At 38.1% G+C, this 135,575-nt stretch overlaps 19 protein-coding genes, 2 long non-coding RNA genes, 1 other non-coding gene and 7 pseudogenes across 32 annotated transcripts in view; 19 read left to right on the top strand and 10 right to left on the bottom strand.

Moving 5' to 3' along the window:
• Positions 1-1,721, top strand: part of LOC137739798 (UPF0481 protein At3g47200-like) — a 2,195-nt pseudogene extending 474 nt beyond the window's left edge. The window contains exons 1-2 of the transcript XR_015966894.1: positions 1-717; positions 1,109-1,721. The exon at positions 1-717 is cut by the window's left edge and continues 474 nt beyond it. The product of XR_015966894.1 is annotated as a UPF0481 protein At3g47200-like (transcript). The remainder of the gene's footprint in view (positions 718-1,108) is intronic.
• A 1,622-nt stretch (positions 1,722-3,343) lies between these two features.
• LOC148693982 (uncharacterized) lies at positions 3,344-4,251 on the top strand. The gene is made up of 3 exons (XR_015966510.1): positions 3,344-3,444; positions 3,545-3,614; positions 4,188-4,251. It is a non-coding gene; the product is annotated as an uncharacterized LOC148693982 (long non-coding RNA).
• A 2,331-nt stretch (positions 4,252-6,582) lies between these two features.
• On the bottom strand, positions 6,583-8,293 carry LOC137739800 (putative adenylate kinase 7, mitochondrial; annotated as a pseudogene). The gene is made up of 4 exons (XR_015966199.1): positions 7,816-8,293; positions 7,576-7,717; positions 7,147-7,340; positions 6,583-7,007 (listed from the first exon to the last, which is right to left on the bottom strand). The product of XR_015966199.1 is annotated as a putative adenylate kinase 7, mitochondrial (transcript).
• Positions 8,294-19,755: 11,462 nt separating this feature from the next.
• Positions 19,756-22,029, top strand: LOC137738815 (UPF0481 protein At3g47200-like). Its single transcript, XM_068478287.2, has 2 exons — positions 19,756-20,027; positions 20,307-22,029. Exons 1-2 carry the CDS (start codon positions 20,015-20,017, stop codon positions 21,653-21,655), a joined length of 1,362 nt encoding a protein of 453 aa, XP_068334388.2. The 5' UTR covers positions 19,756-20,014; the 3' UTR covers positions 21,656-22,029.
• A 3,585-nt stretch (positions 22,030-25,614) lies between these two features.
• LOC137738712 (putative calcium-binding protein CML19) lies at positions 25,615-26,221 on the top strand. Its single transcript, XM_068478185.2, has one exon. The coding sequence runs from the start codon at positions 25,666-25,668 to the stop codon at positions 26,086-26,088; it is 423 nt and encodes a 140-aa protein (XP_068334286.2). The 5' UTR covers positions 25,615-25,665; the 3' UTR covers positions 26,089-26,221.
• Positions 26,222-26,671: 450 nt separating this feature from the next.
• LOC137738749 (protein LYK2 pseudogene) lies at positions 26,672-30,848 on the bottom strand (annotated as a pseudogene). Its single transcript, XR_015966805.1, has 2 exons — positions 30,708-30,848; positions 26,672-28,981 (listed from the first exon to the last, which is right to left on the bottom strand). The product of XR_015966805.1 is annotated as a protein LYK2 pseudogene (transcript).
• Positions 30,849-31,901: 1,053 nt separating this feature from the next.
• On the bottom strand, positions 31,902-34,069 carry LOC137740130 (ribulose-phosphate 3-epimerase, cytoplasmic isoform). The gene is made up of 7 exons (XM_068479942.2): positions 33,806-34,069; positions 33,700-33,704; positions 33,124-33,186; positions 32,928-33,034; positions 32,703-32,800; positions 32,355-32,489; positions 31,902-32,256 (listed from the first exon to the last, which is right to left on the bottom strand). The coding sequence occupies exons 1-7, from the start codon at positions 33,920-33,922 to the stop codon at positions 32,101-32,103; spliced, it is 681 nt and encodes a 226-aa protein (XP_068336043.2). The 5' UTR covers positions 33,923-34,069; the 3' UTR covers positions 31,902-32,100.
• Positions 34,070-39,550: 5,481 nt separating this feature from the next.
• On the top strand, positions 39,551-42,957 carry LOC137739362 (uncharacterized protein At3g27210). The gene is made up of 3 exons (XM_068478925.2): positions 39,551-40,038; positions 41,988-42,068; positions 42,272-42,957. Exons 1-3 carry the CDS (start codon positions 39,810-39,812, stop codon positions 42,688-42,690), a joined length of 729 nt encoding a protein of 242 aa, XP_068335026.2. The 5' UTR covers positions 39,551-39,809; the 3' UTR covers positions 42,691-42,957.
• Positions 42,958-46,958: 4,001 nt separating this feature from the next.
• LOC137740967 (triacylglycerol lipase 2) lies at positions 46,959-51,424 on the top strand. The gene is made up of 9 exons (XM_068480769.2): positions 46,959-47,204; positions 47,298-47,426; positions 49,114-49,254; positions 49,393-49,503; positions 50,073-50,216; positions 50,328-50,368; positions 50,543-50,622; positions 50,724-50,819; positions 50,985-51,424. Exons 1-9 carry the CDS (start codon positions 47,022-47,024, stop codon positions 51,314-51,316), a joined length of 1,257 nt encoding a protein of 418 aa, XP_068336870.2. The 5' UTR covers positions 46,959-47,021; the 3' UTR covers positions 51,317-51,424.
• A 690-nt stretch (positions 51,425-52,114) lies between these two features.
• Positions 52,115-53,354, top strand: LOC137738873 (basic blue protein-like). Its single transcript, XM_068478344.2, has 2 exons — positions 52,115-52,391; positions 52,830-53,354. Exons 1-2 carry the CDS (start codon positions 52,226-52,228, stop codon positions 53,171-53,173), a joined length of 510 nt encoding a protein of 169 aa, XP_068334445.2. The 5' UTR covers positions 52,115-52,225; the 3' UTR covers positions 53,174-53,354.
• A 2,030-nt stretch (positions 53,355-55,384) lies between these two features.
• On the top strand, positions 55,385-59,885 carry LOC137740963 (uridine/cytidine kinase UKL1, chloroplastic). The gene is made up of 14 exons (XM_068480767.2): positions 55,385-55,869; positions 56,023-56,114; positions 56,252-56,321; positions 56,521-56,639; positions 56,877-56,973; positions 57,273-57,352; positions 57,530-57,724; positions 58,165-58,248; positions 58,335-58,395; positions 58,665-58,725; positions 58,819-58,912; positions 59,011-59,083; positions 59,403-59,485; positions 59,580-59,885. Exons 1-14 carry the CDS (start codon positions 55,698-55,700, stop codon positions 59,724-59,726), a joined length of 1,428 nt encoding a protein of 475 aa, XP_068336868.2. The 5' UTR covers positions 55,385-55,697; the 3' UTR covers positions 59,727-59,885.
• A 147-nt stretch (positions 59,886-60,032) lies between these two features.
• Positions 60,033-61,597, top strand: LOC137740966 (triacylglycerol lipase 2-like). Its single transcript, XM_088699718.1, has 5 exons — positions 60,033-60,259; positions 60,373-60,413; positions 60,588-60,667; positions 60,769-60,864; positions 61,031-61,597. Exons 1-5 carry the CDS (start codon positions 60,167-60,169, stop codon positions 61,351-61,353), a joined length of 633 nt encoding a protein of 210 aa, XP_088555844.1. The 5' UTR covers positions 60,033-60,166; the 3' UTR covers positions 61,354-61,597.
• Positions 61,598-62,198: 601 nt separating this feature from the next.
• LOC137738717 (basic blue protein) lies at positions 62,199-63,404 on the top strand. Its single transcript, XM_068478188.2, has 2 exons — positions 62,199-62,434; positions 62,873-63,404. The coding sequence occupies exons 1-2, from the start codon at positions 62,269-62,271 to the stop codon at positions 63,220-63,222; spliced, it is 516 nt and encodes a 171-aa protein (XP_068334289.2). The 5' UTR covers positions 62,199-62,268; the 3' UTR covers positions 63,223-63,404.
• Positions 63,405-66,029: 2,625 nt separating this feature from the next.
• LOC137740964 (uridine/cytidine kinase UKL1, chloroplastic-like) lies at positions 66,030-70,327 on the top strand. The gene is made up of 14 exons (XM_088700263.1): positions 66,030-66,336; positions 66,490-66,581; positions 66,719-66,788; positions 66,988-67,106; positions 67,332-67,428; positions 67,741-67,820; positions 67,997-68,191; positions 68,632-68,715; positions 68,802-68,862; positions 69,127-69,178; positions 69,280-69,373; positions 69,473-69,545; positions 69,864-69,946; positions 70,041-70,327. Exons 1-14 carry the CDS (start codon positions 66,165-66,167, stop codon positions 70,185-70,187), a joined length of 1,419 nt encoding a protein of 472 aa, XP_088556389.1. The 5' UTR covers positions 66,030-66,164; the 3' UTR covers positions 70,188-70,327.
• A 5,376-nt stretch (positions 70,328-75,703) lies between these two features.
• LOC137739244 (receptor-like protein EIX1) lies at positions 75,704-78,648 on the top strand (annotated as a pseudogene).
• A 2,179-nt stretch (positions 78,649-80,827) lies between these two features.
• On the top strand, positions 80,828-84,730 carry LOC137739650 (S-adenosyl-L-methionine-dependent methyltransferases superfamily protein). Its single transcript, XM_068479296.2, has 15 exons — positions 80,828-81,142; positions 81,235-81,349; positions 81,482-81,593; positions 81,694-81,738; positions 81,833-81,900; positions 81,998-82,052; positions 82,156-82,235; positions 82,324-82,407; positions 82,483-82,596; positions 82,961-83,079; positions 83,180-83,297; positions 83,503-83,636; positions 83,731-83,884; positions 84,014-84,093; positions 84,404-84,730. Exons 1-15 carry the CDS (start codon positions 80,940-80,942, stop codon positions 84,486-84,488), a joined length of 1,566 nt encoding a protein of 521 aa, XP_068335397.2. The 5' UTR covers positions 80,828-80,939; the 3' UTR covers positions 84,489-84,730.
• LOC137739651 (chloride channel protein CLC-b-like) lies at positions 84,466-87,762 on the bottom strand. The gene is made up of 6 exons (XM_068479297.2): positions 87,560-87,762; positions 87,253-87,453; positions 86,993-87,170; positions 86,373-86,905; positions 85,137-86,286; positions 84,466-84,964 (listed from the first exon to the last, which is right to left on the bottom strand). Exons 1-6 carry the CDS (start codon positions 87,760-87,762, stop codon positions 84,857-84,859), a joined length of 2,373 nt encoding a protein of 790 aa, XP_068335398.2. The 3' UTR covers positions 84,466-84,856.
• Positions 86,606-88,052, top strand: LOC148693981 (uncharacterized). Its single transcript, XR_015966714.1, has 2 exons — positions 86,606-86,726; positions 87,064-88,052. It is a non-coding gene; the product is annotated as an uncharacterized LOC148693981 (long non-coding RNA).
• A 3,176-nt stretch (positions 88,053-91,228) lies between these two features.
• TRNAH-GUG (transfer RNA histidin (anticodon GUG)) lies at positions 91,229-91,300 on the top strand. The gene has a single exon. It is a non-coding gene; the product is annotated as a tRNA-His (tRNA).
• Positions 91,301-92,533: 1,233 nt separating this feature from the next.
• On the bottom strand, positions 92,534-93,521 carry LOC137739242 (uncharacterized). The gene is made up of 3 exons (XM_068478799.2): positions 93,492-93,521; positions 93,304-93,379; positions 92,534-92,931 (listed from the first exon to the last, which is right to left on the bottom strand). The coding sequence occupies exons 1-3, from the start codon at positions 93,519-93,521 to the stop codon at positions 92,534-92,536; spliced, it is 504 nt and encodes a 167-aa protein (XP_068334900.2).
• Positions 93,522-98,277: 4,756 nt separating this feature from the next.
• On the bottom strand, positions 98,278-99,171 carry LOC137738905 (small ribosomal subunit protein bS21c). Its single transcript, XM_068478376.2, has 2 exons — positions 98,689-99,171; positions 98,278-98,587 (listed from the first exon to the last, which is right to left on the bottom strand). Exons 1-2 carry the CDS (start codon positions 99,096-99,098, stop codon positions 98,482-98,484), a joined length of 516 nt encoding a protein of 171 aa, XP_068334477.2. The 5' UTR covers positions 99,099-99,171; the 3' UTR covers positions 98,278-98,481.
• Positions 99,172-100,986: 1,815 nt separating this feature from the next.
• Positions 100,987-104,131, top strand: LOC137739238 (F-box/kelch-repeat protein At3g27150-like). 3 transcript variants are annotated; one of them, XM_088699615.1, is made up of 2 exons: positions 100,987-101,363; positions 102,385-104,131. In XM_088699615.1, the coding sequence occupies exon 2, from the start codon at positions 102,442-102,444 to the stop codon at positions 103,753-103,755; it is 1,314 nt and encodes a 437-aa protein (XP_088555741.1). In that variant the 5' UTR covers positions 100,987-101,363; positions 102,385-102,441; the 3' UTR covers positions 103,756-104,131. The 3 variants fall into 3 exon arrangements, with proteins under 3 accessions (XP_088555741.1, XP_088555742.1, XP_088555740.1); XM_088699616.1 differs by having other exon boundaries at positions 100,987-101,375; XM_088699614.1 differs by having other exon boundaries at positions 100,987-101,487.
• A 4,452-nt stretch (positions 104,132-108,583) lies between these two features.
• LOC137738948 (F-box/kelch-repeat protein At3g27150 pseudogene) lies at positions 108,584-111,405 on the top strand (annotated as a pseudogene). Its single transcript, XR_015966903.1, has 2 exons — positions 108,584-108,894; positions 109,677-111,405. The product of XR_015966903.1 is annotated as an F-box/kelch-repeat protein At3g27150 pseudogene (transcript).
• A 974-nt stretch (positions 111,406-112,379) lies between these two features.
• LOC137739021 (large ribosomal subunit protein uL22y) lies at positions 112,380-114,497 on the bottom strand. Its single transcript, XM_068478494.2, has 7 exons — positions 114,369-114,497; positions 114,243-114,279; positions 114,090-114,130; positions 113,701-113,931; positions 113,502-113,604; positions 113,331-113,398; positions 112,380-112,685 (listed from the first exon to the last, which is right to left on the bottom strand). The coding sequence occupies exons 1-7, from the start codon at positions 114,369-114,371 to the stop codon at positions 112,617-112,619; spliced, it is 552 nt and encodes a 183-aa protein (XP_068334595.1). The 5' UTR covers positions 114,372-114,497; the 3' UTR covers positions 112,380-112,616.
• Positions 114,498-114,903: 406 nt separating this feature from the next.
• LOC137739421 (SWI/SNF complex component SNF12 homolog) lies at positions 114,904-117,781 on the top strand. Of its 2 annotated transcripts, XM_068478986.2 has the most exons (4): positions 114,904-115,101; positions 115,323-115,422; positions 115,616-117,155; positions 117,433-117,781. In XM_068478986.2, the coding sequence occupies exons 2-4, from the start codon at positions 115,410-115,412 to the stop codon at positions 117,506-117,508; spliced, it is 1,629 nt and encodes a 542-aa protein (XP_068335087.2). In that variant the 5' UTR covers positions 114,904-115,101; positions 115,323-115,409; the 3' UTR covers positions 117,509-117,781. The 2 variants fall into 2 exon arrangements, with proteins under 2 accessions (XP_068335087.2, XP_068335088.2); XM_068478987.2 differs by lacking the exon at positions 115,323-115,422 and having other exon boundaries at positions 114,919-115,101.
• A 698-nt stretch (positions 117,782-118,479) lies between these two features.
• LOC137738736 (ATPase family AAA domain-containing protein FIGL1) lies at positions 118,480-123,022 on the top strand. Of its 3 annotated transcripts, XM_088699848.1 has the most exons (14): positions 118,484-118,839; positions 119,237-119,378; positions 119,483-119,860; positions 120,058-120,302; positions 120,377-120,504; positions 120,600-120,718; positions 120,800-120,892; positions 121,184-121,285; positions 121,475-121,577; positions 121,717-121,800; positions 121,895-121,990; positions 122,077-122,204; positions 122,387-122,484; positions 122,896-123,022. In XM_088699848.1, the coding sequence occupies exons 1-14, from the start codon at positions 118,538-118,540 to the stop codon at positions 122,909-122,911; spliced, it is 2,034 nt and encodes a 677-aa protein (XP_088555974.1). In that variant the 5' UTR covers positions 118,484-118,537; the 3' UTR covers positions 122,912-123,022. The 3 variants fall into 3 exon arrangements, with proteins under 3 accessions (XP_088555975.1, XP_088555974.1, XP_088555977.1); XM_088699849.1 differs by lacking the exon at positions 122,896-123,022 and having other exon boundaries at positions 118,480-118,839; positions 122,387-122,693; XM_088699851.1 differs by lacking the exons at positions 121,895-121,990; positions 122,077-122,204; positions 122,387-122,484; positions 122,896-123,022 and having other exon boundaries at positions 121,654-121,800.
• Positions 123,023-123,366: 344 nt separating this feature from the next.
• LOC137741150 (cytochrome P450 94B3 pseudogene) lies at positions 123,367-125,154 on the bottom strand (annotated as a pseudogene). Its single transcript, XR_015966454.1, has one exon. The product of XR_015966454.1 is annotated as a cytochrome P450 94B3 pseudogene (transcript).
• Positions 125,155-127,814: 2,660 nt separating this feature from the next.
• On the bottom strand, positions 127,815-128,739 carry LOC148693980 (cytochrome P450 94B1 pseudogene; annotated as a pseudogene).
• A 1,325-nt stretch (positions 128,740-130,064) lies between these two features.
• Positions 130,065-134,740, bottom strand: SOX (sulfite oxidase). Its single transcript, XM_068479703.2, has 12 exons — positions 134,190-134,740; positions 133,990-134,105; positions 133,630-133,692; positions 133,500-133,536; positions 133,302-133,383; positions 133,014-133,132; positions 132,832-132,927; positions 132,604-132,714; positions 132,402-132,503; positions 132,174-132,221; positions 131,550-131,765; positions 130,065-130,470 (listed from the first exon to the last, which is right to left on the bottom strand). Exons 1-12 carry the CDS (start codon positions 134,262-134,264, stop codon positions 130,354-130,356), a joined length of 1,182 nt encoding a protein of 393 aa, XP_068335804.2. The 5' UTR covers positions 134,265-134,740; the 3' UTR covers positions 130,065-130,353.
• Positions 134,741-135,575: the final 835 nt, after the last annotated feature.

Below are 135,575 nucleotides of genomic sequence, written 5' to 3'. Positions count from 1 at the left end.
ATGGCAATTCTGGCAATAAATTCCGACTCATGGAAAATGTGAAGCACTGGTACTTGCACTGCCTTCTCTCACGCGTTAACATAACTTTGGCAGGCTTGATCATAGGTGTCATGGATTTAGACAAGCGCGCTCGCGACTATTACGCAGAGCCATTGGATCATCTCAAGAAGAAAGACTTCCTCGACATGATGGTACTCGACGGATGCTTCCTAATCGAACTATTTCGAAAAGGAACCCATCACTACGACATTAACGACCCCGTTTACAGTGTGTCCTGCACTATGGATTATCTTTACCATGACCTTATCCTGCTAGAAAATCAGCTGCCATGGTTTGTTCTCGAGCGGTTATACAATTTAACTGCCGTGGAGAATACTACTCGCCAAGGAAATGCCCCCTCCCTCTTACCTTCTTCACAAAAATCATCCCGAACAAGCAAGTTCTAAGGCCGAAACGCCCTCACAAAATCCTGCACATACTCGATCTCATAAGAGCCGTGATCGTTGCCCCGTTTGAAGCCCCGCCCAAAGAGGAGAGGAAGGATAGAGAACTGCCGCAGACGATTCCAAACGTGACAACTCTGTCCAAAGCCGGCATTCAATTCCAAAAGGGCTCCAGTGGCTGCATACTGGACATAAATTTCAAAAACGGGGTGTTCACTATTCCACCACTACCATTCGACGAGATTACAGAGCCGCTCTTCAGGAATCTCATCGCCTTTAATTAAAAAAGAGCTAGGTAGTTCCTGGGATTGATAGGAAGAATATAGCTAAATATTTCATATATATTAAGAGCTAACAACTAACCCATATATATGAGTAGTCAAGAACCGGTTACAATCAACCATCCCTATACAAAACTCTTGGGACAATACAAAGATAAAAAAACTGAGAAGACATATAATATTAACAAGTCCATAACCATCTCCATGCTGCCCGTGCTGCATGTGCTTGAGGACATATAATACTAACAAGTCCATAACCATCTCCATGCTGCCCGTGCTTGTCTTGTCGAAGACCACACATGATGTGGAGATAGAAAACTGACAGTCCATACTTCTTGGTTCCAGCAACAATATTATACATTAATTACAATGTATTCTTAATACCTTTGAGCAATGCCACCACAAACGCCGCCACAAAATAACATCTTACGCCGTCCTGATGGAGAGTTGCATCGATTCGAGCAAGGACATCGACCTTCTTTGCGACAGGCAAATACTGGGGAACTGGCTGAGCGCGCAAGACGCTGCACAGTTCTTCAACTTGCTGTACAATGACACGACGGTCGACGGATTCTACTACCAGGGACTCTGCGCTAAAGTGAATGAGTATTACAACTCTAAATGGAACAAGTGGATGGGAATGCTGTGGCGCGACTATCTTGATACGCCGTGGACGATTATTTCTTTGATTGCGGCGTTTATTCTGCTGGTTCTTACAACGTTGCAGACAGTATACACAATGCATCAGTATTATCATCCTCCTAACTAGTTATGTTAACTTGGATGTGAGTTAAACAGAAATGTTCGGTGTGTTATTGTCTTGATTTTCTTTCGTTGCCAACGCTTAAGGCTTGGACATGTAATGGGTTTTTGTCTGAGTGTTAGAAACTTGTGAGAGCCACAAGTTTCGTCATTTGAAGTTTTTTTGGACAACCTTGTGACGGCTTGATCAAGTATCTTGTCCGACCACCAAATAATATGTTGTCATGTTGTTATATCTTGTATTGCTTATTGGAGATTTTGTTTGTTATGGTTGTTATCTGATTAAGGTTATACTTTACGCCCTCCTTGACAGATTGTATTGTCCTCCTCTTTTAATAAAACTACCTCATTGTCACTTTCTATGATGATAATGTTGGAGTGAGATGAACTTTGTGATCCAGAAGTATGTAATCGAAGTAGGGGAAGCTATATGACCTTCCTAATCGGACCTTCTCGTTTTGGCTCTCTTTATCTTCCTTCAATAACATGTGAGTGGTTAATAACATATCAATAATACGTTTGTTAGTATTAAATAATTAATAATGCATTGATATCAATATGTTCGTAGATATTGAATAGTCAGACTGACCACGAGCTTAGATACTTGTATGAAATATTTAGAGCACTACTGGATATAGAGAACAATTTTAGTAATCTGAACAGATCACCACCAAACCAAAGATCTTGAACATAAATTCAAGGAAGAAGCTGCTTGCTCCTTTCGTTTATTTTTTCTGGTGGTTGAGACGGTTTTGCCGGTTGGCGCCAGACAGTTGGCCCATCCAAAAAAAACTGTTGCTTCAAGAAAGCTTTAAATTAAAGGAAAACTACTGAAAATGACTTGAAAACTTTGTGTTTTAGCGATAATGACAAAATAAATGGTAAAATGAATAGTACGAAGATTAACTTTTTAGTGTAAAAATGTGATTTTTTGTAAAATGAACAGTATAAAAAACATTTTGTTAAAATTTCCTTAAATTAAAGTATGTCGGTCACTAAATTCCAATTTGTGTAGAAAAAGCCAACGACTCTCCTGTCTCCTCTGTTTTCGGAGTTTTGTTTTAATTTGGCCGGTATTCTGAGATTCCTTTTATAAAGAGAAAATTGTTAGAATAATAGGATTAATTTTAGTTAAATGAGGAAACTCTTGTCCTTAATTTATTACGTGATAAATATTTTATTAGATGAGAAATGATAGAAATAATAATGAGGATATTTGAGATAACATAGAAGTGATCGCAATTAAAAATAAGACGAGAGAAAATCGGTTAAGATGTTTTAGACACGTGACCGATCTACATATGCTCTAATTAGAAAATGCAACTAGGAGATGAAGACTTAAGATAAAAAGAGTAGAGGAAGACCTATGATGTAACAACCCGTCCCGGAATTTACGGAAGAAAATGGGTATTTTTGTATTTTCACTAAGTTTGGAGGATTTTTTTTTTTAAATTGTTTTTGAGCCTTAATTGGTGAGCCCAAGGGGCCCACCCCCTGTTTTGTTCCCCCCGGTTCCCTTTCCCTTTTCTTTTATTTTTTCTGAAAAGTCTCTCTCTTCTCCCTCACTCTCTCTTCTCTACCGTACTCTCTCCCTCTGTTACTCCTCGTCTTAGTGCTCTTTTCTCCGACAAGAACACATACACACACACCCGTGCCCCACACCTCATCAACGACAACAACATCACCATCTTCACCATGTCAACTCTCTCCTTCTCTTCGTCTCTGTGGAGCACAAAGGAACTCGGACGAGTTCCTCGTCCTTCCGTTTTGGGTAAGCCTCAAAACACTCCAAATGCTTCTCTTTTCATCCGTATAATTCTGTTCTGACCCTGTGGTTGTGTTTTAGACGTCAAACCATGAAGAAACCACCTCGAAGACATTTCCCCAGTTTTTCGGCGAGCACCGCCCCTTTCGAGGCAATTTCCGGCCAAACCACGGCGATTTGGCCGGCGTGCAAGGTATCAATCTCTTCGTCTCGCTAAGTACTACAACTTTCCTTTTTTTTCACCCAATTTAATTGAGTATTGAATAAGTTATACTCATTTGAATCTTACCCAGTTTCCGGCGGACACCCGTGGCTTCCAGGCTGTTTTCTGGCCAACTCCGGCCACGATGACGGGAACCAAGGGTATATTTCGATTGATTACCTTCGGGGCTTCAATTTGGTATATTGAATGACATGTTTTGGTTGAGTTTTGAGCTCCATCGGAGCTTGGGAATTCTCCGGTCGAAAACCGGCCTTCTCCTTCCTTAGAATCCGGCGAACCACCAAACCCAAAGCCTTTGGGCCTTTCCTGCCAAGCCCAAAACCCTGGGCAGCCCAACCCAACCTTTTTTATTTTTGTTTTGTTAATTTAAAGGCCTTTGGGCCGTTTCATTTAGGGCCTTCGACGCGTTAACCCTAAACCCATTAGACCCAAACCCTTTAGGCCCAAACCCGGATCCAACCCAAGTCCAAACCCTTTAACCCAATCCGGATCCAAGCCCAGATCCGTTTGACCTGCTGACCCGGACCCGGTCAACGGTCAGCGTTGACTTTGACTTTGACCGATCAACGGTCAACGTTGACTTGACTTTTTGGGTTTTCGTGCGGGACCCCTCCTAGACTAATTTTGACGTTCTGAACCCGTTTCCGATGTTCGTTTCCCCAAATTCAATCGTTTGAGTAGAGTTTGACTAAATGTACCGTTTATGTGCTTAGGGGCGTTTATCTGTGGCGTTTCTTTCTTCGCTAGATGGCGTGGCTTTTTGACGGCAAAGTACTGTGAGTGGACCCCTTTTAAAAATGCATGTTTTGATAGTACAAATGCATACATGAAAAGCATGATTTGATGATTATGTTTTATGGAACGTTTTATGAGATAACATGCTTACTGAGGCTAGTTAGAATTATTACTATTTTTCCTATAACCCATGTTCTTATAGAATATCTGATGGATGACGATATGATATTTAGAACATGTTTAGAACACCTCTTTATAGTATAGATGATGCATGACTTTATACTATGAAGTTGATTTTCAATATATGTATGTTCATTGGTTTTGTACTTACCTAGTGGTCCTTTCCGCTACGGGACGTAGGAATAGATCCGGTTCGTCCCGGGCGACAGTTTGGTGTTGGCATAGGGCCTGAAGTGTGTTTTCCTCTGACTGTTTGCTCAAAGACGGGGAGCCGGCATGGGGCCTGAAGTGTATTTTCCTCTGACTGTCTGCTTAGAGACGGGAAGCCGGCATGGGGCCTGAAGAGTTATCGGACATTCACTAGTGTTTATTATTTATGCGAATTATGATTTGAGACATTGCATGACATGTTAGGTTTCGGAAAACCTATGTTTATCATTATATATATGTGTTTTCATAAAACCTGGGGGTTAGTATGTTGATAACTGTTTTATTATATATATATCAACTTGGTCCACTCATGTTTGTTTTGCGCCCCCTTCAGGACTTAGAATCAAGGCATACAATCCCAACGTCCAGGCACTTTTGCATCGGCGTCTTCGAGTCCTCTCGGTGTAGGACCCACTCCTTGATTTCATTCAATTTTATATTATTTTCTTTTAGTGTTCTAGATTAGTGGTGTGCTCTGAACACGGTCTTTATTTGCATATTAATTATTCTTTTATATTTATAAACCTTATTTACCCCTTGTTTTCAGCATTTGCACTCAATAAATGGCTTTCGTCACCCTTGGGTGTTGGCCAGCACGTGTCTATCCTGGTATTCGGGGAATATCGGGATCGGGGCGTGTCATATGAAAAGTTGGAGAGAGACTTTAAGAAAATATATGAACTACTTGAACTTAACCTAAAACCGAACACGGTAGCGTTCTAGTATTCATACAATCGATTTCACTTAGTAATATAAGGTTTGGTTGTTGATTGACATTACTGTGGCTGAGCATTATGATGCAAAATAATTTTCTCTAGTTGTAAGTCGAAAATACTAAATTTAACACACAAGAATATTGAATTTGATACTTAAATATTAGGGAGTCTTACTGAAACACACCTGATACTATTCACTTTTAATGTTAATGACATTTTTAATTTAAAAAATCACTCATGATACTATTCACTTACAACACTATTTTGTCTTTGTGATTAAAACAAAAATTTTTGAGAAATTTTGGTTAGTTTTTTTTTTTTTTAATATTAACGTCGTTATATTGAGTGACTCAGCTGAAATATTTCTTAAATAGAATATTGTTGTACAAAACATAGTCTTGCACACGTATTTACGAAGGTACGGAACACCTACGAACGAAAGCACTATCCCGGCCAGCAAGCTGGTTGGTCAACCACGACACGCGGCATTGTCTCATATGTTTACCACATTAAACCCAAGAACCCCACGCTTACCGTACACAACAAGAACACAACTTCCAGAAAGAAAAAGAAAAGGATTCTAAATAATGGAAAAAGGCAGCACAATACGAGCGCGCTTTCAAGCAATTTGATGGCCATGGAGACGGAAAAATATCAACTATGGAACTGCAACAATGTGTCAGAGCGATAGGCGGTGAGCTCTCGCTGACGGAGGCGGAGGTAGCGGTGGAGTACCTAGACTCAGACGGCGACGGGCTGCTAGGGTTGGATGATTTTGTCAAGTTTGTCGACGGAGGGTGCGACGAAGAGAAGGTGAGTGTTTTGAGGGAGGCTAATGTGATGATCTCTTCCAACAAAGACTCAAAAAACCCTTGTTGACAAAGACTTGAATAGGTTGACTCTACGATTTCAGTGTTGTTTATCCAAACTGAAGATGTAACCATCCAAATTGAATGTGCTGTTTATCCAAACTGAAGATGTAACCATCCAAATTGAATGTGCTTCTCGATCGCCTGAAGAGGTTTGAAAGGGTTCGCGTAAATCAAGAGTTTCTGCAGAGTAGATTTGTATGTTGATTTAGAGAGAGTCCTGAAATGTCGCACGCAACTCTGTATTTATAGTGGCTGTATTTTTTGTTAAGCTACGATGACTATTTTCAAATGTAAACTCCTTGAATGACGGTCCTTTTTTCCCGAGTTGTAAGCGCAGGTGCATCCATGCAATTTATAAAGAATTCCAATTCAATTACAACAAAACCAGCTACGAGTAGAGAAATGATTTAATTTATACGACATCACGGTCTTAACAGGCCAGTTTTTCATCTCTCATTCGCTACATTACGAACTCGTAGCTCTCATGCTGCCAGCCACGCGTGACAAAAATAACAATTAGACGACCAAAATTTCAAAACTAAGTCGGAACATTCAACACTCATGAACTCCAACCAAACTCTCTTAGTTCCCACAGCTTAAATATACACTTACACTCCCGGAATGCATACGAAGAAAACAAGACGAAAATGACACAGATGAAGCGTAATCACGCAGTGAGCTTCTGGGAAGAATTGACAGCATTTATATGCTGAAGATGTAACGCAGCCAACAGCCCCTGCCCGGTTTCTCCGGGTGCGGCTTGGACCTGAAAATCGATGAGTTTGTTCTGTTTTCTGTAGTAATCTTCCAGCGCCATGGTCTGAGGTAAGAGAGAAACGGATTACTACCCGTTTTTCAATGATTTTCTACTAACATTTTTCAATGGAAATAAACTGTCATATAAAACGGAACAAAGTCGAAATCATCAAACAGATATAAACAGAGGACAATGGCCATACCTGCTCTGCATCGGCAGGGGAAGACTTCAGTTCTTCCCTTGACTGCAGATTTAGATTTCGAACGGAGTTGCCCATGCTAAGATATTTCGGCAAGCAGAGAAGTTTCCGGTTCCTAGATTCTTCGTCACCAAGTTCTCATTTGTGCATTTCAAATTCACCACTAAATCAGTATCAGCAATTTGGCCAACAATCTCCTGTAACAGGCAAAACGTATAAAAACACTTGGCATTCAAATCTCTATCAAAACAAAAAAAAATTCAAACTTCCACAGAAATTACAAAAATTCTCCGAAAATATGCAATGGTTTAGGGGTTCAATTTAATTAAAAGTTTGTAACCAGTTCTATTTGCACACATTGCATATTTCCCAAAATTCTAATCACAAACCATGAAGTAAAGTTTTGATTTTGTCATAGAAGTTAAAACTCACAGCTTGTGTTCTTGTTCGGGCAATCCCATCGAGGATGAACCCGTTTTCGCCGGCGATTGTATCCTTCTTCCAACCTCTTCGACAACAAAGCAAATATCACTTCGTCCGGGACAAGCTTCCTTTCATTCACTGCATTCGCAATCTATTAATTACCAAAAAAAATAGAGAAAGCATTCAATTCAGAAAAATCCTAGTTCTTGCAAAAGAAATTCAATTGGAATTAAAAACCAAGAATTTAACTTGCTTGTAGAGAGAAGAGCGAGGGTTGAGCTCCTGGCGGACGAGGGATCCCATAGAAATGTGCGGAACTTCCAGCAGCTTCGAGAGCCTCTCGGCGTACAAGTGCTTCTTCGCGCCTCTGTCTCCGATCAGCACCCACTGCACACCTCTTCCCGGAACCCACCCGTCCGAGTCCAGCATCCGATTCCTAGTCGTCTTCCTCCGTTCCTCCTCTTCGTCCCGATCGTCGTAGTAACAGTCGTCGTACTGTAGCTGAGCCGCCGCCGATCTGTCTGTAGGCTCGGCGCTCCAGATTCCCGAGACCGCGGCGCGTTATCTGGGACGCAAATACTTGGAGGCGGCTGAGTACGGTCATGGTGGCGGCCGGCGTTGGCTAACTCACTTACTCTAGGGTTTTAGCGAGAGGGGATAGAAAGTGTTGGCGCGGATCACGTGTATCATTACTCAAATCGAATTTGTGTAGAAAAACTCAAAACTTCTTTGTTTTCGGAGTTTGTTTTAGAGTAATGTTAGAAAAATTAAATGTGTAGATTTAATTTTGTAAACTAAATGAAATGAAAGTTAATAATTGAATCATTATTTAAGTGTTGATTATCATGTTTATTTTTTATTGATGACACATTATTTAATCTACAAATTTAGTATAGCTAGCATTACTCGTCGTTTTAATTTGGCCGGTTTTATGAGATTTCTTTTATAAACATAAAAGTGTTAGAATAATAGGATTAATTTTAGTTAAAAGACTGGAAATGCTTCATGTCATCAATTTAATTATATGACAAATATTTATTAAATGATAAATGATATGATTAAAACAATAGGATTAATTTTTTGCACGAAATGACACACCCCGACCGAGATCAGGGCGTGCTGGCCGTCACGTGGAAGTGACGTAGCCATGTGCACAGTGCGGAGGAATAAATAAAATCTAGCAAGATAAGGTGATAAAACAAGTGCTAGCGTAAGTGAGACGCTAAGTTCAGAGCAGCAAGCCTACAGCAGTCCAAAAGAAAAATGATTCGACAACAATACACCCGAAGGTGACCCTACGCTGGTGATTGTCTGTCAGAAATGCCGGGAAAACCCTCTGGGAAACCACCGGACCCGCTAGACAACTAGAACCTGGAGGGGCACAAAACAAAAGCGTGAGTGGGCAAAAACAAAGCTTTTCGAAAACCATTTAGTAAAATACATTCTAACCCCTCGCCGTAAAACCTGTATACTTCCCAGAAAATAAACATATATACGTATATACAGATATGCCAAATATGCTCAAGAATATGCCATGTTGGAACCTCATAATGAAATGCAAGTGCTCAGGTATAAATCATAACAATAACATATAATCTGGCAGCCGAAGTCACCTAACGTGACCTGTACGGCTGCATGTAGAGCTCAAATCTCAAACTCAATAATTGAACCTGCCCACGAGTCGGAACCACCTAAAGTGGTCTGTACGACAGGCCTGAGTGTAATACATATAAACGCTCTAGTGCTACGATCACGTGAAGGCTGTGCGAATAATCGCAGGTCACCTACGAGTCGGAACCACCTAATGTGGTCTGTACGACAGGACTGTGCACCTAACTTGGATCCAAGCTGAGCATGTGGTGCGGGAGGTGAACATCACGTGAAGGACTGTGCCCTACACTGGGCGGGAGCACTAACACCGGGGGTGCAGGTTATGAGCTCTCTAAGCATCTCAAACCACTACTGAAACATAAACGTGAATAACACTCACCTGGCACTTACATGTGCGTCCACAGCACCCAATATGCATATGTACATATATGCAACTAATAATGTACTAACAATGCACAACCAACGATAATATAATGCATGGCATATAGCAAACAATAATTCAAATCCATTTCTGGGAAAAATATAAGTATATAGGTATATACAGAAAGCCAAAATCCCACTCACTGGTATTTGGAAGGGTCGTAGCCCCCCTGCCTCGAGTGACCACGCTCGTCCTCGGGATACGTATCACCTATATGCGAAACAACTATAAAAACGTTAATTTTAAAGCACATAACCAACTTCTCATAATAACTTCTCATACATTGCTCAAATTGGACAAATGAATATACCAATGTGCTCTACACAACTTCAGGATCACACCCAAATTTTTAGAAAAAATTTTCACCGCCGCACGCGCCCCCACGCGCAGGCACGTGCCTGGCACGCTGACGGCGTCAACTGACGCCGTAGGGAATATTCCGTTAGTTCTAATGGATTCCGTTAACGGCGTCAGGAATATTCCGTCAGACTTGACGGAATATTCCGTCTTCTTCCCCGGCGAACCTCCGGCACCGTCGCCGGCGCCGGAAAATCGTGAAAACTTTAAACTTCGATATCTCGCCCGTTTTTCAACCAAATTTCATAATTTTGGCACCAAAATGAAGCCTAGGACTAGGGGAACGCAACCATACAACTTTTAAGGGTTAAAAACTATGGAATCTCACCTGCAAAAATCGATCTAACTCCGGCCAACTTCGAACCCAACGATCCCGACGTCCAATTCCTTCAAACGAACTACTCCGAGTCTCCTTGGGACTCCACCAAGCTACCTACAAGCTTCATTTTCCTTAAAACATGAGAAATCACGTTTGCATGAATAGTACCCAAATCGGACATCGTCGAATCGACGTGAAAACGACGGAGTTCTCACCTGAAAATGATACGACTGGACTCCCACGAGCCTCACGAGCTCGAATGTGTACTCAGTTCCTTCGATCTGTGGAGATTTAGTGTGCTTGTGTGTGTGTCCGTACGTTTTCGAAAAAAAGGGAAGGAATAGGGCTCGGGACAATCACAGGGAAATGGACAGAGGGTTAGGGAGAGTGAGAGTGTGAGTGTGTGGCCCAACACATGCCAACACAACACAAAACAACCAATAGACGTAAAAGAAACGAACTAGGGGCAAAATAGTCTTTTCACACGTGCGTTAAAACGTTTTTGGGACGGGCTGTCACAACCTACCCACCTTATTAGAATTTCGTCCCGAAATTCAAAACAACCAAATAACCCCTAGTGGTCAAAGAACAACCGAGGGTACAAATCCCTCATCTGATCTTCTGTTTCCCACGTAGCTTCCTCGACTGAATGATTCCTCCACAAAACTTTCACTAAGTTCACCGTCTTGTTCTTCAGAACTTTTTCCTTCCAATCTAGTATTGTCACTGGTTCCTCGTCATAAGTCAAATCTGGATTAATTTCTAATGGTTGAGGAGGTATCACGTGAGACAGATCAGCAACATAATGTCGAAGCATAGACACGTGAAAAACGTTATGCACTCTAGCCAACTCCGGAGGCAACTCCAACCTGTAAGCTACCTCGCCAACTCGTTCTGTGACCATGTATGGTCCAATGTACCTGGGACTCAACTTACCCTTCTTTCCAAACCGCACGACTCCTCTCCACTGTGAAAGCTTCAGAAATACCCAATCGCCAACCTCGTATACTCTGTCCGTAGCATGCCGATCTGCTAAACTCTTCTGCCTATCCTGGGCTGCTTTTAGGTTAGACTTAATTACCTGAACATTCTGAGTAGTCTCCTCAACAATCTCCGGACCCACTAAAACTCTTTCTCCAACCTCTGACCAACACAACGGTGTGCGACAAGATCTACCATACAATGCCTCAAATGGCGCCATGCTGATACTTGAATGAAAGCTGTTGTTGTAGGCAAATTCCATCAAATCCAACCGCTGATGCCAAGCATCACCAAACTGTAGCACCGAAGCTCGCAACATATCCTCCAAAGTCTGAATAGTTCTCTCTGACTGTCCGTCCGTCTGAGGATGATACGTTGTACTGTAAAGTAGTCTCGTGCCCAAAGCTTCCTGAAAAGCCACCCAAAACTTAGATGTAAATCGTGGATCATGATCCGAAACAACACTCACAGGGACACCATGATACTTCACAATCTTCGAGATAAACAACTCCGCTAAGCGGCCCAAAGAATACTTCTCTCTCACTGGAATAAAATGTGCCGATTTAGTGAGCCGATCAACGATCACCCAAATGCCGTCAAATCCATTATGTGTACGCGGAAGCTTGTACACAAAATCCATAGTGATATTTTCCCATTTCCACTCTGGAACGGGAAGCGGCTGCAACAACCCAAACGGCTTCTTCCTTTCCGCTTTAACCTGCTGACAAACAGCACACTTGCTCACATACTCAGCTATCTCCCTCTTCATACCCGGCCAATAATAAAATGGTCGAATGGTATGATACATTTTTGTAGCTCCTGGATGCAAGGCGTAAGCCGAGATATGTACTTCATCGAGAATTTCTTTCTTCAAATCCACATTATTAGCCACGAACATTCTACCCTCTTGCATTAACATGCCATCCGATTCACGAACTCTGAGGTCTCTCCTCCTTCCTCGGTCTCGAGCTTGAATTAGTTCTTGAGTCTCCCGATCAGCTACCTGAGCTTCAAGCACCCGATCCACTAAAATTGGCCTAACTTGAAAATTAGCAAGTAACGCCACTTCTCGATCTTCTGCTTCTAACCTCACTCCCGTAGAACGCAAGTCCGCCAAAAGAGGAATACGACTAGCGTACAACGCATTGATACGACCCTAAGACTTCCTGCTAAGTGCATCAGCCACTACGCTCGCACGACCCGGGTGATAATCAATCGTGCAGTCGTAATCGCTGAGCAACTCCATCCACCTCCGTTGACAAAGATTAAGTTCCTTCTGAGTAAAAAGATACTGAAGACTCTTATGATCAGTAAAGATCCTACATTTCTCTCCATAAAGATAATGTCTCCACAACTTCAACGCAAAGATGATAGCGGCCAACTCCAAATCATGTGTAGGGTAATTCAACTCATGAGGTTTCAATTGTCGTGAAGCATAAACAATCACCCTACCATGCTGCATCAACACACATCCCAGACCATTCAATGAAGCATCACTATAAACCTCGAAATCACCACTATCGTCCGGGAGTGCCAAAACAGGTGCATGAGTGAGACAATGCTTCAACTGCTGGAAACTCTGCTCACACTTATCATCCCACTCAAATTTAACATCTTTTCTCGTTAATCTCGTCAGCGGTAAAGCAATCACGGAGAAATCCTTAACAAATCGCCGATAATATCCTGCTAAACCAAGGAAACTCCTCACCTCTGTGACAGTTCGCGGTTGCTCCCAACTCTCCACAGCTGCAACCTTCTGAGGGTCTACCAAAATACCTTGAGTTAAAATGATGTGCCCCAAAAACGCAACTTGGTCTAGCCAAAACTGGCACTTGCTAAACTTAGCATACAATTGGTGTTCCCTCAACCTCTTCAACACCAAAGTAAGATGTCAAACACGCTCCGTCTTCGACTTAGAATACACCAGAATGTCGTCGATGAAAACAATAACAAACCTATCCAAATATGGCTGGAACACCCGGTTCATTAAATCCATAAAAGCAGCTGGTGCATTCGTCAACCCAAACGGCATAACCAGAAACTCGTAATGACCGTAACGAGTCCTGAACGCCGTCTTAGGAACGTCATCCCTACTAATCTTCAACTGATAATATCCAGACCTCAAGTCAATCTTGGAGAACACACAAGCACCTCGAAGCTGATCAAACAAATCATTGATACGAGGCAATGGATAACGGTTTTTAATCGTCACCCGATTCAATTGCCTGTAGTCAATACACAGCCTCAAAGTTCCGTCTTTCTTTCTCACAAACAATACTGGAGCGCCCCAAGGCGAAGTACTAGGCTGAATGAACCCCTTATCCACCAATTCCTGCAACTGAACTTTCAATTCCCTTAACTCAGTAGGAGCCATACGATAAGGAGTCAAAGAAATAGGATTAGTACCTGGACGCAACTCAATAGTAAACTCCATGTCTCGATCTGGGGGTAAACCAGGTAAATCCTCGGGGAAAACATCGGGAAAGTGTCTAACCACTCTCACATCCTCAACTCTGCTAGGAACGGCCTCATCCAACACCACATGAGCTAGGTACCCCTGGCAACCCTTAGACAACAACCTTTTTGCTCGCAAAGCCGAAATAACGCCATGTCTCACCCCACTCTGGTCGCCCACAAAAGTAACCACAGGTAGTCCAGGACGATGAAACGTAACTATTTTCCCATAACAATCAATATTGGCACGATAGAAATGCAACCAATTTGTGCCCAAAATCACATCAAAGTCAACAATATCTAACGGGATAAGATCAGCTGGCATAACCACATCCTCAACTATCACTGGACATCCTGGGTACACACGATCTACAATACATCTCTCCTCTCTAGGCATAGTGAACTCTAAATCATACCCTAGAGGTGTGGGGCGAGGTTGCGTCACTTGAGCAAATGTATGAGAAATCACAGAATGTGTAGCACCACAATCAATTAATACTCTAGCAAAATAACCAAGAATGTTTAACGTACCCATAATCAAATCTGGATTGTTCTGAGCATCTTGCAGAGAAATATTGTGAATACGCATATGGCCCTGCTGTCGTCCGCCGCGACCTCTGCTCGTCTGACCACCACGACTCTGGGTACCACGCCTCTGACTGGGCTGACCAGACTGCCTCGAAGACCCCGCGCTACTCGTAGCAATCTCTCCTGGCTGAAACTGTCCTCCCTGAAACCACTGAGAACCACCTGCTGAAGATGGAGGATACGGCATATAGCCGTTAGGATACAGAAGATAACCACCCTGGGAATACGGGTCCTGGGGATACTGATATTGTCCCGGGGCATAAGGAACAGCATCACCCTGGTAGTGGTAGGCACCACCTCGACCTGCCTGGCCATAACTACTCGGACCCTGAATCTGCTAAATCGGTGCAGGTGGTGGCATGAAAGTCTGCTGCGGCTTTTGCTGCTGACTCTGGGGACAATTCGCAGCCCGATGTCCCATCTGCCCACACGTGAAGCAACCACTGCTGCCACGCCTGCACTCGCCGAAATGCCGATTATTACATCTGCGGCAAACTGGGGCTCTACCCCTACCACCATCACCCTGTCTCTGGCCTCGAGCGCCACCAGCAAACCTACCTCATCGTCCCTGTCCAGTGGCATTGAAACCACCGCTAGAAGAACTCGAACTAGCACCACCCCTCTTGAAGTTCTGCGTCCTACGAGGTCCGAGCGACGCCTGACATTTACCCTTGTCATCTTTCTTCTGATTGCCATCTTTTTCTTCTTCCTCACTCTCGCTCGACATGTTCTCTGAGTCCTCAATCCTCAACAATATCTCATAGAAATCCTGGTAGGTCTCACAGTGGGTAGTGGTCGTCATCGAACGCCACTTCTTCTTAGTACCAAGGCGAAAACGACGAAGCATCTCCGCCGGATTACAAGCAACGTCAGGATGGTAACGGGACAAATCAGTGAACCTGCGATAGTACTCATTAACCGTCATCTTCCGCTGTCTCAGCTCGGTGAACTCCTGCTTCTTACGATCAACATACTCAGGAGGCACGAACCTCCTCTTGAACAACTCCTGGAAAACATCCCAATCAGTCCTCTCAGCTGGAGTCAAACGACGAGATTCCTGCTCCCACCAAGCTGCAGACTCCTTACCCAGAAACCAAGAGGTCGTCTCAACCCACCTCTCAACAGGAAGGTTTCCCTGATTGTGCAACACACGAAAAGTCTTCTCAATGTGCTCTAACCATCGCTCTGCACCCTCGTGACCCTCACTACCTTCGAACTTATCCAATTTCAAATTGTACATAGTCTCCAGAGGAGTCCTCTGGGGAGGGCGCATCACTGACTGAAGGGCTGTAGCAATAACTTCCACCAGCTGAGCAACATCGGGGAAGCTAGACTCAGTAAAGCGACGTGGTTCCCGACGAGGCGGCATAATTCTGACAGAAGACACCAAAACCATTAAAATACTCACAAAAACACAGGACTGCCAAACCTATGCTCTGATACCAAACTTACACACCCCGACCGAGATCAGGGCGTGTTGGCCATCACGTGGAAGTGACGTAGCCACGTGCACAGTGCGGAAGCTAATAAAATAGTAATACAAATAGTATGAATAAATAAAATCTAGCAAGATAAGGTGATAAAACAAGTGCTAGCATAGGTGAGACGCTAAGTTCAGAGCAGCAAGCCTACAGCAGTCCAAAAGAAAAATGATTCGACAACAGTACACCCGAAGGTGACCCTACGCTGGTGATCGTCTGTCAGAAATGCCGGGAAAGCCCTCTGGGAAACCACCGGACCCGCTAGACAACTAGAACCTGGAGGGGCGCAAAACAAAAGCGTGAGTGGGCAAAAACAAAGCTTTTCGAAAACCATTTAGTAAAATACATTATAACCCCTCGCCGTAAAACCTGTATACTTCCCAGAAAATAAACATATATACGTATATACAGATATGAAAAATATGCTCAAGAATATGCCATGTCGGAACCTCAGAATGAAATGCAAGTGCTCAGGTATAAATCATAACAATAACATATAATCTGGCAGCCGGAGTCACCTAACGTGACCTGTACGGCTGCATGTAGAGCTCAAATCTCAAACTCAATAACTGAACCTGCCCACGAGTCGGAACCACCTAAAGTGGTCTGTACGACAGGCCTGGGTGTAATACATATAAACGCTCTAGTGCTACGATCACGTGAAGGCTGTGCGAGTCGGAACCACCTAATGTGGTATGTACGACAGGACTGTGCACCTAACTTGGATCCAAGCTGAGCGTGTGGTGCGGGAGGTGAACATCACGTGAAGGACTGTGCCCTACACTGGGCGGGAGCACTAACACCGGGGGTGCAGGTTATGAGCTCTCTAAGCATCTCAAACCACTACTGAAACATAAACGTGAATAACACTCACCTGGCACTTACCTGTGCGTCCACATCACCCAATATGCATATGTATATATATGCAACTAATAATGTACTAACAATGCACAACCAACTATAATATAATGCATGGCATATGGCAAACAATAATTCAAATCCATTTTTGGGAAAAATATAAGTATATAGGTATATACGGAAAACCAAAAGCCCACTCACTGGTATGTGGAAGGGTCGTAGCCCCCCTACCTCGAGTGACCACGCTCGTCCTCGGGATACGTATCACCTATATGCGAAACAACTATAAAAACGTTAATTTTAAAGCACATAACCAACTTCTCGTAATAACTTCTCATACATTGCTCAAATTGGACAAATGAATATACCAACGTGCTCTACACAACCTCAGGATCACACCCAAATTTTTAGAAAAATTTTTCACCGCCGCACGCGCCGACCAAGGCACGTGCCTGGCACGCTGACGGCGTCAATTGACGCCGTAGGGAATATTCCGTTAGTTCTAACGGATTCCGTTAACGGCGTCAGGAATATTCCGTCAGACTTGACGGAATATTCCGTCTTCTTCCCCGGCGAACCTCCGGCACCGTCGCCGACGCCGAAAAATCGCGAAAACTTTAAACTTCGATATCTCGCCCGTTTTTCAACCAAATTTCATAATTTTGGCACCAAAATGAAGCCTAGGACTAGGGGAACACAACCATACAACTTTTAAGGGTTAAAAACTATGAAATCTCACCTGCAAAAATCGAGCCAACTCCGGCCAACTTCGAACCCAACGATCCCGACGTCCAATTCCTTCAAACGAACTACTCCGAGTCTCCTTGGGACTCCACCAAGCTACCTACAAGCTTCATTTTCCTTAAAACGTGAGAAATCACGTTTGCATGAATAGTACCCAAATCGGACATCGTCGAATCGACGTGAAAACGACGGAGTTCTCACCTGAAAATGGTACGACTGGACTCCCATGAGCCTCACAAGCTTGAATGTGTACTCAGTTCCTTCGATCTGTGGAGATTTAGTGTGCTTGTGTGTGTGTCCGTACGTTTTCAAAGAAAAGGGAAGGAATGGGGCTCGGGACAATCACAGGGAAAAGGACAGAGGGTTAGGGAGAGTGAAAGTGTGAGTGTGTGGCCCAACACATGCCAACACAACACAAAACAACCAATAGACGTAAAAGAAACGAACTAGGGGCAAAATAGTCTTTTCACACGTGCGTTAAAACGTTTTTGGGACGGGCTGTCACACGAAATGTGAAAGATATATTTGATTTCAAAACTCCCTTCTTTTGTACGATGTCAAAAAAAATTGAAACAAACTCCACCCTTTGAGTGTGGTTGGATTTTTTGCTTTAAAACTAAATTTCATTATTAAATAGTGAGAATTGTTCATTGCTCCTACAATGAAAAAATTATGTTCTTTATTAAATTTTTTTTTTTTTTTTTTTGTGTGAAATGTGGAAGATATATTTGATTTCAAAACTCTACCTTTCTTTTGTACGATGTAAAAAAATATTGAAACAAACTCCACCCTTAAAGAGTGAGCATTATTCTTTGCTCCTACAATGAAAAAATTGTGTTCTTTGTTAAAGACATAATGTTTTGCGTGAGATGTGAACGATATAGTTGATTGCAAAAGTCCACCTTCTTCTGTACGATGCCAGAAAAGATTGAAACAAACTCCACCCTTTTAGTGTGGTTGAATTTTTGCTCTAAAGTCAAATTACATTCTTAAAGAGTGAGAATTGTTCTTTGCTTCTGCAATGGAAAATATGTTCTTTGTTAAAGACATAATTTTTTTGGTGAAATATGAAAGATATATTTGATTTCAAAAGTTCACCTATCTTTTAGTATGATGCAAGAAACAATTGAAACAAACTCCATCCTTTTAGTGTGGTTGAATTTCTACTTTGAAATTAAATTACATTCTTAAAGAGTGAGAATAATTCTTTGCTCCTGCAACAAAAAAATTATATTCTTTGTTAAAGACATTTTTCTTTTTTTTTTTTGTGCGAAATGTGAGATATTTCAACTCCACCATTCTTTTGTAGGATGCCATTAAAGATTGAAACAAACTCCACCCTTTTAGTGTGGTTGAGTTTTTGCTCCAAAATTAAATTACATTCTTAAAGAGTGAAAATTGTTCTTTGCTCCTGAGGCGAAAAAAATTATGCTCTTTATTAAAGACATAATTTTTTGGGTGAAATGTGAAATATATATTTGATTTCAAAACTCCACTTTTCTTTTGTATGATGCCAGAAAAGATTGAAACAAACTCCACCTTTTAGTGTGGTTGAACTTTTGCTTTAAAATTAAATTACATTCTAAAAAGTGAGAATTGTTCTTTGCTCCTGCAACAAAAAAAAATATGTTCTTTGTTAAAGATATATTTCTTTGCGCGAAATGTGAAAGATATATTTGTTTCAAAACTTCACCCTTCTTTTGTACAATTTAGAAAAGATTGAAACAAACTCCACAAGTGGTTGAATTTTTGCTTTAAAGTTAAATTACTTTCTTAAAGAGTGAAAATTGGCATTTGCTTATGCAACGAAAAAATTACGTTCTTTAACAAAGGACATAATTTTTGTGGCAAAATGTGAAAGATTTATTTGATTTCAAAAGTCCACCCTTCTCCTGTATGATGCTAGAAAAGATTGAAACAAACTCCACCCTTTTAGTATTGAATTTCTGCTTTAAAATTAAATTACATTCTTAAAGAGAGAGAATTGTTCTTTGCTCCTACAACAAAAAAAAGAATCACGTTCTTTGTTAAAGACAATTTTTTGCGAAATGTAAAAGATATATTTGATTTCAAAATTTCACCCTTCTTCTGTACAATGCTAGAAAAGATTTAAACAAACTCCACCCTTTAGTGTGGTTGAATTTTTTGCTTTAAGGTTAAATTACATTCTTAAAGAGTGATAAGTGATTTTTGCTCGTGCAACGAAAAAATTATGTTCTTTGTTAAAGACATTTTTTTTGGGTGAAATGTGAAAGATATATTTGAATTCAAAACTCCACCATTCTTCTATACGATGCTAGAAAAGATGAAACAAACTCCACTCTTTGTGTGGTTGAATTTTTGCTTTAAAATTAAATTACATTCCTAAAGAGTGAGAATTGTTCTTTGCTTCTGCAACGAAAAAAATCATGTTCTTTGTTAACAATTTTTGAGGTGTTAAAGATGCGTATTAGGGCTTCCCTTATGGGCAAGAAACCTACTACTCTCACTTATATATATAAGGCTTAGGTCTCCATTCTCATACATAATATTCTAGCACAAAACCTACCTCATATAGGAGTGCATAAGGCGTTTAGAGAGAGAAAGATCTTTGCTTATTTAATTGCTGCTCGTGGTTGAATCTTGTTCATATCAATGGCTTCTCAATGTTAGTATTTTTAGTGTGTATTATAGAAGACTTACACTTTGATTTGCTGAATCCTCTTCAAATTAACGTCCTACGTAATTGCATTTGTTTGATTTTCTGGTGCACGGTTCCCAACCCATTTTATTCCGTAGTTTTGCATTCATGTCAAATTGTGGTTATCGGGAATATAAGGTTGCCTACTTCTAAGTGAATGCGCGAAGTATTATCCTTTTTAAAAATTACTTTAGAATTTGTTTCGTTGCAATTAATTTGATTCAGATTTTTTAAAAATATCTGCAGTCATGAAAAATGAGAGAGAAATTAGCGAAGTTGATGACACTACTGCCAAGACATCCGTTCCTATAGATGGTATTGTGGAAGAAATGACAACCAACATCGCACCAAAGCTACTCCATGTTTCGCCATTGCCAGCATCCTGCTGCATCTTCAGAGTTCCCCTCCAGATTCGGCAAAAAAACGCACAAGCATACGAACCTTACGTCATCTCAATCGGACCCTTTCACCGTGGCCGCGGTGGAGATCAATTCCGATTAATGGAAAATGTGAAGCGCTGGTACTTACAGTGCCTTCTTTCACATGCAAAAGAAACTTTGCCAGGCTTGATCAAAGGTGTCTCGGATTTGGACAAGCGCGCTCGTGATTGTTACGTAGAGCCATTGGGTCTCAACAAGGAAGACTTTGTTGAGATGATGGTACTCGACGGATGCTTCCTAATCGAACTATTTCGAAAAGGACCTTCCCACGATCTACAAGACGAGAAGGACCCCGTTTACTGTATGTCCGGCATTCGGCTATATCTTTACCATGACCTTCTCCTGCTAGAAAATCAGCTGCCATGGTTTGTTCTCGAGCGGTTATACAATTTAACTGCCGTGAAGAATACTACTAGCGAAGGAAATGCCTCCTCCCTCGCCGACCTTGTCCTCGAGTTCTTCAGAAAATACGTCGGGGACAATTGCATTTTAAACTCAAGTGTGAATCTCCGTCCTGAAATCCTGCACATACTCGGTCTCATAAGAACCGCGATCATTGCCACTTCTAAAGACGACGGCACGGGGGAAGAGATGCCGAGGGTTCCAAACGTCACAACCCTGTCCGAAGCTGGCATTAAATTCGAAGCTGGCAAATGCAAAGAAGGTCCTTCGGGTGGCATATTGAACATGAAGTTCGAAAAAGGGAAGTTCACTATGCCACAACTAGTAATCGACGAGCGGACAGGGCCGCTCCTCAGGAACCTCATCGCCTTCGAGCAATGCTACCCCAGCTGCAGCCACATGATAACGAGTTACGCCGTCCTGATGGATAATCTCATCAATTCGAGCAAGGACATCGACCTTCTTTGCGAGAGGAAAATACTGGTGAACTGGTTGAGCTCGGAAGACGCTGCAAAGTTCTTCAACGAACTGTACAACGACACAACGGTCGTGGGATCCTACTACGGGCAACTCTGCAACGATGTGAACGAGTATTATGAAAAAAACTGGAACAAGTGGATGGAAAAGCTGAAGCGCGAGCATTTTAATTCGCCGTGGGCGATTATTTCTTTGGTTGCGGCGTTTATTCTGCTGGCTCTCACAGTGTTGCAGACATATTATACAATTCATCCGTATTATTATCCTCCTAAGTAGTTATTAATTTGGACGTAAGTTAACAGAAATATTTGGTTTGTTATTTGTCTTGATTCTGTTTCGTTGCCAACGCCTAGGGCTTGGACATGAAATGGGCTTCTGTGTGCGTGTTAGAAACTCGAGGTACAAGTTTCGTCATTTAAAGTTTTTTTTTTTTTGGACAACCATGTAGATAGAACTTAAGTGTGACGGCTTGGTCACGTGTCTTGTCTGACCACCAAATAAGATGTTGTCACGTTGTTATATCTTGTATTAGTTGTTGAAGATTTTGTTTATTATGGATGTTATCATGATCAATGTTAAGTTTTATGTCTCCTTTGACATATTGTATTTTCCTTCTCTTTTTAATAAAACTACCTCATTGTCACTTTCCATAATAGCAAAGTTGAAGTGAGATTGATTTTGTAGTTTTATCGGGGAAAAAAAAAGATGTTGGCACATTTTCGTTTACCTTCTACCTAGACTTTTATAGACAAATCGAGAACTATGTAATCAAAGTAGGAGAGGCTATATATATGACCTTCGGACCTTCTCATTTTGGCACTCTTTATCTTCTTTTTCTTAGTGTTGCTCGATAATTGAAACGTCTATTTTTCAATTCACTCTTTTAAAATCAACCAAATTAGAAATTGTGCTACATTGCAGTTAAGAAGAAAAGTCGAGAATAATCAAATTAGAAGGTTAACAGCATACCTCATTGGACTATTGATACTATCAATAGTATGAATAATATGTGGATAATTAATAACATATCAACAAGTGTTAGAATTTCTCTGTCCCACATCAGCTAAAAGGCTTGAGAACAAGCTCTTTAAATAGAATTACCGCACTCTAACTAATTTCGAGACCTTTTGTATTAAAACCTCACACCTGACGGATTGAGAAGGTGGCCAAGTGAGGACAATATCAGTGTTGTTGGAGTAGGCCCATGACCCGTCTACCTGAAATTTAAGAACAAGTTTGTTTATTTTTTTATTTTTTCATAAAAATGGTAAACGCCCATGGTTTATCTAAGTTTTTCTGGTTAAGCCTTTAAAGAAGGAAAAAAAAACATGTAGCTACCTGTATAAAATACTTAGGGTAAAGTACAAAAAACTGCCTCAACTATTGGGGTCATGACAGTTTCATACCTTATCTTTTAAAATTGACAATGTCATACCGCATCTTACGAATTTGTGACAATGTCATACCTCCGTCAATTTTTCTGTTAGTTTTTCTGTTAAATGCTGACATGGCAAGAGATGGGGACCACTTTCTATTAAAAAATTAATAAAATATTATTAAAAACTAAAAAAAAGTTTTAATATTTTTTAAATATTAAAATAATACATAAAAGTAAAATTAAAAAAAAAAAAAAGGTAAAGTACAAAAAACTACCTCAACTATTGGGGTCACGACAGTTTCATACCTCATCTTTTAAAATTGACAATGTCATATCGCATCTTACGAATTTGTGACAATGTCATACCTCCATCAATTTTTCTGTTAGTTTTTCTGTTAAGTGCTGACGTGACTTGATTCGGGACCTACTTTCTATTAAAAAATTATTAAAAACTAAAAAAAAATTATTTAATATTTTTTAAATATTAAAATAATAATAAAAAGCAGGAAAAAAAAAAAAAAAAAAAACCCCTCATTTCGTCACTCCCCTCCCCTCCCCCCTCCTCCCTCCTTTCTCCTCTCCCCATCTTCATCTTCTTCCCCCACCTGCAAATCCCAACAAAAAAAAAAAAAATAATAATAAATCCAATTTGTCTTCCCCACACACCCACACTCAATTTCCCCACACCCACACCCACACCCACCCACACTCTTCTCCCTCCTGCAACCCAAAAAAAAAAAAGAAAAAAAAAAAACTCCAGATCCCGTCGGCATGAAGATGGGTGAGCAGAGAAGGTAGAGGATGGGTGCGGAAGAGGATGTGGAGAATGGATGAAAGTGGTGGATTTGGGGTTTGATGGATTTTCAAATTTTTTTTCCCCTTCTTTTTTCCCTCTTCTTCTTCTTCTTCTTCTTCCGCAGGGGAGTTGATCGTTTAAAAAAAAAAAAAAAAAAAAAAATTCCTTCCTTCTTCTTCTTCTTCTTCTTCTTCTTCTTCTTCCGCAGGGGGGTGTTGATGGGTTTTCAAATTTTATTTTTATTTTTATTTTTTCTTCCTCTCCTCCTTTTCTTCTTCTTCTTCTTCTTCCTCCTTCTCCCTTCTTCTTCTTCTGCGCCGACAGGGGGGAATTTTTTTTTTTTTTTTTTTTCCTTCCTCCTTTTTTTCCTCTTCTTCTTCTTCTTCCTCCTCATCCTCCTCCTCCTCCTCCTCCTCCTTCTCCTTCTTGTTCTTCCGCAGGGGGTTGTTGGGTTTTCAAACTTTTTTTTTTTTTTTGGGTTTGCAGGTGTGGGGAAGAAAATGAAGTTGGGGAGAAGAGAGAGGAGGAGGAGGAGGGGGAGGGGGAGGGGAGGGACGAACTGATGGTTTTTTTTTTTCTCTGCTTTTTATTATTATTTTAATATTTAAAAAATATTAAATAATTGTTTTTTAGTTTTTAATAATTTTTTAATAGAAAGTATGTCCCGAATCAAGCCACGTCAGTACTTAACAGAAAAATTGACGGAGGTATGACATTGTCACAAATTCGTAAGATGCGGTATGACATTGTCAATTTCAAAATATGACGTATGAAACTGTCATGACCCTAATAGTTGAGGTAGTTTTTTGTACTTTACCCTTTTTTTTTAAATTTTACTTTTATTTCTTATTTTAATATTTAAAAAATATTAAATCTTTTTTTTAGTTTTTAATAATATTTTATTAATTTTTTAATAGAAAGTGGTCCCCGTCTCTTGCCACGTCAGCATTTAACAGAAAAATTGACGGAGGTATGACATTGTCACAAATTCGTAAGATGCGGTATGACATTATCAATTTTAAAAGATAAAGTATGAAACTGTCGTGACCCCAATAGTTGAGGTAGTTTTTTGTACTTTACCCTTTTTAATTAGGGCACTAGTGGATAAAGAAAACCGTTTTAGAAATCTGAATAGAATCGCCACCAAACCAAAGAATTTGGATATAAATTCAAGAAAGAAGCTGCTCGCTACTTTCGTTTAATTTTTATGGTGGTTGTGGCGGTTTTGGCTGTCGGCGCCGGACGGTTGGTCCATCCAAGAAATCTGTTGCTTCGAGAAGTCTTTAAATTAAAGTTAGTCGGTCACTATAATCCAATTTGTGTACAAAAAGCCAACGACTCTCCTATCACCTCTGTTTTTAGAATCTTGTTTTAATTTGGCCCGTTTTATGAGATTCTTTTATAAACAGAAAATTGTTGGAATACTAGGATTACTTTTAGTTGAAAGAGTGGAAATGTTTTGTTGTTATCAATTTATTTCATGACAAATATTTATTAGATGAGACAGGATATGATTATGAATGATGGTATTCGAGATAAAATAAGAATGACCGTATGAGAAAAAATCAATTAAGGCGGCTTGTACAATGAACCGAAGACCTACAGATGGACGCGGCTAGAAAATGCGATTATGAGCTGGAAGCACATGATGAAAAAAGTAGAAGATGACTTGAAACCATGTGCAGTAGTGTTGTACGATTCATACAATCCACCCCATTAAATGGAATAAGACTTTAAAGTTGTCATTTGACATTACTAAGATTGAGCACTATAGTCCAATAATAATTTACCCTACTTGTAAATCGAAAATATTAAATTCAACTCACATCAATGTTAAAATCGATACCTAAATGTTAAAGTCGTTATATCAAATGACTTGGCTAAAATAATTTTCTTAAATAGAATATTGTTGTACAAAACATAGTCTTGCACTCTTGCACACGTGTTTACGAAAGTACCCAACACCTAGCATCCCGTCCAGCAAGTTGGTTGGTCAACCACGACACGCGGCATTGTCTCATATATGTACCACATTAAACCCAGAACCCTACGCTTACCATACACAACAAGTACACAACTTCCAGAAAGAAAAAGAAAAAAGGCTTCTAAATAATGGAGAAAGTAGCACAATACGAGCGCGTTTTCAAGCAATTTGATGGCAACGGAGACGGAAAGATATCTCCTATGGAGCTGCAACAATGTGCCGGAGCGATAGGCGGTGAGCTCTCGCTGACAGAGGCGGAGGTGGCGGTGGAGTACCTGGACTCAGACGGCGACGAGCTGCTGGGGTTGGATGATTTTGTCAAGTTTGTCGACGGAGGATGCGACGAAGAGAAGGTGTGTGTTTTGAGTGAGGCTTTTAAGATGTACGTGATGGACGGGAGTGGGTGCATTACGCCCAAGAGTCTTAAGAGGTTGTTGAGTCGACTCGGCGAGTCCAAGAGCGTCGACGAGTGCAAGAGCATGATTGCGAGGTTTGATCTCAACGGTGATGGGGTGCTCAATTTTGATGAGTTTAAGGTCATGATGCTTTGAATGATGGTGTATGAAGTGTGATTTTGGTTTGTTTTTGCTACTTTTGTAAATTGTTCATTCATTGTTACTTGGCTTTATGGCTTGAGTGCCGGTTTTCAGCCAGTCTAACTTGAGACTGAGATTGTTACGTTCATTCATTTGCTTCTCTACGGCATATTTGGATTAGACTGGTTGATTAGGACATTATTTTCGAGTACAAATCGCCTACCTGTAAAGAGTAGTTTAGAATATTGCATCCCATAAAATAAAAATGCTTTTCTACTAAGTCTACTCCTTCTCCTATCTTTACAAGGGTTGGTGTTGCTCCATGTTCATGCAGTTTAAGTTAATCATGCATTTTATGTACTTTAACTAGTTTTTGTTTCATTTTGTCATTGGTCTGGGATATGACGATCATGACATCTCATGTTCAAGAGTCTTCCCTCTTGTTCAATGTTCTGAAATATAAAGGCCTCGTTTGTAATAAAAAAATGAATTAGAATAGATAATTCTCTACACCGAACGAGGTCTAAAGATAAAAGTCGTTCTTTGGTTTGAATTGACTGATGCTTGACTGAGATAGTCAATGCAGCACATGCTCCTATAAAACAAAGCAATAAGAAATCATGCTTATATAATAAACAACCGTTCAAGCTAATCACCGTAGTTCAGTGATATTTTAAGCCCATATTATTTGAAGAAACAAAGATATTACATATATATATATATACAAGCAGAAGAACCCTATGACAAGAACCTAAGACAAAATTAAAAACATTTGTAACAGCGCCCAGAAGAACATGTCTTCTGTTTGCATCCTCCAATGCTTTATTCACTTATTGTTTGCCGCTGCTGCTGCCTTCACCAGCGGCTTACAAGAGCTCTCACTGATAAAAATATTCTCTCCCTCCACGCTTTTCGACTCCTCCACCAATCGCGACAACTTCTCGACAACTTCCCCTGCACTAGGCCTCAAACTAGGGTCTTCGTCGACGCAGGCCCTCGCAAGATTTGCCAATGTGACAGCTGCATCAAACGAATAATTATCCCCCAACGCGCTGTCCATCCACTCTCTTAGCTCCTCTGCATTGTCTGACTTCAACACGGATTTGATCTTCTCCGACATGTAAAAGTTTCCTTCTCCCTTAGCGCCCGGCCTGCTTATTGGCGTTTGTCCACACAAGACCTCTAGCAACACCACACCGTATGCAAATATGTCAATGCTCGGAGAAATCACACCCTGTTGAAGATATTCGGGTGCCATGTACCCGAAGCTTTGATCCTCGGCTTCATTTTCAGCGCACTTTGCCATGCCGAAATTCCCAATCTTCGCATTGAATTCTTCATCTAGGAAAATGTTTCGGCTCTTGACATTTCGATGGACATAAGGGGGGTTCATAATGTGGTGCATGTACTGCAATGCCATGGCCACATCAAGACTTATCCTCAGCCTTTGGCTCCACGTTAAGAAACAATAGCATGACGCAATGAACTGGTTTTTGATTGCCAATCCGCCGTGGAGCCAGTCCTTCAAAGATCCATTCTTTGCGTACTCGAAAACCAGAAGCGATTCTTCGCCCTCCGGCCTCAAGCAAGTTCCCAACAGCCTCATTATGTTGGGGTGGTGGTGAATTGCACCATGAAAAAGGCCGAACTCTATCTTCGAAATGCTGTCCGGCTGCGTGCGCTTTACAGCCAAGTTCTTCCCGCTTAGGCGGCCGTGGTACACAGATCCCTCGATATGGTTGCTCGAACTGAAGTCCTCGGTTGCTCTCCTCAGCTCCTCAATTGTATACATCTCCACCAGCGCCTTTCGTGGGGTGGTGGTCTGGACGATCTGACCGTCAGAAGTATCTTGAAATCCTTCAAACGAGACTTTCTTGTCACTTGTCCTCACACTTAGGCTGAGCTGTTGCAGCTCCACATCACATCCTTTAGGTGAAGTCCTTTTCTTTTTCTTCATCTTAAGTAGCAAGAATGCTGCCGCGATCGCAATGCTGGCTCCAACAATGGCTCCGCTAAGTGCGACATATAATCCGATCTGGTCCATTTTCGCCTTCTTCTTGTGTAGACTAATTGCTGGGATGCTAGTTGCCGGAAAGCGCAAATTGGGTTGCCGGGGTTTTGCTAGGGAACCGAGTATAGGTTTTCCTTCAAGCGGAATCAAAAGAGATGTAATAGGTGTCAAACTTTCGGGTCTAAGGCTTTCGAATGATCTGTTATTTGCAGATATGATAGCTTCTTGTGTTGTATTGAGCTTAACAGCCAATTCGAAAATCGTTTTCCCACCACTCACCGGATATGAAATCAAGAGTCTTGGTTGTTTCACAAGTTGAGATGATGATGGACAAGCACATCTCAAGGGGATCACCAACTGAAGCTTATCAGCAAGCCCCCACGGCGAAACTCCCAGATTGTTCTCTCGAATAGCTCTGCAGGTCGTCAAGCCCGCTAGTGACTCAGCAATGCCGTAAAAGCTCTCTCCTTTCACACTACTAGTCTTTGTCAACTCGGCACGAAGAACACCACGACTGCCACAATTACAATCAATCGGTATCAACAAAAGCTCGTCTTTAGGAAGAAACTCCGTGTTAGCTGAAAATCCGTTCGCGTCTGCTATCACCAATGGATTGAGGCCCCAAGCAAGCGCTCAGATTGGAGAGAGAGGAGTAGTACGCGTTAGTGCGAAGAATCGCAAAAGCTGCACACTTGTTCCCGACAGATGATGCATTTGCAACGTTGCAGTAGTAGCCGGAAGCGTCAGGAGACGTGGACTTGCAGCTTAAAATGTTGTGTGGTTTTTGTTCAAATGCAGAGACAGTAAGAAGTGAGAAGAAAAATAGGAAGGAAGAAGAAGAAGCAGCAGCTGCAGCCATGCCGATGAACTAGGCCGACCACTCAGTTCCACATGAGCCTACAAAAAATAAAAACAAATAAAAAACTTACTTTGAGAAGGTGAATATTTTGGATCTATACAAAATATAATTTTGAAAATTGAATGGGAAAATTTTGTCAAAGTTGTTCATGAACAAGATTCTTGGGCATGGCAAAGGAGTTGTTTAATTAGTCCTTACCTTGGGCTAATCCATCCATCCTCCATTACCAAATGCTAGCTAATGGGCAGCTACTTATCCCCAAGTTCCAAATGTCACTTATCATAAACACTTTTTCATCGGTTAGGATGTTTGTTATTTAACAAGTCGGGTTGATAAGTCATCGATAACATTGGTAGATAATATGTCAAAAAAAAAACGTATCGACATGCTATCGATAGATAATCCGTCAGTTACTAGTTTGATATTGATCATAAGCCATTATTCTCTAGACAATATGTTATTTAGTCACTTTAAATGGTGTCGATAAATCATAGATAATACTAATAGGTAACATGTCAATAACAAAAGGTAATAACTTGTAATTCAAACGTTATCCTTGTGAATGAAATGAAAGGATGGAAGAAAGTTTAATTGGCAAGCAGGCAACATCAGTATGGATAAAAATGATGCAGGATTTGGAGAAAATTGAGGATAAAAATGAATGGAAATACAATAGAAGAGACAGTGATGCAGGTTAAAAGCGAGGCATGAAATAAAGGACTACGTTTTATTGATAGATCAAGTTGGTTATGAAGATCGTAGGTTGAGATGCTCCACCACTCACCAATCAACCAAATATTCAAGTCCTCTCCGCTGATCACATAATTTTTTTAATCTTACGAAAAAAGAAAGAATCGAACATAAAACTTGTTTTGAATTTCAAAATGAAAAATAACGATACAATAACCTCCATACTATATGAATTCTCTTGATAATACTCTTTGAAGAAATTTATGTGGCCTGTCATCGGACTGGATAAAAAGTTTGACCGACTCACAAAGCAGTCAGCCTCTCTACATTTAGGTACCACTTTAGATCATAAGTAGGTACAAACCCTAATATTACAGTTCACTTATTTGTGAGTGGGTGGTCGAACATCAAAATTTATCAAATCTTTGACGTCTGTACAATTGTTTTAAGTCTAACTAAGAATCAGATTAGTAAAAACTTGGTTTTGGCAAATCCAACTATAAAGTTGGAAACTCCCATATTTCTCAAAATTTCAAGCACATCCAATAAGAGATTTTTCAGGAATACATGACCGATGATATGTCACATGTTATAATATAAATACAAGAATGTTTTTTTTTTTAATATCCCTCCACTTATATTTGGCAAGTGATGTACACCCATATTTCAAACATATTAAAAAATTTCCACATCGTAAGATCAAAGTCAAAAAAGATGAATGCGCATTTCGTTCAAAGCAAAGACTTAAGTTAAGAAATCCAAGTCCCAATGGACGAACCTAAGAAGCCAACAGTGAAGGGCACGTGATAACACATGCTGCCCACTTCCCTTTCGGTCAACAATAAAAGATTTACCAAATTACCAACTTGGGACTTTGGAGCATGTCTGAAGTTGTAAGAGTAAGATTATCTCCGCTTCTATTTTCATCATCTTTTTTTTCTTTCTTTTACAATTTATTTTTTGTCTTATTATTTTTATAAAAAAAAAGAATCAATATAAGATGTTGACGTGGTTTAACAGAATCATTTAAGTAAGAAGGGAAAGAAAGGAAAAAAGATTAAGAGATAAAATCACCTAATGCTTTTGCCGAGATATAACAAGTTGGGAGTTGCAATTTTCTCCTCTCCCACCACGCATCCACAACAAAGTTACGTTACTGCCCGGCTGCACGTGTACTATACGACAATGCTCAGGTGAGATTAAACTTGTTAATAAAAAAATAGAACTTAATTTCCCCCTTTCTAATAAGCATCAATCCGATCTCTCACTTTTTTGTCTCATTAAATATGTACTTAAGCGTTTCATTATGTTTTTTTATAGGTCTTCCTAATGTAATTTCTTCTCTCCCATGAAATGGATAACATAACATTGAGAAATGCTAATGCAACTCACTCTCTATAAACTCTGTCACGTCATGTTTTTAGCATACTGTTTTATAATATTGGTATGAGAATTAACGTTAAACTGTGAGGTGTTAAAGTAACTTTTACGAAAATCCCTTAGCATTCCTCCACTTTTACGTCTTCCTCGAATAAAAAAAAAGACTAGTTTTATGTGACAATTCAATAGTGGATGCCAAATACAAACATTGTGTTCAGATCGCATATGATGTCTGGTGCATGTGCTCTATACTCCCGAGATCAGGAGAACAACATAATCTCGATATAAAATAAACATGTGCTAACGTGGAATACAGGATTGTCTGGAGAAAATTTGCTGAGAAACGATTTTAACCAAATATTCCCAATGTAAGCAACTGAAGATTTCCCTTGTAGGGGAGAACTTCCATGCACAAAAATGCTACCAAGTCATTAACCCAAACCAATCACGTATTGTCATGTAAAAAAAAAAAAAAAAAAAAAAACATATGATAATGAGTGATTGATACCGACCCAGTAGCATCTTTGTTGCATAATGAGCCTAAATTCACCTTATGACTCATTCGAAAACTGACTACTACGATGAATAATTTCCTGAGTATGTGGGATTCTTGTTCTCTACCCCTACCACTCCAAACCCCGCCCCCACCCCCAACAACACCCCCAGCTGATCTCATCTCAAAAGAAAAAACCATGATGATTTGCAATGATATATTTAGATACTAAAGTCATCCTTCATATTTATGTATAAAGAGGCAAATCCCTGAAGTTAATGAGCACATCGTCAATACGGTTGTATTTCCAGCATCAAGCAATCCGATAACAAAAAAAAAAAAAAAAAAAAAAAAAAAAAAAAAAGGGAAAGATCGACATATATGTATGCAATGTATGAAGGGATTGCCAGCTGAGGGATGTCATGATATTCGAGTACGACATAAGCCGGTGTTACAAACACACAAGAAATACGTAAAAAGCATCCACATACTCATCACAGTTTTAAAACCATGTCAATTCGATCATAGAGGCACACACTGTAAATATATGTTGATAAAAAAATAGCAAATTATGATGTCTTGCCCATACCACTATCAACTTTTTTGTTGAACTTCCTCAACGCTACTTCTCAAAAGGGATATTACTGTTGCAGGCTCAGGGGCTCCAAACACGGAACTGCCTGCAACTATGCAGTTGGCTCCGGCTGAAGCTGCCGCATCAATCGTTGAAGGCCCTAAGCCACCATCTACCTGTGACATGAGATGGAAAGGAACTTTTGTACGTGTCCCCGGAAGAAACAACCCTTAAAATGTGTGTTGAGAGGAAACATGTGAGGTTATTGACTTACCTCTATATCTAGCGAAGGGTACCTTTGTCTTAGTGTGCGCACCTTCTCCATCATTTCCGGCATGAACTTTTGTCCACCGAACCCAGGTTCTACCGTCATAACAAGAACCATTTCCACACAATTTTGACCTTCTATCTGTAAATAACAAAACATCATTTGAATATCTTCTGTATTAAAATATCTCTCCGGAGTAGACAGTTACTGAATACTAAACAATGGATACGATGACAAAAGATCAGATTGTCTTTCCTAGGTCACTAAATGTCATGCAAGTAAGCCTGGTCAATCAATACATATACACCAAACTATATGGGGTAGGGGGTTTAGATACAAAGAAAGAAGTAAGACCAGAGGATAAACTTCTTCAATTGGCGTTCCGGGCTTTAATGCCACACCTGGCGTCATGCCCTTGGACTTAATTCTTTGAACAAGTTCTTGCCAATTGTCTGCACAAACAAGGATAACGAAAGATAATGAAGGAAAAGTAGGGAGTCCCTTTTGTATCAAGAAAATACCACACGAACAGGTAAAGGAAGTAAAATAGGAACATTCCAATTTCCGACCACAACCAACCTTTAGATACTTCAACATGAAATGTAAAACCTGAAGCACCGGCTTTTCCCATAGGTTCGACATAATCAAGTGGATTTGTGACCATAAGGTGACAATCAAGATACGCCCTGTAGCGAAAAAAAAAGAATGATACGATTATACCAACATCCATTTATACTCGATAAAAATGAACGTAAAACAATGTCAAGGTAGTTACTTTGTGTGCTTTCTCAAACTCTGAATGACCGGAGCACCGAGTGTTAAATTCGGGACAAAGTGCCTGTTGGTCAGAAAGATAAATGAATCCAAGACCACCCACTATTTACATTCGTGAGAAAAAGCAAACATTGCGATTAACATAAAACATCAATTAATTACAAAGTCTTCAGTAAGCACATACGAAATTTTTCAAAGAAAGCAACTTCATAGATAGATTATGCAAAGATGTCGACTTCAATACGAAAAAGCACACATTAATCCAATTATTAGCTAACAGAATTATCATAACAGCAACAATAACAACAAAACCTTATCCCACTAGATCATGTCGGTCGGGCTATACGAATCCTATAATGTCACTGCGCTCAGTTTTGCGCCAAGCCTTAACAGAATTTTCAAAATCTATCCAATCATTAACTACTCAATGTATCAAAGTTAACCAAATAAATAAATTTGTTAAAAAAAAAATAAAATAAAAAAGGAATTAGCAAACCCAAATCGTTGGCAGCCACTTGAGAGTCATGAGAAATTGGGAATTACTAAAACAGCAACAAAAAAAAAGAGTCAAACTTACCCATCCTGCAATACAAAGACGAGGTTTTTGTCAAACACTAGACATGGTATTAATGAAAAAGCATTGAAATTCATCGGACAATAGAAGAGATGGATTGAGGGCGTACCATGATGTCCATGTGGAGCCAATCGGCGCCGCATTTGAGCATGCGCTCAGCCTCCGATGCCAAATTGGCGAAGTCCGACGACAGCATCGACGGTGCTATTTTCGCCGCCACACCCATGTTTTCAGAAGCCTCCGAGACGACAAAAGTTCGATGCGGGCGGAGGGTCGGTGGCACGAGTAGTTAACATACAGCGCGGCTCCGCTTAGGCCCAATAAAAATGGATCAAGAAACCTCTGAGGCTCAATATGTAAATGGACAAACATACAATAACAATAAAATGGATGGTTGACTTATTGTCAGAGTTGTGCTCGATAAGTCAATTTGTGTGCCTCTTTTGGGAAAGAGATCCTTTATGGATCTCTCCCATCAGAGTCATCGAATCTATTCATCTAGACTATTGAAATTTAATCCAACGGCTATAAACAATAGCCCTTTAAAAGTTATAATAATTTTAATCATTGAATCAAATTTTAAGGATCTGAATGAGTGAATCTGGTAGCTTTGGTGGAATAGATCTTAAAAGGATGTCTTCCCCCTCTTTTGTGCCTCAAGTTATAAGCTAGAGTTTGGGATGCCCATCTCTTGTTCCTTGTCTTGGTTTTTAGTAAAAATGAGGAGCATCTACCATATTTTTACTCTTCATGCTCAAATCTTTCTTTCTTTTATGTTTTGTTTCAATTATTTATCCGTTTCGATGATTGCAAATTCAACCGTTCATTGTTCTAGTGGGTAATCAGTTTCAAAACATATAGCAATCCTACCCAAGATTCACCCTATATTAGGCGGTTGCAAATGAATTGGGTTTGATAATGTATAGAAGAATCAGTTGCAACATTAGCATGTGTTTTAATAGGAAAATTAATGAAAATTGTTTGAAAATTTTGAATTTTAACTATAATGATAAAATAAAAGGTAAAATAAATAGTACTGGGAGATTTTCGTTAAAATTATTGGTATTAATTCTATGAAAAATATCAGTAAGAGAGAGAGAGAGAGAGAGAGAGAGAGGAGGAGGAAAGCCACGTGGACGGCGCGTCTCATATGAATTTGTTCTTATATTCAATAATTTGACTGATTGATTGATAATTATTCCAAGTGAAGATATGACCAAAGTATGGTGTGGATGCGTTCAAACCACACGATAGAGACAAGGCCAGCCCAAAACAGCAATTATGCTTCAATCGCTAATCAATTTCAATCTCTTCTTTATTCGTGTTTTTAGAATCAAGCATTAACTTTATACATAGTTTTTTGTTGCTCAAAGCTCACACTACACGAGCAATTATTTGGTATACGAAACACAATCATCGAATGTTATTTATCAATCCAAACGTCTTTAAAATGCATAAATAATACATAACTTTTGAGAAATCTCATTCAATTAGATAGAATAATTTAAAAATAAAACAAAAAAATATTACAGTCGGTTCGATAAAGATCAAGTGACATGACCGATTATTATTTAAATGAGATAGTCTGATAGATCCCTGTAAGGCAAGTGTTGTAAGTTCTTATTATTCCTTGTCTACAATTATCCAAAATTTGATTTATACTACCCTATAGATAGTTCGAAATGCATAGGAACAATAATCAATTTTAACTCGAATGGTTTGTAGAGGAACTCTACCTTCTTAGATCCATTCAACACGTACAATTTCTTTTATGTCGATACGTCTTGCAATTTGTACTTGAATCCCTTTTGTACCTGTCTGTTCAATTAATTCAATAGCTTTTGTCATTGCTTTGCCAAAATGAAACTCTATTATTTGATTATCCTGCTATAAATTGAGGAGGAGTTGATAGAAGAGCTTCGGATCGAATCTCATGTTTCCTGAACTTATAATTTTTTCTTCATATCATACAAAGTTTTAGTGAATTCACATCTTCTAAATGTGCTATGTCGACTTAGATTTAGGGCATGGGGGCCATCGACCCCACTCAACTATCATATATGCCCTTATATTATCGTATGTCATGATCATGTACGTGGCGCACTGCATGACCTGTCTGTGTGTTTTCCCTCTTAAGTAAAACTTTTTTTTAGGTCAAATCCCTTAAGTGAAACTTTATCCATCTTTTTGGACAGATTAGTTCTTAATTAGCAAGTATTGGAAAGCGAGGAGGAAAGACAAAACCCCTTTGTTATCCTTTTTTGAAGCTCTTAAAACTATTTTATTTCTTTAATGGGGTTCTCTCTAAACATAATAGTAAACTAATTAAGTATCCACCACCACTCGATGAAAGATTAAAAATAAAAGTAAAAAGTGCGTGGCACTTGAGAGAGACAATTTACTTGTAATATGTAATTTTTTATGATTAAATTATTATTTAAATATTAATTAATGTATTAATTTTTTATTAATAACATATCATATAATTTATAAATATGATTTAAAATTTAATTTACCTAGCATTATTCTAAAACAAACAACGATTGGGAGCAACTTAATTTCATCTACCAGTCACCATTGTACGAGCAATGATCCTTGTTAGATATTTTCATTATCATCATTCATGTCCCGCCCCCTCTCACGCCACACTCATCACTCATTACATTTGGCGGCCTCACACAAGAATCTCTCCTCACTCAAACTTACCCCTTGCATTCTGACTCCACTGCATTTTGGTCGAACAACCATGTGGGACCGGCATCAGTTTTTTTTAACTTTCTAAAGAATACCTAAACTGCACTTTTCACGCTTCTCTCTAATACTATATGGAAACCTAACCCTACCTAATACCTGTGCAAAGGATTCTTGGAACACAACTGTTACCATTTTTATGATTTTTTTTTCTCGTCCATGTTTGCACACATATAAATTAGAATCCAAGCGTTTTTCTTTTCTTTGAGTGATGAGGTGCGATTGATCTTGCTGGACTTGCACTACACATTCCCACGAGGAGGCAAATTCAGGGGCAAAGCATATGAAACTTCAGGTTGAATGGAGTGTTGATTGCTTGCCCACTACAATTACTAACTATTGCCTCTCGTGCATGAAAGGGACGTCGTCGACGTAGAGTAGACATAAAAAAGGTAAATAAACACAAAAGAAGAAGAACAATCGAGATGGAAACAATACCAAACTCTTACACAAGGCAAACTAAAAGGCATTTATCGCTTTAAAAGGAAAGTATATGAAGGTCTTTATTTCTGTTACAAGATGAAAGACTTGTTGATTTATGGCAGACGATACACACACGTCTATATACTTACTTTTCTTAGGTGTAGGACCTTAATCTTTATCTTCATTTATGCTCCTACATTAACAAAAGTTTAGTGTATGGGTGGACGTTTAAATGGTCGTATTTATAATGGTTAAGCCCGTTAGTGACATGTGAATAACTAATTATCTTGGATTGACTCGGGAAAATTATGAACATCTTGTTAAGAAAATACTTTGTAAATTTATTAAAAACGTACATAAAGTTATAAACTTCAATTACATTCATTTCACGTTCTTGTAAATTCAATAAATCTACTTCTTAGCCACGACCCATGCATCAATGAGAAGCTTGAACACGTGTTTAGTAACATCATTCAAAAATGTAAAAAGATTTGCAACGAAAAAAACAACATGATCCTAAATAGTTCCAAACGTAATATATATATTATAAATTTTTTATGATAAAATCTCACACATTCAATACTAATATGTGGTATATACAAGTATGAGACAACATTGTGCGATTAATGCTGGGCCACTCTTTGATCTTGAAAATCTCCTTTACAAGTTAATTAGGTTATGATCAATTTTGTCGCAGCCTTGGCGTAGGGTGAATTCCATCGTTTTCATCTTGGTCCTTTATCCAACTGAAGTTCTTATCCACGTCTCTCAATTTGTCTCTTTTGATGTGATCATGCAAGATTAGAAAAAAAAATTAGATTTAGATTGATTAGTGGAGAGATAATACAAAATTGAAAGGACAAGACGTCGGCTAATAAGAATATGAATTGAATTAATTAAAAAGCAAATTATAGTAATTTTTAAGTCTTCTGTCAATCAAACTCAAACCACATACAGAGAGGAGAGGTGTCATGCTGACCTAACAAAACTACCAGTTTCAAACTAGGGTTAACTGGCTACGTTCCATCTTGTCAAAAGTATGCCACGCTCTGCAATCTGCATGATTTTATTTGGTTGGTGATATTTACAAGTACTTTTTTTAATTCTTATATATCTTTTTTAAATTTATTGTTTAATTATTTTTAATTTATTTGATTTGATAATTAAAAATTAAAAACAGTCTGCAATGTTAAAAAAGGTATGTGATATTGAATGAATACTGTATCATAATCATTTACCAAACATTTATTGCTTAAAAATTAAAATAGAAGGCACCCCAAAAAAATATACTATAAAATCTCAGTATTTTTGTTTTATGATTTTTGTATTCACTCGTTCAAAATTTCATATAATCGGATGATATTCTTCTTTATTTGTAAATGAGAGGTTTTCTTTCAAAACCTTTCTTTTTTCAGTATGCCTGTTCGTATTTCATGGATGAAAATTTCAATAACAAATTATATTACTCATTATGTGATTTAGACCGACATCTCATTCTCTTTGGTATAAAATATATCATTGTATTAAAAAAAATTTCAAATGATATGAGTGCAATAATAAAAAATAGATGTGGAAAAATCACTCGCCCTGCCTGTTCGTTTTGTTCAGGTTTCCAATAGTTGATGGCATGGCAATAAATACCTTCAAAGCCTTGGATCGTCAGCTAATACCGGTCAACTTTGTTAAATAGAAATTCTCTTCAGACTTTCGTGTCTGAAGTTGATGAATTCAGAAATTTAAGTCACTCATTTTAAATTTTATAAACATCATATTAATTCTCATTTCATACAAACTAAAACTCCAAATTTCTTTCTTTTGAACAGCTCAAATCTTTTGACTATCCTGGGCTTGAGATGAGTTTGGTATGCATGTATATTTATATGTATTGCATTGCACATAATAATTCATTTAAACGTGATTATTGTAGTAATTAATGACATCTAATTGTGCATTTTCATGGACGTAGTTGAAGTCAACTTTTGACCAGTGGCCATCATTTTTTAGTATGGCAATTTAAAGTCCTTTTTAATCAACAATTTTATAAGTATATTTGACTGTAATTAAAGGAAAGAAAAATTCAAGCATAATTCAAGCACTAAATAGCGATTTTATTCCCTCAAAATTTTTGTTGACGATGTTGAAACAAAAACAATTTAATCACCTTAAATGTTTCATCTTCGTTTCTCATCAAAAGAATTTATACATAACAAAGATGATTTTTTTTTTTTTGACAAAAACTCGATATTTATTGAATTCAAATACACTACACCAAATTCTAACTAAAGAGGTTTTGATAGAGATTAGAAGAGTCCTCTAACCATATAAATTTATTGTCAATAGAAACGACAAACATAGCTAATGGTATTCTGAAGAAAAAAAAAATAACACTATCACATCTTATAACAAATCACCATTTCATATTAGTAAATTAATCAAATGACGATATGTGATAAACTTTAAATACAATTACGTTGACGTTCGTGTTGCAGATAAGATTTTTCCGGAGTTGAAAAGTTTTTTTAACCCTTGGGCCAAAAATTCAGAGATTCACCGGTCAGCTTTGACTTCGAGAGAAACAGCAGGCCCCACAAATTTCCACCAATACAAAAAAGAGGAAAAGCTCAACAGCCCCCAGTGGGGCACCACAACCCTATAAACCCACGATTCCACACAAACAGTAGAATGCACCTCCTCATATGGCCTTAACTTACCTTTCAAGTCCTATCTCTTTCTCCGCGCGAGAAAGGCATCTGGGCACTCAGAAGTCCATAAGCATAACGCCAAAAAACGCCCTCCTTCCCCTTCCCCCTCCCCCCTTCTGCTTTACTCTCTCTGCCTAAAAGGTGTGGTGTTCGGAGTAGCGCTGAGAAAACTATTGGGTTTCCAGAGTAATATATAGAAACTGATATATATATATATAGAGAGAGAGAGAGAGAGAGATGGGTTCATGTGTTTCGGTTCATAAGGACGCAGATTCCGTCATGAAGCTCCGGCTTTCAATCGGGTCCAAAACTGATAATAAGCTCGTCATCCCACCATTCCCAGCCGAGGATGATAAACTCACCGCCAATATTGACCGTCAGATCGCCGATCTTCCTCTTAAATCTCAATGGTCGTCCTCTCTCTGTGCCGCCGCCGCCGCCACCACCACCACCTTCCGGGACTACGGTAAGAAAAAACCAACCTTGTTACAAAAAGAATTAGTTTTTGGTCTTCTCTGGTCAAACCAATCAAATGTTGCCTTTTGGTTTTTTGGATATTTTCACACAAACTTAGGTAAATTCTTTTGAAAGAATAAAGCATGTGCTTATGCTTGGTTTTTGATCTTTTGGATTATAAGATATATGAAAGGTTTATGCTTTGAGTGCGAAGTGATTTCCGCATACTCTTTTACCGTATATGTACGCGAATCAAATAACAGAAATATGCAAAGATGCGTGCAGAACGAGAAAAAAGATTATTCGAAAATCATTTTCCTTTTTGCTTATCATTTTCTGGTTAATTATTTTTTATTTAATATTTTTTGGGTTTAGTCATAGCTTAATTAGATTTCTCCTCCTTTATTTGTAGAAGCTTTAGAAATTGCTTTCACGTTTATGACACTATCTATCTACTTGCCTTTTTAAGTATGATTCTATTGCTTTCAAGATAGTGAAGACAATAGCCCTTATTTCTTGTAGGTGGTTGTGGATTTAATTGGTGATGTGATATTTTTTTAAATAATTTCTAAAAATGTTCACAAAACTGAGTTGTTCTTCAAGTGTTTTGGGCTAAGGAGAGGGATCCTTCCTTCCGGATCCCTCCCTCTTAATATACTAAATTCGATGATTTGGGTTATTGAAATTTAATCGAATGGTTACAAGGCTCATTTTAAAAGTTATAATAACTTAGCCGTTTGATCAAATTTCAACTGTTGGGATCCCAGACTTGGTGGATTAGGAGGAAGGGATCCCTTTCCTTGGCCTAAAACTGGGTTGATCTTTGTCGGGAGTGAAACCTTTGAATCCGTCGCGTATTTTACAAATTCGACTAGAAATACGCCTAAACATTTCGATCATGCCCCTGTTTTTTGCAGGGAAAAAAAAAAAAAAAAGCTTGAATTTTAATTTTGTGTGTCACTTGAAAAATGTGAACTTTTAGTACACTAAGTTTGCCCAGATTACACAAGGAATCGGTGAAAGTCAATGTTCTCTGACGGAGCTTTCAGTAGGTGTGCGGTTGTTGCTGCAAGTAGGATTAGGTTGTTTTTCATATGACATATAATTTACTGAGATTGTGGTCCCTCTGCTTTCCCTTCATTTGAAAGTGATGAATATCGATGAGATAATTGACTAGAGCCAGTTTTGGCTTAAAGCATAGTCTCTAAGGGATGGATGGGCCACGTTTGGGAATGTGTAGTGTTTAGAGGCCAACTAGCATTTGGTATAGTGGTAGGCGAAATGATTTCCGCACACTTCTCTTTTCTTACTCTAAGTCTCCAGGCTCATGTTTATTTGCGTCCCTTGTCCCAAACGTGTAGTGTTTAGAGACGAACTAGCGTTTGGTATAGTGGTAAGCGAATTGACTTCTGCACACTTCTCTTTTCTTACTCCAAGTCTCCACGCTCATGTTTATTTGCATCCCTTATTCTTTTTTCATTTGTTTAATCTAAAGGGGATACATAAACAATGTTGTGTCGAAATGTAAAGGGGTATGCGGAAATCACTTTCCTAATGGTAGTTTACTCTACTTGGTGGGAGTATATCTCAAGTCTGACTCTCACGGAAGTGAGGAAGATGTATATTCGTGATGAGTTTGATACCTAGATGTCGCTAGTGCATTGAGATGGTGTAACTCTGCATCTTTCGTATCTCATTGTGTCATCCACGGTTCTGAAACGACTCATGTTGTTACTAGAAGTGGTGTACCTAATTGCTTCTGTTCCAACCTAGTTATATCTAATTAACTTGTGTTTGATTTTCTATTTGTTTGCTGGTGTTAGTCAGATGGATGTTTTAGGCAAGCATTTGGAAGCTTTCTATTAAATTGCTACAACATTTACCCTAATTCTGTTCAGCCTAATTTACTTGGGACTGTTTCATGGATAGAATTTTGAAGCTCCTTTTGTTCTTGAGCAGGTAGTAAAGAGGATTCCTTTTTTGATACCCGGCCGTGGTTGGACTCGGACTGTGAAGATGATTTTTACAGTGTGAATGGCGGTAAGAATCTAGTCGAATTCTTCGAGCCATTTTGTCTTGCAACATTGTGATTTTCCTTACGTTTCTTCCCTTCGGTGAGCTAGATGTAAAAGTTCATGAGAAAATGGATTGTTGGTTTAGCTGTGCCACAATAAACATAAAATGCAGGATTGTTGTTCGCTTTCGTGTTGAACTTTTTGTGACTTTGATGGCCTCCGGTGCAGATTTTACTCCATCTCGCGGCAACACTCCCGTCCATCACAACTTACCCGCTGGTTCCTCTCCAATCAACAAAACTCCTTTTGAGAACAGAACTCCTGTTTCCATTCCTGTTCCATCTCCAACACCAACAGAAAAGAAGAAGAAATTACTTGAACTTTTTCAGGAGAGCTTCAAAGATGATGAATACGCGAACAATGAAGTAAAGCCGCCAACTGCACTTAACCTCCCTCCAAAGTCTGTCAATGGAACTAATTCCGTGTGTAGTAGTGAGAGGACAACAAATGGAGACGTTCAAACTGAGATTGAGATGGGGAAACCATTTAGGGCCTTGCCGTGCTGCCTTCCAAGCTTAGTTTCTTGCCGCAGCTCGAGTCACAGGAAGAAGATGAGCCCTACCATTCCTGTAGGTGATAAAGCTTGACCATTTTTCCTGATATCGTAATACAGTGTAAATTTGAGAAGTTAAAAACTCGCTCGAGTTGCAAAACTTCGACCTCAATGTCTTGTAAAGTGCTAGAGATCCTAGCTGCTGCTGCTGTTGATGTTGAAATTAAGAATTTTGGGGATGGAGAGGCAGCAGCACTGAAATCTAATGGGAATCCATCAACGCAACTGAAATCTTAGCAGGGAGCTTGTTACTGCATATTTAATAAAGAGAGAAAAATCCATGTTCATATTTGCCCATTCATTCTATTTTGATTTATTCAATCTACAAGTCAAAAAATAATTATGGTTTTCGGAAATCGCTTTCCAGAAGAAAATAAGCAAGAGAAGCGGACATGAGGACTGTTTTTCCGATAGTTCATTTTCGGGCCTTGGGGCTTAACATGAAAATCAAGGGAGATGATCGAGAACCCATTTTGGACAACATTTTTGGTTGGTGTGTTTTCTCTTTGTCCGTTACAGCCGGGCACGAAATTTTGTGCCTATATTTGTTTTGGTTCCATTTGACTCTCATATGAACAAGAAAAAATTGTATAGAGCGGTTTTGTTACATGCAACCCTTTCGCTCGTAGATGTCTGGTGAGGAAGATCGAGAAAATGATTACATGAATCCGTGATTTTGATAGACAAAGGTTTTTTTAGATGCAATGAACGAAAAAAACTTTCGCAAAACAAAACGATTATATTTTATGTAAGCCTTTTTCTCTTATAAATATCACGGGATGATTGAGATTGAGAGCAAGATTACATGAACCCACAAGTTTTTCTCTTAGTGGAGGAGATGGGAAGGAGTCCTTTTTCAAGCCATTGTGAAAAAGTTATAAACTGATTCTTTGGTAGGAGTCCTCAAGATAATTTTTTTTTTTTGCCACTCTGACAAATAGAAAGTGGAATCAGAAGAAAGTGGCTCGATTTCTGGCTTTGATTCTTATTCATCAATCTTGTCAATGTGAAGGGAAGAACTGTGCGCCATAAAAAGCCAAAACTCCACAACGGAAGGCACGAGGTGGAGCAATAATTCAAATCTTTTTTCAGATGATAAGTTTGTATGGTTGTTGGAGTTTTGTTGAGGCAATGAAGCATGGGCTCATTGGGGGTGGACATGACACATTACACAAGTATGTTGTTATTATGACTTGAATATTACGATGTGTTGCGGTGCTATGTAAATTACTCTCTTTAATTAAAGGGAAGATTCGAGCAAGGCTGACTCATGCGACGACTCACTTATAAAAATGTTAAATCTATGAGGCGGCTACTCATATCCAAATTTGTATTAATTTCTTGATGTGAGATTTTTATTCTTTAGCAACTACTATATCCTCGACAATAGAAGTGAGTTCACATGAGATATAATTGGGAGTTGAACAAGATAATATTTGATCACCATTATTGTGATGCAATATCAGACAATTATCATGGATTTGCAACAAAAAAAAATTCTTTCAAGAGAAGTCCATGCTAATAAGATATAGTGTAGAGAATGTACAGCCAACAATGCTTGATAAACGGGTCGTGTTTGTCATTTTTGTGTTGTCTGATAAACGGGTTGTGTTTGTCATTTTCGTGTCATACTCGATTATTTGAAGGGGTCATGTCGTGTCAAATCCATTATCTTAACGGGTTCTTAACAGGTGATCCGATAACGACTCAATTTGTTAATGGTTTGTTGCGTTTCACGTTTGATTAATGAGTTATGCAATAAATTGGCATGCGTAATGTCTAGATCTGACAAACGATATCTTTTTGGGTTCTTAAAGGTAACTCGATAACGACTTAACTTGTTAACGGGTTGACTCGAAACCTATTATATTCATGTTATTTCGTGTTGAATTAACAAATCGTGCAACAAATTGCCTGACCGAGCCTTATCCTACGGGTGTGCTGAAAACATATAAAATGTTACACAACCTAGACAGCCACAAACAGATTGGTGCTTCTGCGAATCTTCCATTTCTATGACTTATTATATCCTAATTAAGCTAAGTTGTTCATCTCCAATGTGAAATGTACTTGTTCTTGGATACTGCAGTTGATTCTAAAGTTGCCTAAGCCACATGCATCACATGAATTCCACGACGAGAACTTTGTTTTCAGTTGCAGAACGCCAACTCAAACGTACAAATATAGCCAATACTTTGTACTTGTCATGTTTCTTGACGCACGATTTGATTGAACCTCCTTGAGATTACAGACAAATTAATCTTCCGAACTTGCATGCAGTGTCGATTTCGTCTGGGGAAAATTTTAGGAGGATAGCCTAATTCCATAAGTTGTATGGCAACTCTCACAATCAAATGAGACCATTCACATTAGACTCTATCTAGCTTTACATTTGTCCTATACTTTCGAAAGATATGATGTAATTATTAGGCTTCACTTGATCACAATCAAAAGACTGAGAAAAATATATATAATTATTAGACTTCGCTAACATGATCAACCGATCTATTGTGAAATTAGGAGTGCAACTTTATTCAATGTTACGTTCTTTCATCTATTTGCGTTAGAGAAAATCTTCATTAGATCAACCTAACTATATCATTTGTATGTCAATTCTACTTGGCCCTACATTATCTCCGCACAAGGAAATTTGTGAGAACTGCCATACAAATGTCACTTAATATTTGCAGTTTTGGATGGGTCTAATTAGGTACTCACATAATCGTGTAGTGGAGCCCACATTATTGTGTTTCCCAAAGATAAAATCCTCCATCCTAATCTCCAGTTCAGAGCTCTCTGTCATTGAAATAGCAACTGCAGTTCTTTATAGATCTCTTCTATTAAATCTTACCAATCAACAAATCAATATTATTAAAATTTAATCAAACGGTTAAAAACAGAGATCATTTTAAAAGTTATAATAACTTTAAGAGAAATTTTAATTAAACCCTTTACACCCAACTTACTGTTTAAACCCATATTATTTTTAATTAAACTATCAATATCTCTTTTAACCCAAATTTACTACCTAAATTACCCTCACAAACTCAACTTAATATATAAATTTGTCTTTACACCCATTTGAAATATAAAAACACAAAATCAGTGTTCTCCAACTCATTTAAGATTTGTCTCTCTAATGACATTTGCTTAACTGTGATATAATTTCTTTTATAAAATGTTGTAGAATACAATTATATCTGCTACCAAAAGATTCAAATTTGTTCCTAGGTTCATTATCTAATAGAATTTATCTCTTATGAAACTATTCCACTCTTTATTTGTTTCTTCTACTAGTATCCTCTTGCATGCTTCGTATCACATGAACAAATTCCCTGCTGCAGGCATCAACTTCATGCAGAGCGTTCTGCTGCAGACGTTGAGGCATTTACCATGGAAAAAAAATAGTCTCTTCTATGCAAGCATCATGGAAAAGGTGCTGATTTTGTTCCTAAGTTCTTAAAAAAAAATATATATATATATATATCAAATGATTTTTTTTTTTTTTGAATAAATCGATTCATATCTTAGTTGGAAAATTTAAAACTTCAAAATCACCATCTATGAGTAAAAAATAGTTTTTCTCTATGAAAGCATTTTAAGGTTTTAGATAGAATGAACGTGAGATAAATATTGTGTGATGGTAGGGTTTAATTATGAGGTGGGTTTATTGATAAATTTTGATTTGATTGTTAATTTCATCTTGTACTTGATGATAATTATGCAATAGGATATAAAAGACAATTCACATTTGAAGTTTAAGTTGGGTGTAAAAAAAGGTTATATGGATTCAAATAAAATTTCCCTAACTTTAGCCGTTTGATCAAATTTCAAAAGTCTAGATTTGTTGATTAATAGGATTTGATGAAAGGGATCCGGATCCCTCTCCCAACATTCCAGCTAAAATTCTTTATTTGCTTGCAAGGGTGGCCAATCTCATATCCTATGTATTTTACACGATCAGTTTCTTGATGGTAAGGAAAGGAAAGTCCAGAAGTGACCTACAATGCCACATCATTGAAAAGAACGTAAACATAACCCGATAAATTAAGTGTAATAACAAAATCAATTAAAATTTTGAAAAAAAAAGAAAATTCAACTAATTATATTATTATGATACTTAATGTACCGATCGTATGCTTTCGACACACTAACATTTTCTCCGCTTCAAGCCAACATCATATCTCACTAGTAGTCAGCTAAGCTGGAAATTAGGAAAAAAGAAAAAGGTACAACTCGTTTTCCCACTCTGTTCTGCCTCCCTTTTTCTTCAGCTATATAATCCCTGAAAGCAGGCAACTTTTCTTCAACTTTTTTTAGGCGAAAGGAAAGCGGTTTTATAGAATTAGACTAACTCAGTTTGTTATGGCAGCAGTCTGGGCGAGCTTCTGCTTCCTACTATCGCTTGCAGCACTTTCACCTCATCGAGCGCACGGCTCCACTTGGGATTCACTATTCGGCCGCAAACACGGTGCTGCGGCCGCCCCGACAGTTGGTATATGCGCGTCGTCGGTGGTTGTGTACGGCTACCCATGTCAGGAGTTTGACGTAAGACTTGAACTAATTAATTAAGCCAATATTGCAGATAATATATAGTTTAGTGGCTTAACTTTAGTTAATAGTGGCTGCACTTTTGTTCAGGTGACAACTCAAGATGGTTATATATTGAGTGTGCAAAGGATTCCGGAAGGTCGCGGGAAAGGCAGTGGTGGCGGCAGCGGCGGCGGGATTAAGAAGCCACCGGTCTTAATTCAGCATGGTGTCCTTGTGGTAAGTTTTCTCCTGACATCCTCGTTGATACGCATGATTTTGTCCGGTTTACGGGAATTCTTATGTACAATTAAGGTACGATCTCTCATTAGTATCTTTCTTATCTCGCAATTAGGACGCAAAATTTTGCTCCTGTTTACGTTTAACTATGCTCTGCGTCTTTGATGAAGAATCATTATGGCATATATTGATTAAAGTTTGCCTTTTCGTTCCACCACCACAATTTCAAATTATGAGAAATGCACCGAAAGTTGCTTTAGATAGATCGTTACGGGCAAAAGTCAAAAAGGGAAATTAAGGGACAACGTAAGAATGATTAACGCATTATGTTATATTGTTATGTACGTAGACGTGAGTTAAGTCAGATAATTAGAAATTTTTGTTGGTAATTGTCACATATTTTTGATAAATTTTTTTTTGTCAAATATTATAAATAAATAAGAGAAGTGTTATTGGCATTCAAAAATTTTCATTTTACATTCTTCATAAGTGTATTTTTTTTTTCAATATATAAAAAATTAAAAATGTAAAATAAAAAATTTAGAGTGCAGATAACCATTTTCATAGATAAAGTCGTTTAAAATATGAAACTTCCACGTAAGTTACAAGAGGACATGCCACGTAAACAAGATTCAAATGTTTGGAGGTAACTCATCGTCAAATTACAAAAAATCAAATTTAAAGTTTCAAGAAGTGGCTCTGAATCTGATTGGATTCTTATGAGGAGGCAAAAAGGACCATCAGAACAGAAGCTGTCCAAAAAATCATGCACCGCCTCACGCATAAATCCAACGGTGCATAATTCAAGATTCCAGCATTTGTTTCTCTTAATATCAATGTTTTAAAAGGCTCGCATCAAGGTGCGCTTAGGCGTCCTGTGAGGCTGAGTTTGAGGGTTGATACCTTTATTTTGAGGGAGTGGGCAGAAGGTGCCACCTAGGCGTGCCTCAGGGGATTTTAATTTTTTAATTTTTTTAATTTTTTATAATACTCTCAAATCCAAATTTTGGGTAGGGTTTTAACTACCTCATATCTATTTATTGCACTATCATCTCTCTGCCTTGTTTTTCGATTTTTATTTTTTTATATAAAGGATGTGTGCGCCGTCTACATGCATTGTTATATGTGTGCTCATTATGCTTTTCATCCTCTATTTTATATATATATATATATATATAATATGTATATATATGTGTGTATATGTATTTATAATATATGTGTGTGATCAGGATGATTATTGATTAATAATCTTCTTCTTTTTTAATATAATATATGTGTATGCTCAGTGTATATATTAAAAAATTTAGGTCTTGTGAGGCTTTGCCTCACGCCTAGACTAGGCTATCCCTCGGACGCCTTGCTCACGCCTCACGCTTTTAATACACTGCTTAATATTGACTTTATTGAAGTTGAGGTGTAACGTATGCAGATATAAGTTAGACCTGTTTTAACTAATAAGTGTACTACTTGTTGTTATGTATTAAGATATTTTGCGATAAACGTTAATACTTGTGCTAAGTAGGTGAGGAGATGCAAGTTGGGGACACTTATCAATTTCGACATGATTAGGAGTCGTCTATTTGAAGTTTTAGGACATCCGAGTTTAAATCTCTCAACCTGAAAGCTAGGGAGTCTTTGTCAAATATATCTTTATTGGTGGGTTTCTATATTGTGTATGTGAATGCAGGATGGAGTCACCTGGCTCTTGAATTCTCCGGACAGAAATCTGCCGTTGATTCTGGCGGACGACGGATTTGATGTGTGGATTGCTAACACCAGAGGGACCAGGTTCAGCAGGCGACATACTTCCATGGATCCCCGCGATCCGGTCCGATCTTATATGCACTTTATTTTTTATAATTCAGGATTAAATATCTGTTTTTTTTTTTTTTTTTTTTTTTTTTTTTTTTTTTTCTGGATTTTAATAGCAATTAGCTTAATGAGTTGTGATTTGTGACAATGGCAGAAATTTTGGAATTGGTCTTGGGATGAACTGGCGGCTTTTGATCTACCAGCAGTGTTTGATTTCGTGTATGGCAAGGCAGGACAGAAGATCAATTATGTTGGCCATTCCATGGTGAGAATCAATATATTTGTTCCGTAAATGCACCTTTGAGAAATATAAAAACTTTTATGAATATTGCTGGCTTATTTGGAAGTGCTTTTAAAGTGACTAAAAGTGTTTTTTTAGAGAAAGTGATTTTGGATTCAAAAATTACTTGAAGTGTTTTTTTTTTTTTCAGGATTCACGTGCATTTTTACTAAAGATTGGTTCAAAAAACATTTGCACCAAAAGTGTTTTCAACCATTTTAAAAACACTTCAAAACAAACAAAATCGTATTTTAAGTTAACCACTCATTGTCAGATGTGTAGGTTAAAACTTATGATAATGCGTGGTTGATTGAGATGTTGGCACAATGGCATCCCGATAGGTTTGAATTGATTTTCGCACACATTTTCTACCAGTGCACACTCCAGCAGCCCTGCTTATTTTTTAACATTGAATTGAATAGTTTAATACGAAATCAGTCAAGCGAATGCGCAAAAATCATTTCCCTTTCTGTAAATTTACGCATCTTTGTAGTTTCAAATCAAGACATTTCAACTTTTTTGAGAAGAAAAACATGTGTTGATTTGTTTGGCAGGGAACTTTATTTGTATTGGCATCGTTATCAGAAGGGAAACTGGTGGACCAGATGAAATCAGCAGCCTTGCTAAGCCCCATTGCTTATTTGAGCCACATGAACACTGCACTTGGTGTGGCTGCTGCCAAAGCCTTTGTTGGTGAGGTATTTCAGTTGTCAATAATTGTGTCAATGATTCCCAATATTAATTTGTAATACAATGTTTATGTCTTAATACATGTGACTAATTACTTAAATGCTTGATTTCCTCAACAGATCACTACACTTTTCGGACTTGCGGAGTTCAACCCGAAAGGGTAAGAATGACAAATTAATCACCTGTTTGTGTGTTGCATTACGGAAGTATTTATGATACTACGTAAAGTGTATGATCGCTGTTCATTTATATTATACTGGTTAACTGATTATATTACGTGACGATGTTTGGGTACTATCGACTTGGTATAATCTGAAGTTTGTCCTAATTGCAGGGACCCAGTGGCTGAATTTCTGAAAGCTCTATGTGCTTATCCAGGAGTTTACTGCTATGACTTACTACAAGCAGTTACTGGTATAATTAGTCAGTTCTTATCATCTCTAATTATTATAGTGCATCTATCATAATTATAACACAATATTGCTAATCACCTTCCTAAATTGATCTGATTTAAGGCAAAAACTGCTGTCTCAATTCTTCCACCATTGATCTCTTCTTGGAGAATGAGCCTCAGTCAACATCCACCAAGAACATGGTGCACTTGGCTCAAAGTAAGTTCTTTCACCAATCTTAAAAGAGAGGTTCTCGAGTGTCACAAGTTGAGTATGGCTACGTGTTAATTAGTCACGTGATGAAACATATAGATACGTAATTCTATGCAATTGACAATAAGACAATTTAAGTAGTTATCCATTGTGACATAAATTAACTTGCAGCCGTACGAGATGGGAAGTTGGCAAAATATAACTACGGCAGACCAGACTTAAACTTGATGCATTATGGCGGATTTAACCCTCCAGTTTACAACCTCTCCAACATTCCCCATGACCTTCCTCTGTTCCTCAGCTACGGCGGCCAAGACGCGCTCTCCGATCTTCGCGACGTGGCGCGCTTACTGGATAGTCTAAAACTTCACGATGTGGGGAAGCTCACTGTTCAGTACATAGAGAATTATGCACATGCAGATTTCATCATGGGGTTGAATGCTAAGGACATTGTGTATAATCAAGTGACTGCATTTTTCAAGCAGCAACACCGATTTTACTAAGACTGAGGCCCGAAGGTTAACTAATGGACATGGGTCATGAGCTCAAGTAAAATGTACCCAGAAATTGTGAATAATTTTAATGCATATTTAGTAGAATTTCGTCAACAACTGTTAATATTAGTAGGAAACACTTCTAGAATCAAACTAAAGGGCAAATCATTGCCAATCGATTGTTAATGCCAAAGGCAACAATAATTACAATAATAGTTATGTGCAATAATAGTCGAGTTCATGAGTTTTGGTTCGTCTAAATGGTGCCGCTTGTGATTTTGATTATTTGCCCGATTTTGCTTCTTGAGAGGCTAAAATTGTTTTACGATAGAAGCTTTTGGTGTCATAGAAACGTTTTATAGAGAAATCACATCATGTGCTCTTCTTGAAGCACTTACAAATGCTTTCTCAAGAAACAATTGAGTTTCTAATAAAAATTTCGATATATTTCTAACAAAAGTGCTTTTAACAAAAGTACTTTTAATAAAAGTGCTTTCTTCATTTTGTAGCTGTCATTTTTTGACATTTGCGTGTAAAACATTGAGTTCTCACGACCAGCCTTCTAGTGAATATGATCACCAACATATCTTTGTTTAAACTCCAAGCTTCCTTCCTTTGCGGACAAACCAAATTCTCTGAATTCTTAACCTAATCTCACTTCACAAACTCAGCCTGTTTTCTCTGCAGAATTACACAAAAGCCTTGTCTAGGTTGCAGACTTGCAGTATACTACCTCATGCTTCTTGGGGCAGTTTGGTAAATTGGTCTGCGCTTGATCAAATGTTCATCTTGTGAAACTCATCAAACATTACCAAATAAATATTTTTACAGCATATATATATAGTTGTATAGGCATTGGAAAGCTCAGACCGTGAAAGGAGCTAAGAGCAAATTTAGACTAGAAAGAATTACAAGAGAATGGGGCGTACGAACACAGTTTTGTTGGTGTTGGTTTTTGCAGCTTTGTTCACAAAGGAAACCTTGGCAGCACAGCATGTTGTTGGGGGAAGCCAAGGCTGGGAGGAATCCACAGATTTGAACTCATGGGCGTCCGGCGAGAAATTTAAAGTTGGTGATCAACTTGGTAAGTTACTTGTCACTTCGTTTCTAGACAGATATCCGTTCTTTGGTAAATAATGGCTTCTCAATAAAGTATGGTCAAGTCATCGATACCATTAGTAGATTGATAATGTTGTCAATAGCAAAATGTATCGACGTGTTATCTATACAGAATCCGTTCTTTAACAAACGACGAACGGCATGCACAAAGAATTTAGATGTTTGCAATAGTACCTCTCCGTCTGCAACTGGTTTATTATAAATACTTTTACTCATAAAAAGCTATCAAAAGTGTTTCTCCAGATAACACTTATATTACCCAAAAGCACTTTCAACTAAGCATACAAACACGCTTTTTTTGGTTGTTAGAAAATGCTTATTTCATCCTTCCAACATGAAATTCTAATTACATTGTGCTTGGTGTTATATTATGATAACCAATATAATTGATCTTTCTTGGCAGTTTTTAAGTACACCTCGGGTCTGCATAGTGTGGTGGAGCTACCAAACGAGAGCGCCTACAAGAGCTGCAACACCGGCAATGCCCTAGACTCCAAGTCTAGCGGCAATGATGTGGTGAAACTGACCAAGGCCGGCACACGATATTTTGCTTGTGGCACTTTAGGCCACTGCGGCCAGGGCATGAAGATGAAGATCACTACTGTCGCCGGAAACGCACCTTCTTCACCGTCGTCTTCTGCAGCAGCTCCTTCTTCTTCTTCTTCTTCTTCTTCTTCCCTGCATTCTGTCACTTCATTGTTTGGGATTGCTGCATTATCTGTCCCCCTTCTGCTTTCCATGTTTTAAACTTAGTGTTTTGGAGTATTTTGGGTCTGCTTAATACTACGATGGGCGTATGATTTTATCTTCGATTTTGGAGATAAATTATGGTCAGTGATGGATTTGTAATTAAGCAATATTTTTGGTTTTGTTTTGTTGTTGATTGGAATTTTAAAGAATATCATAGTAAAGTGGCTGTGATTAGTTTTGTTTTTGGTTTCAAATAACTCAGAATTATTATTTTTGTACGAGAACTGATATTTATTTCTTAGTGTAAATATATTGCTCTATAAAATAAATAAAAATATTTCAAATTAAAGATAATAAATTATTTTATAAAAACTTAGTAACATGTAAAATGTGGGTTAAGTGATTCAATACAATAAAATTTGAGACTGAATATCGTTAGATCAAACAATTATATGAGAATGGATCAATGTACATCATTTATAGTCTGTTGATTTTGGATATTCATCTATAGTAGAAGTTGTATATTTGCATGGAGTTAAAAGATTCTATACTTTTCTTCGCCATAATAGGATGAAATTTATGATCTATCCTTGTTTTGTATTTGGACGGAGTTATCATTTAGTACTACGGTTTAGTGGTATTCCTCTTCAATTGTAAGTAGAGGTCTTAGGTTTGATTTTCACCAAAAACGAATTTAAACCACATTATTGTTGGGTTATTGTGAGGCTAAGCACACACGTGTTACTTGAAGAATGAAAAGTTTCAAATGCAAAGGTTGCTTGCTACTAGTTATACTTATAAGTTTTAGACATAAATTTAGAATCTGACGGTTCTCTTGCCTTTGTTCACCAAAGTTTTAACACCATTGAACTTGAAAGACCAACGTCTAATAGGTCTTCAAGGTTAATTTAAGAATTGATTAGGGTTAGATTTCAGTGAATTACTATTGCTTGGACCCTAAGTAAAGCTAATATTTGGCTGTTTAGGGAACAAAGGCTCCTAATACTTTCCTTGTGGGTAAGAGATTTGGTGAATCAATATTCATACAAAGGCTCCTAATACTTTCCTTGTAGGTAAGAGATTTGGTGAACCAATATTCATGGCTTATTACGTCATAATAGAAAGATTCACTATAGCTAAGTTTATATAAATATAAAGCTAAAGTCATTGCTTACACCATGCAAAAGGTCAAATGAATGCTTCATTTATGTCGCCATTTAAACTTGACACATGAGTATAACACATATTGGGTGACGTATGTATGCACACAAGAGCCGTAAAGCTTAACACGTAGATTAACTTTCTGATATTATTAAACAAGTTAACGTTTCACCATTAAACTTTATAATCATATATAAAGTCTCTTAACTGATATGAGATTCACCATCTAAAAATTTTCACTTTATACCAAACTCACTAGGACTTCAACTTACGTAGTTTTTTCCCCCTTAAAAAGGTGGACAACTGATCTCGTGGCAAGCTACAATTATCTACTCATTTCAGACCTGGAGAGACTACAAAGGATTTGAACTATGTAATTCAGTTTGATGCTTATTCCATGACTTTCAACAAGCGGAGCACCAGTAGTCGTACAAATTCAGAATAAATTCGGAATGGAAAACGAATTTAATTTTAACTTTCTTTTTATTTTTTGTTATAAAAAATAAACAGTGAGAACTGAGAAGTAGATAATTTACATCTTAAAGAAAATGACCATCGGCCAAAATAAAGCTACTAGGTGCCAATCTAAGATCAGAAAAATAATAAAAAAAAAGTGATGCTAGCGAAATTATTTTCTTAAACTATATTTAGTAGACTGTAAAATATAGCGGATGATGGTTGAAATTATTCTTTAACTTATTAAAAATGTAGTTTAATCATAAACGTCATAGCATTTGGTTTACAAATATAATAAAAAAATTACCGTAACATTTCTCAATAATAATTATTATCACAAAATCATAGAATATTTTCTTGACTTTTTAATCAAAATGGTCTCTGAGATTATTATAATTCATTACTTTAATCGTTGAGATTTAAAATCGACAAAAGTGGATTATGAGATTGTCTACAATTAATCATTTTAGTTTTTTTTTTTTTAACTCTCTGTTAAATAGAAGAAGCTACTAGTTCAAGTGAAGGGAATGATTTTACAAAAATATTCCTAATTTAACAAAAAAATTTTACGTAAGAACTAAAATAATTGACAATCGACGATCAAGAATAGTAAGGAGATATATATATAATTGACAACGAACAATCAAGTAAGAACTACTTGGTGTTTTTTGTTTTAATTTGATTGTTTGCCTCCTTGTAAGCTTTCTCTGTATTTTTTTGGCATCTTTGCCCGGTTTTTGCCCTGATTTTGAAGTATCAGTTCACCAAAAATAAAAAATAAATATAAAAGAGAAAAGAAAGAAAGCGTGAATCTTGCGCGCCCGGACTGATGGTGACGAAACGGCAGTCTCTGTCAAGCTGAAACTCTAACATAGTTTTTCACTTAAATTGCAGCGTCGACTCGTTCTTTACCACATTCACTCCGAAACGCAAAACCAGAGAGCGAGAGAGAGAGTGGGAAACCATGTCGGAGAACGCGTTGACGATTGACTACGTGATGGAGAAAGCTTCTGGTCCCCACTTCTCGGGCCTCCGGTTCGACGGCATCCTCTCCTCTCCGCCACCTTCTTCGTCTCCCGGCCCTTCTACCAACCTCGCAGCCGACCCCCACGCGGCCAAACAGCCATTCGTCATCGGTAACCTCACTCCCTCGCTCTTCGTTTTCATTTCAATTTGCATTTCGTTGATCCGTTGCATCCGATTCAGTCTCAGGTGCAACTGCATTTCAAGTTTAATTCAATTTCGTCAATTTCAATTTCAATTTCGTTGTTGTTACGATGATTGCTCAGGTGTTTCGGGAGGTACGGCTTCCGGTAAGACGACAGTGTGCGACATGATCATCCAGCAGCTTCACGATCATCGTGTCGTACTTGTCAATCAGGTTAGGGCTTTGTGCAGCTCCTTCTCGTTGCTTACTTTGCCTTTTTATTTCTCTGCAAGTACGATTTTCTGTTGTTAGTTGCTTAAGCTATATACTTAGTATAATTCTTTGATTAGTTTCATTTGGACATTCTCTAGGATTCATTTTATCGAGGTTTGACGGCCGAGGAATCGGAACGAGTGCATGAGTATAATTTTGATCATCCTGGTAATCATTTTACCATTAAAGTTCGAATTTAGTTTCGTGTTGTTGATTTTAGCTAAGGAATTAGGCTGTGTGCTGTGCTATACTGTGCATATGAGACAGTTACGTAGTGACAAATCATGTTTTGTTGGGGTTCTTTTGTATGTCCTATAGGAACATTATTCATATAGTTTACTGATTATCTATTGGTTGTGTTTTTTAGACGCTTTTGACACCGAACAACTCTTGGATTGCATTCAAAAGCTAAAGAACGGGCAATCTGTCCAAGTTCCAATTTATGATTTTAAGACACATAGACGAAAATCTGATAGTTTCCGGCAGGTACTCAAATTATTTAGGTGTTTTCCTCCTTCTTCTTCCTTACGAGCACTTAGCTGGTTTTTCATGTAATAGCTTACTGATTACGCTGTACTATTTATTGTTATTCGTAATAATCTTCTTCTTATATTACTTCTATTATTGTCTTTATGTTACCTTTACTGCTCATCTCAAGGTCAATTTTGATTTGTAATTGTCATTTCTCTTCCCTTTAAAGCATATGGTTTACTGTTTTGTCAGGTGAATGCTTCTGATGTAATAATCTTGGAAGGAATTCTGGTGTTCCATGACCAACATGTCCGCAATCTAATGAACATGAAGATTTTTGTGGATACAGGTCTGATCTCTTTTGTGCAATGCTTGCCGTTTTCATCATATTTACTGTCCAGTTAGGGTCCCTTGTGCTCATCACATCGTTTAGATTTCCGTAGTTTTGTTTTGCTTGGCATGTTAGTTTGAGCGTTACTTGCGGACTTGATGTGGAAATTTGAGCGTTACTTGCGGTCTTGATATGGAATTTTCCTCTTCTTGGCCAGTCTCTGTATGTGTGTGAAGAGGAGGCCTTAACCTTTTCTTTTGGTTATGCTCTTTCTCTCTCTCTGAATATTTATCTTACTTTTTAACATATGTTAATAGATGCTGACGTGAGGCTTGCTCGTAGAATAAGACGAGACACGGTTGAGAGGGGCAGGGACATTAACTCTGTTCTTGAAATGGTAAGACCCAATTTAAACTTGGCTTATTGTTCTTTTCACAGGAGTTGGATTAGCCATTATTTTGTTTAGTAGCGTTGGGTAAGACTAGATTGGCTTTTTGTAGTTTGTTTAGTAACTCTGCTGAGATTATATCATTTCCATTCCTGAAATCACACTGAGGCATTATGTATTGTGCAGTATGCCAAGTTCGTCAAACCTGCTTTTGATGATTTTGTTCACCCATCAAAGAAGTATGCTGATGTGATCATTCCCCAGGGAGGTGAGAATCATGTTGCCATTGATTTGATTGTGCAACATATTCGCACAAAGCTTGGTCAGCATGACCTCTGCAAAATATATCCTAATGTGTACGTTATTCAGTCCACATTTCAGGTATGCCATATGTGTTCGTGTGATTTCTTTTTATATAGACACATTGTTCACCATCTGTCTTTTTCCGGAATTAGGATTTTGGTATTTGGCTTTGATTGTTGATTTCACAACTCGAGTACGAATGATTTATTGTATAGCAAATCAGTTATGGGTCTTTTTTTTAGTTTACTTGCGTATGGGTCTTGTTTTTATAATTGAGAAACTTTCTAAACCGCATTTTCTGAGCACGTTTTGTGTTCTTCTCAAGTATTTTAATTTTCAGCTCTGAAAAGCATTGTGAATCAGATTTCTTGTTTGACTGACCCAAGTAAATTAAGCGTATAACTTGCATTGTGATGGACTTGTAACCTTAAAGCTTTTCCCAACAGTCTACAATCAGATGACTATTTGCTCACTTTCATCTCCTTACAGGCTTTAATCTAGTTGTTCTCATTTTTCAGATAAGAGGTATGCATACACTGATTCGAGACCGAGAAATATCGAAACATGATTTTGTATTTTATTCAGATCGGCTAATACGTCTGGTAATTTATATTCCCTGCCTTATTCAAATTTCATAAATCTACCAGAGTTCTGCTTCTATTCTCTGATACTCTGATGTGGCCTCCAGGTTGTGGAGCACGGCCTTGGCCATTTGCCATTCACAGAGAAGCAAATAATAACTCCAACAGGTGTGCTGATTACATGTCTACAATTTCTTCTTACCTCACCCATACTCATTTCATAACTTGATTGCGGCCTGTTCGGTTCAGCTTGGGGATAGTTATGGACTTTCCTTTAGATGGAGGGGGTGGGGTGTATTTTGATATATGCTATTTTGAGTAAATGGATAAATCTCGCTCAAACATCGATTCATATTTAATTTGCATCATCTGAACTATAGCCTCAAAATGAGGAATATTTTGCAAGTCTTTGAAAATTTTCTTTTGTTATATACCAGGATCAGTATATACTGGGGTGGATTTCTGCAAGAAACTGTGTGCGGTTTCAATCGTTCGAAGGTGAGCGTTAAGTCAGGTATTGAATTTTAGAAGTTTTATTTGTCCGGCAGTCCTTTGTCCATGCCAACAACCTTTCCTTGCTTATTATGTCAGTGGTGAGAGCATGGAAAATGCATTACGTGCATGCTGCAAAGGAATAAAGATTGGAAAGATTCTGATTCACCGTGTTGGAGACAATGGAAAGCAGGTACCTTGATTTTAAAGGAGAAAATTGACCAATGGCTATCTCATCCCTCTCAAACCTTACAAAATTTGTGTATAACCGAGCTATTCCAACTTAAACAGCTTATCTACGAGAAACTTCCAAAGGATATTTCAGAACGTCATGTCCTGCTTCTAGATCCAGTCCTTGCTACAGGTAATCCCATTAATCTCTCATAAGCTGGTTAGTTGATGGTGTTGAAGGAAAATTTTCGTCGCTAGTTTTTTCTTCTTCTCATTGTTATACACATCAGTGGTAGGAAGATATCATTTATTTGTGTCTGATGCCATTCCCGTTGAAAGAGCATGTCGTGAGGCATAGTGTACGGTCTGAAAATTCAGTTGGTATGGCACGTTAGCTTTTGCTACCTTAAAACTGCGGTCCAGTTTTTGTTTTTTGTTTTCATTTTTTGGGCATAGGAGTCTTTGTTATGTGGTATGGCGAAGAAGTGACGATCAACCTTAATGGCTTGTAGGTAACTCTGCTAACCAGGCGATTGAACTACTCATACAGAAAGGAGTTCCTGAAGCGCATATTATTTTCCTAAACCTTATCTCTGTGAGTTTTTTCTTGATGCTGGTTGATTATGCGTATTTTGTATACGGATAACAACACATTGACTTAAATGCCCTACTATTTTCATCTGCCTTAGGCCCCTGAAGGAATCCATTGTGTTTCCAAACGGTTTCCGTCTTTGAAGATTGTCACTTCAGAGATCGATGTTGCGCTGAATGAAGAGTTCCGTGTCATACCAGGAATGGGTGAATTTGGTGATCGGTACTTTGGCACCGATGATTGATCAGAGATAAGTGCATAATTGTAGATTGGGATCCTGTATAATATTGGGCTACGGCCTTGGAAACGATCGTTTCCGAATTTGTATTTTAAGTTAACCACTCATTGTCAGATGTGTAGATTAAAACTTATGATAATGCGTGGTTGATTGGTATATTTGTCACGAAGGCATCCCAATAGGTTTGAATTGATTTTTGCATACATTTTCTACCAGTGCACACTCCAGCAGCCCTGCTTATTTTTTAACATTGAATTGAATAGTTTAATACGAAATCAATAAAGCGAATGCGCAAAAATCATTTCCCCTTCTATAAATTTACACATCTTTGTAGTTTCAAATCAAGACATTTCAACTTTTTTGAGAAGAAAAGCATGTGTTGATTTATTTGGCAGGGAACTTTATTTGTATTGGCATTGTTATCAGAAGAGAAACTGGTGGACCAGATGAAATCAGCAGCCTTGCTAAGCCCCATTGCTTATTTGAGCCACATGAACACTGCACTTGGTGTGGCTGCTGCCAAAGCCTTTGTTGGTGAGGTACTTCAGTTGTCAATAATTGTGTCAGTGATTCCCCATATTAATTTGTATTACAATGTATATGTCTTAATACATGTCACTAATTTTACTTAAATGCTTGATTTCCTCAACAGATCACTACGCTTTTCGGACTTGCGGAGTTCAACCTGAAAGGGTAAGTATGACAAATTAACCACCCATTTGTGTGTTGCATTACGGAAGTATTTATGATACTACGTAAACTGTATGATCACTGTTCATTTATATTATACTCGTTAACTGATTATATTACGTGACGGTGTTTGAGTACTATCGACTTGGTATAATTTGAGGTTTGTCCTAATTGCAGGGACCCAGCGGCTCAATTTCTGAAAGCTCTATGCGCTTATCCATGGGTTTACTGCTATGACTTACTACAAGGACTTGCTGGTATAATTAGTCAGTTCTTATTTTCTCTAATTATTATGGTGCATCTATCATAATTATAACACAATATTGCTAATCACCTTCCTAAATTGATCGGATTGAAGGCAAAAACTGCTGTCTCAATTATTCCACCATTGATCTCTTCTTGGAGAATGAGCCTCAGTCAACATCCACCAAGAACATGGTGCACTTGGCTCAAAGTAAGTTCTTTTACCAACCTTAAAAAGAGAGATTCTCGAGTGTCACAAGTTGAGTACAGCTACGTATTAATTAGTCACGTGATGAAACATATAAATACGTAATTGTATGCAATTGACAATAAGACAATTTAAGTAGTTATCCATTGTGACATAAATTAACATGCAGCTGTACGAGATGGGAAGTTGGCAAAATATAACTACGGCAGACCAGACTTAAACTTGATGCATTATGGCGGATTTAACCCTCCAGTTTACAATCTCTCCAACATTCCCCATGACCTTCCTCTGTTCCTCAGCTACGGCGGCCAAGACTCGCTCTCCGATCTTCGTGACGTGGCGCGCTTACTGGATAGTCTAAAACTTCACGATGTGGGGAAGCTCACTGTTCAGTACATAGAGAATTATGCACATGCAGATTTCATCATGGGGTTGAATGCTAAGGACATTGTGTATAGTCAAGTGACTGCATTTTTCAAGCAGCAACACTGATTTTACTAAGACTGAGGCCCGAAGGTTAACTAATGGACATGGGTCATGAGCTCAAGTAAAATGTACGCAGAAATTTTGAATAATTTTAATGCATATTTAGTAGAATTTCATCAACAACCGTTAATATTAGTAGGAAACACTTCTAGAATCAAACTAAAGAGCAAATCATTGCCAATCGATTGTTAATGCCAAAGGCAACAATAATTACAATAATAGTTATGTGCAATAACAGTCGAGTTCATGAGTTTTGGTTCGTCTAAATGGTGCCGCATGCGATTTTGATTATTTGTCTGATTTTGCTTCTTGAGAGGCTAAAATAGTAAAATTGTTTCATGATAGAAGCTTTTGGTGTCATAGAAACGTTTTATAGAGAAATCACGTCATGTGCTCTTCTTGAAGCACTTACAAATGCTTTCTCAAGAAATAATTGAGTTTCTAATAAAAATTTCGATGTACTTCTACCAAAAGTGCTTTCTTCATTTTGTAGCTGTCAGCTTTGACATTTGCGTGTAAAACATTGAGTTCTCACGTTCAGCCTTCTAGTGAATATGATCACCAACATATCTTTGTTTAAACTCCAAGCTTCCTTCCTTTGCGGACAAACCAATTAGTTTTGCTTTGCGGACAAACCAAACTCTGAATTCTTAACCTAATCTCACTTCAGAAACTCAGCCTGTGTTCTCTGCAGAATTACACAAAAGCCTTGTCTAGGTTGCAGACTTGCAGTATACTACCTCATGCTTCTTGGGGCAATTTGGTAAATTGATCTGCCCTTGATCAAATATTCATCCTGTGAAACTCATCAAACATTACCAAATAAATATTTTTATAGCATATATAGTTGTATAGGCATTGGAAAGCTCAGACCGTGAAAGAAGCTAAGAGCAAATTTAGACTAGAAAGAATTAGAAGAGAATGGGGCGTACGAACACAGTTTTGTTGGTGTTGGTTTTTGCAGCTTTGTTCACAAAGGAAACCTTGGCAGCACAGCATGTTGTTGGGGGAAGCCAAGGCTGGGAGGAATCCACAGACTTGAACTCATGGGCATCCGGCGAGAAATTTAAGGTTGGCGATCAACTTGGTAAGTTACTTGTCACTTCGTCTCTAGACAGACATCTGTTCTTTGGTAAATAATGACTTCTCAATAAAGTATGGTCAAGTCATCGATACCATTAGTAGATTGGTAATGTTGTCAATAGCAAAATGTATCGACGTGTTATCTATACAGAATCCGTTCTTTAACAAACGACGAACGGCATGCACAAAGAATTTACATGTTTGTAATAGTACCTCTCCGTCTACAACTGGTTTATTATAAATACTTTTACTCATAAAAAGCTATCAAAAGTGTTTCTCCAGATAACACTTATATTACCCAAAAGCACTTTCAACTAAGCATACAAACACGCTTTTTTTGGTTGTTAGAAAATGCTTATTTCATCCTTCCAACATGAAATTCTAATTACATTGTGCTTGGTGTTATATTATGATAACCAATATAATTGATCTTTCTTGGCAGTTTTTAAGTACACCTCGGGGCTGCACAGTGTGGTGGAGCTACCAAACGAAAGCGCCTACAAGAGCTGCGACACCGGCAATGCCCTAGACTCCAAGTCTAGCGGCAATGATGTGGTGAAACTGACCAAGGCCGGCACACGATATTTTGCTTGTGGCACTTTAGGCCACTGCGGCCAAGGCATGAAGATGAAGATCACTACTGTCGCCGGAAACGCACCTTCTTCATCGTCGTCGCCGTCGTCTTCTATAGCAGCTGCTTCTTCTTCTTCTTCTTCTTCTTCCCTGCATTCTGTCACTTCATTGTTTGGGATTGCTGCATTATCTGTCCCCCTTCTGCTTTCCATGTTTTAAACTTAGTGTTCTGGTGTATTTTGGGCCTGCTTCATACTACGATGGATGTATGATTTTATCTTCGATTTTGGAGATAAATTATGGTCAGTGATGGATTTGTAATTAAGCTATATTTTTGGTTTTGTTTTGTTGTTGATTGGAATTTTAAAGAATAGCATAATAAAGTGGCTGTGATTGGTTTTGTTTTTGGTTTCAAATAGCTCAGAATTATTATTTTTGTACGAGAATTGATATTTATTTCTTAGTGTAAACATATTGCACTATAAAATAAATAAAAATATTACAAATTAACGATAATAAAATTATTTTATAAAAACTTAGTAACATGTAAAATGTGGGTTGAGTGATTCAATACAGTAAAAGTTGAGACTGAATATCGTTAGATTAAACAATTATTTGATAATGGATCAATGTATATCATTTATAGTTTGTTAATTTTGGATATTCAACTATTGTAGAAGTTGTATATTTGCAGAGAGTTAAAAGATTCTATCCTTTTTTGTATCTGGGCGGAGTTGTCATTTAATATTACGGTCTAGTGGTATTCCTCTTTACTTAGAAGTGAGAGGTCTTAGGTTTGATTCTCCCTAAAAACAAATTTGAACCACATTATTGTTGGCTCATTGTGAGGCTAAGCCCACACATGTTACTTGAAGAAGTGAAAAGTTTCAAATGCAAAGGTTGCTTGCTACTAGTTATGCTTATAAGTTTTAGACTTACAAATTTAGAATCTTGCCTCTGTTCACCGAAGTTTTAACATCATTGAACTTGAAAGACCAATGTCTGATAGGTTTTCACAGTTAATTTAAGAATTGTTTAGAGTGTAAGTAAGGTTAGCGTTCAGTTAATTGCTATTGCTTGGACCCTAAGTAAAACTAATATTTGGCTGCTTAGGGAACAAAGGCTCCTAATACCTTCCTTGTAGGTAAGAGATTTGGTGAATCAATATTTGTCACATCCCGGCCCGGGGCGGATCACTTCCCGGGCCCGCTCCACCACCGTAGCACGATATTGTCCGCTTTGGGCTTACCATTCCCTCACGGTTTTGTTTTTGGGAACTCACGAGCAACTTCCCAGTGGGTCACCCATCATGAGATTGCTCTAGCCCCCTTCTCGCTTAACTTCGGAGTTCCTACGGAACCCGAAGCCAGTGAGCTCCCAAAAGGCCTCGTGCTAAGTAGGGATGGGAATATACATTTAAGGATTGCTCCCCTGGGCGATGTGGGATGCCACAATATTCATACAAAGGCTGCCAATACTTAGGTAAGAGGTTTGGTGAATCAATATTCTTACAAAGGCTCCCAATACTTTCCTTGTAGGTAAGAGATTTGGTGAATCAATATTCATGGTTGACGTAAACTCTAATTACGTCATGATAGAAAGATTCACTAGGGTTAAGTCTATATAAATATAAGTCTAAAGTCACTGCTCACACCACGTAAAAAGTCCGATGAACACCTTATTTATGTCGCTATTTAAACTTAACACATGAGTACAACACATATTGGGGTGATGTATGCATGCACACAAGAATTGTAGAGCTTAACACGTAGATTAACTTTCTAATATCATTAAAAAAATTAAAGTTTCGCCGTTAAACTTTATAATCATATATAAAGTTTCTTAAACCAGAAATGAGATTCACCATTAAAAAAATTCGCACTTTATACCATAATCAAGAGGACTTCAACTTAGGTAGTTTTTTTTCCCCTTAAAAAGGTGGACAACTGATCTCGTGGTAAGACACAATTATCCATTCCTTCTGGACCTAGAGAGACTTTAAGGAATTTGAACTACGTAATTCAGTTTGATGCTTATTCCATGACTTTCAACTATGGAGCGCAAGTAAAGAATAAATTTGGAATGGAAAACGAATTTAATTTTAACTTTCTTTTTATTTTTTATTATAAAAAATAAACGGTGAGAATTGAGAAGATGATAATTTACATCTTAAAGAAAAAGACTATCGGCCAAAATAAAGGGAAAGAGATATTCTCCGAATCCCTTTCATCAAATCTATTCAATTAATCAATCTGGACTTTAGAAATTTGATTCAACGGTTATAAATAGGAGATCCTTTAAAAGTAATAATAATTTTAACCATTGGATCAAATTTTCTTAAACTATATTTAATAGACCATCACCAAATAATATAGCGGATGATAGTTGAAATGATTCTTTAACTTATTAAAACAAGTAGTTCCATATTAAACGTCATAGCATTTGGTTTACAAATATAATTAAAAAAATACTGTAACATTTCTTAATAATAATTATCACAAAATCATATAATATTTTCTTGCCTTTTTAATCAAAATGGTCTCTGAGATTGTCATAATTCATCATTTTGATCACTGAGATTTAATATCGACAAAAGTGGATTATGAGATTATCTACCGTCAATCATTTTGGTTTTTTTTTTCTTTATTTAAAAAAAAAAAAAAAAAAACTCTCCGTTAAATTGAATAAGCTACCAGTTCAAGTGAATTAAATGATTTTACAAAAATATTCCCAATTTAATAGAAATTTTTGACGTAAAAAATAAAATAATTGACAATGGACAATCAAAGAATAGTGAGGAGATATAAATAATTGACAATGGACAATCAAGTAAGGACTACTTGGTGTTTTTTGCTTTAATTTGGTTGTTTGCCTCTTGTAAGCTTTCTCTGTATTTTTTTGGTATCTTTGTCGTAGTATTGAAGTATTCAGCTCACCCAAAAAAAAAAAAAAAAAAAAATAATAATAATAAATAAATAAAAATAAAAGAGAAAAGAAAGAAAGCGTGAATCTTGCGCGCCTGTACTGATGGTGACGAAACGGCAGTCTCTGTCAAGCTGAAACTCTTAACATAAATTTTCACTTAAATTGCAGCGTCGAGTCGTTCTTTACCACATTCACTCCGAAACGCAAAACCAGAGAGCGAGAGAGAGTGGAAAACCATGTCGGAGAACGCGATGACGATTGACTACGTGATGGAGAAAGCTGCTGGTCCCCACTTTTCGGGGCTCCGGTTCGACAGCATCCTCTCCTCTCCGCCACCTTCTTCGTCTCCCGGCCCTTCTACCAACCTCGCAGCCGACCCCCACGCCGCCAAACAGCCATTCGTCATCGGTAATCTCACTCCCTCGCTCTTCGTTTTCATTTCAATTTGCATTTCGTTGATCCGTTGCGTCCGATTCAGTCTCAGCTGCAACTGCATTTCAAGTTTAATTCAATTTCGTCAATTTCAATTTCAATTTCGTTGTTGTTACAACGATTGATTAGGTGTTTCGGGAGGTACGGCTTCCGGTAAGACGACAGTGTGCGACATGATCATCCAGCAGCTTCACGATCATCGTGTCGTACTTGTCAATCAGGTTAGGGCTTTGTGCAGCTCCTTCTCGTTGCTTACTTTGCCTTATTATTTCTCTGCATGTACGATTTTCTGTTGTTAGTTGATTAAGCTATATAATTAGTATAATTCTTTGATTAGTTTCATTTGGACATTCTGTAGGATTCATTTTATCGAGGTTTGACACCCGAGGAATCGGAACGAGTGCATGAGTATAATTTTGATCATCCTGGTAATCATTTTACCATTAAAGTTCGAATGTAGTTTCGTGTTGTTGATTTTAGCTAAGGAATTAGGCTGTGTGCTGTGCTATAATGTGCATATCTGACAGGCATGTAGTGACAAAACATGTTTTGTTGGGATTCTTTTGTATGTCCTATAGGAACATTATTCATATAGTTTACTGATTATCTATTGGTTGTGTTTTTTAGACGCTTTTGACACCGAACAACTCTTGGATTGCATTCAAAAGCTAAAGAACGGGCAATCTGTCCAAGTTCCAATTTATGATTTTAAGACACATAGACGAAAATCTGATAGTTTCCGGCAGGTACTCAAATTATTTAGGTGTTTTCCTCCTTCTTCCTTACGAGTACTTAGCTGGTTTTGCATGTAATAGCTTACTGATTACGCTGTACTATTTATTGTTAATATTAATATTCTTCTTCTTCTATTATGGTCTTTATGTTACCTTTACTGCTCATCTCAAGGTCAATTTTCATCTGTAATTGTCGTTTCTCTTCCCTTTTTAGCATCTGGTTTACTGTTTTGTCAGGTGAATGCTTCTGATGTAATAATCTTGGAAGGAATTCTGGTGTTCCATGACCAACATGTCCGCAATCTAATGAACATGAAGATTTTTGTCCATACTGGTCTGATCTCTTTTGTGCAATTCTTGTCGTATCATCATATTTATTGTCCAGTTAGGGTCCTTTGTGGTCTTCACATCTTTTAGATTTCCATAGTTTTGTTTTGCATGGCATGCTAGTTTGAGCGTTACTTGCGGACTTGATATGAAAATTTGAGCGTTACTTGCGGTCTTGATGTGGAATTTTCCTCTTCTTTGCCAGTCGCTGTATGTGTGTGAGGGGGAGGCCTTAACCCTTTTTTTTTTTTTTTTTTTGTTATGCTCTATCTCTCTCTCTCTCTGAATATTTATCTTACTATTTAACATATGTTAATAGATGCTGATGTGAGGCTTGCTCGTAGAATAAGACGAGACACGGTTGAGAGGGGCAGGGACATTAACTCTGTTCTTGAAATGGTAAGACCCGATTTGAACTTGGCTTATAGTTCTTTCCACAGGAGTTGGGTTAGCCATAACTTTTTTAGTAGCGTTGGGTAAGACTAGAGTGGCCTTTTGTAGTTTGTTTAGTAACTCTGCTGAGATTATATCATTTCCATTCCTGAAATCACACTGAGGCATTATGTATTGTGCAGTATGCCAAGTTCGTCAAACCTTCTTTTGATGATTTTATTCACCCATCAAAGAAGTATGCTGATGTGATCATTCCCCTGGGAGGTGAGAATCATGTTGCCATTGATTTGATTGTGCAACATATTCGCACAAAGCTTGGTCAGCATGACCTCTGCAAAATATATCCTAATGTGTACGTTATTCAGTCCACATTTCAGGTATGCCATATGTGTTCGTGTGATTTGTTTTTATATAGACAAATTGTTCACCATCTGTCTTTTTCCGGAATTAGGAATTTGGTATTTGGCTTTGATCGTTGATTCCACAACTCGAGTACGAATGATTTATTGTATAGCAAATCAGTTATGGGTCTTGTTTGAAGTTTAGTTGCGTATGTGTCTTGTTTTTATAATTGAGAAACTTTCTAAACCACATTTTCTGAGCACGTTTTGTGTTCTTCTCGAGTATTTTAATTTTCAGCTCTGAAAAGCATTACGAATCAGATTTCTTGTTTGACTGACCCAAGTAATTTAAGCATATAACTTGCATTGTGATGGACTTGTAACCTTAAAACTTTTCCCAACAGTCTGCAATCAGATGACTATTTGCTCACCTTCATCTCCTTACAGGCTTTAATCTAGTTGTTGTCATTTTTCAGATAAGAGGTATGCATACACTGATTCGAGACCGAGAAATATCGAAACATGATTTTGTATTTTATTCAGATCGGCTAATACGTCTGGTAATTTATATTCCTTGCCTTATTTAAATTTCATAAATCTACCAGAGTTGTGCTTCTATTTTCTGATACTCTGATGTGGCCTCCAGGTTGTGGAGCATGGCCTTGGCCATTTGCCATTCACAGAGAAGCAAATAATAACTCCAACAGGTGTGCTGATTACATGTCTACAATTTCTTCTTACCTCACCCATACTCATTTCATAACTTGATTGCGGCCTGTTCGGTTCAGATTGGGGTTATGGATTTTCCTTTAGATGGAGGGGGTAGGGTGTATTTTGATATATGCTATTTTGAGTAAATGGATAAATCTCGCACAAACATCGATTCATATTTAATTTGCATCATCTGAACTATAGCCTGAAAATGAGGAATATTTGCGAGTCTTTGAAAATTTTCTTTTGTTATATACCAGGATCAGTATATACTGGGGTGGATTTCTGCAAGAAACTGTGTGGGGTTTCAATGTTCGAAGGTGAACGTTAAGTCAGATATTGAATTTTGGAAGTTTTATTTGTCCGGCAGTCCTTTGTCTTTGCCAACAACATTTCCTTGTTTATTATGCCAGTGGTGAGAGCATGGAAAATGCATTACGTGCATGCTGCAAAGGAATAAAGATTGGAAAGATTCTGATTCACCGTGTTGGAGACAATGGAAAGCAGGTACCTTGGTTTTAGAGGAGAAAATCGACCAATGGCTATCTCATCCCTCTCAAACCTTATAAAAAGTTGTGTATAATCGAGCTATTCCAACTTAAACAGCTTATCTACGAGAAACTTCCAAAGGATATTTCAGAACGTCATGTCCTGCTTCTAGATCCAGTCCTTGCTACAGGTAATCCCATTAATCTCTCATAAGCTGGTTAGTTGATGGTGTTGAAGGAAAAATTTCGTCGCTGGTTTTTTCTTCTTCTCATTGTTATACACATCAGTGGTAGGAAGATATCATTTATTTATGTCTTAAGCCATTCCCGTTGAAAGAGCATGTCGTGAGGCATAGTGTACAGTCTGAAAATTCAGTTGGTATGGCACGTTAGCTTTTGCTACCTTAAAACTGCTGTCCAGGTTTTGTTTATTTTTTTATTTTTTGGGCATAGGAGTCTTTGTTATGTGATATGGCGAAGAAGTGACGATCAACCTTAGTGGCTTGTAGGTAACTCTGCTAACCAGGCGATTGAACTACTCATAAAGAAAGGAGTTCCTGAAGCGCATATTATTTTCCTAAACCTTATCTCTGTGAGTTTTTTCTTGATGCTGGTTGATTGCGCGTATTTTGTATACCGATAACAACACATTGACTTAAATGCCATACTATTTTCATCTGCCTTAGGCCCCTGAAGGAATCCATTGTGTTTCCAAACGGTTTCCGTCTTTGAAGATTGTCACTTCAGAGATCGATGTTGCGCTGAATAAAGAGTTCCGTGTCATACCAGGAATGGGTGAATTTGGTGATCGGTACTTTGGCACAGATGATTGATCAGAGATAAGTGCATAATTGTAGATTGTCACTTCAGAGATCGATGTTGCGCTGAATCGATCGTTGTTTCTGAATTTGTTTCCATTTGGAAACCTTCAAGTGTGTATTGGCGTTTATGTCCAAATTCTTTAAATGGTTCAGCTGCTTTTTCTTAAATTGTTTCAACTTTCAACCATGAGCTAACTGATGGTGGAATTTATAAAACTTACTGTGTGATGTTAGTTTCTTGGTCCTCATGCAATTTGTTTAAAATTTGGAAGGTTTTTAAGAATGTAGGAGCTTTTTTGTTGCATTTGGTCGCGTCTAGTAGTTTCTTTGAACAAGGGGACCTATAAATGAACAATGATTGAGTGCCTAGGATGAGGAGGAATTTCTATTCAAAACTCTTCGTGTTTGAATTACAGAGCTTTGGGTTTATAATCAAAACTGTTCATATTATAATTCACTTTGTAACGATTATCTCTGCAAAAAATGAATAAAAATAAAGTCGTTTAGTGAGTTTATTGTAACAAATACATAGATGGTTTATAATACTTTTACCAATTATTATACAGTTTTGACGACTAAACGACTTTAGTTTTAATTGACATTTTGCAAAGGCGATCTTTATAGAGTAATGTATAATATGAACGGATCTAATTATAAACACAAAGTTATATAAATTGACAACAAACAGTTTGAGTAGGAACTCCTACTCATCCTTTTAGTAACCAAGTGTTATTCCCTATTAATTGGATAATTTGGGTATTGTCTGGCTTGCATATTTCTTTTAGGGATTGAGAATGCAATTGTAACAGCATCTCAAGTTAATCACATGTTAATACGTTTTTTAACTTTTTTCATATGAATGCTTGATTGGCGCCGAGTATCATAACACTCTGACATTCTTGTTATAGGGTTGCAGGTTGCCTTTATCAAAAAAATTTATCTTGTTCCCGGTTATATACAAGAATCTCTCTTTAATATCCTATTGACTGCAATTGCGAATTTCGACTTACAAAGTCATTGTCATCGATCCCACGAAACTTGGAATTCCACTGAATACAAGACTTCCAACGGATTGATACTGTGCCGTAATCATTGACTTGGAAGGGCTGTGTCAAGATTGACCCCGTTTGACCCGTTCTCAATGGATTTCCAACGTGTGCCATGATCTTCAAATAGTGGTTTTGAGGCACCTCAGAGCAACTTAAATAATACGTATATATTACTGTTGTTGTATTCTGTTTTGTACCGATAACACAAAGTTATATGGACAAAAACTTAACACATACTTTTAGATATTTGTCATACGTATAAAACTTACCGTGTGATGTTAGTTTCTTGGTCCTCATGCAATTTGTAAAATTTGGAAGTGTTTTAAGAATAGAGGAGCTTTTTTGTTGCATTTGGTCGCGTCTAATAGTTTCTTTGAACAAAGGGACCTATAAATGGGACATGGGTTTTCTTCGGATCCATGTATCCTAATCCTAGGAATTCATCAATTCGGGCCATTAAAATTTAATTCAACGGTTACAAACATGAGTTCATTTTAAAAGTTATAATAACTTTAGTCGTTGGATCAAATTTCAATGACCCGGATTGATGGATCCCTAGGATTAGGATCCATGGATCTAGAGAGGATCCATCTCCCTATAAATGAACAATGCTTGAGTGCCTACTCAAGGATGAGGAGGGATTTTTATTCAAAACTCTTCGTGTTTGAATTATAGAGCTTTGAGTTTATGATCATAATCGTTCATATTATAAATCACTTTGTAACGAGCATCTTTGCAAAAAATGAATTACAAATAAAGTCGTTTAGTGAGTTTATTGTAGCAAATACATAGATAGCTTGTAATACTTTTACCAATTATTATACAATTTTGATGACTAAATGACTTTAGTTTTAATTGACTTTTTGCAGAGACGATCTTTATAGAGTAATGTATAATATGAACAGATCTAATTATAAACACAAAGTTATATAAATCGACATAGAACAGTTTCATTAGGAGCTTCTACTCATCATTTGAGTAACGAAGTGTTATTCCCTATTAATTGGATAATTTGGGCATTGTCTGGCTTGCATATCTCTTTTCGGGATCGGGAATGCAATTGTAACAATATCTCAAATATTTTTATCATATGAATGCTTGATTGGCTTCGAGTACCATCACACTCTAACATTCTTGTTATAGGGTTGCGGGTTGCCTTTATCAAAAGAATTTGTCTTGTTCCCGGTTGTATACAAGAATCTCTCCTTAATATCCTATTGACTGCAATTGCGAATTTCAACTTACAAAGTCATTGTCATTGATCCCACGAAACTTGGAATTCCACAGAATACAAAGACTTCCAACGGATTGATACTGTGCCGTAAGCATTGACTTGGAAGGGCTGTGTCAAGATTGACCCCATTTGACCCGTTTTCAATGGATTTCCAACGTATGCCTTGATCTTCAAATAGTGGTTTGTGTTGGAGTTTGTGGCCAAGTGGACTATCCTCCAAAATGCCTTTCGGCTAAAGAAAGAAAGAAAACATCTTTCCTTATTTCAAGGAGGAAAAAAGGGAAAAGCAAGGAGGAAAAAAGGGAAAAGTAAAAGGAAAAAGTTTTGGTGTCTTAAACACCCGTGAGGGCTCATTTCGGTTTAAAAAGGAGAGTAGTAGAGAGCAAGAGAAAAAAGAGGTGAGAGTAGAGAGCTCATTTGCCTTTGCAGAAAAAAAGGAGAAGAAATAGTTCTTTTTTGCAGAGAGCAAGGGCAAGGGTGAGAGAAATCAAGAGAGCTAGAGTGAAAGATCTCTTGTGAAAGAACTCTTGGGGTAGAGTGAGGCTCTTGGGAAAATTCTGTGAGTGGGTGTACAAGGGATATGGGATTGGGTTATATCGATTTAACTCATGTGTAACTTGTACTGTTTTTCTCATAGTGAAGAACAATATCTCTCCGAGGACGTAGGCAGATTTTTGCCGAACCTCGTAAATTTCTCGGTGTCTTTATTTCTTGTATTTTAAACTATTCAACTGTGGGTTTGTATGTTGGTGAAGATAATCAGCCAAGGCACAACAATTGGTATCAGAGCTTTGTTGGAAGCTTTGGTTCATTGAAGGTTCAGATTTATTATTCACCATGATGACTACAAACATGTCGTTTTCAGTTGAGAAGTTTAATGGGAATGGCAGTTTTACTCTCTGGCAGATGAGAGTAAAGGATGTCTTGACTCAACAAGGCTTGGTTAAAGCTTTGAAGGGAAAAGATGGGAAGCCTAAAGAAATGACAGATGACCAGTGGGAGGAGCTGGAGTCGCGTTGTGTTAGCACGATTCGACACTGCATAGCTGATAACATTATCAACAATGTTATGGATGAAGATTCTGCGCCTGCACTATGGGAGAAGTTGGAAAAACTCTATATAGCTAAGAGTTTGACCAACAAGTTACATCTGAAGAGGAAGCTGTACAAGCTGAAGATGGATGAAGGCGGGAATCTCATGGACCACATGAATGTGTTCAATGGATACTTGGATCAATTGAGGAAAGTTGATGTTAAGGTTGAGGAAGAAGATAAAGCCCTCTTACTTCTTACCTCACTTCCAGATTCGTATGAGAATCTTGTGACAACCTTATTGCATGGAAAAGATACAGTAAGTTTGGAGCAGGTGCAGGCTTCTTTGGTGTCTTATGATACACAAAAGAGGAAGACCATTGTTGATGGTGGGCACGAGACTGTTTTAGCTGTTCAAGGTTGGAATCATGGAAGAAAATTGGGAGGAGGATTTGAGAGAGACAGCAGGTTCAAATCAAGCTCCAAAGGCAAGGGACCACAATGCTATGACTGCAAAGAATTCGGGCATAAAAGGATAAATTGTCCTTTGAGAAAAAGAAAGGATGATCTTGGTCCAGGTAGCAGCAATTTTGTGGCGGAAGACTTCGAGTATGCCCTCTAGGTACTCGAAGCAACACATCTCCTGGTGATGTATAGTCTCAAGTGTTGCAGGGGTTTTGCAGCAGGTGGAGCTATGGGATTCACAGGTGATGAGATGGTCCTGAAGAATGAGAAGTGTGAGGAATGTTTGTCTGGCTCGACGGGTGTTGCTGGAAATGGGTGCACTGACAAGTTTCCAAGTTGCAGACAATGAAGAGGAGGAAAACCTGCTGGAGGAGACGAGGATGTGTCGAGATCCTGTCTGAAGCTAAATTTTTTTTTTTTGCTTGCAGCAGCTGCACATGCATTGGCAGTGACTGAATCGGAACAGGACCAACGAGGTTGATTCAGAGTGTGCATGCTGGTACGTAAGGCCAATGGACTTTGGTACAGCTTGGCCAAGGTGGAGATTGTTGGAGTTTGTGGCCAAGTGGACTATCCTCCAAAATGCCTTTCGGCTAAAGAAAGAAAGAAAACATCTTTCCTTATTTCAAGGAGGAAACAAGGGAAAAGCAAGGAGGAAAAAAGGGAAAAGCAAGGAGGAAAAAAGGGAAAAGTAAAAGGAAAAAGTTTTGGTGTCTTAAACACCCGTGAGGGCTCATTTCGGTTTAAAAAGGAGAGTAGTAGAGAGCAAGAGAAAAAAGAGGTGAGAGTAGAGAGCTCATTTGCCTTTGCAGAAAAAAAGGAGAAGAAAGAGTTCTTTTTTGCAGAGAGCAAGGGCAAGGGTGAGAGAAATCAAGAGAGCTAGAGTGAAAGATCTCTTGTGAAAGAACTCTTGGGGTAGAGTGAGGCTCTTGGGAAAATTCTGTGAGTGGGTGTACAAGGGATATGGGATTGGGTTATATCGATTTAACTCATGTGTAACTTGTACTGTTTTTCTCATAGTGAAGAGCAATATCTCTCCGAGGACGTAGGCAGATTTTTGCCGAACCTCGTAAATTTCTCGGTGTCTTTATTTCTTGTATTTTAAACTATTCAACTGTGGGTTTGTATGTTGGTGAAGATAATCAGCCAAGGCACAACAGTTTGGCATTCTGTTTTGTGCCGATAACACAAAGTCACGTGGACAAAAATTTATACATGTTTTTAGATATTTGTCACAGAACGAGACAATAATATTATACTGGTGTAATGTGAAGAAAGTTGGGGTTCAATACTCATTCTCCACATACCCCTCACGTGTGGCGAATTTTCAAGCTTAATACATGGACATCATAATTTGGGTGACGTGAAACACATGTAACCATTTGACTTCACACGTGAGACAACCTGTTCTGATACCATAAAGAAAGTTTGGGTTCCATCATAAAACCAATTGGCAATATGGGAAGTAGCCCAACTCTTTATAAGTTCATGCAAGATCCCTCCTCTCATTAACGTAGGACTCATTCTCCACACAATGGAAGTCACGCAACACTAAGAGTCAAGACCACTGACTTGGAAGTTTAGCGACTGTGAAGGGGCAGCCATACACCATGCGCCTCCCCATTTTCCTTGAAGACTTAGAAAGTTCTTCTTAGAAAAATGACAATGTTTATACTTTTTCACACTTTAAATCTTGCAGATATCTTGAGACCTGCAAATAGTATCTCATTGCTTGCTCACATAAGAAGTATGGTTCACAGAAGTGCTTCCGTCCAACTTTTTTCACTTATTGTACTGTCAGGATTTCTGTTCTTTGAAACCACAACTTGGTTTCTACAGTGCTGATCTTAACGTGGGATGCAAGGAAACTGAGAGGAAAGCCCTTCTTGAGCTCAAAGCCGGTCTCACAGATCCTTCAGACCGGCGTTTGTCTTGGGTGGGAGAAGATTGTTGTCAATGGAGCGGCGTAGGCTGCAACTACGTAACTGGACGTGTGACCAAGCTCAATCTCCGCAATGAATTTTCAGATGGTGAGGATGGAACAGCGCACGAATTTGGCGGTGAGATCAACCCTTCTTTGCTTGTTTTGAATGATTTAATTCACTTGGATTTGAGCATGAATGACTTCGAAGGTGTTCAAATTCCAAGCTTCATTGGATCACTAGAGAAATTGGAATACCTCAATCTCTCTAGTGCATCTTTCGGTGGAGTCATTCCCCACAATCTCGGAAACCTTTCGAGATTGCTTTCTCTAGACCTCAGCTATTATAATTTTGAACCGGTTGCGAATGAAATCCGTTGGCTTGCTCCTCTTTCTTCCTTTAAGTACCTAAACCTCGGAGGAGTAAACCTAAGCAAGGCTAACTCATATTGGCTTCCCACTGTCAATATGCTCCCTTCACTCGTTGAATTGCATTTGCCATCTTGTGGTCTTTCCGTCCTTCCTCTCACTCTTCCTTCCATGAATTTTGCATCCCTTTCAGTTCTCGATCTCTCATACAATGATTTCAACTCCATATTACCTCCCTGGTTGTTAAGTTTGACTAAATTAGTCACCCTAGAAATGCACTCGACCAGTCTCCACGGAGCACTTCCAGAAACATTTGGCAGTTTGACATCTCTTCGGATGCTTGATTTGTCGGAAAACTCAAACATTGAAGGACAGTTGCCAAGAAGCTTGGGAACGCTATGCAGTTTGCAGACGGTAAATCTTCCTATCAACAAATTTACTGGCAAGATTACTGATTTCGTTGATAGTTTGTCTACATGCTCAAACAACCGCTTAGAGAGGCCAGATTTGTGATATAACAGCCTGAGAGGAAAACTGCCTGATTCTCTGGGAAATCTTAAAAGCTTAAGAATCCTCAATTTGTGGCATAACTCATTTCAGGGTTCGATCCCAAGATCTATCGGAAACTTGAACTCTTTGGAGGAGTTGTACATTTCACACAATCAAATGAGTGGGATCATCTCCAAAAGTCTTGGGCGGCTGTCGTCGCTGACTACACTAGATATCTCGGAAAACACATGGGAAGGTTCGATTACATAAGCTCATTTCACGAAACATGGAAGCCTAAGAGAGGTTGAAATATATAACATTTCCCCAAACATTTCCTTAGTTTTCGACATTAGTTCTGATTGGATAGCTCTCTTTAGACTGAGATACTTGATCATTAGGTCATGCCAACTAGGTCCTAAATGTCCTACATGGCTCAGAAATCAGACTGAGCTGGTCACTCTGGTACTCAACAATGCTAGGATTTCAGATACCATACCGGAGTGGTTTTGGCAGTTGGATTTCCGGTTAGATCAACTAGATGTCGCTTATAATCAGCTAAGCGGCAGGGTGCGTAACTCATTACGATTTATCAAACCTGGCAATGTTGATTTGAGTTCAAACTGCTTCGAGGGCCCTCTCCCACTCTGGTCATCAAACATAACCATGTTGTATCTTAGAGAATCTGTTTTCTGGGCCAATTCCTCATGACATTAGTGAAGTAATGCCCTCTCTGTTGGATCTAGACGTTTCTCGGAACTATTTGAATGGAAGCATTCCCCTGTCCTTGGGTAAGCTAAGCCAATTAACAACCATGGTTATCTCAAATAACTAGTTGTCTGGTGAGGTTCCAGACTTTTGGGACAATATGCCATCATTGTACATCGTAGATGTGTCGAATAACAGTCTTTCAGGTTCAATCCCAAGATCCTTAACTTCTCTTACTTCACTCAGATTCTTGATACTCTCTAGCAACAACCTTTCGGGCGAGCTTCCTTCCATGAAAAACTTCACGTTCATGAGGAGTCTTGATCTTGGTGAGAACCATTTCTCTGGATCTATTCCGGCTTCCATAGGAGAAAGCATGCCCTCTTTGTTGTTTTTGCGTTTGAGGCTCAACTTGTTTAGTGGAAGCATCCCTTCGCAGTTATGTGGCCTTTCAAGTCTCCACATATTGGACCTCTCATACAACTATATTTCCGGAAATGTTCCCCGTTGCATAGGTAACTTAACTGGCTTCAGACCTGAAGTCACGGATAAAGTTACAGGTGACTATCTTTACCAGGGAAGATTGAAGGTAGTGGCCAAAGGAAGAGTGCTCGAATATGACTCCATCCTCTACCTCTTCAATAGTGTCGATCCTTCGGACAATAACTTGTCAGGAGAGATGACATTAGGCCTAACAAGCCTTACAAGGCTGGGGACTTTGAACCTGTCCATGAATCAGTTGACAGGAAATATCCCAGAAAAGATCGGAAACTTGGACTGGATAGAAACTCTCGACCTATCGAGCAACAAACTTGCGGGTCCAATTCCACAGAGCATGGTTAATTTAACATTTTTGAATCATCTCAACTTGTCACACAACTACTTGTCCGGGGAAATCCCAAGAAGTAATCAGTTTGAAACCCTCGTTGATCTGTCCATTTATGAGGGCAATACAGGTCTTTGTGGGCATCCATTACCAAATTGCCAAGGCGACGAAGAAACACCTCAGGTTCCAGGTGGAGGTGGCGAGGATGATGACAGTAGGCTCGATAAGCTGTGGTTCATAATCAGCATGGTGATAGGTTTCTCTTTCGGGTTCTGGGGAGTTTGCGGGACTTTGGTCATCAAGAAGTCTTGGAGATGTGCGTATTTCAACTTTACTCACAAGGTGTATGCATATGTATTAGCCATTCTGAAGAAAATATCATAGAAACTATCAAATGTGAAAGCATATGAAAGCAAATAAGACCTGAAAACTTCTTCTTGTTGTTCGTATTATTATTTTGGTAAGAGAGAATCATAAATATCTTATGAGTTGTGGAATTTTACTCTTCTTCCCATAATTGTATTCAGGCAGCGAACTCTTAGTTTTCTGGAAGACGAAATTCTTGTGTTTTTCTTGCAACATCTAATTGTTTTTGGTTGCTGATTTCGCGAGACATTCTAAGGATTAGTTGTAAAACTTAAAGAACTCAAGGTTTTCCCTTCAATGGCAATACCCATTGCAACAATGGTTTGCATATATTTATAATACTACAGATTACATCCAGGGTATTGAAAACCTATTTACAAGGAAAGTTTGAAATTCAAAAAAAATACAACGGAAGCCAATCAACGTGTACTGCAAAACCATATTTCAAGCATTTGAAAAAGAGTTGTAAACCTACGCTGCTACTTCGTGGATAAGTGTTGAGATTGATCACAGCAACTTGAAACCGTTGTAACAGACACTGAAGTAGGACTTGGTCTAACATCCCCCCGCAAGCTGACAGGATGAGGCACCACTGGAAGCTTGGATACCAGAAACTTGAACCGTGATGACAACAGTCCTTTGGTAAAAAGAGCGGCAATCTGATCTCGAGAGCAAATGAAATTAACTAATAGCTGGCCTCGAACAACATTCTCTTTAACGTAATGATAGTCCACCTCCAAGTGTTTTGTTCTTGAGTGAAAAACCGGATTTGAAGCTAGGGCAATGGACGACACATTGTCACACCATATTGTTGGTTTGACAAAATGCAAATGCAAATCTTTGAACAAGGACCTTAGCCAAGACAACTCAGCGGCTGTATAGGCAAGTTGCCTATACTCCACCTCCGCACTCGACCTAGATACAGTTTTCTGCTTCTTTGAACTCCAACACACCAAGTTCGAACCCAAATAAATGTGAAACCCACCCATGGAATGTCTTGTGTATGGATTTCCCGCGTATTCTGCATCTCAGTAAGCCATGAGTTGCTCACCACCAGGTTTATACACAAGGCCATGGTTGTACGTACCCTTTACATATGGTAGAATCCTCTTGGCTGCCATCCAGTGTGTGTTCTTTGGAGAATGCATAAACTGGCATACCTGGTTCACGGCATATGACAAGTCTGTCTCGTTATAGTCAAGTACTGCAGGACACCAACTACGCTCCTGTACATCTCCGGATTATCATGTGGTTCACCATCATGCTCAATGAGCTTTTGTCCAGAAGGAACAGGTGTAGAGATTTGTTTGGGATCCACGAATTTTGTACGTCTGAGCAAACGAGACATTTGTCGAGGGTTGTTTCCTGTTAAACGTGTATCATCTACATACTGAAGGCAACTGATATTAGGGATTTTCTAGTCACACCACCATTTAACTCTTGGCAGCCAGAAAATTAGTGAAAGTTTTAATTCTAATTATGTTCGCGTCTGAAAAGACAATAATTGTAAATTTTGGTTTCGAGAAAATGTTCAGACATACCAACACCGGAAAGTTTGGTGAATTTTCGGTGACGATAAGCCGAAAACAACCGGGGGATAAATTTTCATCTTCACCGCACTTGGGGGATATATCTCCGTAGACACAGGAGTGGCTGTCATAAAACGAGGAAAATGTAGATGTTATTGGAACTTTTCATAACAACAACATTATGGTTGACGACTCCATGTCCAAATCTTTCACCTCTTGGTTTTTCCACGACGGCATATAATCTTTCACCTCTTAAGTGTTTTCATTTCTACAGCACTGATCATGAGGTGGGATGCATGTATTTTGAGAGGAAACCCCTTCTCGATCTCAAACAAGGCCTCGTGGATCCTTCCGACCGAGTTTCATCTTTGGCAGGAAAAGATTGATGCAAATGAAGTGACTTTCGTTACAAAAGTTGACTGAATAACAGGTGATAATTTTATAAGGGAATTTCAAAAACTCATCTACTTGTTAAAAACGCCCTTAATATATTAGAATATGACCACTTTTGTCCAAGAATAGGCATTTATGCTAGAAAACGAACAAAATTAACCAAACCCAAATTGGTTGATTCAATGTCACTACCATCATTAACAAGTGGACTAATTTGGGACAAAAAAAGTTTGACGACCAAAATTGAAGAACTGCCATGACTCCGGGGAAATTTTGTAATTAGCAGCTTTCACGTTTTTTAACCGTTGAGATATTTCTACCAAAGTCCATCAACATCTGTTTTGTCTATTATCTATTCCCGCCACAGGGCAACGGCCGCCGGACAACATGCCTCTCTGCTTCCTCTCCGTCCGTCCTCCTCCGCCTCCACTCATCACCTGCCACGTGTCCCCAACCGCAGTGCGTCCCCCGCCGTCCGCTTCAGCACCACCACAAGTACCAACAAGACTACCTTCTCTCTCACTGAGCCCTAGCTCAACCCCTCCTCCGCCGCCGCTGACCTGCGCCCTCCACTGCCCGCACTTCGAATCGTAACTCTCAGCTCAAATCCCTATTTGTTTATTTTCTCATAATTATTGTTCGTCTTGATTTAAATTTTGTTTTCTGTTCGGTGTATAATCAGGTGCTCCGGGTGTACGCACGAGTTCAATCTCCACCGTCCGGTCATCGTCGACGAGGCGACGGAGTTTTTCAAGACAGTTGGAGTCTCAGATTTCACTTTTGACAGTTGCAAATTGGTGCTTTACTTAACTTCTTTTTCCCCTTAATTTCGTAAAGTTTAGGCCTTTTCTTAAAATTTAAATAAAAAGAAATATCTCTCTGGTATTGGTTAGGGTTTTTATCTTGATATTATCTGGGTTTGGTGTTAGTGGGGATGGCGGTGTCGCGCAAAGTTAGCCGTTCGTGGCTCACCGGAAACCCCCCTGATTGGGCTTTATCAGGAGGGAACTCATAATGTAGTAGATATTCCTCAATGCAAAGGTCCCAATCCTAATGACTTTATATTTGATAAATAATCCTTGGATTAGTGCTAAATTCTATATTTTTAGTTTAATTTGTGTTTTCTTTTCTGTTTTTGCAGCTCATCATCCAAGTATAAATGCTGCTGTGGAGCTGCTTAAACAAGGTCCGTTTTTCGGTAATTAAAATTCAATGTTACCTGCTTTCATTTCCAGTTTTTGAGTCTTGAATCGTTTAATACTTCTTTGTATAACATTCAGGTATTACTGAACTACACGTTGAGCCGTATGATGAAGATGAGGGGACAGGTGATTTACGATATGTGCAGGTGACTGATGTGATTCAAAATAATGAAATGGCGCATAGAAAACATGTTAGTAAGTTGTAGTGTTTTGGAATTCAATTAATAGTGGTGTTGTGTGCAGATGGCTGTGACAACACACAATACTTCCCTTCCTGCTTCCGAAAGATATAAGAATGGTTAGTAGCTGAATTTATCAGAGTTATTCTAGAAAGAGCTTTTGTGTGATACACAAATTTTAATGTGAAATCTGATTAACATAGAAATTACATCTCTTTCTAGGTAAAGTGCAGGTAGCTTTAGTATGGAATTCAAGAAATGAAAATTCCCCGAATACAGAGAAACTGCAAGCCTTGGCTAATGTGAGCTAGCTACTTCATTTCATTGTTGTAAATGTTTTCTTTAAAAGAATTATATTAAAGAATAAATGATCTGCATGCTTGTTTCCAGTTCATATGGAGAAATGGTGGGCCGAGGAGCACGGTCAATCTGATTCACTCTGTATGGGCTAACTTTCAGACATCATCTAACAATGTGAGTCCAAAGGGTTATTTTTAGTGAGTTTTTACTAAGTTATTTGAATTTACTTTATGTTACTCGGTGATGCAGATAATCTTTGGGAATAGATGGAGACATCTTTTAGGAGAAAGAGACTTTTGGGAACATGTTGGAGGAATTGATATTTCCTTGGCTCCGTCCAGTTTTGGCCAAGCAAACACAAGGGTATTTTAAATTTATTATCCAACTATTCAAATTTTATTCAAATGCATAATTTCATTTCCATCAGCATCAACTTCCATTCAAATTATGAACTTGCAAATTAAAGCCGTATCAACCACTTAAATTCTTAAAACAAGAAAAAGAAAAAGAAAAAGAAAACCCTTAGAATGCGCAGATATTATGTCATATATTAGTAAGTGTATACTTAAATCTCAAAGGCATCATAATTTGAAAGATGTAAAGTGTAAACAGAATGAACCTTTGGTTTAATAGCGAACCACCTATTGAACCTGTTTTCTGAAACTTGACTACGGAAATCCCTACATTTCCACTCACTATCTCGTGGTCTAATGCTACTCCATTCCAGGCTTTTGATACCTTGCTCCGGAAGCTACAAAAATATGTCCCTCAGGGAGCTTCTGTTGCTGATTTGTATGCAGGAGCTGGTGTAATTGGATTATCATTAGCTGTGACAAGAAAATGCAGGCAAGAATTGGGATAATTGTAAAAACACTGGTATAAAAACTCAAAATTTCTTTCTTTTTGTTTTTATATGTTATAAAATGGAGTTATAATTGCTGTCTAGGTCTGTTCGATGCATTGAGATTAACAAAGAATCAAAAGTATCCTTTGAGAAGTCAGTTGACCGCCTGCCAAACTCGGTAGAGAGCAGCATCAGCTGGCATCTTGCAGACACTTCTAAAGTTAGTATAGTAACCTTTTGAAAGTTTATGATCATATATTTCTGAAGTTGTTACCCCAGGGTCATGTATGCAGAGATCCCAAGTTTTTTTTATATCTATATTATAAGTTGTATAAAGGAATTTTTACAAATTTCTCTGTTATTCCATTAGGATTGCGTTGGAATAGTTGGGAACTAACTTTATAAATTTCTCACAAATAACCTAGGACCCTCTTTCTTGGATCATGGGATCAGATGTACTTGTTGTTGATCCTCCTAGAAAGGGACTGGATGCATCTCTTGTTGATGCATTGCGGAGTATAGCTTCAGCAAAGCGTAAAGCTAAGTCGTCCTCAGATAGGTTAGGCCATTTCTGTACTCAAAATATTGAAGTCAAGGACCTCACTGGTGGTCCTTGTGGATAATTAATTCAGCTCGTTTATATGTCAACTCAGTTCAAGCTCAAGGGGTAAGGATGAGAAGAGACCATGGATGCTGCGTGCAAAAGAAGCTTCAGTTCAGATCGGAAGCGAAATTACTTCAGAAGATAGTAAATCATGGCCTCAAACCCTTATTTATATAAGTTGTGGATGGGAAAGCTTCAAAGAGGTATAAAGTTGTTGCTATGATATTTCATGAAATTAGATTATTCTCTGCTCTGATTATTCCATCCTGTCTTCGTCTACTTTATTGTTACCTTTTCTTCCTCTACCTAATTGGGGATTAATGTTTCAACAGGATTGCAAGGATTTGTTGTCTAGCAAGGCATGGCACTTGGAAAAAGCCCATGGCTATAATTTTTTCCCTGGAACCCAGAGGTATGTATCAGTTTCTTCTCTTTTGACTCCTTTCTCCTTTCCAATATATGATGCATCTCGTTACATTTCTATTGGGTCGAAATTCTGGATAACTAATTTTTGTGATATATTATCAAGATTGCCAACATTTCCTTCAAATGCTTTTTTCTTCCTGGTTCTTATCGAGGCAGACCTCTCAGAAAATCCAAGCTGTTTGAATGACTAAATTAAATGTAGCATATATTATACTTTTAATTTGATACATATTCTCATTTCCAGATTATTTTTTTCCCATTTGTGCATGATAAATGTTCTTTTGCCATGATTGCAGCATCGAGGTTTTAGCTGTGTTCAAGAGGGGCCAAGGAAGCCCAAAGAAAAAGAGAACAGGAATAAAGCAGAAGAAACGCTTGTAAACAATTCTGAAAGTAGGATTTTGCAGTGACTTTCAGTGATGATTGCTTGAACTTTGATGGCCGCTTGAACTTTTTTCTGGGGTTATTACAAGAAGACTAGTGGGAGTATCTAGTAGAGAGAATGTAACAAAACCAAATCTTCTGTGTTGCTTTCCCTTTTGCAGAAAGGGATTTTGTTCGCCATCGGCTGAAACTTGTGTAAAATGAATAGTTAGAGATGAATGAAATTGCAATTTGTTGTATATCTACCTGACTCCTTTTGAATTGGATGAAAAGAATAAATAATTGGTAGAAAATTTTTAAAATGAAGAATGCATTGTCTTCCACCAGGAAAGCTGCTAGTTCCGTTGGCTGAGGAGAAGACGTTTTCAGTTCCCCTTCTCGCTGCCTGCAGATTTTGTGAGATGTGGAAAGGCATTCAAAATATTGTAGGCTATTAAATCCTGCCTGGTTAAGATCCCAACCACTGGAGGCACCTACAAATGGAGCACACATCGAGGTTAGTGATATTGGCCTTTACAAAAATTTTAGTGTACCATGTATAATAACTATGCTCAATGGACAGAATAAATATGCTCGTGTGCAAGTTGTAACGCTCGTTAACAAGTACATGGTGTTTAGTAAAACGAGAATGATTGCTAAACTCACCCCGGATGGTTCATAGTTTGGCACAATGAGCAAATGGCGAAGTCCCACTTGCCTGAAAAGAACCATAGCTTTTGCCACAGACATGCCTTCCATAACTGTGTAAGGTGTTCTATTGGTGAGTGGATGCAGATCTACATACATCTCCATTTCGTCCCTTGTCACAGCCACCTCCTCGATCTTCTCTTCTCTCTCGGCCAACTCAACCGAGGTAAATTTCTCTCTTACTTCCCACTCCTCTGTTCTTCTTTTCTCTCTTAGGAACCATTTCTTTTTCAGCACCTGAACAAGGTGAGCTCGAAGAATTAGTCCATGTACTTCTGTTGCCCCAACAGCCAATCCCATTGGCGGCACCACTTCTTCTACAACAGGGAAACCATTGTGTGTGGTGTTTCGCAGGACCTCCACAATACGATCCACCTTTTCAATTCCACAGAGGGTGACTACTGGCGGCTTGGCATCAGCAAGCTCACCTACTGTCAGATTTCTCATCCATGGTTCTGGACTTGCCTCCAAGAAAGGCAAACCTTTTAAGTGCAGTATAATCTCATAGATGCTCGGGTTGAAACTGTCTCCAACTGTTTTGGAAATCAGGAGGACAATCATTGTTATGGGCAGTAAGAGGAGGTTGTTGGTGAGCTCAAGAAATATGACACATAGTGAAACGGTCATCCTCATTGACCCTGCCATTAGGGAAGCTGCGCCAAGAACAGCGAAAAGCCCCTGGTCAATGCTCGTATATGATTGCATGGCAATTCCAAGCAGACGGCCATAAGCTGAGCCCATAAGGATGATGGGAAGGAAAAGTCCAGATGGCACAGCAATTCCAAGGGTAAACAATCCTAAGATGCAATATAGTACGAAGAAGATTAGGAGGGATAAGGGACGATACTCAGCGGAAGTGTTTGTCGAAAAGATGTTTCGAACTGCATCATCATTGGTGGCAAGGAGAAGAGTAGCTAGGTCATTGTAGTGGCCATCTGGGCAGTTGAACTTTTTGTAGTTTCCAGATCCTTCATTGGTGGGACAGACGGACTCTGAGAGAGAGGAGTTACAGGGTGTGCATTCGACAAGGAAAGGGAGACCATATAGGCATGCAGAAGTAAAGAGTGATACAGTGAGACTGAGGAGCAGCTTGTGAACTTTTCCCTTCCTGCCAGAAGAGTAAACCAAGAAGTAATTAGTATCGAATTGACATCGTGGTGTGTCAGTTTTCATATTTGGTTTAGGGTTGCTTACTGATTTATGAGACTGTATAGTCTGAGGATCTTGTCGAGAAGATAGTTGTACATGCTTCCCGAAACTCCACCAATAATGCCAATTACACCTACGGGGATGATGTCCCACGCATGGTATGTTACAGTAACAGTGCTTACGTCGAACATGATAAGCCCTCCTTGCCCGAAAAGCCCACATTCCCCAGAATTGCATATTTGGATAAAAGTTCTAAGCACCACAACCACAATGGCTGTGCTGAAGAAGGTTCTCCAGAGAAGGGCACTCCTCCACCAAGTTGCCACCTCTTCAAGGGCAAACAGTACACCACCCACAGGAGCTCGGAAAGCTGCACATACCCCAGAGGCAGCACCACAGGTAATGATATCTCGCCGGTCACGGTCATTGTTGAAGTAGCGGAGCCAACCCCATTTAATACGGTAATTGTCAGGTCCCCCTTGACCTAATAAGGAAGCAATGCAGCTTCCAATGTGCACAAGAGGCCCTTCTTTTCCAAGATCTAGGCCTGCAGAGACAGCCCCAATGCTTCCGAATATCTGCAAGATGAAAGTTTTTGTGCCACTTAGCTTAATAAATTATGAAATTATATGAAACCAATGTTCAATTGAAAAATGAAAATCAACCTTGACAATCATTGTTGTCGCACCAAACATATTCGGTGTGTCAACTCCGTTGAGATATGCTTTGATTTCAGGTATACCGGGTCCAGCTGCAGTCGGAGCAAAACATACACAGAGAACAGAAGCACTAGCGGTCAGTAGAAGATTGGCCCCGGCTATAAAGATGAACCCCATCAGGTACCTACACCACACGATTCCCATATTGTTTACGCGATCATAGGCATTTCTACAGACTATAATATAATATCTGGATTGCAACAAACCTTCCTTTCTCAATGAAACTAACCGCGGCAAGAAGCTTGTAGCCGGCAATATTCTCAACAGCGAGGTTAATGAGGGTGGCGATTATACCAGTTAGGAGTCCAACAAGGAAGGCAAGGATCCATTTCAAAAATACATACTGCAAGACTTGGAATTTGGATTTGCTTCTCCAATCATGCTTAAACAGATCGTTCTCATTGATCCTGCATCAAACCAACTTCCATTCAATGTGAAGAAGGTCAACATAATAAGGATTCAGGTTCTTCTTTTCGATATGGAAAACTAGAAACAGGTTGTTCAAGTCGTTACTCGTAGTCCAAGCTCTCGATATGAGAGACTTTGGCTCCAACCATAGCCAGTGGAGTGGAAGAAACTGTCCGGTTTCTCTTGAGGAGGAGTGGTTGGTGGAGAGCAATGCTCTCCGGATCTCTTTCTTCTGCACCAGTTTCTTGCATGGTTTGGGGAACTACAGCTTCGGCGTATTGGTTCGATTGTTCCTCCATCGGGCTCATGGAAGCTGCAGAGCGAGAGAAACAGAGAGCTCTCAAACTCTCAATCTCAAGTGTAGCTACACGTATTGACTAGGATATTAGATTTGGCTAGAAGCAAAGAACTGCTGGTATCACGCAGTCCATATTATATTGTATAATTAAAGAAACACGTATCGATTGACACTTGTTTGATTTTGTACATAAATGATACATGGCAACAGTGGCACTGCTCTTATGTATAATTATATATGCCCATGCATATCACATGTATAATTAATTATGAAAAATAGACGAAGTCTTTTTGACAAAAAGGGCGACCCTAAGTGATAAAGGCTTTCCGCTTTGCGAAAGTCTAGAAAATGTCTATCCTACGCAGTTTTATTTTTGTTTTGCAAATAAGCTGTTTTCATGACTCGAACTCGTGATCTTTCGATCACAAATAAAAAAAAAATGGTATGAACCTTTTTTTTGTTAAAAAGAGTTCGATATTTCATTCATTAACAAAAAAAGCGTAAAATCACTTCAAATTTTAAGAGCGTAAGATGTAGTTAGCCCAAATACAGTTACTGGATTGATAATCTGCACAAGAGGCCTCCCTGCAAAAATGTGCACAGTGAGTTGTGTTTGGATATTCCATATTGACAAAGAAGAATTTACATAAAATGTCTTTGTCACGTGTTGCTCCACTTTAATAATACGATATTATATTTAAAATAATTTTATGCAAGTTACTCTTGCTATCGACTCCGTTGACATTAATCAAATGATACATACACCTTACACATGATTTGTAATCCGAAACTTCTCAAAATTCTGCCGTATCTAGAAAGATAGATTTGCACAAAATGTGACAGCCAGTCAACCAATTGAGCAGACACATGTGTCAACATCTAACCCTAGGCTCATACAAATCAACGGTGGGCATCAAATGTGACCTTTGGGGTGATTGAAAAGGCAACTCATCAATTTCAATCATTAGAATCTAAAATTTGGATTTTGTATATTTGTCGACGAAACCCATGGCCACTAAATTATTGAACGATGCTATTCACATATGTTTTTTAACTCTAATGTATTTCTTTTAATTTTTTGTGATAGATTCGAATAAATTAAAACAGATTAATAAACAAAAACTAGGACCTATAATTTTGGAATTTTTGTTTTCTTCATGTTTAAATTCGATTAAATTTGGACTGTCTCATATAAATTATTCATATTAGTACTCCAAAAACTTAATTGTGCGCCCAATTTGTTTCCATTTAGAAAGAAAAATACTCTTATAAAAAGTACATAATTAAACTTTTAGAGTGCTAATTATAACTCTAATTTTTTTCAAACGATTAATATTTTAATTACAAAAAACTACCTCAAGTATGGGTCAAATGACACTTTCATACCTCATCTTTTAAAATTGACAATGTCATACCTTATCTTACAAATTTGTGTCAATGTTATACCTTCCGTTAGCTTGGCCGTTTATTTCTCAGTTAAATGCTGACGTGGCTTGATCCGGGACCCATTTTTATTAAAAAATTAATAAAAAATTATTAAAAACAAAAAAAAATCATTTAATATTATTTAAATATTAAAATAATAAAGAAAAATTATTTTAAAAAAAAAAAACCAACGTCCGTCCCTTCTCCCCGTCTCCCTTCTCCCCATCTTCATCTTCTTCCCCTTTCTGCAACTACAACCCAGAAAAACAGAAGAGAAAAAAAAAAAAAAAAAAAATCAATTTGTTTTCCTTGCTCCTCACCCCCTCTTCTCCCCACACCCACGCACCCAACCTCCCCACCTTCGCACCCCACCCTCTGCACCCAACCTCGCACCCACTACCTACAACCCCCCCAAAAAAAAAAAAAAAAAAAAAAACCCAGAAAAAAAAACCCATTCTCCTGGGCGAGGAGAAAATGGGCGGCGGGGGCGCTGGCGGGGGGGGGGGGGGGGGTTTGGGGGAATGGGTGTGGAGGGGAGAGGGTGGGTGTGAGGGGGGCGAACTGGGTTGCTGTTGTTTGTTTTTTTTTTTTCTTCTCTCTTCTTCTTCTTCCCTCTTCTTCCCTCCTCTTCTTCTTCTTCTTCTCCTTCTGCAGGGGGACGAATTGGGTTTCCAATTGTTTTTTTTTTTTTTGTTTCCTTCTTCTTTCTTTTTTTTTTTTTTTCTTCTCTCTTCTTCTGCTTCCCTCTTCTTCTTCTTCTTCTTCTTCTTCTGCGGGTTAGGTTGGGGGGTGGGGTTGGGTGGGAGGGGACGGGTTTGCTGCTATTTTTTTTTTTTTCTTCCCTCTTCTTCTTCTTCTTCTTCTTCTCCAGGGGACGAACTGGGTTTGCTGCTGTTTTTTTTTTTTTTTTTTTTTTTTTTTTTTTTTTTTTTTTTTGTGTTTTCTTCTTCTTCCTCCTCCTTTCTAGGTTGCAGGGGGTTGAGTTTGTGGTGGGGGGAGGGGGATGAACTGGGTTTGGTTTGGTTTGGGTTTTTTTTTTTTTTTTTCCTCTTCTTCTTCTTCTTCTTTCTCCTTCTTCTTTTCTGGGTTGCTGGGTTGCAGGAAGATGATGGGGGAAGAGAGAGGGGGGAGATGCACAAAAGGAGAGGGAAGATGATGGCTAATGTTTTTTATTTTTTTATGTACTTTTTTATTATTATTTTAATATTTAAATAATATTAAATGATTTTTTTTGTTTTTAATAATTTTTTTATTAATTTTTTAATAAAAATGGGTCCCGGATTAAGCCACGTCAGCATTTAACTGAGAAATAAACGGCCAAGCTAACGGAATGTATAACATTGACACAAATTCGTAAGATGAGGTATGACATTGTCAATTTTAAAAGATGAGGTATGAAAGTGTCATTTGACCCATACTTGAGGTAGTTTTTTATCATTAACCCTAAATAATAATATTCTTTAATAAACTTTTTATCTTTTTTGTAGAGTCTAATGATTAAGGCAACCAATCAAATATTTACAAAACATAACAACATTTATTATATATTACATTAATCTATTGAAATATCATTTAATAAATTTGACATTTGCTGTAAAATTTGACAGCAAAAGGCTTTGCCTTCAAATGACTCAGAGCCACCTAAGAAATTGAAGGCTCGGTTGGAGAGAGTTTGCTGCCATTTTTTACTGTTGTATGCCTACGTGACAATTTTGACATCTCTTTTGGAGATGCTCTTAGTGTAAAAATATGATTTTTCGTTAAAGTGAACAGTACCGGGAGTTTTTCGTTAAATTTCTCTATTTTCAAAGGTATATATCTAGGGAGTTTTAACGAAAAGCCTATGGTACTGTTCACTTTAACGAAAAACCACATTTTTACACTAAAAAAGTCAATCCTGGTACTATTCACTTTACCCTTTATTTTGTCCTTATCATTGAAACTCAAAGTTTTCAAACCTTTTTCATTAGTTTTCCTAAATGTCTATACCCATAAAGTATATTCTAGGGTCTTGAAGATATAATATAGATGTGGTCAAATGACAATAACTTGTGGCTGTAGTTTAGTGGTAAGAATTCCACGTTGTGGCCGTGGAGACCTGGGCTCGAATCCCAGCAGCCACACTAACAAGTGGTTAATTTTTTTCTTGTTCTTGTTTTTGTTTTGTAATTAGGTGAATGCTAGAGATGTTTAACACATTTTTCTCTTTTACATATAAAACTTGCTTATCTAATTTTACCATTCTTTTACATATAAAACTTGCTTATCTAATTTTACCATTGACTCGACTCATGTCTCCACAAAAATGGAACAAAAATAGATAAAATGAGGATATTGTAGAAATTTGTAAAAAATAATTAAAATCATGACTTATAGCTTACCTTTTTTATGAAAAGATAAACTTTAAGTTTTTACAGATATTTTACGTGTTAGAAATGTAGAAGTTAGAAACGTAGAAGTGATTTATGAAGCTTGCGATGCAATGACCATGTCACACAAATAGATGTTATTATGGTATTGTACAAATTTGCAAACTAATTAAAAATCGTGATTAGCTCCGTTTTCAATTTAGTTTTTGCAAACTTTTTGAAAGAAAAAAAAAACATATGATAGCTTTCATTAAACATGAAACTCAAGTAGAATTCGAGTCTTGGATGTACATCAAAGGAGGCCTTCAAACCAAACTAAACAAGTTTCAATTGATAAACATGTAAGTTTTTGCAAGGTTTGGAGTGTAGATTGAGGGGCATGTTTATGAGTTCTTTAGCAGCATCCTTACAGTTTATTGAGAATCAACAGCATCGTGTACTGCCCCCAATGGACGAGTAACAAATCACCTTGTGTAATAAAAAAGAGAATCAATAGCACGTTGCTTGATTCCAAAAATTAACAAACCTCTCTTTGTACCAATGAGGTCGATCAACAAAATCAAAATGAAGCAATTGCGAGAGCAAATAGCAATTACCCAAAACTTACGACACAATTAAGCAAAATTCAATGTTACTTAGCATGAAATACAGAAAGTCGATTACAGTTGAAGTCTAAATTCTTCAAAAACAATTGACAAGTCCACTCAAACCCTGACTTCTGATACATATAATTATACATATATATGTAAAATTCCATTCAAATTCAACATTCTCCTTTAATAATTGGAGAATGGCAAACCGAATCATCAAACCCTTAATCTCCCAAATATTGGAGAATAAGGGGAAAACAAAATGTTTTTGCCCATTTATTTTATGTATTGGGCATCATAATATATATATATATATATATATATATATATTAATATAGCTATGAAATAAAAACACCAAACCTAAGTAGCATGGCATTTTAATTTCATTATTAGCTGATCACATAATAGTGCACTGGCTGTCCGGATCATAAAATGGATGGACCTGCATTGGAGGAGGCGGCTGCGGAAACCTCAGCGCCGGCGGGGTTGCCCGTGTCTCATGGTAACTAGGGTAGTACTGAGAATGATGGTCGTAAGGAATTGTTGTACCATAGCTTCCATTGTGACCATAATATCCGTAATCATGATTGTTATTGTAATAGTCCCCATAGCCTTGTCCAGTTCTGTAATTAGCAACAGGTTTGGCTTCGTAGAACTGACGCTTGTATCCTGAATCAACTCTGAGCAGCTCTGCATGCTTCCCTGATTTTGCTAATAACTTGAGAAGCATTTCCGCTTCAATTGTTCCCGAAACATAAGCAATTCCAGCTTGTGTATCGATGGTGTAAGACACTCCTTAATTATATTCAAATTAAACAATAGAGATTCAAGAACAATGAGATTAACATATAATCTATCGTTTTCCAGTAAAAAAGCATAAACTCAGATCTTCAAAAACAAAAAGACTCATTTTTATATACGTAATTCAAGCAATGCAAGAGATGCAATTCATTTAAGGGGTAAACTGTCGTTTTTTCCTTGAAATTTTCTCCAAACTTCAATTGGGGGCCAAAGTTTTTTTCTCATCCAATTTAATTTATGAAATGATGATTCCATCCAAATTTCCGATGAAATTAAATTTCGGATGTCTTTAGGGCAATATTTGCGGTTTGTGGAGATAATAATAATAAATCATAAGAACTATATGATATATCTTTTTGTACGTACCCTTGATTTTGCTCAAAACTTTGGTCATGGTCTTATGCCATCCGGGGGCACCCGTATCCAGTTTCAACTCACAACTCTGCGAAATCATAAAATATAAGCAACCCATCTAGGCAAAGTTAATAAAGAAAATGAAATCACATGGAACATAAAAAGAGGGAGAAAACTAGGGTTTGCTAAACGTCACTAACCATGAAACCAGTATCGGTTGTTTCAGTCATGATCAGAAAAATAACAGATTGCTAGGTTTCTGCAGAAAACTTGAAAGATTGTGCTGTGTTTTGTCTTGAAACACAAAAGCTATGGTACAGTTGGGTGGTTTATATAGAGGAGGTGTAGTTAGGTTGTCTAGCAATTAAGGAGTAAGATTTGTTTGGTATTTTTGAAAATAATTATATGGGTTACTAATAACCAATCAAACAGATTTCAACCTAGTAAAGTAAGTTTTTAGGGTATATTCTTTCACACCATTCAAGCAGAGTATCTCTCAGGATACATTTTTCTATTTTGAGGACCATTTTTTCGTGAAGAGTAAAATATATCTAGGAGATTTCATGGCCAAAATTCTGTGGACTGTGACAAATTCACCAGTCCATTTTGCTCGCGATTAATGTAGTGTTCTTGCAATAAATTTCTTTAGTTCTTTACCCAAAAAAAAAAAAAAAATGAGTTATTGAAAATTATATTGAACTGTTACATAGCTTATTATTGTGTTTTTATAATCTTTTATTTCTGTTAAAAAAAAAACTTTTATTAGATAGCTATAAAATGAATTTAAACATTGAGAGATTTTAGTAGGAAAATAAATTATTATTTGGTTAAATATAGCAATAAAAATAATCAATAATATGTGGTTGAATATTTTTTTTCTTTTAAAGTATCGAAGAAATAGACAGCAAAAAAGAGGAATAAAAGTATTCTAAAAGAATTCAAGATTTTGATATGGAAATTGCTTTAAATGCTTTACTTAATTTAAAATAATTCTAATCCAAACATTCGAAAACGCTTTTTAATTAATCCAAATTCAAATTTGAATCCCTGTTCCTTGATCATTGAGAAATATGAAAGATTTGACGTTAATAAATTAATAATAACGCTTGTATGCCAAAAACTAAGTAAATTATGTAGACTTTACATAACAATTTTTTTTTCTTTCACTTATTTCCTATTAATTACTGTGTGTTGTGCACATGGCAATAGAGTATGGAAGACCACATCTTGTATCACATACTTGACAAATGATGTGTACATGTCAGGACATGAATTTTTATGAAAAATGATTAATTATAAATTTGGAATGCAAATAAATTTCTTGACCACGTTACATTTCGGTGGGGGTTTCAGCCAAGACGAACGGTAGCGGATAAATTTTTTAATGTATCAATCTATGTCCTCATCAGACTAAAAAATTTCTCACAATGGTGAAGCTTATGCCATGCAATGCTAGCAAACTGCGGTGTTGTATAGAAGTAAGGTACATGCATGCATGAATCATATGATCTCAAACTTGTCGTAGATGATTGGAGCACATTAAGCCGTTGAATAGTAGTTGATGAAAATAAACTGAAATTACTGATCAACCATAAAACTTCTTATATTTTGGTGAAAATATAAAAATAACTTGAAAATGAAACCTTTCTTTTTATTAGATCGGCTAAATACATTTTAAATCACTTTAATTATTGGTAATAGAATTCAAACTTGAATTTAAGGACAGTAATCATACAATCTTGGATATTTTAAACCTATATCTGCAAAAGTGAGATCTTAATATTCATCAAAATTATAGCATTCAAATTTGAACGTGCAAGATATAAAAGATACAACTTTGAATTGATTTTGAACTAGGGTGGTGCTATCCAATATCCACACACCAAATCTTTACCTCTCAATACCCTCTCAATTTTCGACATTCAGATTAATGAATTGAGAAAAATTAAATACCAAAAATTAACAAAGAATGCGTGCGAGGTACCCTTAAACTATTATAGTTCTATACATATCTTCCTCACTTGATGATTTATAATTGGTGAGTGCTTGAGATAAAGTGATTAATATGAAATATGAATTTCCTAAACTAAAAAGAAAAAGAAATATGATTAGAAGAAAGAAAAGGTAGCCAAAAGGTAAAAACAAAAATCGAAATTCAAATATAAATTTCCAGTAAAGTCTGCAATATTACATATATATGTAGAACTCAACGAAATTCCATTCGAAATTCTACATACTCTCCTCTAATAATCGGAGAAATTGCAAACACAAACTCCCTGCTAACATCCTTTTTTTTTTTTTTTTTTTTGTTTCTAGACAAAAGCTAACATCCCATTAAAAATTGGAAGAAGGGAAAAACAAATATCCCAAACTCAAATAATTGTAGCTAATAGGCACCATTTAGGTGTTAGGGTTTAGGGCATGGTGTTTTTATTATTCAGTGTCATCAGCTACGTGTGATCACATAATGGAGCACTGGCCGGAGTCTCTTTCCAATGGTGGCGGTCGGTGGTAGTGATGTGTTTTTGTTACAAGGCTTCGATCATGTTCGTATTGGTTAGACTTCGACACATAACCATAACCAGAACTGCCGTCTACAAGTCTGTATTGGTTAGACTTGGATCCATAACCATAACCGGAACCGCCATCTCCAAGTCTGTATTGATTGTCCTGTGGAGGTGGTTTCACACTCCTGTTCACATTACCAGTACTACTATTACCGACGGAGGTGGAGAAGTGATGACGGTGGTGTCCCGAATCAGAATGCACCCTGAGCAGCTGTGCATGCTTCCCTGCTTTTGCGAAACTCGTCAGAAGGGTGTTGGGATCCACTGTCCCCGCCACATATGCCATTCCGGCTTCTGCATCAATGCTGTATGATACTCCTTCATTCATTCATTCAAGTCATAAAAATATAAACAATATTCTAGTAACTTAATTAGGTAATAAAAATGAGTCTGCAGAAGGAGCAAAAGAGTGCAAAAAATATTTATAATATATTTGGAAATTATAAGCATATATATACAGGTACCCCGGATGCTATTCAAAATTTTGATCATGGTCTTGTGCCATCCAGACGAACGAGTATCCAGTTTAATTTCACAAGTCTACAAATGAACACATACATAATCCAAACAAGTTAATTAAGATGAAATATATATGATTGATTAAGCACCCATTACAAATAATTAATTTGGTTTAAGGAGACTAACCACGAACCCAGCATTATTATTATTGGTATTGGACTCCGCCATGATCCTAATACTAGAATGAATGATTGCTCCCTTTCTGCTTCTGCTTTTGCTTCTTTGGTCGAATATCAAAGTGTGTTTAGTTTGTAATCACTTTTCTGGTTTATATAGAAAACTAGTAGGTCGGTCTTCTAACTATGAAATCATTACTAACTGAATTTGGATCCTTTCCGAACTTTACTATCCGGAGCCTAAGGATCAGGAAATCAGGCCATTGGTTTGTGTGAAAGAGAGATCAGAACTCTTGATTTATGTGAGATGAGTCACTGGAATGAGTTAATGAGAATTGTCAAATTCAATCTGAGTGATGCGAATTGAATGATTTTTAGGCTTTGAACAGTGAAATCTGAAAAGAATCAATATCCTTACTAATTAACCTATAATCCTTCACGTGATTCAAGAAAGGATCTCTGAGAATACAGTTTTGAATTTTCCATTATTTGGAGCACCATTTCATTTCTTCGTTAGTTATATAATCTCAAGGATTAAGAGATATCATCTCATTGTCATTTCATGGATAGAAAGAAGGTAACATTGATTTATAAGAAGGGAAGTGTTATTGGCACTTCAAAAATCTCATTTTACACTCCTTACAAGTGTGTTTTTTTTCTTTCCAAATATATAAAATTTGGAGTGTAGAATGAGATTTTTGGAGTGCCAATAATAATTCCCTATAAGAATTAAGGATCTCAAATTTTGAAATTGTTACATTTATTTATTTAGTTGATAAACCTTATCCATGATCCGCTATATAGAATTATATCTACCTTGAAATCAACTGCAATCATTTTATTTTATTTTATTGAATTGTGTAAGAGCTTGTGGATCATGCGGTCAATCAGTTATTATATCTTTGACAAAAGTCTTGTATTCGATCCTTCCATTTATAATATCGATTGTATATTATATTAGAATATCATACTCTAATTGATTTGGTTAGAATAATGTATTTTTTCTTTTTACACGCACATTTGAATCTCCCCATCATAATTTAAATTATATAAGATCAAATAAAAAATCACTTTGTATAGAAAAATAAAGATAGAAAGTGAAATTTTGTGTTGAACAGTGTACGTAAACCCTCTATTCTTAGACCAAGATTTGCAAGGGATTGTATGTAATCTTCCACATCACTAACATGATTTACCTTCCATCTATTATTTTCCACTAATCCCATTACAAATTTGAAAACTGAGTCATTTCATCGAGAGAGATGAAAAAAATATATTCCTCTAATGGCTTTTTCACCGGTGCTCCTCGTATGCTTTTGAATTTGGATTTTCTTTGGATCTTATTCTCTAGATCATAAAAATTAAGAATCTAATCTGTTGATTTGTGTGAAAGAGAGATCATAATTTTTGGTTTGTGTGACGTGAGTCAGCGGAATGAGTTAATGAGAATTGTCGAATTCAATTTGAATGATCCAGATTGCCTGGTTCTTAGGTTTCGGACATCTATCATATGTGTTCGTCTACGCAATGGTTTTAAGATTGCAATTGGTACATAGAACAAAAATGTTACTCTTACTATATTTTATATGCTACATTTGTATCACCGCTTTAATAGAGATGAGATCCACACGTGTTGATAAACCCTATCTCTTTTAGAGACGTGGCACAAATGTAGTATGAAAAATATGATAAGTGTATCATTACTCTACCTAACTGGGGTAAGGCAACACAATTAGGTAGGTAAAAGCATTGGAATTCACATCAAGTATCCTCACACAGAAGCAAGAAAGAAAATTTTCAATTTTATTAAATTAAGATGCAGGATCGATTTTGTTTGGAGTCGATCAAGGAATAACTGAACTGAATGTAACTCTTTGACCAAAAAAAAAAAAAAAAACTGAATGTAACTCTTATACAACTTACATGGACCAAAGCCTCTCTAAACAAGGGTAGATATTCCTACAAATCAAGGGCCGGGCAGAATGTGGTCAGCAGGGTATGTCTCCTTGAGGAAGATCCCAGTTATCTCCGTCGTCATCGCTCATCTTGGTTTCGGGTATTTCCGGCTGAAAGGGTTTTGAAAAGGGACGCCGGCTGATCAAAAACACGAGCACCATTTTCAAGGGAGGGTAGCTAACCAAAAGAAATGAAAAGCAGGACAAAACTTCATCACAAGCAGAAATTGGAACACAGACCTTCTCTTGTTTCGCTTTGCGGCGTCGCGAGTCCGGCGCTTCTTCTCGTCCTGCTTGTTCTTAAAGTACCTCCTCCTCTTAACCTCCTGAATAACGCCGGCCCTCATGACCTCCCGCGGGAACCTGCCGAGCAGCCGCTCCTCGGGCTCGTTGTCGTCGACAATCACCTGAACATTGTACGCCGACTTGAAGAAGAGGACGCTGGCGTGAGCCAGAGAGGGGCATATCACAGACTCTATCGACGAAGCAGCAGCAGCAGAGTGGGCCCCTTGGGCTGGCAGTGGGACCAACCCATCTCTGGGCTTCTGGGTCTGTAAAATGGGGAGCTGGGTCGGTGGGATTTTGGGTTGCGATGGCTTTGTGAGGCTGAGGAAGGAGAACAAGTTGCAGAGAGCGGATGAGGCAGCCATGGATGCTGACTTTGGTGAGACTTGTCGACCTTCTTATTTTGCTGTTTATCTCTGTCTACTTTTTCCGGAGGGAACATAGGACTGGACCCACTAAGATACAATCTGTGCGATGGACTTCAGAATTGGGCCATTGGATCTAGACAGTCATGACCTGAGAGTGAGAGTGAGAGCCCTGGCTAGAAACAGTGGTTCCCCATCAACTGGATCGGACCATGTTTGGGGATTTACGTGGATATTAACCATTTATAACCCGTCATGAGTTCGGGGTTTATCCATTTAGACAAACAGAGACGGGTCTGTGACACTTTATTTTTACACATTTTTTTTTGTACAGTTCACATTATAATGTATTTCAACGATCCGTACAAATCATTTTGATATGGTTCTTATTCAATTTCTCATATTTCAAGTAAGTAATATGCTTTAAACATCAAGTGTACAATACTTGGGGCTCTCAGTGCACCAAAATATTAATGAGGTAGATAAAGTAGTAAAAGTATATGATATATTTCTTTAAATCTCACTCGTTCATTCCGAGTTACAATAAATACAACGTGATATTGTAATATTTTATAAAAGGTGATGATAAAGATATCAAATTTTTAAATCATCTTTTGTAGATCATATGTTGTCACGGTTGATGATTGAACACCTCCTTTAAATCGTTAAAAAGGAGCTAAACTGTCAATTGCCACATTAAATTATTTACAAAAATATCTAATAATGTGCATTTTCATTTATAATATATCAATTACGTTAGCCACTTTCTGCATAATGTGACTCAAACATTGCTTTATCATCATGTTTGAAGCAATTCATGGCACATGCTGACGTGCATACCCAATTCTTGGTAAATCCAAATACTCCCTTACTGTTTTCTTTGATTAATGTCGTGTGTACTGGAAGATACATTTGATGCTAAATATATATAGTTATTAGTTAAACCAATTTTCTACCAAAATAAATATAATTAAACCAATTAAAAGATGAATGAGCGTGTCTGTCTGGTTTGCTTTATGGTACTAAATTGAGGGGCTGAAAGCTGATTAATTAACCTCCCTCTGCTGCAGCCAATGCCATACTTTGCTTTTCTCATATTTTATTTGGAACAAAAATGCTACACGACTCTGAAACCTGATTAGAATACTAATTAGAAAATATTTTAGTGACGAAAGTGCAAATCCATGATGCTAATCACTAATCAGTGGACAGGCAGCACAAATCCTTTGATTAAAGAATGGATTAGCAGGTTACTGATGGCCATTAAATTATTCAGATATGAATTGTTAATTAGCTTTATCGATGCTCTTGATCAGTGCAATCCAACTTGGACCGACGTAGTGGTCCTAGATAAATAGGTATACTATTTTAACCCAAAACAATATTTATCAAATCTTAAATATTATTTGGTTTGAGAAAATAGAGAGATTTTTCAGTGCGCCGGTGTACTCGGTCATGTTCTGACACATTAAAAAATTTCTCAAGAAGATGTGATTGTAGCTACATTGATTAGAACGTACATGTGAGCTCCCTCTTATGTATAATACATATGAGTTAAAATCCCAATTATGATTACCCTAATTGTAATTAGGTAACATTATTACAGATGCGCATGCTAGTTACATAAGTATATTTAAACATACATATCTTATCACTTGTTTCAATCGTGAAGAAATGTATCTTCTTTGTGTTAGTTGATCTAACCCGCACTATTTTTCCGAAGCAAGATAACATTTTTAGTGTGATTGTCACAACACTTCACTTGATAATACTCATCTACTAGTGTTATAACACGCGTAGTTTACATGAAACGACTCCGGCTGCCATTCCTACTCACCCAGTATACAAAAGAACCATACAATACAGTAATTACTGATCTCTCTCTCTTTCTCTCTCTCTCTCTCTCTCTCTCTCTAAAAATGTTGGTGGTGGTGTTGTGGTGGTGATGATAACTAAAATAATATTGTTGGTGTATTATAATCCCTGCACCAAGCAAATGGGGAGTCATATTCAACTCCATCACACTGCTTCTACTTCATTTCCTCTTCCACTCTTACCTTCCATTTTTTTCTCTGTGCCTTGATGGCCTCCCTCCTTCCATCCTTTCTCTCTCCTCTGATCCTTCTCTCTCCTCCGTCGCTGCTGCTTCAATCAATTGGTTTTCTTCTCGCCGGCACAAAGTTTGATCCTTAGAGATTAATTGGGCTGATAGACCACACACCACCACCTTTCATTTCTTTCATTTTCTTTGCTTTAATTTTGAAGGTTGACTCCCTGGTATTACTACGCTTTCTTCCCTACTTTTTTTTTTTTTTTTTTTTTAATTTTCATTGGTATTATCTCTCTGCAATATTTATCTTCTGTTTATTTGCAGTCTGCTCAATTTAAGGTACTTTTCTGTATATATATGTTGCTTTCTTTTTACTGGATATTGATCAAAACCTCTATCTGGGTAAATTATATATTTATAATATTATTTGAGGCATCTCTGGTTGTCTTTATATATGTGGGTAATTTTCATATTACTTCCATTCTCTATCATTTTTTTCCGAGTGGTATGATTGAATAATAAGGAAAATCAATGGACAAAAACAAACAAAGGAGTGCGGAAGAAGAAAATGAGTGGGAAAATCGCAACCCGTAATTTATATGTTTAAAAGGCAGCTTTGTTTCAAGTAAAATTTTCAGCTTTTTGCCCTCGGAGAATAAGATTCTTCTTAAGAAAATGAAGGGGTGTATTCAATTGGGATTTTGAGGGATTTTAATTATTTTAATGAATCTAAGAGTATTCAATCAGGATTTTAGGTGATTCTTTAACATTCAATGTGTATTCAATTAGAATTTTAAGATAGTTTGTTAAAATCCTTAGAAATCTGGATGTATTCAATTAGGATTTTAAATAAGCTTATAACATTTCAGGTGTATTCATTTAGAAATTGATTTTAAAGAATTTAAGAAAGTTGAGGAATTAGAGGGAATTGAAGAGATTTCGTATTGTATTTTAAGCATCCACAAATCTCACATCTTCCCATGAGATTTCGAGGGAAATGAATCAAAATCTTATATGGAATCTCTACAAATCAATTAAACTCCATACAAATCCATTGAAGTCTTTCATATTCTCAATTGAATGCACCCCCGAAATTACTGCCCAAACTATTGTTTCTTCTACTCATTAATTTGAGTCGTATTGCTTTCTTATTTATTTATTTGTTTTAACTATGATATGATTAGTGCACATAGTGACGTAATTTATGATCATCATTTCTTGGATTTTGTTCTCCAGTTCTCTGAAATCGCCAAGAATTCAAAGGTTTGAGGGTTTGAGGGTTTGAAGGAGTCAATGTCCAGAGAAAAAGAAATGGAGGGTACTGCAGCAGAAGGAGGAGGAGGAGAAGAAAGCAGGGGGTTGTGTAGAGATGAATGCAATAATAATGTTCTCAGTTGTAAGAAATGGGTGTTTGCTAGTAATAATGCCGGAGAAAAGCTTGGAAATCAAAGCCTGAGCCGCCGTGAATTTAAATATCCACAACAACTTGGGCTTGAAGTTGATGGTTCCGGTTCCTTAGGAACTGTGCCACGTAAACCGCAGGATGCAGATTATACAATTCCTCCCCTCATTGATGAGGTGGAGGCTTTGATCTTAGCCAGGGTGCCGAGATCAGAGTACCGGAAGTTTTGTACCATAAACAAGCGCTTTTTCGCGCTGTTGAAGAGCGGTGAGCTATACAAGATCAGGGCCGAACTTGGGATTAAGGAGCCCTCTGTGTTTGTGTCGCAACACGGGGAAAATACGTGGTGGGAATTTGACAGGAAGTTCAGGTTTTGCAGGAAGCTCCCGATCCTACCGTCAGATTCGTGCTTCACGTCAAGCGACAGGGAGTCCCTTTGTGCAGGGACTCATCTCCTGGTGTCTGGCAGAGAGATAGAGGGTGTTGTTGTTTGGAGGTATGACATGGAAGCAAACCAATGGGGCAAGGGTCCTAGCATGATCAGTCCAAGGTGTATGTTTGCTTCTGCAACATGTGGTTCCTACGCATATGTGGCCGGCGGGATGGGATTGGCAAGTGATTGGAAAGCCATGGATTCTGCTGAGAGATACAATCCTGGGACTAAATCATGGGAGCCCCTTCCAAACATGGAGCGAGAGAGGAAGAGCTGCTCCGGCTGTTTCTTGGACAACAAGTTTTATGTGATTGGAGGGAAAGATCGGCATGGAAGCGATCTATTCTGTGCAGAAGCCTTTGATATCGAGAAACACACATGGGAACTCATCCCGGACATGCTAGAAGCTGACTGGACAACTCTAAGCAACCCATCTCCGCCACTTATTGCGGTGGTGGCCAACCGGCTCTACTCTCTGGAAACTTCGACAAATGAGCTCAAGGTGTATTTGAAGCAAAGCAAGGCATGGAAGAAGTTGGGAGTCGTTCCAGTAAGAGCTGACGCTACTTCCGGATGGGGTGTAGCCTTTAAGTCGCTCAGGGACGAGCTACTTGTCATCCAATCATCATTATATGCATATGCAGGAGGCCCTGCCCTCATATACACTTGCCGCCCTGATCCAACTGCTGATGAATTGCAGTGGCAAGCTCTTGAGTACGGCCACAGCCGCCCTACCCGCTTCATAGTTAATTGTTCCGTCATGGCTGCTTGAATGCGGTTAACTTCAACCCTAAAAGGTGTGATTTCTGCCTAGGTAGCCGTTTGATGTGGTGCATTTAAATTCCACCCTTCTTTGGTGCCATGGTAATAACCATAAATAGTCATCAACTCCCGAGAAAGGGTAAAGGAATAAGAACGTTAATGGACACACATAATGCAGTGCAGGCAGATGATCAATACGCTTCAACGGGGTTATTTTATTCCACCTCTTAGAAGGCTTTCCACGAGTACAAACTAGTGTTCAATTTTCCACTTGTTTTTCGATGTTTGTTGTATTATTATTAATGTGCGTCTCCCTCCCAAGTCCAAACCTTGTGATATAAAACTTGGGGTTTTCTAATGGAGCTTTCTGAGTTATTCTGTTCTTCTATCTCCTGCGTAACATATGCACGTGTGTGTTCAACCACAGAAACAGAGGATATAACCTTGAACTCATCTGTCAGTTTTTTTTTTTCCACTACGGACGAGTCCAGGATGACTTTTTTTTTTTTCCACAGAAAACGTTGTTGTCAGTTTCGACAAAACGTTTACAAATCTAGCTTTTACAGAGATGCACGATTACTCTGAAAACGGAGATTGGAAACAAAATTCCCAAATAAACGAAAGGGTTATTATCCAAAACGATCCAAAGGTGATTGGTCCGCGAGAAAATTGAAAACTCGCCAGAAATTGGGTAAACTTTAAACGTTCATAACTTCTTCAATACTCAATGAAATCGAGTGATTCAAAAACTAAAATCATACTTATCGACGAGACGAAGAGAATAGTATTTTTCTTTACTGCTAACCATTGGGCTTCCAAATAGGTATAATCTTATTCTACACTTTCCTATCTTCATTTTGATATATTATGGATCGAATTTGATTAAGAAACGATTGAGTTACAAAGCTTTGAAAATTACCCAAATTCGTTTTTAATGGAATGATTAAAATCATGGATGGTGGACAATCTCAGAGATCATTTCTATTGGATTTCAATCTCAAGGATCATTTCTATTGATCATGCAAATCTCAGAGACCATTTTGTATAATAACTTTAATCAAAAACCAGGTTTACTCATGACTATTATGGAAGTAAAAAAAAAAAAACATGATTTAAGAGGAAGAGAGCGAGATGAAGACGGACAAAAGTGAGGGACAAAACCCAAGCTAAAAGGTAAAGCGAAGAAGACGAAATCGAAGCATAGAGATACACGATGATCGACTGGTGGCGAGCATGGGCAAAACCGCCGTTTAACTGTACAAAGTAGACAACCAAGAAGAAACGATGGCCATTCCAACCACATTACACTGTGTGCCAGGAAACTGAGTTTTAGTGTATGTTTTTTTTTTTTTTTTTTTTTATTGGGTCGAAAGAGTTTTAGTATTTGTATAATATATGTTTTAAGAGATGCTTTCGGTTTGACAGTCACTCTCCTACTATAGTCTTATCATTCCACTAGAGAGTTGTTTATCTCATGTATGAACAACTATCATTCTGATATGTTTCTCATTCAAACTTCTCATACTTCAAGTAAGTAATATGCTTTAAACATCAAATGTATAATAAGTGCACCAAAATATTAATAAAGTCAATAAAAGTATAAGATATATTTCTTTGAATATCATTTGTTCATTTCAAGCTGCAATAAATACAACGATATTGTAACATTTTATAAAGGATGATACTAGAGAAATCAAATTTATAAGATCATCTTTTGTAGACTATATGATGTGGCAGTTTATGGTTAGACTCTCTTAAATCATTAAAAAGAAGCTCAACCATCAACCGCTATACGAGATGATTTACAAGAAATGGTCTAATAATTTAGCCTACCTCGCATTTTTCTTTTAGAAGATATCAACTACGTCATCCACCTTTTGCATAATGTGACTCTCACAATGTTTTATCATCATATTTGAAAAAATTCATGCCACGTCCTGACATGCATCCCCAATTCTTGGTAAATACAAAGGACTAGGATTCTCTTTTCTCCTCTTTTATTGTTTCGTTTGATTAATGTCGTGTGTACTGGAAGATACATTTGGTGCTAAATATGAAAAACGTTAACGTGACTTTATTAAAAGTGTGATTCTTTACCGACTTTTTATTATTTCATATTTTTAGCACAATATTTTAGAATGTTGGCTTATGAATTAATTTTAAACTGTGAAGTGACAAAGAGTTTATAAAAAACTGCTGTAAACCAATTTTGGACTAAAATAAATAAATATATATAAACCAATTAAGAGATGAACGAGTGTGTCTGTCGAAACTTGTTTGCTTTTTAATACTAAATCGAGGGCCGAAAGCAGATTAATTAAGCTCCCACTGCTGCTGCCAACGCCATGCTTTGCTTTTCTCATAGTTTATTTGGAACAAAAATGATATAAGATTCTGAAACGTGATTAGAATACTAATTAGAAAATATTTTGGTGACGAAAGGCAAATCCATGATACAAATCAGTGGACATGCAGCGCAAACCCTTGATTAAAGAATGGATTAGCAGAAAAAAGAGAACTTTAAAAAGAGAAAAACATTGATGGTTAATTACTGATGGCCATTAAACAACTCAGATAGGAAATTGTTAACCAGCTTTATCGATACTCTTGATCAGTGCAATCCGACTAGGACCGATGTAGTGGTCCTAGAAGAATATGGATCCTCGTCGGATTCTCTTTGTGAGAATCTCGGAAATTCGTAAATTATATTCGTTCATCATATATCATGATGTTAGAAATTATTTAAATATTTATATTTAAAATTAAAGAGGAAACTTGATATGAATTCAATTTTGTGAGTCATTTTTGAGATAAGTCCAATTATATTCCATGTCAGTTTTTTTTTTATTTTCATACCAATTTACTCCTAAAATTACTTATAAGTAATCAATATTATCCCTTGATTTTAGGATTAGTATTTGTGATAAGTTTTACTTATTTGAGGTTTAAAGAATAAAATTCCCTTAATGATAGCATAATTGTTGGAATAAAATTACTTCCTATATATCTCCAAGTGAGGATACGCCTCTTCATTTCTTCTTCATTTATCTATTATTTCTTTTTAGTTTGTTATCTAAAACCTTCTTCTGAGTTAGGATTTAGCATTTGCCTTGCGAATCTTCTTCTTCTTTATCATTGTTCAGTTTTCCTCTTCTCTTCTCAGGCTTCCACTATATATGAAATTTGATTCTGTCTGATCAAAGAATGGAGGTCGTTTGGCTTCTTTCATCAAATTGCTTGTTGTGTTCAAATTAGTTAATTTCATGGTCAAAATTGGATCTTCATTTGAGTTGTAATTTTACTCAAATTAATTGATTTCATGGCCAATATTAATCTACCTGTATCACAAGATTTTGTTATATAACCTACCTCTATTATAGGTAGATTATATTTATTTTTATTTTTACTATCTATCTCTATCACAGATTGCTTCTATATGTTTTCCTATATTACATAGTAATTTATCTTGCTTATAGGTAGGTAAATTGTGTATTTGTACCTTTCAGTTCGTTTATCTACCTATTGATTAAATATATTTTCTTCGTTTGATATCTTACTTATAGGTATATGTACATTTATGTATTAGTACCTTTTAATTAGGTTGTATATTTTTGAAACTTAATCTATGATAAAAATATTTTATTTTATTAAGGGGTAAAGAATTGAAACGTTTTTTTTAAATGTTTAGTAGATTGCAAATGTTTAAATATTCAAAATTTGAAAACAAGGGGTAAAATAGGTTTAAAAAATAGTTAAGTGGACCTAAATCAGAAATTTCAAAAAATTGGACTAAAGCCAATAGTACATCAATTTTTTGGACCTATATCTTAATGCCCCAAAATTAAATACAAACAGTACCTAACAAAAACTGACCACATAATGTACGATGAACGGACACAATTAACAGATCTCCAGGATCCTCACCAGAATGATCCAGATAGCATCCTGTTGGGTCCTAGAAATATAGCTATACTATATTAACCCAAAAAATTATTTATCAAATCTTAAATATTATTTGGTTTGGGAAGATGAAGAGATTTTTCAGTGTGCTAGTAACACCGTCCGATATATCAAATGTCATAATACAAATGATTGGATAATTGAAAAAAAATTTCCAACCATTTCTATTATGATGCTTGGTATATCATGCCATATTCCCGGCACATTGAATATTTTTTCGAGATATGTGGTTGTACCCATATTGATTAGAACGTTTATGTACTCTCTCCTATGTATGAACTCGTTTGAAAGTACTGTTAAATGATTGAAAGAGCTTTTATAGAAAATATTTTTAGATTTCAAAAACACTTAAATTACTTCATGCAAGAAGCACAAGTTGTAAGAAGCACTTCAAGTGTTTTTTTTTAATATTCACTTGTGTTTTTTTACTAAATATTAGTTTAAAAAACATTTAAAAAAAAAAAAACATTTTCAACTTTTTCAAAAGCACTTCCAAACGAGTTCAAATTCCAATTATGCTTATCTTAATTGTGATAATGTAACTTTGTTGCGGGTGCGTAGACTAGTTACAAGAGTACATTTATACGTACATATCTTATCACTTGTTGCAATCGTGAAGTTAAATGTGTTAGTTCACCTAATTCGCACGATTTTGCTTTGATAAAATTGGTTTTTTTAGTGTGACTGTCACTACACCTCACTTAATAATACTGATCCACTAATGTTATAACACGCATAGATATTTATTAATCGGTACACGGAACGACCTTGGCTGCCACTCCTACTCACCCAGTATACAAAAGAACCATACAATACAGTAAATACTCTCTCTCTCTCTATCTAAGAATGTTGGTGGTGGTGATGATAACTAAAATAATATTGTTTGTGTATTATAATCCCTGCAACAAGCAAGTGGGGAGTCATATCAACTCCAAGTTGAACTGTTTCTCCATCGCTGCCATCACACTGCTTGTACTATTTCATTTCCTCCATCCTTTCTCTCTCCTCCGATCCTTCTCTCTCCTCCTTCGCTGCTGCTGATACTACTTCAATGTCTTGGTTTTCTTCTCTCAGCACAAAGTTTGATCTTTAGAGATTAACTGAGCTGAGAGACCACACCACCCACCACCATCTTTCATTTCTTTCATTTTCGTAGCTTTGACTTGAAGGTTGACTCCCTGGTAGGCTGGTATTACTACTCATTCTTCCATACTATTTTATTTGTTTATTTTTAATTAATTTTCATTGGTTATCATCTCTCTGCAATATTTATCTTTTGTTTATATGCAACTGCCCATTTTAAGTTACTTTTCTGTATATATACATTGCTTTCTGTTTACTGGATATTGATCAAAACTTTTATCTGTGTAAATTCTATTATTTGTAATATTATGTGAGGCATCTTAGTTATCTTCTTATATATGTGGGTAATTTTCATTAACCTCTGCACAAGTGTTTGATATAATTTCCTCATGTGGGTAAATATATACCCCCATTTTCTCTTCTGTCCTCTGTCGGCTTTTTTTTTTTTTTTTTTTTTTTTCCAGTTGTACGATTGAATAATGAAAAGAGAATCAAGGGACAAAAACACAGAACTAAGTGCGAAAGGAGAAAATGAGAGTAAGAAAATTACAACCCATAATTTATACGTTTGTAAGGCAGCTTTGTTTCAAGTAAAATTTTGAGCTTTTTGCCCTGCCGAAGGAGAAAATAAGAGTGAAAAAATCACAACCCGTAATTTATATGTTTGTAAGGCAGCTTTGTTTCAAGTAAAATTTTCAGCTTTCTGCCCTCGCAGAATCTGATTCTCCTTGAGAAAATGAAATTACTGCCAAGCTATTGTTTCTTCTAATTATTAACTTTGAGTCGTATTGCTTTCTTTTTCTTTTCTTTTTTTAATTTATTTATGATATGATTAGTGCACATAGTGACCTACTTTCTGATGATCATTTCTTGGATTTTATTCTCTAGTTTCTGAATTCGCCAAGAATTCAAAGGTTTGAGGGTTTGAAGGAATCAATGTCCAGAGAAAAAGAAATGGAGGGTACTGCAGAAGAAGAAGGAGGAGGACGAGGAGGAGGAGAAGAAAGCAGGGAGTTGTTTAGAGATGAATGCAATAATAATGTTCTCAGTTGTAAGAAATTGGTGTTTGCTAGTAATGCCGGAGAAAAGGTTGGAAATCAAGGCCTGAGCCGCCGTGGATTTCAATATTCACGGCAGCTTAGGCCCGAAGTTGATGGTTCTGGTTCCTTAGGAACCGTGCCACGTAAACCGCAGGATACAGACTATACAATTCCTCCCCTCACTGATGAGGTGGAGGCCTTGATCTTAGCCAGGGTGCCGAGATCAGAGTACCCGAAGTTTTGTACCATAAACAAGCGATTTTTCACGCTGTTGAAGAGCGGTGAGCTATACAAGATCAGGGCCAAACTTGGGATCAAGGAGCCCTCTGTGTTTGTGTCGCAACACGGGGAGAATACATGGTGGGAATTTGACAGGCGGTTCAGGTTTTGCAGGAAGCTCCCAATCCTACCGTCGGATTCGTGCTTCGCGTCAAGCGACAGGGAGTCCCTTTGTGCAGGGACTCATCTCCTGGTGTCCGGCAGAGAGATAGAGGGTGTTGTTGTTTGGAGGTATGACATGGAAGCAAACCAATGGAGCAAGGGTCCTAGCATGATCAGTCCGAGGTGTATGTTTGCTTCTGCAACATGTGGTTCCTACGCATATGTGGCCGGCGGGATGGGACTGGCAAGTGATTGGAAAGCCATGGATTCTACTGAGAGATACGATCCCGGGACTAAATCATGGGATCCCCTTCCGAATATGAAGCAAGAGAGGAGGGGCTGCTCCGGCTGTTTCTTGGACAACAAGTTTTATGTAATTGGAGGGAAAGATCGTCATGGAAGCGATTTATTCTGTGCTGAAGCCTTTGATATTGAGAAACACACATGGGAACTCATCCCGGACATGCTAGAAGCTGACTGGGCAACTCTAAGTAACTCGTCTCCGCCTCTTATTGCGGTGGTGGCCAGCGAGCTGTACTCTCTTAAAACTTCCACGAATGAGCTCAAGGTGTATTTGAAGCAAAGCAAGGCATGGAAGAAGTTGGGGGTCGTTCCGGTAAGAGCTGATGCTACTTCCGGATGGGGTGTAGGCTTTAAGTCACTCGGGGACGAGCTACTTGTCAGCCAATCTTCATCAGATGCAAATGCAGGAGGCCCTGCCCTCATGTACACTTGCCGCCCTGATCCAACCGCTGATGAATTGCAGTGGCAAGCTCTTGAGCAGGGCCACAGCCACAGTACCCGCTTCATCATTAATTGTTCCGTCATGGCAGCTTGAATAAGGTTAACTTCGACCCAGAAGGTGTATTTTCTGCCTTCTAGCCGTTTGATGTGGAGCATTGGGTCAAACTCTTCTTTGGTGTCATGGTAATAGCTATGAATAATCGACTCCTGAAAAATGGTAGAACGGAATCATAGACATACAATGCATCACAGACGGATGATCAATACACTTCAGCCGGTTATTTTCTATTCCACCTCTTATAAGGCTTGCCACGAGTACACCCTAGTCTGTTTGATTTTCCACTTGTTTATCCGTTGTTGTATTACTATTAATGTGCGTGTTCCTCCTAAGTCCAAACCTCGTGACATAGAACTTGGGAGTATCTAATGAAGCTTTCTGGGTTTTTCTTTTCTTCTCTCTCTTGCATAACATGTGCTCCAACCACAGAAAACAGAGGATGTAACCTTGAACTCGTCTGTCCTTAATTTTTTTTTCTACTAAGGACGAGTCCAGGATGACTAATTTGTTGTGGCAGTAACACTTTCGGACGATGAGCCATACGCCTAGAACTTGCCGTTTACCAATTACCACATGCTAAAAGATGAACCCACATACTAAAAGATGAACCAACTTTCCTACCCTTCCTTTTAAGGTTCTACGCTAGGGAAAGGGATCCTCTCATGATCTCTTCCTCCTAATCTACTACGTCCGGAAATCTGAACTGTTGAAATTTAATCCAATAGCTACAAACAATGACCTACTTTAAAAATTATAATAATTTTAACCGTTATATTAAATTTCAACGGCCCGAATTCCCGAACTTGGTGGATTAAGAGGATGGAATCCAAAGATGATCCATTTCCCTACGCTAGGTGCGAGTCGAGCGGCGAGTAAGAATCTAATGCCAAGACATCTAGGCAAGGCCTAAGGTTTTTTTTTTATTTTTTTTATTTATTTATAATTTTTAATTAAATTTTATATATCTTATAAATAGCTGTTCACTTATATAAAAAAAATACATAAATTGCAAAATCGAATAACATATGAATAATAAAATATTAAAATATATTGAAAACATGCGTATGGGTAGAAGCATATAAGTATATAACCAACGTTCATCCAAGTATTCAACAATACTCTTACACTTTACTGAAAAAATAAAACACAAAACCAAAATGACCTTTTTTTTCTATCTTAGTGAGAGTCGCGATGAAGAATGGCACCTAGGTAGGTCTAGGTGCCCTTTCTTAATTTTCAAACCCCTAATCGGGCGATGCCTAGGAGGAAAGTTTTAGAACAGTGCCTACCAAAGAAGAATAGTAACATGGAATCAAGACGTCATAAAGTATTAGTAAAGATAAACTGCTTTTGACTAGTACGTGCTAATTAACTTCAAAATATGGAATCACCACAAATTTCCACTCGCAATTAGTTCACTCAGAAAACAGAAAGGCTTAAAATCTCGTCCAGACATTGAAAAGTAAAATTGCCGAACAAACATTCAGCAACACAATTCTCAACTACAAATAACAGATACCGAAAACTGAGATATTCTGCGAAAGATAATAGAGTGGATAGTCTAGGAATACGAATGACGACCACAAACTCTTTAAAGTACACATCTCAAGAAGAAGCACCGCTCTGCAGTGCTTGACCTTTCCTCGATTTCCTGGGAGCCAACTGAGTTTCGGCCTGACAAATAAGCACAACGAGCAGAATTCATATTTGACAAACAATTCAGTAGCATAATCCAACAACTATGACAAAATAGCCTATTGGAACTCATTTGGAAACGATAACAAACTGTGAGTAACAAGATGACTTCAGTCAACCAGCTCAAAGTATGCAACGTCGGCTGCATGCCTTGTTAGTTAATACCAGCACAGATGTAACCCAAAAAAAAGTTGGGCTCCAGTACATTTGTTCTATCATAGACTAGCAGAGGGCTTTATTGTTGATGCACAACGGTAAAGATCCACATCAGCTTTGATATGTTTAAAATGTGAAAAGGTTTCAACCAATGACCTACTGTTTCTTTTCAGAGCTATGGTGTCCATATTTTGTGCCACCAATTTATGAGTTCAAATTCAGTATGCTAACAAACATGATAAGATCTCATTCACATAAGCGTTATCGCAGCACATTAATGATATAAACCTCAGCTTAAATACTTGTCGAATAAAAACACCTTTAAGAAACTGACTGCACAACGCACATATCTAGATAATGCCACACAATGCATATGTTCGATTTATAGGCTGGATTGCACTAATCTCAAATTTGGTTTTCCTTTCAAAATTGACACTTAAGCAATTTGAGAATGACGCTGTAGATTACCTCTTTCTTTACTGCCTCTTCTTTCTCTGACAAAATCAACTCGATATGGCAGGGAGATGACATATAAGCTGCAGAAAGATAAAACTATGTTCAACCACACGAAAAAAGTAATTCCTCCCCACCACTCAAAATGGAAGGGAAAAAAAGAGAGATATATAAAAGCAAACTCACGATTTATTCTCCCATGAGCACGATACGTGCGGCGCCTCTGTTTCTGAGCCTGGTTGACCTGGATGTGAGAGACGTAGAGCGAATCCACATCAAGCCCTTTTACCTACATAATACGAAAACAGCTCAGGTTGCGTTCAACGCTAATATAAAACATCAAGCAAAGCGGCGAAAGCCAGGCCAACAAACGAGAAGCATTTACCTCAGCATTGCTCTCAGCATTCTTGAGCAAATCAAGAATGAAATTAGCAGACTTAACCGGCCAACGTCCCTGACCATTGGACTGGCGGTTCTTCGCCTGAGCAGTTCGACCAACACCGCGGCAAAAGCGGCGAAAGGGAATGGCTTGCTTGTGGGCTAAAACATCTTCCAAGTACCTTTTGGCCTTTGCCAAATGCATCTTCCTGATGGCATGGGCAGTCTCTCTCGTGTTCTAAAACAGATTAACAAATCCAAATTATACCAATCGAATCGAACCAGTCCAGGCATAACACAAGCAATCCAAGATAGACATATTTTCAACCATAAATTTTAAAAAAACACATCAAATTTGTTAAAAAAAAAAAAAAAAAAAAAAAATTTAAAATGTACCTTGAAATGAACTCTTAGACCCTCGCCCTGGGCCTTGCAGGCTGAGGTAAAATGCATAAAATAATTATTAATAAACAAAAAAATTAATACGAATGAGATTCAATTCGAATTTAGAACATATAATTGAGTAAATTAAAACAAAAAATTGCTTACACTTGGTGGGATTATCGGGCTCCCTCGAGTACTTCACCTGAGCAAATCAAGTTTGAAAATTGATCAGAATTAAATAACAAAGACGCATTTTTACAACAAAAACGAGTATTTCTGAGAGAGTTCTACCATTGCTGTTGATCGGCGGCGGAAGGAGGAGTCTGGGCGGTCAGAGATGAATTCGAGCGAAAATCGAAGAAACTCTAGGGTTTTAGCACTATAAAGCGCAAACTAGTTAAAACGTGTGGGCTGGGCCTTTGGGATGTTGGGCTTAAGTCCCATCTATGTCTTTTTCTTTTTCTTTTTTTTCAACTTCTACGATACAAGAAAATTTTATTACCATGATTGATAAAAGTTACATCTAGTCAAGTGAAACGAAAACTTGAACCATCTATATCTATTTTTTGCTCACCTTTAGTTCAACTTGAAAAGAAGAGTAAAATACAGCGGTTGATTGTCTTCAATCCACTCCATTCCAAATTTTGTTTTATTTTCAATCAGTTTTGTTCCGAGTTCTAATTCTTCTTTTCTTGTTAGTTTAATTTAGAGTAGTAATATTGTTTGTAAATGAGTAGATTATGTCGTAAACTGTAAGAACTCGTAACTCAAGAGTAGTAAAGTGTAAAATACCAATCATAGAGTGGTGCAAAGTGCAATTACCCCAAAAGAAGAAAAAACTATTATTCGGTAATATGGTGCCGAAGGGAAAGTAGGAGAAGGAAAAACAGCGAAATCAATCAAAGCGCTTAGCGTCAGTGTTACTACAGGAGCTCACACTCGTCTGGTGTCATCGTTGTCAGGTGGAGGAAAGTAAACCAGCTTTTGCTCTACTCTAAAAGCTTGGGACTGCCTCTGCTTATCTGTAAGTGCTTCTCTATCCCTTCGTTTCCTTAGGTCTTTCTTGATCTCCTCGTGAATTTCGCAGTATTCTCAACTGCCAATTCTCGTTCAGAATTTCAAAATTGCTCTCGTTTTGATCTGTTTATGTCAAATTCTGTATCCTTTATTTGATATTTGCTCGTTTGGTTGTGGATTTTGTACCATATGTCAACTTTTGGGTCTGATTGCCTTTTCTTGAATTAGGGTTTTGTGAAACCAAAAGTTTGCCTCCTGCGAAATTTGTGCATTTCGTGGATTTGGGTCATCTATCTTTTGGTGTGTTGCTCGGAAATGGTTCTAGAAGGTTCGAATTTGAGCGGGTTTCGGTTTCGGTTTCGGTTTCGCGCATGTTCTTTTGCTGGGTTTTAATATCTTGGTGTAAATGCTTATGCGTGCATCGTTTTCTTTGTGGGTGTTTGATGTTGGGACGGATTTTTAAGGTTAGGCTTCTGGAGAATTAATATTTTTGCTGGTTTTTTTTATCTTTATCTGGTTAGGGTCAGCTATGTCTATGAACAATAATAACCCACCTAAGAGTCTCGGAGCCCCCTCGTCACCCTTTGGCAATGTCAGTATGGTAGGGCAATCTATGTCTGCAAACCCTGCATTTCAACAATCGCAAGCCCAAACACAGATTGGGGCTGGTTACCAAGGTCAGTTTCAGCTCTCCCAAGCCCAGGCTATTGCCCAGGCTCAGTCAAAAGTTCATGCCCAATTCCAAGCTCAGTTCCAAGCTCAGGCGATGGCCCTTAACCAGAACCAATCTGTTGGCATTGCGAATTTGGGGTCATCTTCACCTTCCTTTTCCACACCTGGGAATGCAAGTGCCAAGCGCTACCCCCAAAAACCACCAATGCGCCCTTCTGGTGCTTCTCCTACGCACACGATGTCACCTCTGAGAACCATGGAACTCAACCCTGCTGCTCGTAAAAAGAAGCAGAAGCTTCCCGATAAACAGCTACAAGACAAAGTAGCCACCATTCTGCCTGAATCTGCTCTCTACACCCAGCTTCTCGAGTTTGAGGCTCGTGTTGATTCTGCCCTTGCAAGAAAGAAGGTTGACATCCAAGAGGCCCTTAAAAGCCCACCTTGCATTCAGAAAACGCTGCGGATTTATGTTTTTAACACTTTTGCTAATCAGGTTCGCTCGATTCCACAGAAGCCAAATGCTGATCCCCCTACTTGGACACTTAAAATAGTTGGGAGGATCTTGGAAGATGGGGTTGATCCTGACCAGCCTGGAATGGTCCAGAAATCAAATCCCTTTTATCCAAAGTTCTCATCTTTCTTCAAGAGAGTAACAATTTCTTTGGATCAGAGACTATATCCTGATAATCATATCATTTTGTGGGAAAATGCTAGATCACCGGCACCTCATGAGGGCTTCGAGGTGAAGAGAAAAGGGGACAAAGAATTTACTGTGAACATACGGTTGGAAATGAATTATGCGCCCGAGAAGTATAAGCTTTCTCAACCGTTGATGGAAATTCTTGGTATTGAGGTTGAAACCCGCCCCAGGATAATAGCTTCAATCTGGCACTATGTGAAAGCTAGGAAATTGCAGAACCAGCATGACCCCTCTTTCTTTAACTGTGATCCACCACTTCAGAAAGTATTTGGGGAAGAGAAGATGAAATTCACCATGGTATCGCAGAAGATATCTCAGCATTTGTTCCCCCCGCAACCTATACATTTGGAGCATAAGATAAAGCTTTCAGGAAATAGTCCAGCTGGAACTGCATGTTATGATGTGTTGGTTGATGTTCCTTTCCCAATCCAAAGGGATCTGTCTGCTCTTTTGGCCAACTCCGAGAAGAACAAAGAGATTGATGTCTGTGATGAAGCAATATGTGCAGCTATAAGAAAAATCCATGAACATCGTCGCAGGCGAGCGTTTTTCCTTGGGTTTAGTCAATCTCCTGTAGAATTTATCAATGCACTGATTGAATCTCAAAACAAAGATTTAAAGCTTGTAGCTGGAGTAGCAAACCGTAGTGCTGAAAAACAGAGGCGATCAGATTTCTTCCACCAGCCATGGTAAGCACATCACTTAGTATAATTGATTTTTCCACTTTTACCTGTGCTTCACAGCTTTGTTGTCGCCATTTTTAGGTGCACACATTCATCCAGATGAATAATGTCTGCTGATCATTATTTTACTTTCTGTTTCAATATCCACCGCTTGATTGTTCCAGATGGAATTTCATTTTGGTTAAATGATGCATTAGTTGATTCACGTTGACATTTAGTTACATATACGGTTTAGGACGATGAAGAACTACTTATTGAATCTTGTGGTTGGTGATTGCAACAGGGTTGAAGATGCTGTTATCCGGTATCTGAATCGTAAGCCAGGTGCAGGAAGTGATGCTGCTCCTGGAAGCATATGATATGAGGGGAATATTGAGCTCTTGCCGGCGGTGCCACTGCCAGCCACCTTTGTATTCTTAAGCAGATGTAGGAGAGGTTGTAGGAGGATATAGGATTGCCTTTTCTAGTGTAGGACGAGGAGGGAGGACGGACGCTGCTCGCAGATTATTGAACCAAGGCAAAAAATATAGATCTTGTTCTGTTTGTAACCATTAAATTTTACCATGTACTTGCTGTGCTGCTGAACTTGCTGATTTATGGTTAATGTACAAACATGCAGACAGTTTTATTCATCATCTGTGCTGGAGTTTTGTGAATTATCTGTGTGATTCGATTTCAATGCGCTCGCTCAGACCGACCTAGAAGACCGCCATCGTTATCACCACCACCGCATTCGCCAACTCAGCCCCAATCCTTGGGTTCAAATCGACAAATTCCTGATCCACCACCTCTCCTCCGTTCAAATCCTCGGAGTTTCATCTCGGATTTCTTGACTCCCACTTTCACTCTCCGCTTGACCATGCCGTCATCCGTTCCATTCGCCGTGATACCATGTCCATACTCGACGTCTCCCAGCGCGCCCACATTCCGAATTCTGACCGTTCTGCCTTTCTTCTTTCATTTTTCCTTTGAATCAAAACTTGAAGACCCTAGCATTTGGCGTTTTTTGTGTGATGGTGTTTTTAATTTATCATATTATTTCTTCGTGAAATCAAAATTTGGTAGCTGTAGTCTAAATACTTTTCCAATCCAAAAACATTTGGAACTTTTTTTACCAAACATTATCAAAAACATTTTTAGTTATTTTATACGTTCAAGAAATTGGCAAATACCACAATCATAAATTCTAATCCGATTGGCAAACATCTTTTACATACGACGACAGCATAGCCGGGGAAAAATTTGCGAATTCGAAAAATATAAAAAGTCATTTCTACCCTCTCGATGACATTATAAGTAAGGGCATCTTTGACCTTGTAGGCTCGATCGATTCCTGCGCTCTAAATCATCGTCACTCAGTCACAGTTGAGCAAAGTAGAAGGAAAAAAATGGCGGGAAAGGAGGAAGCGAAGGGGTGGCGAGGAGCGACCGGTGCCGGCGGCGAAGAGGTCTGCTGGAGAAAGCAAGTGGACGATAACCTGAACAGGCTCCATTCTCTTTCCTTTGGAGCCGAGCTCGCCCTCGAGAGGCACGACTTCTCCTCCGCTCAGATTCTCGGCCTTCGTCTCCTTGGCTTCCTTGACTCCCAATCTCAGTCTTCGCTCGACCACGCCTTCATCCGCCCCATTCGTCGAGAAACCGAAGCCAAACTCCACGCCGCACGCCGCGAGCTCATTCCTCTTTCCGATCGGTGCGCCTCTCTCTCTTTCGCTGTCTGAGCTTGATTTTTCATTTGAATCGAAGCTTTGACAACCCTAGCACTTGGCATTTCTTGTGTGCGTTTTCAGTTTCCTATTATTGTAATTTTTATTGGTCGAGACCCTGTGAAATTGCTGGAAATTAAACATTATGTGAATTTCTTGAAGATTTTTGGAGAAGTTAAATTTTGAATTGTGACTCAAATGAATGTGTAATTTTTGCTAGATACGTAGTAGGGTTTGAATTGATGAACCCTAAATCTGAATTTGATCGATTTATTCAAGTGTTGGTAAACCGGCACTGAATTTGTTAGTGGTCTTAATGTAGATTAGTAACTCTAATTTTGTTTTTCACAACTAGATTCAGATTTTTTATCGTATGCTGTACAGCAAAGTATTTGAGCAAGCAAGGAAGGCGCCGGGCTGTGTTTTTGGCACAAATGGAGATATTGACATTGAGAAGATTAAGCAGTCAAAGTACTTTCAGGCTCTTCTTCAGCAATCTAATAACGGAAGGGCTGCAAATGATTTGGTATCATTTGCCTCAGATTTCGCTTGTTGAAATCATTTTCCTTAACTTTAACTTTGTGATTTATTACGATTGGTTGTGCTAACCGAAAGTTCTGTCTGCCCTAGGGAGATCAATTGGAGAGGCAGGACAAGTTGACTAGCAAGTTATCGAAGACACAAACAAAGTTGACATCGTTGTACAAACAGAACTCGATGGTGGAAAGTAATGGAAAATCCAAGGGTTCTTTGGCCTCTAGAAGTAACAGCTCTGAGGACTGCTTTGTTGTAGAAAAGCTTCACACTCTCCACAACCGAAGCGGTCATAGTGCCTCTTCTTTTCAAAAAGTTGAAGAGGAAGGAGCTTATGGGAATACCTTTAGGGCTAAACGTGCACACAAGGAATTTACTAGCCCCATCATTGATATAGCGAAGTCCCCATCAGCCAATGAAGATGCTAAAGCTAATGGTTCTGGAAATAGCTTTGTTACTGCCAAAGCCAAATTGGTATCCTTCTTATTTCTGACAACCCTTCCTCTTATTACTGCTTTTTACCATAAGGTTTTGTAACCTGTAGTAAATAGTTTTGTACTTAACCTGATCTTACCGGAGCTCATATCTTCATTCTTTTAAGCTCTTCCTCCTATTGTTTACACTTTTTGCACATGTGGAAATGTTGATGGGTTTGTTCCTTTGTTGGCTAGGAAATGGATGTGAGGCAAAGAAGAGGGTTAGCGCCAGCGGGATCACCAAATTCTTGTGTCTCTCCTCAAAGTGATGGCAATGCTACTAATAGGGGTTATGGTATGCGATCATATGGTTATTCACGTCGGGGAGCCCGTGGTAATTTTGTCCCCCCTATTAAATCTAATGAGGGAAACGTTGGGAATGTGACTTCACGAGTCGCTGGAAAGTCAGATGATGCATTAGGTGATTCAACTAAGAGATGGTGAGCAGTATAACTTTTATAGATTGTGTGAAATATGTATGCATGTCCTAATGTCTTCAATGTTTTCATTCAAGTTTGGAACTGCTCTGCGGTCCTGATGGAGAGCTTCCAGAAAAACTAAGGAACTTGGAACCTCGTCTTCTTGAGCATGTTAGTAATGAGATTATGGACAAGGATCCTAATGTTCGATGGAATGATATCGGTAATATGTGATGCTTTAAACTCTCTACATGTACAGTTTTCTGCAATATATCTGAAGCTGTTCTGATTTTTTTCTGTTGCATGGCACTGTTTTAGCTGGTTTGGAGCATGCAAAAAAATGTGTAACCGAGATGGTCATATGGCCTCTACTACGTCCTGACATTTTTAAGGGCTGTCGTTCTCCTGGGAGAGGCCTTCTTCTCTTTGGTCCACCAGTAAGTGTTGAATCCTTTTTAAGTAGAGGGAGTAAAAGCAATTCTGATCAATAAGCTACCTTAATCCTTTACCTGGTTTAGGGAACAGGAAAAACAATGATTGGGAAAGCCATAGCTGGAGAGGCAAAAGCAACCTTTTTCTACATATCTGCCAGTTCATTAACAAGCAAATGGGTATGCGATGCGTTATTTCTGTTTGCATAGGTTCTGTGATAGTTCACTGGCATATGTTTTCTGATGTCTTTTTGCTTCTGCCTTTTCTAAAATGTCAACTTATGTGGAAACTTTTAGGATATATGACAAAAGATAATTATAATCAGTATACTTAGTAATTTTGATTCCTGCATATTTTCCCGTTCTTCAGAAAATCAATGTGTAAATTCCTTGCCCTGATTTTTACCCCTTGTTCTCGTTATATATGCTTGAAACGTACTTATATTTGAACTATTTAACTGGTGACTGTAGATTGGCGAGGGTGAAAAGCTAGTGCGAGCACTGTTTGGAGTTGCAAGTTGTCGCCAGCCAGCTGTTATTTTTGTTGATGAAATTGATTCACTTCTCTCACAGGTAAGGTTTGCTCTAGCTCTTAACTAAACTTTGAAATGGTATAATAAGCTGTTTTTATGTATGCCATACATTTCTCTCAGGTTCTTGCACTTTGCTATACTGAATGAGCAATTCTAGCTCTTATCGTATCCATCACTGTACATTCTTTCTGGATGTACTCAGCTGATACTAATTTTTGTTTGACTGCAGCGTAAGTCAGAAGGTGAGCACGAATCAAGTAGACGACTCAAAACGCAGTTCCTTATTGAGATGGAAGGCTTTGACAGTGGGAGTGAGCAAATTCTTCTTATAGGTGATTGTTGAACCCCCTGAATCTCAATCATCTCTAACTAGAATGCTGTTAATGAATTTTAACACGTCGAGTTTAGACTTGATCCTTAGTTTCACTAGTTAAATGGCGAAAATTTCACAAAATGGATACAATCTTCTAGGAGCAACGAACCGACCCCAAGAACTTGATGAAGCAGCACGGAGGCGACTTACCAAGAGGCTTTACATTCCCCTGCCTTCATTAGGTATCAACTTACAAGTCACAAGTTACAACATGTTTAATTTAACTAACATTCTTAATACTCGATTCATGGTTAACCATCAATTATTGTTTTGAAGAAGCGAGAGCCTGGATCATACGGAATCTCTTAGAAAAGGATGGACTGTTCAAACTTTCAAGGGAGGACATTGATAGCATATGCAATTTAACCCAAGGTATCCACTCCATACATTTGAGAACCTTATCCATCGTCTTCTCTATCATACTTCCACTGTCTGAAGCTTCTCGTTATCTTTCACAGGGTACTCAGGATCGGACATGAAAAACTTGGTGAAGGATGCCTCAATGGGTCCACTGAGAGAAGCTCTGAAACAAGGCATCGAAATAACAAAGCTCAAAAAAGAGGATATGCGTCCAGTAACTGTTCAGGTTAAAATTTCGAACTCCTCGCACCTCAGTATATTTGTTGTTTAACTTGACATTTTTTTACCTGCATAGAGTAAGACTGCGTACGATAAACGTTTTCCTGTTCCCGTCCCCGCCTGGGCGTTGTTGGATTTGGGTTGCCCTTTTATAGTAATTAAAAACTAGTTTTTGTTTATTTGATACAGGACTTTGAGAGTGCATTGCAAGAAGTGAGGCCTTCTGTTTCCTTGAACGAGCTCGGTACGTACGAGGAATGGAACAAGCAATTTGGAAGCTTGTCACAGTAAGAATCTGTCTGTATATTTTCTGAAACAAAACACAACAGAAAAAACAAAAGCATCAACATACTATTCTATCAATGACACGTGGACGGTGCTTGCTGATTGTTTTCATGCTAACTGCTCGATCGACTATTTTTTTTTTAATGAGCTGCTCGATTGACATGTGAATTTCTATCCTGAATTTTCTATATAAACTTAACTTAATCCTCAATTTTTTTTTTTTTTTTTAATTCTTATTTTCTATTTGAACAGCACATGATTTTTGCACTTAATAGTTTCCTTAGCTTATTCGCATTGTCGTTTTCGTACTTGTAGATTTTTCTTGGTAGCTTTGGTTCTGTTTGCACTTTAGGCCAATTCGTCAACTGAGTTTCACCCACATTTGTGAGCATTTCTAAAATTCATCTTCTTAGGAGTTTTGCGTACTAAAAGAATCAAACAATGACGAAAATGCAAGAAACAGAGCTATATGGACGAAAGAGAGAGGATATGCATAAAAACGAGGATATCCACGGTAAAGTAGGAGCAACCGCAATTGAAGATAAGAAGAGAGAAAATTAGTTAAGGTGGTTTGGACACGTGGACAAAGACCTACATACACTCTGCTTAGAAAATAAGACTAAGGGATGGAGGCTTAGGGTAAAAAAGGTAGAGAAAGACTTGGGAAGAGACTAAAGTAATATATGAAGTACATGGAGCTAATTGAAGAGTTTGTGCAACACCGACGCAACAGCAGTTTAGAATTCATACAGCTCCCCTAATTAGTGAAAGAAAAATGTTATTAGAGCTTCAAAAATCTCATTTTACACTCCTCATAAGTGTATTTCTTTCTAAATATAAAAAGTTTGGTGTGTAAAATGAAAATTGTAGCGGACCAATAACAGTTCCCATAGTAAAATTATAGAGTTTATACATATGCTTTATGTACATAAATAATATCCTTGTGCTACATTTGAGGCATAGTGGCAGGTTACACTGTCCAATAAACCTTAAATATTCAAAATCATTGACTCCTACTAATTTAAATGAATATATTCTAGGTTTAATAATCTGGGTCAGGCACTTCTCTTGCGGATTAGAACCTTCAACCCGCCGGCCATGTGAGCCGTCAGCCGCGGCACGAAAACCGGCTCACCTGAATCAACCGATCGGATCTCGAACCGTCTGAGAATCGAAGCCACCACATATTTCATCTGAATAAAAGCCATGTCCTTCCCCAAACAAACCCTTGGACCTGCCTGGAAAATAGGCAACCTGTAAGGACATACCCTTTTCAGAGCTGATCTCTCCATATCCGGTTCGAGAAACCACCGGTCCGGCTTGAATTCCAACCGGTCCTCCCCCCACAGTGCTTCCATTCTACCCATTCCATAGGGAAAATACGTCACTCTATCTCCAGCCCGAACTCGAGTCCCGTCAGGCAACAAGTCGTCAACTACGGCATGCTTCGAGTCCCAAGCAACAGGCGGATAAAGCCTCATGGACTCGTATAGGCATGCCTTCAACAAGCTCAACTCCAACAACTCGAAATCCGACATCTTTTCTCCGGCGGATTCAATCTCTTTCACCACATCTTCCTCCACACCTGGTTGGCGGGAAAGCAACCAGAAGAGCCATGTCATGGCCGCTGAAGTTGTGTCCCGCCCCGCCATGATAAAGCTTATCACCATGTCCCTCGTCACCTCCTCCTCGTACCCCGCCGTTATTAGCCGCGTTAGGAGGTCTTCGCGAGCTCCACTATCCGTCTCAGCTTCTTCAAGCTCGTTCTTCCTCCTCTCGATTATATCCATCACATAGGCATGAACTTCTTCAATCGCAACTCTAAGTTTTTGCTCCGAACCGACTCCAAGCCACCTCTTAATCTTCCAAATTATGAACATGGGAGCTGCTCCGCGCCTTGCGCAAATCTCCGACGCCGTGTCAAAAGCCCTTGCAAGCGGCGGATGTGGCAGAGAGGGATCCAAGCAGCACCGCTCAACTCCCAGAAACACCTTACAAATCACATTGAAGGTGAATCTCCTTAGCAACTCCTGCAAGTCCACCACTTGCGCCGTCGCCGCCAGCGACTCCATCAGTGGCAATAGACTCTTTTCCACTTCTTCCTCCAATGTCTTCGTCATGCATTCACGCAGAAACTTTGTGCCGAACTCATGACTTGCTAACTTGCGCTGGGTGCGCCAAACCTCACCATCCACATTGAATATACCACATCCCAAAAAGTCCCCAAGAATTTCGGTGAAGGGTTTGCCTTTTGGGAAGTTGTTGAAGTTGGTTTTGAGCATGTACTCGACATTTTCCGGGTTGGCCGTGACTACTGTCCGCCGTGCGCCGAAGCGGTCCACGATGATGGTGTTGGTAGTTGATTTTGCAAGGAGATCGGTGTACCAGTCCAAGAGGCGGTTGCGGTTGTTGTAGAAGGAAATGAAGCACCCGATGACGGGATACCTCGGCGGGCCTTGGTAGGAAAACTCATAGACTCGCCGGAATCTCGAAAAAACCACATGCAAAACATAGAGAATGATTGCTAAGAAAACAATGAATGTAGGATGTGTGAAGAGCAACATGGATATTTCCGTCTTAGACATGAACTCAATGAACTCAGACTAAGCAAAAACTAGCTTTCAGCAACCGCAATGTTTTATAGGGGTCTGAATAGTTAATTATTTATTAATTATCATTGTTTAATTTTGATTTCCTCGGTTTCGGTGTGAAATGCACATATTTATATTCAATTTTTATGCATATTATTAATAATAAAGCGCACAGTCGTCGGTGCATGTGTGTAAGCGTGGGTAGAGAAATGCTATGGGGAATTTGACAGGCTTTATGTGACTTTATGTTTTTTGACACATGTTTAATAATGTTAGCTTGAAAATTGACATTAAATTTTTAGACGATAGATAGTTTATGAAGAGTTTTACTTTTAAAAGAATTTGCTAAGCATTTCTTGCATGAGTAACTCTTTATGCATTCTTGAAAAAAGACTTACATGCATTCTTGATGAGAGATATCATGAGATGCTGATGTGAAATTTCAAACTAATAATATAATGTGTTTATAAAAATAAAATATATAATATAGTCGTATTGCGACAAAAGTGATACGAAATGTGTATGTAAGTCAAGATATAAGAGTGTATTTTTGTTTACCACCCTCAAGTGGTGATTTTGTGAATTGGATCCTCTCCTCTCCTGAGCTTGAGCTTAGGAGCCTCCTGACAAACACACAAGGGTCGTTAGATTTTGATCTAACGGCTACAATTATTATAACTTTTAAATAGCTCTCTGTTTGTAGCCGTTGGAGACCCATGTTTGTTGGTCAGCAGGCTCTTGAGCCCAAGCTCATAATAGGATCCAATTCCATAGTTTTGCTCACCACCATAATTACTATCACCATCAGAAGAGGATCCAACTTTGTCTTTGACGAGAATTGAATCTAAGACGTTTTACTTACAAGTGAAGAAAAATATCATTATATCGTAATACCAAATGAAAAAAAATGTTATTGAATAAGTTTAAATTTTAAAATTAATGTCTATACACCACACAAATTACTTATTAATGATAAATCATCACAATCACTTGAGAACGGTGAGAAAATATTCTCCTAATATAATCGCATCCGTTTCGTTTGTGTTCGACAGTCCACCAAATATGTGCACGTTTTTGTGCATTGAAAAATCTGATTAGCTACGTAATTAACGTTGTCGGCAAAGTATAAATATATACAGCGAAAACAGCTGCATGTCTGCATGTCTGCATATCTCGCAATCAAATCTACCTCTCCCCGATAAGACGTGTGTTGTTGTTGGGGGTGTGTATATACAGATTCACACACGTGGATTTGGATATGGACGATTCGGATCATGTGCTCTCATCCTTCACGATAAAAATGTAGCCAAACCATGTCCTTGAGACACCATCCATTAAAGTCCAAAATAGCTCAGGCATTTTATATATTAATTGGTTCATTCAGTTGTTCCTTCTTCTTCCCTCTCTTTCTATTTGAATAATTATGGTTAAATCACGTTAATATTTTATATTAATTTTTTTTTATAAAAAATAAAAATAAAAATAAAAAATGTAAGGAAAAAAAAATAAAAATGAATAAAAAAGGAGAGAGACTCCTAATCCTCCTCGTTTCAGAGCATGTGCAATTTTACTGGTTATTAATATGGCAGACAGACCTGGTGCCACAGAAGAAAGTGAATGAACAAAAGCAGAATGCTGACACGAGAGAATTGGACAGACTTGACAATTGAAAGTGCGCTGGTATTGGAACCTCTTGGAAAATTTAGAATTTTGATGGTTGGATGGAGAAAGGAACCACTTGGGGGCATTATTAATGATTAATGATTTGATTAATCAAAGGGTTAGTTATAAACTCATGATAATCTCCCTTCATCTTCAATCATTAACATAGATTCCACGCTTGTTCACACTCGTGGCTGCAGTGGTTGCAGGGCGGATGGAAGTAGGGACCAAAGTAGTTATAGGTCATCCGAGTTTGGAAAATATATATCTGAAGATTTTTTGAGGACCTTTCGAATGTTTTGTACGAGTTCTTTTTGTGCCTACTAATTGTTTAATGTAGTGCATGTTGGATATATTATATTGTGTTGACAGCACTTAATAAGTTATCTTTATATCACTTATCAGATTGTTTCGGCATATAACGATATTTGTTGATATGTGCATAACAAGCCTACAAAATGAATAAACTGATTTTTTTTTTTTTTTTTTTTTACACGCTTCTCACTCTGTTCCTATTTCAAAACTTGTGTTTAACACTAGAACTCCCAAAATTAAAGTCCTGAATCCGCCACTACTTGGCTGTCGCTGTGTCGTCTATCTTTCCCACTAAGCATGTGTTCGTACATGTAATAATATAAGACCTTAAAATTGAGACTTTGTCAAAGATTATCTTCAAACAAAGTACCTTTACGATTAGTCGAACCAGACCACAACGCATGGACGAAACTCAGAGACGACCAACATCTAAGTGTTGAAGGCACATTTTATCACTTCACACGTTGAAAGCCCAGATGAAGGCGATTCATTCAGTTACTTTCTTCAGTTTTTTGTGGCTGGTTTATATACTTGAGTGAGTGACCAACCTGTACGGACTGACATACCTTTTTCAGAGCTGATGTCTCTTTGTCCGGTTCAAGAAACGACCGGTGCGGCTTGAATTCCAACCGGTCCTTCTCCCGCATTGCTTCCCTCAACTATGGCATGCTTCGAGTCCCAAGTAAATAAAGCCTCATGGACTCGTAAAGGCATGCCTTCAACTTGAATTCCAACCGGTCCTTCTCCCACATTGCTTCCCTCAACTATGGCATGCTTCGAGTCCCAAGTAAATAAAGCCTCATGGACTCGTAAAGGCATGCCTTCAACAAGCTCAACTGCAACAACTCGAAATCCGACATATTTTCTTCGGCGGATTCAATCTCTTTCACCACATTTTCCTCCACACCTGGTTGGCGGGAAAGCAACCAGAAGAGCCATGTCATGCATTGCCGCTTCCCGCCCGGCCATGATAAAGCTTCCATCGTCACCTCCTCCTCGTGCCCCGCCGTTATTAGCCGAGATAGAAGGTCTTCATGAGCTCCACTATCCGCCTCAACTTCTTTTAGCTCTTTCTTCCTCCTCTTGATTATATCCGTTACATAGGCATGAACTTCTTCAATCGCAGCTCTAAGTTTTTGCTCCGAACCGACTCCAAGCCACCTCTTAATCATCCAAATTATGAACATGGGAGCTGCTCCGCGCCTTGCGCAAATCTCCAATGCAGTGTCCAAAGCCCTTGCAAGCGGTGGATTTGGCAGAGAGGGATCCAAGCAGCACCGCTCAACACCCAAAAACACCTTACAAATCACATTGAAAGCGAATCTCCTTAAAGAAATGCCGATGGACTCTCTCAAAAGTTTTATCACGATGACACGAAAATTTACGTTAAAATATGAGGTGACAGCGAGTCTATTAAGAGTCCCACTTTTATAAGAATCTCATTTATATTTCTCACTTGAGCAAATCTTTATTTATTCTCGAAGACAGGCTTACATGCATTCTCAATAAAAGATATTATGAGATGTTTTCGTGATATTTCAGACTAATAATATTAATATGTTTTGTAAGCATTAAAATCACTTGAGCGGCAAAATTCTCCCAAAATATGAAATCACATGAAAGATCTGATTAGCTACGCAATCAACGGTGGCGACAAAGTAAAAATATATACAGCGAAACCAGCTGCATGTCTGCATCGTGCAATCAAATCTACACCTGCCTTTCCCCAATAAGACGTGTGCTATTGTTGGGGTGTATAGAGATTCACACACGTGGATTTGGATATGGACGATTAGGATTATGTGCTCTCGTCCTCCACAGTAGGAACAGAAATCCTTTTGTTTGGTTCTCTTGTAGCCGGCAAGACTTTTAACAGCTCTGGCTGGCTCTCCATGCTTACACAAAAACGTGTTCAATTTCACTTCATCCGTACGCACGCATGCTGTATACTAGTTTTGGTACCCTATGGCCTATGGTCAATGGTATTTGGTCTTTGGATGGAGAGTTACTCCCATAAAATGGGTTCCATCATTATTATGTGAATATTTAGACATAACAATGCATTATTGTTTCTGAACGTGTTCCATGCAAGTCTTTTTAGCAAAATTTGTGATGTCACAATGATATATCCCTTCATCAGTTCCTTTCATCATGATTGGTTATGGTATGGTATAGCTTATGACTTATGTAACCAAGATATACATTTTCCCATCATGAGACAGAACGGGATGAAAGAAATATTGATGAGGAGGTACACTTCACGTTATATCCAAGAAGAGACTCCAAATCCCGTTTCTATTCACTTCTTTTAGAGAAGAGCAACTCATATAACACACATGTCGTATTTAGAACAAGTCGTTACGATAACAATGTACCCCCAAACCATATAAATCCAAACCCTAACCATTTTAAAGTCCAAGAGCTCAGGCATATTATATATTAATTGGATCATTTGAGAGCATGCGGAATTTTAGTGGTTAATAATATGGCAGACAAACCGTCGTGCCATGGAAGAAAATAAAAGACCCAAAGCAGACTGCTGACGAGAGAGAATAGGACAGGCTTGACGATTGAAACTGTGCTGGGATTGGAAGCTGTTGGAAAATTTGGAATTTTATGGTTTGTTGGAGAAAGGAACCACTTGGGGAGTGGGGAATGATTAATTATTAATGATTTGATTAATCAAAAGGGATTAGTGATAATCTCCTTTCATCTTCTATCATTAACATTGATTCCACACTCTGTTGACACTCGTGGCTGTCGCTGTTGTCGTCTCTCTTTCCCACTAAGCATGTGAATTTAGACTTAGTCAATGTAATACTTAAAAAAAACGAAAAAAACAAACACACACACACACACACACACACACACACACATATATATATATATATATATATATATATACACATATATATATATATATACACACATATATATATATATATTATTTTTAAGGAGCAAGAGAGTGAGTTTCAAACCCGAAATGCATGAGTGAAAAGCAACACACTATCCACTAAGATACTGGACCACATTGCTTTGATTAATCAAGCATTATCTTCAAAACAAAGTAAGTTTACGATTCGTATTTCTGTCTTATGTCCCTGGATTCAACAGATTAGTCGAACCAGATTCGAGGATCGATCCATGACAACGCATGGCCAAAACTCAGAGACGAACAACAACTAAGTGTTCAAGGCAAACCCCGTAAAGTCTGCACACATTTTATTACTTCACACGTTGAAATCCCTGATCGTGGTAAAACCAGATTCAGTCAGTTACTTTCTTCAGTTTCTTGAACCTGGTTTATAAACTTGAGTGACCAACTCGAACCTGTACCCGATGCCATGAAGTGTTCAGTATCCCTCTCAAGTTCCAAATGTCTTCCACTTTTTCTGGTTGGACATTCGCAGCTGAATCCACCTGCCAAACAACGGCACAGAAGATCATGACAAGTGAAAATTGTAGGCAAGGCAAGGATACAAACATAATACAGTTCCCAGAAAAGTAACGCTCTATACACAATTTTTGTTCACAAAAAAATTAGAGAAGTAATCTATTTCGCTACATCATTGATTAGATTCGGTAAAAGCACTATTGAGTCCAGACATGTGAACAAATAATTCTATGTTCAAATGCGTGAATAGAACTTGAGTCATGAACTCCTGAAAAGTCTACCAAAAGGTCATGTTCAGAGAGTATTTTAGAAATGCAGCCAAGAAGAAAATAAGGGCACATTTGGTATCCTATAGTATTTCTGGGAGTAATGGTAGGTACACCAACTGTTTAGACCAATTTGCAAACTATGTGATGTGTCACCAATAAAAAATAAGCACATAAATCAACACTTAAAGTAATAATCCAATCATCAACAATCACGTCATAAGGTTTACAAAATATGGTTTAAATAGACAGTCTCCCTAGTATTACCCTACCGGAGACCAATGCAAACTCATATATACCAACTTTGAAACATGTGATATATATGTTGTATATAATAAGCTTTAGATCCATATAAATTATGTAGCTTTACCGCCCATGTGATTTCTAATGTTATTCTTTATATAAGCATCTAAGAAACTTGTCATAAAGGACAGCTTGCAGTTGGTCTTTACAATTAAGATTATATATGATTCTGTGAGCCAGGATTCTGCTAATTATTTAAAAGAGAGTTCATTGACCTCTGAGAACTTCTCCACCAGAAACTTTATGTCATAGTTTTAGTTGGCGAGAAGGGCGATGTGGATGGATGGTTTTGGAGATGACCGTCCAACCAGTGATCAAACCCACTTGCAGATTATAACTTCCAGAAATGGGCTAGTATAAACATCGAGGCCAAAACTTAGCCAGCCTTTTTACTTCATTTATGTCATTTCTGATATGGGCTATTTTAGACTGTATGCGTCCTATTCAGAGAAAATGATTTTCAGGACTAGATATCAATGATGCATATGAGCTTCCTAGTTGAGAAAAATTCATCACGGTAAATAAAGTAATCATACTGCTTTTGCAACAATCTCGGTGTTCTGTTGGACATCAGCCATGGCCTCGAAAAGCACCCATGCCCATTTATCACTGCTTGCGTGCTCTGAAATGTATGGGATGCCCATTCTCTGATATCGAGAAGCTTCTATCCAGGTTTTGCCACCATCAACAGACACATCTACTCTCTCAATGCCACGGCCACCACCTGATGCCGCATACCCAGTAATTTTTACCTGTACAATACATGTTTTAAAATGATTAAAAATGTGATAAACCGTTAAAGGGTAAAGCCCCACGATGTCAGCTATTGTGGCGGCATCTCCATGGTCGAGCTTTAGAATATGATAAAAAAATAAAGAGGGAGGAATCATATCTTAACAAAAATTCACATCATTTGACAAGGTTGGAGGAAGGGAGTGCAATGCCTTAAATGGTGGAAATGAAACACATAATCATTGTGGTCACTTCATGGTGAGACAGAACAACATTCAAATCAGAACATATTTTTAATGATTGAGTGCTAGTGAACTGATTAAATTGTGGCAACACTGCGATGATGGAGATGAACGTGCATGCCATAACCCAAGTAAAGGGAAAACATATTAAAGAGAAAGAAAAATGAAATTAGCGTATGAACTAACCTTTCCAGGCTTTATCGCATTCACATCCTCTAGAGAACATATTGCACACTGCAAATCAGCAAGTCATAAGTTAGTAAAATAGGAATACATAGAAAAACTGTAAGACAAACTGAGTATGAAATGTTGCACCTATGATATTCTAAAGGGTTACGACAATTTGTACATACAAAATATAGCACAATAAGCGCCTACTCCAAGTACTCTAGCAGGAGTAGCAAATGTCCATACCTGGACGGGAAAATCCATTTGTGGCCTTCTGGTAGACCAATCAATGTTATCCCAGTTCACCGAGGGAGGAAACATTTTGTAATCTTTTTGCATAAAGAAACCCTACAAGATTGTGATGCATTCGAATCATATAAAACTGTGTGAAGGGAAGAAAGAAAAAATTAATGATCGATAAGAATTAATCGAAGAATCTATTTCTAACCTGACACTCCTCAGCAATCACATTAATAGAGTCAAGCCATTTAACCGATCGGGCACCAATGACACCAGGGACAACCACACGCAATGGATAGCCATGATCCCTGTTAAGAGTCTTTGACACGATCAAAGAATATGAACCCAACATGAATATATATGAACATCATGTGCCAAAACCTGAATAGCATAACGTTAGGAAAGACGAGCAAAACATCCACTTTGCTAAACTTACCTCTCCATTCATCTCATAAGCAAGTAAAACATCTGCTTCTGGGTTTGTGGCTTGAATGAGAGGGATTGAAGCCTTGTAGGGGCCTCCGTTTTCCTCCTACAATTTAAAGGCATTACTCCAGCAAACAGAATGAGCATACAAGAGAAAAGTCTCAGATGAAAAGTAAATAACCAAGTCCGCACCTTACACTTATCAACGCTTACAAATTCGACATGTTTTCCACCTGATTTTGTGGCACCTGTCAACTTGGGTATTCCGACAAGTTCAAGAACATCAGCTAGTTTTGCACCACCCCAGACAGCTGTAATAAGTTAAAAGAGTTATACCAAAAGCATATACTTTAGCTTGGTTATCTCTGACACTGTATCACAGAAAAATATATGAGTTGTTAACGCTGAAGTTTATGATACTTCATGCTCGACGAGAGAGATTAAAGCTGAAATTTATACGCACAAAAAAGAGCAACAAACCATTTCCTATAGCAGAAACATCCCAACCTACTCCCTTGACGGTCCGGGTTTTGCTCATAGCTGTCCTTCTATTACCTGCACACTGTGTAACCCATGTATACACCAATCAAACCCCATCACACCATCACATTCGATTCGAATAACAGCATAATTGCTCCAAATCCAAATGCACAAGCATAACATAATAGCACAACGTACCTGTAACGTGGCAGTCACAAGATACTTGGGAAGCGCCCTGCAAAATTCAATTTCTTTGTAACAAGCAAATACTGATAGGAAAACACGTTTATGGGATCATATGTATCATTCCAAAGTGCCAAGAACCCACCTGATATCTTTCATAAAGAGCTGTTTGGGATTTTCTATTAATCCGGTGAAGGAAACTGAGTAACTGCTTGGCAAACAGGTTGCAGAATGAGTTAGAATCACTGTCCTAAAAATTTCGGCCTAGGCCCTAAGCGGCTGGCCACTATCCCGATTTGAGGTTCGTTTGGTGGCTAGGATTGGATTGAATATGATAACTCCTCCTAAAGTGAATGAAGAAACTTAACCCTTCTAATCCTAACACGGGATTGGAAGGGATAAGTTTCCTAGGTGAGTAATCCATTTCTTCCTTCAACACAGTTAAGTACACGTTATCCAATCCAATCCACCAAACAAGGTCGAAAGATATGAGATTGTGAGGGACCTGTGGATGTCGTCGATGACGGGAATAGGACCGTGATTTCGCTTGTAGAAGAAGTCGACGGGAGTGACGTACGACGAAGCCAGAGCGGAACGCGGCGGCTCCGCATTGAAAGGTTCCTGCAACTCATTTTTCCATTGATTTTTTGAGTTTTCCGATCAATTAATTTTCGTAAAAAATCAAGGAAATGAAATTAAACTGGCCTTGGAATTGATTTGGAGGCTGGGATGTCGAGATGGCTCCAGCGAGTAATCCGACGGCCCTCGAACGCCCGGCATTCTTCTTCTTCTTCAAACTTTTGCTTACAGAGGAGAGGGAGACGGACACAGAATATGAGTCTACTGATTCGGCCAAAGATGGCAACCTCCTCAGCTTCTTGGAACTGGTGACGTTGTTGTCGAGGGAATAAGATTCTCTACTTTTCTATTCACATCCTTTTTATCCCTTCCTCTCGCACGTATTAACGTAACTAAACTATAACCGTCCAATTAGAAGTAGATTAAATAAGAAAAAAATTAAGAGAGTAGAAAACTCTCCTGTGCTGTTGAGAGAGAGAGAGAGAGCCCTTGTTTGGACTTGGTGGCGTTTGCTGTGTTTGGCCCGGGGGTCCAAAATTGGACGGGTAAAACAAGGTACAAAACCGGTTTTTACTTATTTATTTGACGCGCGACCCGCCTCTAAAACTGTTGGCGCCTTTTGTTTCCCAAAAGCAATCTTTTTTTTATTGGTAAATCTAAAACTACAGAGTTCCGATAGTGAACTAAAAAAATTAAGAAGATTATTATTATACTCTTTCAATCATAATTAAAAAAAAAAAAGAAAAAAGGGATCATTAAAGTAATTTAACACAAATAAGTTTTTGCTGTTATTTTTTTTCTTCTAAACTTCACAGCCATATCACCCAATCAATACCGTAAACTCACTTTCTCTCACAAATTTGCACCCCATGTCTACTTTTCTTTCCACTTTTTCAAACTTCTTCGATCCACTAATTTGTATTCCATAATTTGACATTAATTAAGTTTTATTCTTTAATTTAAATCACACATAGTGTGTGTATGCATCTGGCGTTAATGAAGAGAAGGAATTAATTTGATTAAAAGGGGTGATCCTACCATTTTTTTATGTGTCGGAAATATTCGGAATATCCTGAATTAATTTTAGGAAACACATGGTGCGACAATAATGACTCAAGTTTTGGATTATAATGAATATTCCAAAAATTCTCAAAATCAATTTTAGGAAGCCCATGTTTTCAAATCTATTTTGCGAATGTTTACAAGATTCATTATAAGCCAAAATTTAAGTCATTCTAGGCGTACTACATGTTTCCTAAAATTAAGTTAGGACATTTTGAAGATTTTCGACACATAAAGGAATATTTGGGGGCCCGCTAGTTGCTCATATTATTTTTTTTCTATTTTTCAACTTTAAAAATCAATAAAAAATAGTTTCGGGACCTAATAAATGGTAATATCACATCCAAAGGTCTTGCAATATTTTCCTTAGCTAGCACGCAAAAAAAAATCCTAAACTGAAAATTTTCAATTTTTTTCACAAAAACTATGAGTTATATATATATATATATA

The sequence above is a fragment of the Pyrus communis genome, chromosome 9, assembly GCF_041283825.1.
Source record: "Pyrus communis isolate YQ-2024b chromosome 9, ASM4128382v1, whole genome shotgun sequence".
Taxonomy (NCBI): Eukaryota; Viridiplantae; Streptophyta; class Magnoliopsida; order Rosales; family Rosaceae; genus Pyrus; species Pyrus communis.
The sequence above is the reverse complement of the archived record's forward strand: the minus strand, read 5'-3'. Positions and strand labels throughout refer to the sequence as shown.

What these genes read in the sequence shown, in the direction of transcription:
- LOC137739651 (XM_068479297.2), bottom strand. Translation starts at nt 87,762, where the DNA reads ATGAGCCCGATGGAGGAACAATCGAACCAATACGCCGAAGCTGTAGTT. An exon ending in ATCGAGAGCTTGGACTACGA is followed by an intron (nt 87,454 to 87,559) that starts GTAACGACTTGA and finishes GGTTTGATGCAG; the next exon opens with GATCAATGAGAACGATCTGT. An exon ending in CTATACAGTCTCATAAATCA is followed by an intron (nt 86,287 to 86,372) that starts GTAAGCAACCCT and finishes CTCTTCTGGCAG; the next exon opens with GAAGGGAAAAGTTCACAAGC.
- LOC137740963 (XM_068480767.2), top strand. Translation starts at nt 55,698, where the DNA reads ATGTCGGAGAACGCGTTGACGATTGACTACGTGATGGAGAAAGCTTCT. An exon ending in GCAAATAATAACTCCAACAG is followed by an intron (nt 58,396 to 58,664) that starts GTGTGCTGATTA and finishes GTTATATACCAG; the next exon opens with GATCAGTATATACTGGGGTG. An exon ending in TTGGAGACAATGGAAAGCAG is followed by an intron (nt 58,913 to 59,010) that starts GTACCTTGATTT and finishes CAACTTAAACAG; the next exon opens with CTTATCTACGAGAAACTTCC.
- LOC137740130 (XM_068479942.2), bottom strand. Translation starts at nt 33,922, where the DNA reads ATGGGTGTGGCGGCGAAAATAGCACCGTCGATGCTGTCGTCGGACTTC. An exon ending in AGTTTGAGAAAGCACACAAA is followed by an intron (nt 33,035 to 33,123) that starts GTAACTACCTTG and finishes TTTTCGCTACAG; the next exon opens with GGCGTATCTTGATTGTCACC. An exon ending in TTGAAGAAGTTTATCCTCTG is followed by an intron (nt 32,490 to 32,702) that starts GTCTTACTTCTT and finishes TGTTATTTACAG; the next exon opens with ATAGAAGGTCAAAATTGTGT.
- LOC137740967 (XM_068480769.2), top strand. Translation starts at nt 47,022, where the DNA reads ATGGCAGCAGTCTGGGCGAGCTTCTGCTTCCTACTATCGCTTGCAGCA. An exon ending in ACCCATGTCAGGAGTTTGAC is followed by an intron (nt 47,205 to 47,297) that starts GTAAGACTTGAA and finishes ACTTTTGTTCAG; the next exon opens with GTGACAACTCAAGATGGTTA. An exon ending in CATGGTGCACTTGGCTCAAA is followed by an intron (nt 50,820 to 50,984) that starts GTAAGTTCTTTC and finishes ATTAACTTGCAG; the next exon opens with CCGTACGAGATGGGAAGTTG.
- LOC137739238 (XM_088699615.1), top strand. Translation starts at nt 102,442, where the DNA reads ATGTCCAGAGAAAAAGAAATGGAGGGTACTGCAGCAGAAGGAGGAGGA.
- LOC137739021 (XM_068478494.2), bottom strand. An exon ending in ATGCTGAGAGCAATGCTGAG is followed by an intron (nt 113,605 to 113,700) that starts GTAAATGCTTCT and finishes CGTATTATGTAG; the next exon opens with GTAAAAGGGCTTGATGTGGA. An exon ending in AAGAGGCAGTAAAGAAAGAG is followed by an intron (nt 112,686 to 113,330) that starts GTAATCTACAGC and finishes CTTATTTGTCAG; the next exon opens with GCCGAAACTCAGTTGGCTCC.
- LOC137739421 (XM_068478986.2), top strand. An exon ending in GATTTCTTCCACCAGCCATG is followed by an intron (nt 117,156 to 117,432) that starts GTAAGCACATCA and finishes TGATTGCAACAG; the next exon opens with GGTTGAAGATGCTGTTATCC.
- SOX (XM_068479703.2), bottom strand. Translation starts at nt 134,264, where the DNA reads ATGCCGGGCGTTCGAGGGCCGTCGGATTACTCGCTGGAGCCATCTCGA. An exon ending in GCCTCCAAATCAATTCCAAG is followed by an intron (nt 134,106 to 134,189) that starts GCCAGTTTAATT and finishes AATGAGTTGCAG; the next exon opens with GAACCTTTCAATGCGGAGCC. An exon ending in TGTTTCTGCTATAGGAAATG is followed by an intron (nt 133,133 to 133,301) that starts GTTTGTTGCTCT and finishes AACTTATTACAG; the next exon opens with CTGTCTGGGGTGGTGCAAAA.
- LOC137739362 (XM_068478925.2), top strand. Translation starts at nt 39,810, where the DNA reads ATGGGTTCATGTGTTTCGGTTCATAAGGACGCAGATTCCGTCATGAAG. An exon ending in CACCACCTTCCGGGACTACG is followed by an intron (nt 40,039 to 41,987) that starts GTAAGAAAAAAC and finishes GTTCTTGAGCAG; the next exon opens with GTAGTAAAGAGGATTCCTTT. An exon ending in TTTTTACAGTGTGAATGGCG is followed by an intron (nt 42,069 to 42,271) that starts GTAAGAATCTAG and finishes CCTCCGGTGCAG; the next exon opens with ATTTTACTCCATCTCGCGGC.
- LOC137738873 (XM_068478344.2), top strand. Translation starts at nt 52,226, where the DNA reads ATGGGGCGTACGAACACAGTTTTGTTGGTGTTGGTTTTTGCAGCTTTG. An exon ending in TAAAGTTGGTGATCAACTTG is followed by an intron (nt 52,392 to 52,829) that starts GTAAGTTACTTG and finishes CTTTCTTGGCAG; the next exon opens with TTTTTAAGTACACCTCGGGT.
- LOC137740966 (XM_088699718.1), top strand. Translation starts at nt 60,167, where the DNA reads ATGAAATCAGCAGCCTTGCTAAGCCCCATTGCTTATTTGAGCCACATG. An exon ending in CTTACTACAAGGACTTGCTG is followed by an intron (nt 60,668 to 60,768) that starts GTATAATTAGTC and finishes ATCGGATTGAAG; the next exon opens with GCAAAAACTGCTGTCTCAAT. An exon ending in CATGGTGCACTTGGCTCAAA is followed by an intron (nt 60,865 to 61,030) that starts GTAAGTTCTTTT and finishes ATTAACATGCAG; the next exon opens with CTGTACGAGATGGGAAGTTG.
- LOC137738736 (XM_088699848.1), top strand. Translation starts at nt 118,538, where the DNA reads ATGGCGGGAAAGGAGGAAGCGAAGGGGTGGCGAGGAGCGACCGGTGCC. An exon ending in TGTTCGATGGAATGATATCG is followed by an intron (nt 120,505 to 120,599) that starts GTAATATGTGAT and finishes GCACTGTTTTAG; the next exon opens with CTGGTTTGGAGCATGCAAAA. An exon ending in CATTCCCCTGCCTTCATTAG is followed by an intron (nt 121,801 to 121,894) that starts GTATCAACTTAC and finishes ATTGTTTTGAAG; the next exon opens with AAGCGAGAGCCTGGATCATA.
- LOC137738712 (XM_068478185.2), top strand. Translation starts at nt 25,666, where the DNA reads ATGGAGAAAGTAGCACAATACGAGCGCGTTTTCAAGCAATTTGATGGC.
- LOC137738905 (XM_068478376.2), bottom strand. Translation starts at nt 99,098, where the DNA reads ATGGCTGCCTCATCCGCTCTCTGCAACTTGTTCTCCTTCCTCAGCCTC. An exon ending in GCAAAGCGAAACAAGAGAAG is followed by an intron (nt 98,588 to 98,688) that starts GTCTGTGTTCCA and finishes GTTTTTGATCAG; the next exon opens with CCGGCGTCCCTTTTCAAAAC.
- LOC137739650 (XM_068479296.2), top strand. Translation starts at nt 80,940, where the DNA reads ATGCCTCTCTGCTTCCTCTCCGTCCGTCCTCCTCCGCCTCCACTCATC. An exon ending in GCTGTGACAAGAAAATGCAG is followed by an intron (nt 83,080 to 83,179) that starts GCAAGAATTGGG and finishes ATTGCTGTCTAG; the next exon opens with GTCTGTTCGATGCATTGAGA. An exon ending in TTTTTCCCTGGAACCCAGAG is followed by an intron (nt 84,094 to 84,403) that starts GTATGTATCAGT and finishes CCATGATTGCAG; the next exon opens with CATCGAGGTTTTAGCTGTGT.
- LOC137738717 (XM_068478188.2), top strand. Translation starts at nt 62,269, where the DNA reads ATGGGGCGTACGAACACAGTTTTGTTGGTGTTGGTTTTTGCAGCTTTG. An exon ending in TAAGGTTGGCGATCAACTTG is followed by an intron (nt 62,435 to 62,872) that starts GTAAGTTACTTG and finishes CTTTCTTGGCAG; the next exon opens with TTTTTAAGTACACCTCGGGG.
- LOC137740964 (XM_088700263.1), top strand. Translation starts at nt 66,165, where the DNA reads ATGTCGGAGAACGCGATGACGATTGACTACGTGATGGAGAAAGCTGCT. An exon ending in AATCTGATAGTTTCCGGCAG is followed by an intron (nt 67,107 to 67,331) that starts GTACTCAAATTA and finishes CTGTTTTGTCAG; the next exon opens with GTGAATGCTTCTGATGTAAT. An exon ending in AAACTGTGTGGGGTTTCAAT is followed by an intron (nt 69,179 to 69,279) that starts GTTCGAAGGTGA and finishes TTATTATGCCAG; the next exon opens with TGGTGAGAGCATGGAAAATG.
- LOC137739242 (XM_068478799.2), bottom strand. Translation starts at nt 93,521, where the DNA reads ATGACTGAAACAACCGATACTGGTTTCATG. An exon ending in CAACCGATACTGGTTTCATG is followed by an intron (nt 93,380 to 93,491) that starts GTTAGTGACGTT and finishes ATGATTTCGCAG; the next exon opens with AGTTGTGAGTTGAAACTGGA. An exon ending in AGTTTTGAGCAAAATCAAGG is followed by an intron (nt 92,932 to 93,303) that starts GTACGTACAAAA and finishes AATATAATTAAG; the next exon opens with GAGTGTCTTACACCATCGAT.